Raw genomic sequence first — 140,364 nt, 5'->3', positions numbered from 1 at the left:
AGAACCAGCATATCATAATTAATTTCTGACCAATCACCCATCTTTAATTAATTGGATTATCATGTACTGATCGACTTCCTTATATAGTAGGGAAGATATTAACAATTTATGGGAGGAATTGGATTTCTTTTTGTTAAATTGAAACGCTTAGCCTATGAGAATCAACATATCATAATTAATTTCTGACCAATTTATGATTTTAAGATATTTTAAGTTGTTAGTTATTTTTGTTTGCGCAAATTTAAGGGAAAATTGTACATAATGACAAACTATTAATTCAAATTAAATGGTATAATCACACTTTGATTTAATTGTGCCCTGTAGCAAACTGTGTGCCAGTCGCCTCTCTCCCTCAAACTCTTGCTCGCCACTCTCCCTCTCTCGCTCTCTATCTGTCGCTCACCTCTCTCGCTTTATACAAACATAAATGTATAAATTGTGTTTCTGTTTGTATAAAACGAGAGAAAATTGTATATACACATGCAAATACATATATCTTCATCCTATACACTTATAATTATACAATACAAATATTCCCCTGTCCAGTTCTCTTTTGCCTTTCTCTCTTTCTTGCTTTATACAAACACAGATTATACAAAATACAATGTATATACAAACGTTTTATTTCGATTCAATTGTATACAAATTCAAATTTTATACAGATATACAAACACATAAAATTAAATTGAGAGACTCTCAACGATTTATACAAACGAGAGGCTGACAACAATTTATACAAATAGTCTGCCAGCGAAATTATACAAATCTGAAGAGGAGCCAGCGAATTATACAATTGCTTCTTTTGTATAAATGTATAGCGAAATAGCCTAGTCATAACATGTTTGCTATGGAGCGCAATTATGTAAACTTTGTTATAGTATACAAATATGAATTTTGTGTTTGCTATATGTGAAAATTGCTCCAAATTTAATGTGAAGAGGCCAATTAAGATGTACATAAATAAAGTATTTTCCATCATTGATTGTTGATTTTTTACTCAAAGTAGTTATAAAATATAAACAAATATTATCGACATTCAAAATAATAAAGTTATAACTAAAGAATATGAATTTAAAACTAAAAGTCATAGCTAAAACGGATCCCATAATTTCGAAATTATTATACACTAATTAAATTAAAGTAGAACAAAAAAATTTATTTTTTTTCTGAAACACGCTGAAGCAGGTATGTCGACGGAGACGTGCTTGCTTCAACGTGAATTTAAAACTAAAAGTCATAGCTAAAATAGATCCCATAATTTAGAAAATATTATACATTAATTAAATTAAAGTAAAATAATTTGAAACATGCTGAAGCAGGCACGTCGACAGAGACATGTCTGTCTTAGCATGAAGTCTCTCTTATATAATAAGAAAATACTTTAAATATTTTAAACCCTCGTTTGACTATGATTTTAAGAGTTATTTAAAAATATATATATATATATATATATATATATTGTTCATGAAATTTGATTGATTTTTTAAAATATGTTTTCACAAAATTTTCAATTCCTAAAATTTATTCTCTTTTTCAAGTAAAAACATGTTCAAACTCGGTTTTAAATATAAAAAAATATTAAGAAAGTTCATATATTTATTTTTAAAATTTCAATTAAATTTATGATTTAACATTAACTTAAATGTTAGAAGTATATGAGTTGGACTCAATTTTGACATAAGTGCTAATTAGTTATTTTAAACCGTTAATATTTAATCATCAAAGCTTAGAAATTTTGCTAGATCGTTAATATTTAATCATCAAAGCTTAGAAGTTTTGCTAGTAGCCTAATTTAAATACATGCGTATGGATAAACCATAAAATTATAAGTATGTGATATATATAAAAGGTGAATTCATGATTTGAAGACGAAGATTGCGCCACCAACGGCCAATGCATATTAGTTAAATATGTTACTCTGCTAAATAAAGTTTACTTTGTGGATTGGTGGTTTTAAATTTTACTTTACACCATGAGGTTCACAAGTTCAAGACTAGCCATCCCCTTATTTCATTCAATATTTTTAAGCTTCACAAATAAAAATGAAAAAAAAAATGAAAAGTTGTAAATGGAAATTCGAACCTAGTTCTCTCGCATCAAAATATGCACGCTCTAAGCCAACTCAGCCAAATGGTTTAGATCTTTGGATGCTTCATAAAATATATATATATATATATATATTAAATGATTAATCACTTATTTATGTAAATAATTTAAAATATATATATATATATTGAAAGCACTGATGAGAATATTTTATTATGTTCAAATGTTTTATTAGAACAAAAATCAAAATTCATGATCTAAATAAAATATATTTGTCAAGTCTAAAAGGATATATTCGGTTTATTTTTTAAAAAAGGGGAAAATGGTCAAATATGTCCCTAAACTTTTCGAAAAGGTCTAGATATACCCCCAATTTAAAGTTTGGCTCACTCATGCACTCGCCGTCCAACTTTTCGTCTAGATATCCCCTTATGGGAGTTAAATCCCAAATGGAATTGTCACGCCATTTTTACATTATCACGTGTCATTTATATTAAAGGGAAAAGGGTCACATATACCCCTAAACTATTCGAAAAGGTCTAGATATACCCCCTTTTAAATAAATTACCCGACCAGTTTTCAACAAATTTTTTCGGTAATTTTCGAAAATGAGTAATTGACTAATAAAAAATAGGAAAAATATGAAAAAAAAAATATAAAATTAACGCAAAAAATTCTCAAATAAATATAGTAACCTTAAATTCAACAATTTCAACAATTTTTATTTTTTTCGATAAATCACGAAAATGAGTAATTGATTAATAAAAAATATGAAAATGACTTTATGCTGAATTTTTAGGTTATATTTTTCATATTTTTTATTAATCAATTACTCATTCTAGGGATTTATCGAAAAAAATAAAAATTTAAAAAAATTGTTAAAATTGTTGAATTTAAGGTTACTATATTTATTTGTGAATTTTTGGCGTTAATTTTATATTTTTTTTCATATTTTTTATTAGTCAATTACTCATTTTCGAGATTCACCGAAAAAATTGTTGAAAACGGGTTGGGTAATTTATTTAAAAGGGGGTATATTTAGACCTTTTCGAATAGTTTAGGGGTATATTTGACCCTTTTCCCTTTAATATAAATGTCACGTGGTAATGTAAAAATGACGTGACAATTTTATTTGGCATTTAACGCCCATAAGGGGATATCTAGACGAAAAGTTGGACAGCGAGGACACGAGTGAGCCAAACTTTAAATGGGAGGTATATCTAGACCTTTTCGAACAGTTTAGCGCCAAATTGTTGGAAGTTTTCCAAAGAGTACAAAGGAACGCAAAGAAGTATTAGAAAAAAGAATAAAAGTACAGTATCATTTACTTCCGGTTTACTGGTTAGTACCCGACCCGCTACATCACACGAAGAACGTGCTTTTTAGTGTGTTTCAGTTTTTTACCCATAAACACGCCTACACACTTTGCTGCTGCAGACAGAGAGAAAGAGAGGAAAAACATGGCGTCCTTTGTTGACGACGAGTTTCAATCGGCTAACATATTCATACCGGAAGAGTGGTCCGATGCTGCCGACTCTATAGCTTATGATTCTAACACTTCGCCGCCGCCGGTTGCGTTTGTCTGCGGTCCCAAAAATAGCGGCAAAACCACTTTCTCTCGCCTCCTTGTCAATGTTCTTCTTCAGAGGTATCTCTTATGCATTTTATCAAACATATGGCAGTCAGTCAACTAGTAAACTTAACATTTTAGCTAACAACCTGAATTTTCTTAGGAGTATGAGAATAGTGTGAAATTATTATATCTGTATGTTTACTGAATTGATGGATTCGTGCTATGTATTGTATCTTGACTTAATGTATCACTGCTTATGTTTTTTGTTTGCAAGTTTGAAATTTGAGAATGAAGTTACCTGTTAAAATTGTTCCTTCTTTTGAGCAACAGTCACAATTTTCTGCTTTCTTGTTTCCTTAGTTTTTTTTAATAAAAAGTAAGTATATAGACATTCTGCTTTCTTATTTCATTGTTACCTTAAAATGTTGTTGATAGTTTAAAATGCAAGTTTAGACCAATTTGAAAACGGAAGATAGCTCTAAGAAAAACAAAATTTGAACAATGTCTTTTCCTGTTATTTCCATTTTGGCTCGTTTTCCTTCATAAGGCATTTTCATTGGTACTTATGTTGACCACAATTTTTTTCTTATATTTAGTCATCCAAAATATCTATGAAAAATCATTAAAAGCTTCGACTTGTCAATAGCTAATGAAAGAACAAAAATTGGGTATATACCAATACCTATTACTTGTAAAAAGATGTGATCGGAAGAAATAACTCTTGGGTCTAGAATAAAGAAGAGAATTCTTCTGGGCATTAAATTCAAGGATTGCATGTTATGTTCTAGATTAAACATGTCTAATTAGGAATAATCGATAGGCTACTATTAAAAGACAACTAAGGGTTCATTGGAAATTTTAAATCTGATTGGAAGATGCTTATTTCGGATGGGTCACACCAACAGGATGAAGCAAATGACGTGGCATCATGAATTTTTTACCTCACATTAATTGTCCTTGAGAGGCTCTGTGCCCTTTTTGTCTGAATTGAATAATGAGCAACAGCCACTCTTCTCTGTATATTGATACCTGTGGATGATCATATTTTTCTGTTATTACTGTTGGCTGTTATTGAGAGGTGGTGTACTTTTTGTCTGAATTGGATAAGTATAACCTGATCATAGTAGGTTTTGATAACTTTGATTACAGAAGTACAGGTTCAGATAATTAACTGTCTTTGGCTTTCAGATACAAGAAAGTCGCTTATTTGGATACAGATGTCGGGCAGACAGAGTTTACTCCACCTGGTTTATTATCGCTTACCACAATTGACAAAATAACTTCAGGTACACATCATTCCTGAACTATTAGATGTTTGTATTTGAGCTTCCCTAGTGCTGCTTTTATTCACTGTCATCTTTTTTTCTTGTCTTTCTGCGTCAGATCTGTCAATTCCATGCCTAAAAACTCCTGAGAGGTATAATTTCTGAGCCCATGTTTTGGAAAAGCAAAGTTTTGGTCATTTATTTACTTCTGTTGTTACTTGTTTAGCTAGCAAAAGGACTCTTTTCAGTCTCAGTTCTTGGAAGAGTTTAGAACCCTTCTTTCCCTTTCCACTCTCACCATCTTTGTCCTTCTAAAGGAAAAAATACGAAGAGTGATATGATATTTTTTTTAACCATGCTCAATATGATAGGTAATTGTCTTTCCCTGTAAAGAGGGTAAATTTAAATGGAGAATGGTCGTCTGGACTCCAGTAGCAAACATACTTAGCATTTGAGATTGTGTGCCATAGGTTTAGGGTTATTTAAGTAATCTAGTTGTAGATTTCTTGTTTAGCAGAGAACATTGACATTTGAGAAATTAAGAGGTGTCCATCAAACACATTGGATATTGTCTAGGTCTTGCTTGAAGGGAGATGTTTTATTAGTTTGTTGCATGAAACTGGAAAAGCTACTTTCTTTTTCCTTGGGAAGTTCTGTAAGCTACGTTGTGCATAAACTGTATAGTAGTTAAAATATACGACACTTGAATGAAAGAAATTTCATCCTGTTAGCAAGGCCGAAATTTACTTGATGTTGATTTTGACTCCAATTTTTTCTTTCAGATGCTTCTTTTTTGGTGACATATCCTCTAAAAGGGATCCCAAAACATATTTGGCTTATATTTTTGCCTTGTATGATCACTACCGGAGAACGTACCTGTTGAGCAATGGTGGAAGTCCTGGAAATGCTGGGGTGCCCCTTGTCATTAACACAACGGGCTGGGTCAAAGGCAAGCTCCTATATTTATTTACTTGCTCTCGATCTAATTTTGGCTAGTGTGGTACGCTTTTTCATTGATCTGGTCACAGTTTTCATGATCAAGTCTGATTCTGCTTTCCTGGTCTTATAGGTATTGGCTATGACATTCTTGTGGATATTATCAAATACATCTCTCCTACCCATGTTGTTAAGATTTCCATATCGTCTGTGAGCAAGAACCTTCCAGCTGGTGCATTTTGGTTGGATGATGATAATAGTGATGTTGCAACTGTAGTTGAGGTCAACTCTGCTCGTCGGGACTCTTTTAACAGATCGTATGAGTTTATCTTTTCTTTCGTTTTAGTTTTTTTTATCAGACAATTTAACTTTTCTTTCTTGTAAGTTGAAATAAATTCTCTTGAGAAAGATGCTTTTCAATGTATATTAATATCTCTATATCTTATCCCTTAAAATGACAGAGAGAGATAAATAAGAGGGAGAGAAAAGAAAAACACTTACAGGCTACACACACCACATCTCAGTTCATATTCCTTAAACAAATTTCAGAATTTATTCTTAATTGACGGAGTTTTCTGTGCTCCTTCAACAATTTATATCTCCCTTGTTTCTTAGTCCTCTGATATGTTTTCCCAGGGTTCTTGTACAGAAGGATGCACGTCTTTTGCGTGATCTACGTGTCATGGCCTATTTCAGACAATGCTTTCCAAGTGATATGAAAATCACAACAATCAAGGAACTCTCTCGAGCATTAGCTGCTCACCCTCCATATGAGATTCCTATATCAAGTATCAAAATTAAACACCTTCATTGTGAGGTAGGCTTACCAATGGTGAATGACCTGCTCTAGATGCAATGCTTTGTTACTTTGATGGTGGACAAGGGCATTGCCTTCCATATATGCTGGATCTTCTGGCCTGTGGCATTTTCTATTATTGCTTCCTCCCTTTCTCATATATTCATTATTCATTTAGTTAACTATCGTTCCAGTCTCATTCAAACAAGTACATCTAGATATTCCTCTCATGTTCTGATTAGTTCTACATCTGTATGCCAGGTTCCTAAGAGTGAGGTTTTGTACAGCTTGAATGCAACTATTGTTGGCTTGGCAGTTGATTCTGAAAATTTTCCGGACTGCATGGGCTTGGGTAAGTTATTGCAACAAGATTCCCACACGTGTGCTGTGATATTGCCAGTTTTGTTGACCTCTCTAAAAGAAACTGTCAGTTTTGCTTCTTTTGAATGGACAATTAGTTGCTTTCTTTGTCTAGGAGGTCTTCAGTATTTCTCGAATGGTCACAGTGTTTATACATGTGGAATTGTAAATGTTTATCTTCAGATAGGGTCATTGAAGAATCACGAGAGCGAGAAGCATGAACATGGTGTGGATGTCCTAGTTTTAAAATGAATACAGTTAGTAAAATGTACTGTGCCCTATTGCATCACTTAACAATGATCTTGCCTGATGGATCGATTTGTGCAACATCAAATAGTCACTTGTATGTGATGATGCAGAAGGTTGTGTTATCATTACTGATTGTCCGCATCGAACATTATTCATACTACTAGCTCTGCTGCCTTTATTAGCTAGAGGAATTTTGCAATGCCCACTAAAGACCTAGATCTAGACATGTCTGTTTACTGTGAATGTCAATGCCTTATGTTTCTAATATGCTTAAACTTGATGTTGTTATTGAATGCCAATTTCCTCTCATTGTTTCCTTTCTCTACCTGCTTTAAACTGATCCAGGAATCGTGCGTGCCATTGACACTCTCAAGCATGTACTCTATGTACTTACCCCTGTTCCAAAAAGCAGTCTGCAGAAGGTGGATCTTCTATTGCAGGGCTTTGTCGAAATTCCAACTTGTTTGTTGCAGGTAATTGCCAATCTATTCCTCCATGTGCCTTGTTTTACTATTTTTCTTTGCTTTGCCTACATTACCTGTTTATTTGTATGACTTATGTTGAGTAAGAAATTAGAAAACAAGAAATACAAGGTATAAAAGACACATTTTAAAACAAAAAGGTCTAAAGGAAATAATAGAAAACATGGAAATGTGACACTGCATGCTGTTTTGTTCTCTGGCATGATTTACTGGAAAATTATGAAGTTTTACATCCTGCATCCTTTCGTCTAGGATATATTATAAGTAGTCCCTGTATTTAGAAGGTTGAAAGATAGCCTGTTTATATACATTGCAGAAAAAACTAGTGTTCTCTTGGTACGATGCTATCCCTATCTTTTTCTCATTAAGAAATGACGATCATGGCCTATTTTTTCCCTCTAAACATTTTATAATAGGGAGAGGGGGAATTCCATCATGGGATTCAATCTTTATCACAGGTGAAGGATGAAGGGATCGCACCATGTGAGATACCTGAAAATCCCTATGATGGCCTAGCTTGAAACTTTGTTTTCAGGAACTTACCAGAAAACAAAAGAAGAAAAGGAGAAAAGGGAAAATAACAAAAGAACGAACTTCATTTTCAGGAAGTACTAGAATGAGTGTATAGTTTGCATGGCAAGTGCATCTGCTGATGAACCTGTAGTACACATACCTGATCCGTTCTTTTCACTTGGGGCTAATGATGTCGACGAAAGCATTTAAAATGAAGAGGGTAACTTCTGGGGAATTACTGAGAATAACTTCTTTTTCATTTTTACTTCTCAAATTTTGTTGACTTGCTTTTCAATTGTAACTCTTTCAACTTGTGCATGACACACTATAGAAAGAATGAGAATTACAATTGTCTGATAGATTTTCTGAATACTTTGTCTAATGCTTAGGTACAAGGCTGCATCTCACCTTACATGTCTGCCGATGTATTGCCTTCAGCTTAGGCAATAACTGGGGCTCGTCTCTCTGGATAACTTCACTCTATCTTGTACAGCTTAATAGAAGTCATTCGAGAAGGTTGGTTATGCTAAGTTATATATACTTCTTGAACAATCGCCTTATTTATGAGGTAGGTTTAAGAAACTTGTGAACTATCGGCCTCATAGGTTGCTACTTGGTTTGTAAAACTTAATTAAGTTTAGGATTTAGGGTGACAATTGTGTCTTTGTTGGGCAGAAAACTTTCTTCCGTGTATGTACAATTTAATCTGTTGGAGTCATCTTGTTATTTTGGAATTTCTGGTCATCCTAGCATCGGTTGCTCTACCATTTATGATGGCTTGACGCACAGTCAGTGTACTTGATTTGTATCCTCGTCTGCTGTGGCTTTCTCTGATGAAAGCCTTGAGGAGTTGGAGAAGCTTGTCTAAAGTATGATTTTGGTCCAGAAGCCTAAATTGGTACTATAGCCAGCTCTTATCAAGGCGTTAGCATTATGTTTTGACGGAGTATTTCATCCCCTCATATAAAAGAGGAAATGAAAATGGAAAAAAGAAAAGATTCTAGTAAATTGAGGCTTTGAGAACCAAATAAATGTCTCTGAGTGGGAAAGAAAGATAAGTAATGCATGAGAGGATTAGGACCATTATATGCTCACTCACACCTTCCACTGTGCTCGTTTAATGAATGACTAAGTTACATTATCTGCTAAACAAGCATGTGTGTACAAGTACAACTGCTGTCAATGAAATTCATGTCGTAGCATCTGATGAAACAACAAGTCTAAAATAGATGGTCAAGGGAGGTGGATATCTTACAAATATATAACCATCTATATGCATTTACATTAGACAAAACTAGTTGTTCGTTTCTCATTTAGAGTCTTCCTGTGAATCCATAATGCCTTTTGCTGGATTATTTCAAAGTTGTCTGGTTCCAAGCCAATTTCACCTGCAAAAAGCAGTATTAATCACTACCTGTAAATCAAGTGTTTGCATATTAAGCCATATACCTTTTCAACAAAAGCTTAGAAGTAGTATACTTTTGGGAGAAAAATACTTTAAAATAGGAGGATCAAATGTAGAACATACAGTTAATTCTTATCAAGAAAGTAGATGTTTAAAGCAATCATTTTCTTTGGATCCTTTACTTGGTCCATTGCAGAATGATATTAACACATCCCAATATGTATTCACTTTCCTTCCAAAATTTGGAAAGAAACTGGCTTATGCCTAGTGGATATACTAGCATGCAATAGAATATTACCTGAAGAACCTCAAGCCTCTAGGTAATGAGAAGTAAAGCTCTGAGGAAATGCCAAAGCTGAAGCCCTCAGGGCTCCTTCTTAGACTGTACATCCTAAATGTGGAAGAAGAACAGGAGAGAGGAAAAGAAAAAAGAGAACTGCAAAAAACACTTGTTACATTACTGACTCCTGCTGCAATTAGCAGTTAAATTGCAACACTAAATGGAAATGATGAATGGATACACTTGTGTTCTCAAATTCAATTACCTATGAAATATTCAAGTTGGTTGTAGCAGCATCTTGGTAAACCAGGCGCTTAAGAGCGCGACCACAAAAAATTGTCAGCAATGTTCTGCAGACTTCTAGGAGCATTAAGCTTCCAGTGATGAGGGAACTGACAATTGACATGAAACATAAATGCAAAAATTGATTTCTGAAAACACGACCAACAAGTTTATGGTTGGAGTTAAATTTTAGCTAAAGGGAGAATATGGATGATTCTGTAGCTCTTGAACACTCATCTTTGGAAAATTTACACCACACATAACGACATAACTTTCTAAATCTTATCATTTCGCCGCTTTAAAGAAATTCTAGTACATTAGAGTATCACTTAAGAAGAGAACTCACTAGGGAAGAATCACCTTTTTGGACAGAAGTCATGCATCTGCAACTTCTGTTGCTGTATTGGTGTATCTAAGTTCCCGCAGATGTTGAGCTATCTCATTCAAGAGTTTGGTTCCTTCCCTGCCCCTCTGTAATGTCATGGCGGCGTGTTTCAAGAAGCCACTTTCTGCTTCAACAGCTCTCAATCTCTCTCTAAGTAGAGAAACTTCTCTTGTAAGTATAACCTTATTGTCATTTCCTAAAAACAAAACTTGACATTTAGTATCTGTAGTCTTTACTTTCACCAAGAATGAAAAGAAAAAGAAGGCTGGTAAATAGGGAAAGCAAAGACTCATATGTACCTTTGTCTTGAATAACATTTGATTCTAGCACATGAGATTCAACATCGGGAGGTATTTTGATCTTCTTTTCAAGGTTTGCTAACAAACCCTGTAGATAAGATCTCTCGTTCTCAAAATCAAGGTTTGATTCATCAACATTTTCATCTCTGTATTCCCCAGGACGTTCAATATGGAACTCGTTTACTCCATTATGATCTACTTCACGAGGGCTGCTACAGTCGGATCTTTCATCGAAGGATGATGCAGACTGAGACCTCAACTCTTGATAATCATCATCTGCATCAACTTCACAGACCTCACTACCGACTTTCTTGATAACTCCATATCTCTCCCTGTAGGTATCCATTTCAGCCTCCAAGACCTTTATCTCTTCCTCTCTCTTTAAAACCAAGTCTTTCATGACTTGCAAGGCCTCTTGGTCATATTCTGCCTGCTCTTCCATCATTCTCTGATACTGTAAGGCTTCCATTTGTACTGCTGCCTTCTCTGCTTGCAAACGCGTGATCATGGCCATGGCATTGTTTGCTGCCACAGCAGAGGCACTTCTTTCTTCATCCAATTCCATGTATAATTCCATAAGAGACTTTCTGTCCAGACGAACCTGCCTCTTCAAGCTATGCAGGATGTCATCATCTGCTTCATTTACTGCACTCGTGTCATTAGCATCTGAGATGAATTCACTCTTATCACCACCCAATTTTCTGGGCTTATTAGGCCACTTTGGACTAGCTTGAGCGGAGTCTGTCAATGGGATCCCAAAGAACTTGTTTCTTGCAGAAACTGGGGTTTTGCAAGATTCATCATGTATGTCCTCGGGATCTGGTAGCAGCGGGGCAGTAGCAGCTTTAGTATCCTCTTTACCTGCTACACATTGAAAATATTAGTTTACTCTCAACACCTCCCCCCCAAATATTATAACTATCCCTTCAACAATGACAGTCTTGTACGTGCGCTATCAGAGAATGAGATTGTTAGTCATCTTGATAATTGTGAGATTTAAGTTGTATAACACTGACAGTTGATAGATGTTAAGCTCTAATTGTAAAAGTTGCAGAGTTAAGATGAAAGAACTTCCCCCTTTCTTTCTTTCTTCTTTTTTCTTTTCACCTCACCACAGATAATGCATAAAATTTTAAGCCAAAAGTAGTCGAGACAAATAGATACCTGCATTCTGGTGTCCCTCATCATCTGGTAGAATCGATTCATTATCTGAGGAAAACTTGAGCTTTGTGTACTGGATATGAGGCAATTCCATATTTCCCGATTCCTCATTTTTCCACGTTAATGGAGATCGAGGAGATGAGGCAGGAGCTTGAGAATAATGATTTCCATTTATGGATGAGTTCCTGACATATTTAGTCCTCAATTTCAGAGGTTCCCCACAACAAGAACAGTTCCGAATGACAACACTTCCAGTTTTGGTAGCCTCTTCTTCATTCTTAACTGATTTTATCGACATTCTCTTATCATCATCCACAAAGCAATCAATGTCCTTGTGCAAAATCCCAACTAATGACTTGTACTTATCACAATCTGCTTCTTTCTCTGTTGCAAAAGAGAGAAGACACCCTTCACACATGTTTCTTATATCAGAAAGCTTCTTGTGGACATGACAATACGCGAGGGAAGAGATGTCCTTCTTGTGACCCTCACAAATGGACTCATTGTAATAGAAACTAGAGTTCCTCTTTATGAAAATGTGATCGATCCTTGTGCAGAGCAAGCAGGGGACTTTCAATTCAAAAAACTTTGCGAATTCATTGGTGAAAAGTGCAAGAAAACCATCAATGAAAAGAAGAAGGATCATCACCCATTCAAGAACAGCATATACACAGAAAACCCCAACTCTCCCAAGCTTTTGTTCAACCAAACATTTGAAAGATCGCGAAGCCATTTCTTTTTTTACCTTATAAAAACACCCCTAAAAAAATTCAAGACAAAGATTGATGATCAAAAGGCAAAGAATGAAATGAGATGGATCATGATCTTGGTGGCTAAAATAAACCCCAGAATCATGATCATCCTCTTCTTTCTTTTTTTCCTCTAGTATCTGTGAAGAAGGAAGAAAGAAGTTAGTTTTCCCTAATGCAAAAGTTTCAAAATTTTCTTTCTTGTTTAACTAATTAATAGGAAAGTGCTTGACGGATGAATTAACTAAATTAACGGTGCTCGCATACACGATAGAGAAAAATTAATATGATTTGATGTAAATAACAACTATGAATATTTTTATTTTATTTTGTACAACTAAATATTGCATTTTACTTTTATCCTACTTTAACAACTAACAAGAACCCATATTTATAATGTAAATAGAGTTAATAAAGGTGCACGTTAGTTTGCTTCGACATCGTAGTTATAAAAGAGAAAATGTATGGTATAACATGTGGCCAATTAATCCTACGCTATTTCACGAACGATCCATATAAAAATCATCTCATTAGTTCCTACCTTCCGAAATTGGTCAATCAACACAACCAAATATTATCAAAATACATTTTCGGTTCATATTAAATGAGTAGTCGATATCGGTTTAACTTTGAGTCTATGAGTTCATGACTTTGTTTTTCAATAATTCACTCTATAAGGATTCTAAATTTGAGATTTTATGCACAAAAAATATTCGGTTAAATAAAGGTATTTATGCGTTGAATAACGATTCAAGATTAGCCTCATAAAAATATATTCGTAAGGAGGTTCTGTCACGTAGAAAATGTTCTTTAGTCTAAGCTAGTTGTAACCAAGAAATCACTGATTTCTTTTGATAGATCAGAAAGAGAAATATATTTAATAATGTGAATTATAATTATAAATATATTTGTTCTATACTAGCCAATAAGCCACAATCTATTACCATTACTATCACCATTCACTTTTACATGTCAATCGTTTTTGCTTCTCGCTTTTAGTATATCAAAGAAAAACATATTTTTTTCATCCACCCTCAACACTTATGACCCATTTTTCAAATCATCTTTTAAAATTTAAAAGATTATACATCAATATTATAATAAAAAACTTCTGGTAATTTTAAAATATTAAATTACTCCAATGGTTAACCGCGTGTGTGTAACGGACAAGAGGCGATTAGATGACCATTCCTTGGGCAGTGTCACTGTCCACCAGCCGCTTCTTCCCCACCAGCTCCGCTATACTCCGCCGTCAAACCTCACCGTGTTCCGCCACTGCCACCATGAGCACCGCCGGAGAACAGAACTTCACTTCTGACCCTGCCCATTTGGACACAATTTTCAAGCAGAAAAAGGCCCTCCGTTTGGTTGTTAAAAGAGATCTCAAATCCATGGATCCGACCCTTAGATCCGAAGAAGGTACTTCTTTTCAATAAACGTAGTAGTTGTAGACATTGATTTAATTTTCCTTTTGAACGTGTAGTGATGCTTTGATTTCTATGCGACTGGTTAGATGAAGCTATACAAAGGATTGTAATGGAGGCCCCGTGGTTTAAGGCTTGCAAGGGATTGTGCGCTTACATAAGCTGTAGTGCCTTGCGAGAAGTAGATACAAGCCGAATACTATCTCATATTCTCAGTAGCCATTCAGAGGTGTGTTTCAGAATTGCATTTGAAAATTAGGGGATTTTTGGGGTGTTAAAGGGCAGGAGTATTCTGTTTAAATCTTTTGTTTGTAACAATTCTGAGGCTCATAGGCCATCACTAGGAATTCTATTTAACATCAGTTAGTTTGAGATTGAGTCGTGGTTGATTGATTAATCGATAGAAGGAGTATGCTATATTGGATATCTGATATGGTAAATACTTCTATACTAATATATTCTAAATTACTAATGAGGAACTAATTACCTAAAGACTAGGCGGTGTTCATACCTGACTATTGGAAAGGCTATTTTTCTTTATGAAGCACTAGGTGGAAACATTATTACAAGTCTCAGTTTTTTTTTTCTTCATTGTTAAGTGTTTAGCTTGTTATAGACCTTAGTTCTTGTTCTCTTTTTACCATTTTCAAATAAGATTAGGTTTTGCAGATGCGAAAGAAGCTATTTGTTCCAAGAGTGGAGGATAGGAACAGAAACATGCGAATGCTTAACATTTCAAGCACTGAGGATTTGATTGCAAATTCAATGAACATTCTGGAACCAGCTTCATTAGATGCTGATGGAAATGAACGCGAAGATGGTACATTTACTTTTCTTTTGTAACAAATAGTACTTTTTCTTCTCACTGCTGTAACTGTTCTGACTGCAGTAATAATAGGTAGATGCACATAATCAACTCGTTTTATTTTAACTTTCAATAAGTTCAAAATGTGGAACAATTTCATTCTCTGTCTCAACGTCGTATTTTAGTGTGGAAATTTGTGTCATTTCAGAAAATCCTCTAATGGTAGTTACTATGTTAGGATATCCTTGCTTTATGTTTTAATAACTTCCTTGAAGTGCATTTCTTGAATAAACTATCTGGAACACCTCATGTTAGATGTAGTTGTCTGTTTCTTGTTTAAAATGAATCTTTTTTTTTGTTTGTTCTCATATATGTTGTTACAATTACATAATAGTTGCTAGAGCTCCCTTTGGAAACTATGCCCCTTCCTTTTAAATATTAAATGCCAGCCAAACTAGTTAGTTTCTATAGCTAACAGGATATGCTCTGTGAACGCAATTTCCACTCCCCAAACTCATGGTTATCTGGTGAACTTTTTGACCGAAAACATATTCAATGTATAGTCTAGATATAGTATACACTTTGGGTGTGCCTCAGCACGACTGGAGCAATTGTCTATCACTGGCAACACATGAACAGAATAATAAAGGTGAAAGCGTTAAAGAATTTTGGCTGCTTTGATTGAGGAGTTTCAAAGATTATAATATGCCTGACACAAATGGAAAGGGGCATAGCAGGTTTTCAGGTTCATTTGTATAAGATGAAAAAGAGCGTAATATATGTTTAGGTTCATGTTTACAAGAAGATCTTTTGGCATCTCTGGAACTGATACCTTTTCCTCGTGTGCCATTGTATTGTACTGTTGTTGAAACTTGAAAGAAGTGTCACATTTTACACTTATCCGAACAAGGAGGCGGAAAATGGAGAAACAAGAGCATCTGCTGTTCTTTGAGTCCTACTTCATTAAAATACTAACCAAGTAATGGATGCATTTTCTGGGGGTTATGTTTGGATTTACACCTAATATCTTGGATATGTTTGTTGGTACATACATTTATTTTTTTCTTTGAAAGGTGAAAACGCGGGATTATGGACTTAATGCTAGTAACTGAAAGACTTTTTGTTGTTGCAGTCTTGTTCGCCAATGAGCCTGTTGATTTGTTAATTTTACCTGGTAAGTATGTTAATGTCTGTCATTAATTTGTGAAACGCTATATGATTCAAAGCTTGGAATAATTGGTAAATATATTGCTTTTGGAAATTATAAATTTACTTTCTCTCATGAAGGACTTGCATTTGACAAAGCTGGAAGACGGTTGGGCCGCGGTGGAGGGTAGGTTTTATCCCTTTTTCTGTTTATTCTTGTTCTGCAAAAGTAACAGTTTTGATTAAGATAAGATAGAGAAGAAGTACAAGAAAGGAAGAGAAGAGTGACCTATTAATGAAAAAAGGAAAAACAAAATAACAAGAAGAGTAATTACATGGTTTTCCCTGCTGAGTCGTTAATAAAATTTACATTTCTGTACTCTTGTTGATGATCCTTTGTTTTTCATGGTTTGACAAAAACAGATACTATGACACCTTTTTATCAAGATATCAAGAGCTTGCCGAGAAGCGAAATTGGAAGCAACCTCTCAAAAGTATGTCTCTTTGTCTGCTTCTTTCCAGGATTACATGCAACAAATTTTGCTTTCTATAGTAACTTTTCACTTTGGTCCGCAGTTGCACTTTCTTACTCAGTTCAAATAGTGGATGAGGGTACTATACCACTAACTCCAAATGACGTTCTCGTGGACGCACTTGTATCACCTTCTGGTGTGATAGCTATTAGTCCAGCTGCTCTAGAGATTTGCCAGTGAGCAAAATGCTCTTAAATAACTACACAAGCCGCCGGACCGTTCTCATCACAGCAGCATCAGAGAGAGATTGGGATGGAATCAGCCCTTAGTAATTTGTGATCAATACTATTGCTTCTAGAGTCATGTCATGAGAAAGATTAAAGGCTCGTTCTGTTTTCTTCAGAAATAGCATCTCCAGGAAGAGCTTACTTTGGTGCAAGAATGTCTTTGAAAGTTTGGTAGCATGTGTGTCAATTGAGTTGAACCATTCATTTGTGGGCAAATTTGAATTGAACATATCAGTTTCTTTCTAGAATCTTTGAAATACATGTATTATTAATATTCTTACTCAGATCATATAGTTCATACTATGCAATACCAAGGAAAATATACTATTGTTAATATCGTTATCGTTAACACAACGTAAAAAATCCTCAATTGACTTGAATGCTATATAACACTGGAGTTGAAAAAAGTTGAGTTTATCTAGTTCCAAAATAGTACTGTATTTTTAGTATCTTTACATCTTTTATCTGAATATTACCAACCAAACACTTGACTAAATTCATGTATGGTTTCGTAAATTCAATAGATTTTCGAAGGTACTATTGACGGTCATTTATATGCAGCATGAAGTATTCTAATTACGTTATGAAAAAGTAATATCCAACGAACATGGACGTATCATCCCAATAAAAAATGATTAGGATCATATCAATGTCAAGCTAATAAACGACTTTTTCCAGATTGAGAATTTTAGTTGACCATGTCAAAGCCTATTTAACAAAAATATTGCGCACCGGTAGGTTCAACTACTCCAGTTTCCTCCAATTTGATTTTTTTTTTTTTTTTTTGTTCTACTAATAGTCAAGCTAAAAGAAAAGGCCAAAGAGGTTAGTTTAGCTGGGTTGATCTTTTCTTAATTTGATCTTGAGTATTTACATGTGTTTCTCTGTACATTATGGAACAAGTCCTTGTATGATAAAACTTTATTTAGATGTATGTATAACTAAAATGACCTAATCAATGATGTTCATTTGAGCATGAAGGTCCAAGAAGTCAACTTTCCTATCTATTCCAGCAGTTAGATGGTCAAAACCTGCTGATAAAGTATTCAAGTAATGACATAATTATATCTGGAAACTAAATTAACAAGGCTAGCTCAATTGAAAAAATAAACTTTTGACAATTCACATATGAAGAAAGTGACTGATGGCATGACATGATGGACTTGTCAATCTCACTGTAGAAAATGTGGTTGTGATTCCAATAGGATTTGGACACTTTCAGCTAAATGTTTGAGATGGAAGGTAATTGATCAATATTTTCCCTTTTTTCTTCGTGACCTATCACAACTTAAGCACATTACACGTATTGTCCGCTTTGACCCAACAGACTATACAGATTTATCTTTTGGGCTATGCCCTTGTAAAACCCTTCACTTTTCTCACATTTGGATGTGGTATTCGCCTAAGGTGTTATGTGTACGGTGTACTCCATATTCAGAAGCATGTCAGCCTAGAAGTCTGTCAGTCCTTCTCTTGACCTGTAGGTGTCACTTGACCCTCTTTCAATACGAGCCCCCCTGACCATAGCAGGGTCTTGACAGAAGTCTCTATTGAGTTGTTGTACCATAGGAAGGGCTAGGATGAAGAACTACCTGATAAGAAATGAGTTGAACGGTTCGTAGCTTTGACGAATGGTAAAATAATCCATAGAGGTCGTAATCCCCGAGTTAAATTTACTATAAGTTGATTGACTATTTCCTGATGAAGTTGAGACATTGCATTTTTCTATTGTCAAAAAGGCTAACTAACCTCAGCTAAATTTCCTTTCTTTATGATTTGATTTTAGCATGTTGCTTTCTTGAAGATGAAATGTCACCAAGGCTAGCTTGACAAATAAATAGCCCTTGAACTACTATGTCATTAGTACATTGTCACACACTATTCTTTAAATTTCAAGTTTGATCATTCAATGGCTATTCGTGTGACGTTCTTGTTGCTTATTCTGGTAGTCTTACCTTTTCCTTCTCATTGTGCTGATCCTGATCCCCTACAGGATTTCTGTGTTGGAATTCTGAACGATACATCAACATCTATTAACGGTTTTCCTTGCAAGCCTGCTTCCCAAGTTACTTCAGATGACTTCTTCTTTGATGGCCTAACCAAAGAGGGAAACACTGACAATGTATTTGGATTCACTGCAACTGTGGGAAACGTTCTTGCTTTCCCAGGGTTGAACACGCTAGGTCTCTCAATGAATAGAGTTGATTTCGCCCCAGGAGGGCTAAATCCACCACATTCACATCCTCGTGCAACTGAGACCGGGGTAGTTATTAAAGGGAAACTCTACGTTGGATTCCTGACAACAAACAACGTGTTATATTCCAAAGTATTGACTGTAGGGGAGATGTTCGTGGTGCCACGAGGGCTTGTGCATTTCCAAATGAATGTTGGGAAGGAGAAGGCAATGACAATCACAGCTTTTAACAGTCATTTGCCAGGGGCAGTAGTCCTTCCAACTACACTATTTGCTTCTGTGCCACCAATTCCTAATGATGTGTTGACTAAGGCCTTTCAGGTTGAAGCTAGTGTCATTGATGACATCAAATCCAAATTTGGTTCTTAAAAGTATAACAGCTGAAAGACAGAATGGAAAATAAAAGCCTAGAACATAATTTTGTGTTGTCAGGTTTATTAGTGTATTTGTCCAAACTTTAATCTGGTACATAGATATCCAGGTATGTATTGTGTAATAATCAATAATGCAGAAGGGCAACAAGAATTCTTAATTTATTCATTCGTAAGTGTCAATTTGGGTAATCAGATCATTCTCTTCATTTACGATTACTCATATCAGAAACTCATGATTCATGTTTACACCGGGTGTGAGTAATGTTTCGTTCACATTAGTGGATAAAGTTGCAAGTATACATATCAGTTTCTTCATAAATTTTTGAAATACATGACATACTAGATACAATTGATAGTTGGATATGGTTAATATTTTTGAACAAGAATGCATCTTTTCGAATCAAATAAGCTTAAGCGCATTAATGGGATTCTCTCAAGCCTTTGTGCAGTCTCTTAGCATTTTGTTGGCTCTATATAGTCCTATCACCTCTAGTATTGGATGCTATTCAACAGTAGAGGTGAATTTTTTTTATATGCAGCATGGAGTATTCTAATTAAGTTATGGAAAAGTAATATCCAACGTAATCATCCCAATAAAATTGATTAAGATCATATTCAATATCAAGCTAGTAAACGACTTTTTCCAGTCTTTGAATTTTAGATGATAATGTCATGACTATTTAACAAAAATATCCCGCAGAGAAAAGAAAAGGGGTTAGTTTAGTTGAAATGATCTTTTCTTCATTTGATCTTTGAGTATTTATATGTGTTTCTCTGTACATTATGGAACAAGTCCTTGAATAATAAAGCTTTATTTAGATGTATAATTAAAATAACCTAATCAATCATCAATGATGTTCATTTGGGCATCAAAGTGTGTTGTTACAGATCCAAGAAGTCAGCTTTCCTATCTATTTCAGCAATTACAAGGTCAAAAGTTGCTGATAAAGTGTTCAAGTGAACAAGAAATGACATAATTATTAGTATATCTGGAAATTAACATCACTATTAGTAACTCAACTGAAAGAATAAACTTCTAACAACTCCACATATGAAGATAGTGACTGATGGCTCAGTGCAGAAAATGTGGTTGTGTTTCCATGTTTGAGATGGAAGGTAATTGATGGAGTATTCTTCAATATTTTCCCTTTTTTTTCCATGACCTATTACAATCCAAACACATGACACGTATTGTCAGCTTTGTCCTAACAAACTTAATGAATTTGTCTTTTGGGCTACGCCCTTGTAAAACTCTTCATCATTCTCTCACAGTTCGATGTGGTATTCACTTAAGGTGTTATATGTGCGGTGTACTCCATATTCAAAAGCATGTCAGCCTAGAAGTCTGTCAGTCCTTCTCTTGCCTTGTAGGTTTCACTTGACCCTCTTACGATACGAGTCCCCCTGACCATAACAGAGTCTTGACTGAAGTCTCTACGGGCATGTTGTACCATAGGAAGGGCTAGGATGAATAACTACCTGATTAGAATGAGTTGAACGAATCATAGCTTTCACAAATGGTAGTACAATAATTCACAGAGGTCGTAATCTCCAAGTTAAATTAACTAACAAGTTGATTGACTATTTCCTGAAGTTGAGACATTGCACTTTTCTATTGTCAAAAAGCCATCTAAATTTCTTTTCTTTATGTATATATGACATGATTTTAGCATGTTGCTTTCTTGCTGATGAAATGTCACCAAGGCTGGCTTGAGTAATAAATTAAATAGCCCTTTAACTACTGTGCCATTAGTACATTGTCGTACACTATTCTTTAAATTTCAAGTTTGATAATTCCATGGCTATTCGCGTGATGTTCTTGTTGGTTATTCTGATAGTCTTACCATTTCCTTCTCATTGTGCTGATCCTGATCCCCTGCAGGATTTCTGCGTGGGAATTCTGAACGATACATCAACAACATCTCTTAACGGCTTTCCTTGCAAGCCTGCTTCCCAAGTTACTTCAGATGACTTCTTCTTTGATGGCCTAACCAATGAGGGAAACACTGAAAATGCATTTGGATTCAGTGCAACCGTGGGAAACGTTCTTGCTTTCCCAGGGTTAAACACACTAGGTCTCTCGATGAATCGAGTTGACTTTGCCCCAGGAGGGCTAAATCCACCTCATTCACACCCTCGTGCAACTGAGTCCGGAGTAGTCATTAAAGGGAAACTCTACGTTGGATTCCTAACAACAAAGAACGTGTTATATTCCAAAGTATTGACTGCAGGGGAAATGTTCGTGATACCCCGAGGACTAGTGCATTTCCAAATGAATGTTGGAAAGGAGAAGGCAATGACAATCACAGCTTTTAACAGTCATTTGCCAGGAGCAGTGGTTCTACCAACTACACTATTTACTTCAAAGCCACCAATTCCTGATGAGGTGTTGACTAAGGCCTTCAAAATTGATGCAAGTGTTATTGATGGTATCAAAGCAAAACTTGGTGCCATAAACTATTAACAATTGAATAAAACAGAATGGAAAATAAAAGCCTAAAACATAAATTTGTCTTCTCAGGTATACTTGTGTATTTGTCTAAATTTTCATCTGGTACATAGATTATCCAGGTGTGTATTGTGTAATAACCAATAATACAACAACAATTCTTGATTTTTCATATGGACGTGTTGATTTGGTTACTCAGATCATTCTGTTCTTTGCAGTTACTCATCAAATAAGAGTCATATTGGTGAAGATATATATTATGGGTTGTTCATTGTTTAATTTAGTTTAATAGAGAATATTTAAACATGTGACAGTTTGGCCGAGTGGTCTAAGGCGCCAGATTTAGGCTCTGGTCCGAAAGGGCGTGGGTTCAAATCCCACAGCTGTCAGTTTTTCCAAATTTTTTTTATTTTTATTTTTAAATAAATACTTAGCCATTTGTGTTTGACCAATAAAATTAAAACATATATTTTAGCTTCTAAAATTGTGTTCAAGAAAAGCTTCTGAAAAACAACTTTTATTACTCCATAACAACACTTATTTTGTCCAAAAAGTTTGTCTGAACAACTTTTTTTTTTAAAAAGTACTTTTTGAAGAAAAAAAAATCAGTTAGGTTTTAGTCTCTCTCATAACAATTGTTATAGTGCTACTTAACATGCAATTGAGTCTTTATGCTACAAGGACTACAATATTGTAACATAGATGTGTAGTCTTTTTTACTTTCAATTTCAGGTAGAAATGGTTTGTTTGTGCAATTGTGTTCCATTAAGTTTGATCAACTTTTAGAGTTCTCCATAATCCATTCGTAACAAAGCAACAACAACTACCAAACAAGTTGGAGACGAGTATATGAATCATCAACTTATCTCGGAGACAATGCAAATGCCTTAACACTTGCACATTACGTAGAGCCTAGAGCAAATAATTTTTTTAAAAAAAAGGACGATAGAAAATCAGAATAGACTAATACCTGAATCCCATTATTAATTGCTAAACTGACTGAAACATTTCCTAGTGAAGCTAAAAGTGTTGTAGACCCATTGAGTTTTAGATCTCTCTAACTGGGTAGTAGTTTGGCTACTACAGGCCCACTGCTATAAATAAAGTTGAAGAATCGTGTTCTGCTACCTGCCAAACCTCTGCAATTTTTACAAATACAACTACTTAACGGCTTCAAAGTTCAAGACTAATATGGAAATTAGAAATTTCTGTTATTTGAGCAAAGATTATATTCTGAGAAAGTTTGCTTAGTCTATTTCTTATATCAATACAAACATATTACAAGTACACTTGAGTTAGACGACATTGATCATACAACGATAATACAGACAATTCTACTGGAAATGATTATGATTACACATTTAAGAATGCTTCTGAATACCAAGGTTCTCTAAAAGACATCATGATGAATTGTGGGAGGCTAATGTTTCTGAATAATCTATGTTCCAATTCATTAGGGTATCTGTCATGTTGCTCTGTCAAAGCTGTTGCCAACCTGCATATGGAGCCACTCGGATTGTGTCCCTTGAGCATATTCTCTCGGTGCTTGAGTGCCGAAAATCATTCCAGTGGTATCAAAAGCTGATGGTGCTAGCTGAAAGAGAAGTAGAGGACCCACGAAATCAATAAAGTGGTGAGAAGCTTTCCACCCAAATTATACTTACCAAAACATGAAAAGAATCAAGCACTGCAAGGAATATGAGTATTTTAGAGATTTACTTCATAATGAAAATACAGTCAAGATAAATAGAGTCTAGTGTTGATGCATGAATGAAAACATTAAGTACAAGTTCAGTTGGTTTTGTTATGTAGTTCAAGATGGTGCGCGCATAAGGTCACACAAGTACAGCAGATCGTGGTTGAGGAGTAAATCATGTAGTCAATCTCAAAATAATAAAATCATACATAACAAAACAAAAGATTGAGAGGAATAGAGTAGTTGGGAATTGGAAAGTGGGGCAAAAGAAGTAGAGTAGTAAGTACGTCATAGACTTTATTGTGGAGCCAGATGGCATGGAAGCCTATTGGAAAATGTCTACATCTGTCCTAAATATTACTACATCATTTAATTTCACATGGTAAAGTGCAGATCTAGCAATGCTGCAAAAAGCTAATACTTCACTTTCAATACTTATCCGTAAACATCATCACTCTGAATGCAGGATTGGGTAATAAAAGAATTGTAAATGGTGATGAACTTCAAGACCGATTCCCCCCGCCCCAAAAAGAACACATGGACAAGAAAAAGTGGTCGAGGCACATTTATCAGAAACTCAACTATGCGAACAGATACCATATGCAATCCACAGAAAAATCTCAGCTGTTATCCAATCAACAAAGAAGTGGAACTTTGTATCGGATGAACCTTAATCTAAAGTACAAGCTTCCTTAGAAATGTAATTGGACGTAGAATGCTCCAGACACTAATGCATGAATCTTCCTGTTGACACAACCCCAAGATAGCTGAATAGGACCAGTTTAATAGCAAATTGGTACATGAAAAAGGTCCATATCAAAAGAGAGCACAATCTTTCCTTGTTTCCACACATGGACCAGAGAGAGCGCATCATATTTCTTTCGAGAAATATGGTTGCATAGAGGTCAAGCACTCTTCAGATGCTTAAGGAAGATAACAATATCAACTAATTCAATAACTTTTTATTTGACTTTCACATAATTTCTCTTTTTTTAATTATTTCTTTTTGAGAAACACTATCACATAATTTCTCATAATCATGGTGCTTGAAACTTCTTAAACTTCTAGGTCCAGTCTTTGGGTGATAGAGATTTTCAACTGCAGCAAGGAACAAATATGATATACAAAAGAGCACAGCGAAACACATCTACCACTGTCAAAAGTTTTGGTTCTGGTATTTATCATCTCAATCTCCCCTAACAACTCTACAATATCTAAATTAAGCAAAAAATCAGATAAAAGAACCTCCAGCAAATTTTTATCTTTCAATCAATAATCAACTCCGAAATTTGAAGGCTGGAACATACTGTGTTTTAGATCAACATAAATCAGATTCCATCTACCAGGTTTCTTAGATAAGGAAAAATTATCATAAAAAACACCAAATAACTTACATCTTTTGAAGGATAGGTTTCTATAGGGTGGTTCATCCTTGAATTGACTGCTTCAAGCTTCATGGACAAGAACTGGAAAGTTCAAGCAAAGCAGAGTGGATGAGGTTATGACTTGAGTTGATAAAAAGGACAACTTTAATACAGAGAAGATGAGGAACTACCTCAACTTGACGCTGTAGTGACTGGATATAATTTATTATTTCGTCAAGAACAAGTGCTTTTCCGATAACCTGTAAGAAAGTTGCAAACTAAATCTAGCAGAAAATGCAAATTGTACATGAAACATGCATTCAATCTTAACACAGAACACAAAATATTGATGGGGTTCCCCTCTGTAGATATATTAAAAATGTCACCCTTCTATAATATCCACCACTAGCCATAAGCTCAAGGCAGACACTAGTATAACTTCAAAAAGATTACTGACCTTATTACATCCAGGAACCAAATCTTGCAGAATTTTCATCCTCTCGCTGATCTTTTCTCTCCTGGCCTGATAAATTAAGATTCTGCTCAGCCACTGTCAAGAAATATTTGCACCATTAAAAGTTAGGGAAGTTCGGAGAAGATGTTACCCTCTCTGCTAGACTGTGGCTATCAGTAGCTTGACCCCTTCTTGCCCTTACGTGGATGTAATCCTTAGGTGGCTCAGGTTTACTACTTTGTTCAGTCCCCTTGTTAGCCGTATGGGAACTTGATTCTGCTTCTACCTTTGAAGCACCATTTTCTTCTTTAGATTGGGATGCTTTCAAACGTTTAGCAACTGAACCATCCTGATCATAATTCAAATTAATATGAATATCAATAAGTTGCTTCATTAAATCTGAAAACTGTATCAAGATAAGAATTCGTCAACTGAAGACTCAGAAGCAGAGTTATGAAATCTAAAGTTGATCCGAATAAAAATTGTTCACAAATTAGCACATACATCATGAACTTACACCTCCAGGATTTAGTTAGTACATGTTTGATTTGACATCGACACCAATTAGGATGAATGAATCGGGTTTATACACAACAAGTAAGAGAACAAATTACATAATTAACATGTAAAAGTAGCTCAATTCAACGAAAAATTTTAAATGATTAGGTAGCAACGTGATACTAATTCAACAACTTCCAACGTCAAATCAACAGTAATCTATCCACTTAAGGAATAAAAAAAAAGTAAGTAGTATAATTACCAAATCATTAGCATCACTAGTAGAGACAAACTTAGAAAAATCATCCTCCGAATTCATATCCCTCTTCCTTACACCAACATTACCTCCACCACTACCACCAGCAGCTCCTCCGCCTCCGCCGCTTCTTCCACTCTGCTCCGTCAGAGTAGATTCATTAATGGAGTTCGCAGCCGCTTCTAATAAACCCGTAAAGCTACTCATTCTGAGTCCCAGTCCTCCTCCACCAAGTTCACCGTTTCCTCCACCATTTGCTGCTGCGGCAAACGGCCAAATCTCAGCCAAGGTGTAAGAAGAAGGATTCGCCGCCGAGAATGAACCTTCGTTAATAATAGGTGGATCCATTTTTGAACAATTCACAATTATATACAAACCATAAATAAGAAGGATTAGTGTGAATTTTATTTAACACTAAATGAGTGAAATGGAAAAAAAAAAAAAAAACCTAAGTGATTATGGAGGGAATAGAGAAGTGTAAAGTGAGTATGGTTTGAAAATGTTTGGGTTTATTTATTATTATAGAGTGAAAGTGAAAGTGAAAGTGAAAGCCATAGAGAGAGAGAGAGACAGAGACTACTGTGATGTGAGGTAGAGAGGGAAGAAGATGAAGATTAGGATGCGCACTGTAACCCCAGGCGCACTTTAGTACTCCCTCTCGCAATTAATATCACTCAATCTTTTTAATATTTAGCAAAAAAATTAACTTCACTTTCACACAAGCATTTATGATTCGTGTTGAAATCAAATTAAATTAAATTAAGACGAAACATTTATGATTATTTCTCTTATGTTCGTGTTTGAAATCAAATAATTTAGAAGAAATTTTAAATTAAGTTATAAATAAAAAAACAAAAAAAAAACAGAGAGTGGGGAGGTATTGTGGGAGGATCTAAAAGGTTTTGTCGAGATGAGAAATGAAAACAAATCGCTGGTTTATGCTGTGTTGTGTACTCGCATTTATAGGGAGACACGTGATTTTCGCGGAGTATTTTTTAAGTTTAGGATTAAGGAGATTAGAGTGATTAATAATGGGCGCGTGGGGATCAACGTATTATTAATCTGGATTATTTTTGGGATCACACGCCTTACAAATCGCAGATTAAGCAGTCATATAATAATGGCGTCGTGATTTACAGATGTGCATGCTCCGTATATTACTATATTAAATTCAACTTTAATTTGATCCCTAAGAGTATTTCACTGAGATAATTATATTAACGATTGAGTAATAAATATTTTTTTTAATTTTTAATAATTGTTTCATATGAATTGTAAATTTCATAAAATGAAGCTTATTACATTTAAACTACACTAATAAAATGGATATATGACTTTGATAACATGTTAAATTAATCAATGATTCAAAACATGAAAATTATTCAAATCATATAAAGAATTCAAGAAATTCGTACTTCTCCAAATCATTAGTTTAACTTGTGTATTTTTTTAATGTCTTTCTTATGTAATTTAATTAATAGGATCAAGGCTAGAGACACACCAATAATTTGTTAGTAGAAAGGATAAAGTACACACAATTATTAAAACTTAGGCCAGGATGGCATCCCATAGAATTTGCTGGTTTGGTTTGAATTTTGAAACTCCAAAATAGGAAAGAAAAAGTAAGTACAACACAAAGCCTAACAAATTCTAATTTATTCAAGTTTAATTTAAACCATAAATTTTGTTTTTCGTATATCTAAAAAATTTCCACACAAGTTGATTCAAGTTTAGTACTATATCATGAAAAATTCTAGTTGAAAAGATAACGATGATGAATAGAAAGGTCATTCAAGTTATAAAAACCGGTTATATTTGATTTGAAAACATTAAAAGTAAATTAAATAAAAGTCTAACCAAATCAATAAATTAACGATTTATGTAAATATTTATTATATCAATACAAATAGTAAATTTGTCCTCCTTTTTCCTTACCCTCACTCATCCTAATAGAAGTGTTTACAATTATACTGTAGTTTTTTATCTCTAATTAGAGACGATCAAAATTTTAGAATTTATAAATTTGTTATAATTATATTTGACGAGCGACCACATGCCTACCTTTTCCTCAAATAAAAGAATATAGCGTCACTAAAGTGCATGTGTTAGTTAACAAAAACAAACACCAAGTAGTCTTAATAGGTTTGGATAATTAATGATAAATATGCGTGAAAAATCAATCATATAGTTTGGTATTAAATAGATGGATTAGTTTGGGGCCACATATGTATGATTAATACAAAACCCTAATTTGTCTTAGCAATTAGAGTTGCAAGAAGCTTTCATGATTCATCAAATTGGCCTAACCTCCCTCTTTTAAGTATGTAAGTAGAATTCTGTTTCTCTCTTTTGCCTAATTTTTCTTGCTTACCCACACACTTCAAAGTCAAGCAAAAAACAACTCACTCGAAAGTTCACTTTGAACTTTACTTAACATAGTATTACTTACATGTGCCTTTGATACTTCCTTCTCTACATTTTTTTTTTATATATATATATATATATATGACTATTCCCAATTTTCAAGTAGGTTTTTTCCTTTTCGATATAATTATCTGGTGCTTGGTATTCATAGTTGGTCCAACTCAGAGGATCGATTATGAATTTATGTAAATTCAATAGTTTTGCTTGGACGTTGCAAGTAAATATTTGATCATGGGTACAATTATTATTATAGTATATATTAACTTGAAGTCCTTGCAAATATCATAAACTTCAAAATTCTGAATCTACGTCTAGTCCAATATATCCATATTATAATATAGGATCTATAAAGGGCATCGAAGTGTTTCTTATCTTTGAATAAGAATGGAGGAATATCATCCATTCCGAACGCGGTATGTTTGGGTCGTCATGCATGAAAGTGACTTACTCCTTCCCAAATTCCTTTGTACTACTTTTCTCTTGGGGTATTTAAAATGTGCTCTAAACCAAAGGATTTGGTATAGTGATTTTTTACGGCTTATTTGTAACTATTTATATCATCATGTCATCAGCTTATCGTCCTTCACCCAATTCGAAAGTGACACATATGCTAAAATTCATCTTATTATTAGAGTATATTTTTAATGTGTTTATAATATAATGTTCGTTTCGTACGTTCATTTTTTTTAACCACTGTTACATCAAGATTGGAATATGGAACATTATAAAATCGTGGAACAAAACTTTGATCGATGGGAATTGATTTGTTCATCTTTCCAATATGCTTTTTATAATGTCGAAGTTTCATTGGCTGTATATATTATATTTATGGATGGGCTAATTCGTATGTTCATCATATGACTCTTTTTAATTTCCATATATGGTACGTTAATAATTTGGTGGCACTGGCATCAACTTAATGACAGTCAAATGTAGTCACGGGTAAATTATTACTTACTCGTCCACAGAGGTGGAGGTAGGTGGTAGTTCGTAGATTCGGACGTACCCAGTAACTTTTCCGTAGACTCTATATTTGTACTAGAAAATTAATTAAATATATATGTATATTAATTTGTAAAATCCTAACAAAATAGATTTATCGTTCTGAAGGAAATTTAAAACCCTCAAACTCTTAATCATGGCTCCACCTCTGCTCGTCCACTTTTACTTCTCCACTTAACTAAAAATAAAGAGTTAAGTCAAGTTTCTAAATTACTCTTATTAGTTAACTATAGATATGATAAAATTATTATTATATTTATTGATCCTCAAATGTGTCAATTGTAAAATCAATATTGGACAAGTTAAAATTGACGAAAAGAATATTATTTCTTATTTTTACTCAATATGCTTTAATTTATTTTAAAATTTTCAAAATCGAACTTCTCTTGCTGAAAATGAGGTACAATTATTAGTGCATGATAAAGTAACATTTTTTTAAATCACAATTCTAAAGGTTTTCAAGCCGAATTGGACACGCATTTTAATTACGTACTAGTTTCTAAATTAAGCAAGACATAAGTCACAAAGTGACTTGCTGACCTTCAAAAAAAGTTTAAAACCTCAAAAAATTTTTAATCTTGATGCTGACCTTCCCTCGTTGCAAAGCGAGGTCCGATGTGAACGTGGATTAACGATGAAGAAGCGATCAAATCAACATTTAAATTATATTTTTGTTAAGATTATGTCTTATCGAGAAAATTAGCAAAAATAGAAATTTAGTTGCTTGGGATTGACATTCTCAATTTTATGCTCCTTTCGGTGCTCGTTTATTTTAAATATATATATCCACTACATAATACATATATAAGATCTTATTTATTCCACCACAACACCTTGTGCTTCATTCAAGTATTCATTCTTAGAATTAATTAATAATAATTTATAAGGTCTAATTTCTAAGCAAAAAAAATCAAATTTTCATGTCTAGCTATGAGATCCCTTTTTTTACTTCCTCTATTTATTTTCTTTGGAACCCTCAAGAAATTTACAATCTTTGTTCTTGAGGTGAGCATTGATCTACTCACTGTGCAATAGCTCACAAATCACACAGAAAATGTAAATCGTATTAGATAAGTCTCATGCGACAAGCTCATGATTGAGTAGCAAACGCCAGACAGAAGTTGAATTCAGGTCTCCCACAAACTCACCTCTCAACCACTCAACCATGTCTTTGCGGGCCTTTATTTATTTCTATATTACCTAATTATTATTATTTCTAAGTCAATTTTTTTCCTACGCTCATCATTTGCCAAAATAACTTTTTAAATAGGTAAAAAAAAATATTACTCTCTGCTCATTTTTACTTGTCACTATTTGACTTGATACACCCATTAAAAACAATTATTGATATAGGTATTTACCACACTATCCTGATTAATTGATGTTTAATATTAACTCTTGGAAAATGATTTGGAGAATAGCAGTATTTAATGCTAAGAGTAAAATATGGAAAAATAATAATTGTCTTTTCTTGATGTATGTAAAAAATAACAAGTAAAAATGAAAATTAATTTTAGGAATAAGTGACAAGTAAAAGTGAACGGAAGGAGTACCTATTATGTTTTTCGTAACCCGGGTCAATGTGGTTGGTTTAAAGCCAACACTATCAAATTATTTTTTACATATAGTGTTAAATTCTCTCCACTTTTCCTGCAATTACTTTTCTATATTTTGAATCACTTAGAAAAATTATGGCTCCGCCAGTAAAAATGCATGTTTTAAATTACCATTAACCCAAAGAATTATAAACATCTTTCAATGACATTGAATTTGCTGTTCTACAAAACGTTAAAGCTGAAAATCATATCCCTTTCTCATTTCAAATTTAGCCCATTTTTATTCTTATTGTGGGATTGGTCGTCTACTGGAAATTATTAAGTTATTTTGTGATGTTTGATTAGAGAAAAAAGTTTTTTTTTTAAAATTAAATGGTTATTTATAATTGTATTATACATAGCAATCCAGGGTATACATATTGTACACATACAATTGTTCCAACCAACATTCAGCTATAAAATCATTAGTCTTAATTTTCATACTAACTTTTTATCAAATCATTATCAAGTTTCTTAACATTATTATCAATTTTCCATAAATTGTTTTCAGAAACCTAATATTAATTGAAAAATGAGTGAGAAAATTACTTGTTTATTTGAGAAAAAAGACAACGATTTAGCTATTGCTTGGTGTGTAGAAAGGCTATTTCTTGATAGGCCATCAAAAAATAATTAAAAAAATAATTAAAAAAAATATTCGTCGCCTGAGAGATTCGAACTCTCGCGGGGAAACCCCATGTACTTAGCAGGCACACGCCTTAACCACTCGGCCAAAGCGACGCTTTGTTCATACATCTATTTTAGACATATTTAATTTTGTCAGAAGTGATTATGACAAAGGTTGTTCCAATCTTTCTTTTTTCTTACTCTCTCTGTCCCTAATTACTTGTCCACTTTTGAATTAACACACCTATTAAGAAAGTAATTATTGACATAGTGAGTTTACCATTTTACCCCTATTAATTATGAAGTGAATGAATTAAAAATTTAAGATTTTCAAAAAGTTCTACCTTTTCAAAGTAATTAATTGAGGGTATAATATATATATATAAAAAATTGTTCTTTCTTGATTTGTCAAAATGAACAAGTAATTAAGAGACAACTATAAAATGTGAAAATGAACAAGTAATTAGGGACAACTATAAAAGGAAAAGTGGATAAGAAATTAAGGACAGAGGGAGTATTTTGGTGCATTGGAAAAGACTAAATAAAAGTGCTAACATCTTTCATAAGCTACATTGCTTAGATAATCCAAGAGCAAAAACTCTTTCTTTAATCGGCGTCATTGCTTACAAACATATTTATGATTTTTATTTGCCAAAAAGTTCGTACATTTGTTTGCCTCTCTCCAGCTGTATGTGATATCCGTCTTGATGGCTTTCAACAAGTATTTGCAATCTTCAACTATTGCCCTAAGAGGCTGATTCAATATGTCCTCGTGTGTGTAAACTTTGATTGCTAATAGATAGTCTATTTGCCCATTGCCTTTGGTAGTTTGAGTTCTTGCTTAATGTTATGGTAAGCTTTGAGACAAGTTTTATTTACTTGAATATTCTAATATCCATTTTCTTTGGTCATTTACCAAAAAATTTCTTTCAAAAAACATTTCCAACTTGTATCTTGACACTATCATTAGTATTCAATTCAACATTTCCTACATAAGGATAAGACCAAGCTATCAAGATCACTTTAACACTTACAATACTCTGTTGGAAAAATTGGTACTAGTGAAACCTTTAGTTAACTAGATAAGTTGGAGTTGCTGATGTTTTTTCAAAAGTACAAGAACTTATTTGATAGGGGAACAAGTTATCCCGAGATTGGTGAGATAACAATCCTATTGCTTGACCGAAAAAACAACTAGCCCATTTTGGAAACGACTTACTTACTAACTATGATAGGTATACACTGACAGTCCAACATAAAATTTTTTATACAGCTGATGCAAGAAGAAGATCAGCCAGTATGCACAACTTGGATGAGCTAAAGGAAATTTGAATTTCACATGTCTAATTCCAATTTCTATCTTACAAGTAACAGGGAACACAGTAGTAACAGTAGTAAATGGAACTGATCAACCCCTCCCCTGTAAAAAATCATTTCTTTCCCTTTGGCTTTGGATTCCTGTACATCAAGAATCAATTGGGGCTTTGAACACGCAAAGGGTACCAACACATTCATTGGTAAGTGGAAACTTTTCAGTAACTTTTTCAGAACTAACAAGATACTCATGAAAATTAAAGTTAGTAAAGTCAGTTCATCTACTCAGACACCCAAATCTTTCTGCAGTATGGTAAAACTAGAGAGTTATCCCTCTTAACTTCCATTGATGGTCCATTTACTAGTACTGTCAATCATTCCATCATGGACACCACCATTAAATAATTTTATCTACTTTCTGAGCCAGAGGACGAAATGTTACAGTATACAATTTGTTACTCAAATATGCCAATGATCAATACACTACACTCCCTCTTTAGAGAGGGCACAGTTAAAGGGACTATAGAACTACCATTGCTCTTCTTTTTTTTAATCAAAGCTGATGTACAAAACTACAAAGGCAGTAGAGATAGCAAACTTTTTTTCCCAAAAATTTCCCTATGCTACAAGGAATTACATTTCACCTCAAGATTTCAACTTGATTCTGCTTTTTGTACAGTAGTCTTGAAAAGGAGTACATATAGCTTGTGATCCATGGAGAAATATATGAAACCACCGACTGAATGTGTGACAAAAGAGCCAAAACTGGTCCCTACTATACAGTGCCATGCTGGTCCATAGACCCCATCAAACTCCTAAAAATCAAGAAAAACACATTTTAAACAAAGTAATGAAAAGCTCAAATCTCATAATCACCAAAGATTGCACAATCATTAAAGTGTTTACCTTTTTTAGGGAAAATCCAAGTGATTTAGAGGAGAACTTTTCCAAGCTATCATGAGCTTTTCTAGCAAAATCCACAGCATGAATCTGCATAAAGGGTGGCATATCAACAGACACAACTTTCACACCACTACAAGAAAAGAAATCAGCTAACTCAGTCTGTGAGCAACAGAATGATTTCCCCCTGCCTCCACCATTCAAAGACAAGGAAAAAGATGGCCTTTGTTGAAACCCCTTCAACTGCTCACTATCTTGGTCCTTGGATAACAGAGCTAATGCCCTTTTCACATCCACCTCTTTCTTCAACTCCTTCTCCTTATTGGGTATTTTCTTGATTTCACCTTTTTCTTGCAAGACAATAGCTTTATCAACATCCTTCTGCACATATCTCCTCCCATGTTGGCTTTTTGACTTGGTCAAAGCAGAGCATGAAGAATCAAAAGCAGAGGAAGCAGCAGCCAGAGTTTTAGCCTGTAAATGAGTGTCAACAGGAGGAGGATGTCTATGGCCAGATTTGAGGATTTTGTGATTTGCATAAAGCTTGGAGAAGTGAGAAGAGATGTTTTGGATAGTGGGGGTGGGATCTGGTGGGGGGTGGGGTATGGAGTTTGTGGTGGCGGAGAAAGGAGTAGGTTTAGGTTGCTTTTTGAGAGTGGGATCCATTGCAGGAGCTGCAGCTAAGGTCTAATTTTGGGGATAACTAGAAATGGAAGAGGAAAGAGTGAAAATGGGAGAGAAATAGTGTAATTTATTGTATTGGAGAATGTGCTAAATATGAAGGGGTGGGGGGCAAGTGTTCACTGGATTGGGACCTGTGATAGTTGAGCTATAGATCTGTTTCCCCCCCTTTAAGTTAAGTGCGCCGCTTGCGGAGAAAAATAAGGCACATTGTTGACTTCCCTAGTTGGACTATTATTTATTATGCGGTGTCTATTGACATTTCTAACAAAATTTTCTTCATTACTAGAGCTAACATCTCTGGTTAAGGATGTTATACCAGCACCACAACCTATGTTGATCGCTATTTCTTTTGGCAGAACTAAATTATTATTTTTGCAAATAAAAAATGATGAAACATAAGTTGATTGGTCACTATATTAATAGTTATTTTTTTAACAAAAAAAATAATATTTTTCGTTTTAATTTATTTGACCTATTTTTACAGAATTTTATAATTTTAAATTTAAAATATGTGAAATGAATTATAAAATTTCTAAAATGAACCTACTCTGATTGCTCGGAGCAACCGTCATTTAGATGGCATTTACAGTCAAACCTTAATGTTGGGTGTGTCATATATAATGATCCATCAAAATCATGTATTCGTTGCATCAATCCTAGAAAGCAACAAAACGTGAGTGGTCTGTTCTGGTCAACACAGCCTAACTACCTAACACTAGTTGGCAAATTTTGAATATAGGTGAGTAGCTTTTCTTTTGCTTTGTTACCGTCATACTCTCTCTGTTTCTAATTATTTGTCTATTTTTGAATTAACGTATCTATTAAAAAAGTAATTATTAACATAGTGAGTTTATCATTTTATCCCTATTAATTATGAAGTTGATGAATTAAAAATTTAAGATTTTCAAGAAATTATACATTTTTCAAAGTAATTAACTGAGGGTATAATAGGTAAAATTATTTTGTCCTTTCTTGATTTGTCAAAATAGACAATTAATTAGAAATAACTATAAAAGGAAAAGTGGACAAGTAATTATGGACAAGGGAAAGGGAGTATATTGAATGTCACCTACATACCATCAATGGACCAATTTTTTCAATCAATTTTGAATCACTTCTGGTTTCTGTGTCAGTTTTCGTATCCCTAAACTAATTTTACAGTATATCTGTACCTCTGACCTCCCAGCATCACCACCAATAATTAGTATTAGCTAACCTTTATCCACCAAAGACTAAAACAAAATGGAATGTATCACCTAGTGTTTTTGTTTTTATAGGGATTTGAACACGAGATGACCTCATAGCAGAATGTGCAAACGACTTCATGTAACATCTTTTATTACTCCTCCAGTCTTATGTTCTCAACCAGAATGTGCAAACAAAAATACCACGTTAGCTGAGGATGGAATGAAAGGGATGGGAGGTGCAGCAACAACTCTTGTAAGAATAAGAGCAGCATGGGTTGCCCATACATTGCACAAGAGCATACTCACATACTGTTGTTGACAAATTTCAAAATTTTACTTTTTGTGTCCCACAAGTAGAGTAAGATTAAAATCCATAAACCCAACATCCGTTTGAATTGGAGAATTGTTTCTCAGCACATCTTGAACAAATAACAAATTTCGAGATGTTATAAACACATTTCTAGATTCAAAAATTAAGCCATGGTGCGGGTGTACTCTGTAGTATTCAATAGGGCACCAGATAACTCTGTCTACCAAAACTTACGTAGATGTGACCTCTTGTTTGTCTAGCAATCAATGTGACAGGAGAGTTTAAAAACAGAATGCAGCGGAAACAAATGCTGTTTCTTTTTATGATGGTGTTAGAGAAGCGAAAAGTAACAAGTTAAACTAAAAGGAGGTTGTATCTACTAAAAACTCATTAGATGACACAAAAACTTAGATGCTTTTCTTGTTCACTAGTTAGGCAAGCACAATTCAACAATGTATCACTGCAACAGTTTGGACCAGTCCCAACTCCCAAATTGGAATATATCAAATAGAGAAATTGCATTAACTTAGCTATTGGAGACATAAAACAAAGCTAAGTCTAATTCTTGGCCATCAATTAGTGGCATTGCCACTAGTAAAAGGGATCCTCAGAGAGGCAAGGGAAGTTCATGAACATTTCATTTTCACATTCTAGCATGGCTTCGACAAATGATGACGATGATGTGCCCCTTGTAGATAACGAGGTTTCAAAATCCTTCGTTGATGGCACGTTGTTTGATCCATCCTGAGCTCCACCACACACTAACTTTTCTTCTACGGTTAATTCGTCCTCTTGATCTTTGAAATTTGATGGAAGAAATGCATCGTCGAGAAGGTAGTCACACCAGTTTACTTGATTTTCAGCTAATGAATGAGATGCAGATGATGAAGACGAAGATGACAAAGGCGAAGACGTAGAGCAATCAGTTATAGGAATTGGATGATGGGAGAAAACTGCCTTTGGGGAATTGTAATTTGAGGCCTCTGTTACAAATTTTATGGCTTGTAACTCCGAAAGCAGATCAACAGGAGGCTGATTAATATTGCTGGAATCTTGATTGTTGCTAAAGAAACATTCTTCTGAAGCTTCTGTTTTTGGCAGCTTCACACAAAGGCTGTTAAAATTTTGGAAATTTTGTAAAGAATGTTGAAGTTGTTCTGGTCTAGACATAAATGCACCTTTTAGCTCTCTGTTAAGAGACACGAAACGTGTTCTGGCTTTTGGGAAGCCACCAATGTTACCATAGTCAGTGAGAATTTGTGAGAAAGGCTTGTGAGTAACAGGATCAATCCCCATTGCAGATAGCTTTTTTTTCAGCTTAGTGTTCCACAAGTTCTTCACATCATTATCTGTTCTCCCAGCTAGTTGTTGTGCTATTATAGACCACCTACAATATTTTAAAGTGTCAAACTGTAAGCTAAACGCAATATTTGTCAATACACCTTCAAAAAAAAATTGTTTCATTACTTCAATGCGATGCTTATCAACTAGTTTTAATTAGCTAAGATGAATAGGCTCGAAGTATTCAGAGCGTACACACCTGCTTCCTATAGTGGCATGAAGCTTAATGATCAGTTCCTCTTCTTGAGGCGTAAAGCTGCCCTGTTTAAGATCAGGCTTAAGACGATTGGTCCATCTCTGCTTCTGACTCCTCCCACATCTCCCATATCCTGTTAAAAATTGCATTCATTTACAAAAATCTTGAAATTTAGTACTCGGCAAATTGTTAATGAAATGAATCTTAAACCTAACTAACTCAAAGTTAACTCATGAGGCGATCAAAATCGCCCATAATCAAATGAAAAAAAACAACACCATATACCCTCAACCAATGTAGCATGTTTCACATGTCTAGATCAGGACAACTGAAGTGTGGATAACATAACATCATAGCCAACATTGGGAAACACAAAAGCATTGATGGGTCCTACTTTAATAATATGTTAAAAATGGATTGCGAGCATAAGTACTCAATCCCCAATGTTAGATCATAATGTAAAGATTATACAAGACCATATAAGGAGACAACAACTCATGGTCGCCCACCTACAGATCGAGTTTCATCGACTTTGTACCTGATTTCTTAGACATGGTTGCCCAATTACCAATTCCATGTTTGATTGAGACAAATGTAGATGTGTTAGCATCATCTTCTGTCCAATTACATTTTCTATTATGTACCTTATCATTACAACAAGGAGGTCTCCCCATCTATAAATAAACTTTATATTTATAGTAGTGAAAACAATATATAGATGAAGGGAAAATGAAAGAATAGAATGTTGAAGAAGAGATAAGAATTAATAACAAGTTTTGAACCTTCTTATGGATGCCCTAAAAGAAGGCAAGAAAAGCATGAGATCACTTTCCATTTAACTATTTTGCTTGATGGAATGTATTTTCCGTCGAACAGTTTTTAGATGAGTTATTAAACAAAGCTCAAAAAATAAACAAGTTTCAAAGAGCGTTTGAAATAGGTTCGAATTGGGTGAATTAATTTGGTTAAACATTGAATTATTATTTTGCAAATAAACTATATAATAGTAAATACATCTCTCTTTTAGTTTCATAGATCACAAGTTTTTGAGAATTATTATTATAAACAAATGTAAATTAATACTGTATTATTCAACTAAGTAAAGAAAATATGAAAATGACCATTTGATCTCTGCTTAAAAACCCACATCTTTGGCATGATAAAGAGCTAGCTATTACTAATATACTTCATGCTGGAAATTAGTTTGATATCTACTATTACCTACACTTAGGAGCAACATTACAAAGGAGACTCGCGTTTGAGGCCAGAATTGTTATTAATCTGTGTATAAAAAATCAAAATTACTGATTTTAATAAACTTTGCAGAAACACGAAGTAACCAAAGTTTAATAAACCAGTAAGAATAGATGAACAGAAATTAATTGACAAAACTAAAATCTGTAATAAACGTACCACAATCTGGAAAAAAACAGAATCAGAAAAAGATCAAACCCACTGAATGCACAGTGTCCCCTTAAGGAAATTATTCCCCTCTAGTATCCGAGGTTTGATTTGGAATAGTCCTCCCAGGATAGAATGATCTCAATCACCAGTGTATTGATACCCAAAACGCTGGTGTCAGCGAACCACTCAACAGCAGTAAAGTACATGAAGAAATTTTGTGCAAAAGAAGAAGAAGAAATCAGAAAAAATCGTTAGGAATAAATCTGAAGAATCAATGTATTTATAGGCAAGAGGAACTGATTCCGAAAGGTTGCAATCCTTTCAGAATCCATACGACCATTCATGAAAGTTGCAACCTTTCAAACGGTTATGGCTGTTTCTGAAAGTTGCAACCTTTCAGAACAGTCACTGCGGGAAATTTAAATAAAACGGGAAAGATTTAAATTAAACGGGTTGCGCATGGATCCGAGTCGGGTCGGGTCAATTAACTAATTAATTGAATCGGTTAATTAACTAATTAAAACGTTGGCCATTTAATTTAATTTAATTAATTAAATAATTAATTAACTAAAATAATTAAAACAAACTTTGTCCAAAAAATAATCTCTCGATCAATCATTTTTCCAAATCCAAATCCAAATCCAAAGCCAAAGCCAAAGCCGAAGCCGAAGCCGAGCCGAGCGAGCGACGACGACGGCGGCGCGAGGGGGGTCCCTCATTCCAACCCTTTTAACAATTAATAGGAGTGTTTCTATATTTAAACTCTCCTATTTTTCTTTCCACCACCGATGAGGGACAAATGTCTTTTCAATAAAGTATAAGAGGACTTTTCAAGTTCTCAACTTTTCAAGTTCCCAACTTTTTCCAAGTTCCTCTTTCATCTTCCCTCAATTTCCCATTAACTCTTGCTACATACCCAACAATCCCCCACATTAATGGGGAATGGTTATAACATAAGGAATGCACGGACGAGTGTGTACTTTACAAGCAAGAATCAATTGCATCTGGATAAGTAGGTTTCCCCTTGGACTTTCCGTAGTGAACATATGTCGGATATACTCGGTCAATCGGTAGATGCGATATCTTTGAACCGTCGAGTTTTGGTGTATACCTAGACAACCATATGTCACACAATTAACCCTTTACTGTTTATGGTTCTTACGGTTATGTTCGTTTCAGCCATGAACACCTCCTGGTTTCATGAGTGTATAAAGAATAGGCTTTTGACATAAAATTCTTTTTGAAGCGGCTTACACTTCACACTCACATAGGTGATTTCTAACCGTGTCATCTCGTAGATACACTATTTGGTCAAATCTGCCAAACTTAGCAAATCATTAAAAACTTTAAGTTTTATTAACTCATTAACAAGCCTTAAAGTCTTAACCTTGTTCCTGAATATTGTCTTCATCATGAGAATGGATTGAGTTGATTGACAATGTCGAACCCTCAGTCAAAACTTTGTTTTTCTCCTTGAATCTAGCTATTGGGATCTCCAGTCTACTAGATAGAGTTACCGCCCTGCTGACTTGTCCTAAGCCGTAAACCCATTACCTTAGATAATCTTTCAAGTGCCTCTCTCACTAGGCCTTTCATTAGTGGATCTGACACATTATCGCTTGACTTCACATAGTCAATTGTGATAATTCCACTAGAGAGGAGTTGTCTTACGGTATTATGTCTCCGTCGTATATCACGGGACTTCCCGTTGTACATAACGCTCCCTACCCTACCTATTGCTGCTTGACTATCACAATGTATGCAAATAGGTCCCATAGGTTTGGGCCAGAATGGAATATCCTCTAAGAAATTCCGGAGCCATTCAGCTTCTTCACCGGCCTTATCTAAGGCAATGAATTCAAATTCCATTGTGGAGCGAGCGATACATGTCTGTTTGGATGATTTCTAAGAGACTGCTCCTCCACTAAGTGTAAACACATAACCACTTGTGGATTTTACTTCATTTGACCCGGTGATCCAATTTGCATCACTATATCCTTCAATCACGGCAGGATATTTATTATAATGCAAAACATAGTGTTGTGTATGCTTCAAATAACCCAACACACGTTTCATAGCCATCCAGTGAGTTTGATTCGGATTACTAGTGAACCGACTCAGTTTGCTAATAGCACATGCTATATCTGGTCGCGTACAATTCATAATATACATCAAACTTCCCAACACTCTGGCATATTCCAATTGAGAGTCACTTTCACCTACATTCTTTTGAAATGTAAAGCTTAAGTCAATTGGAGTTTTGACAACATTGAAATTCAAGTACTTGAACTTATCCAATACTTTTTCAATATAATGAGATTGAGATAATGCTAGTCCCTGAGGAGTTTTGAGAATCCTGATCCCTAAGATCAAATCAGCAACTCCTAAGTCCTTCATATCAAACTTGCTGGACAACATGCGCTTAGTAGCATTTATATTGTCAATATCTTTACTCATTATTAACATGTTATCAACATACAAACAAACAATGACTTCATGATTCGGAACATTTTTAATGTAAACACACTTATCACATTCGTTAATCTTGAATCCTTTTGTCAACATTGTTTGATCAAATTTAGCATGCCATTGTTTGGGTGCTTGCTTGAGTCCATAAAGCGACTTCACAAGTCTGCACACTTTCTCTTCTTTACCAGGAACCACAAACTCTTCAGGTTGTTCCATGTAAATTTCTTCCTCCAACTCTTCATTTAAGAAGGCTGTCTTTACATCCATTTGATAGATTTTAAGATCATGCACTGCCGCTAGTGCTATTAACATTCTAATTGATGTTATCCTTATTACTGGAGAGTATGTATCAAAGTAGTCCAGACCTTCCTTTTGTCTATATCCTTTGACTACAAGTCTAGCCTTATATTTGTCAATAGTCCCATCGGCTTTCATTTTCCTTTTAAAGATCCACTTTGATCCTAAAGGTTTATTTCCTGGAGGAAGATCAGCCAATTCCCAAGTATGATTACTTAAAATTGATTCGATCTCACTATTGACAGCTTCTTTCCAATAGATTGACTCAGATGACGACATAGCTGCTTTAAATGTTGGAGGCTCATTTTCAAGCAAAAATGCCACAAAATCTAGTCCGAAAGAAGTGGATTTCCGTTGGCGAGTACTACGCCTAGGATCTTCATTAGGTTGTGCATTTTCCTTTGATTCTTCCCATGGTCGTTTAGATCTTTCACTTGTCGACTCACATTCAGTTTTATACGGATAAATGTGTTCAAAGAACTCAGCGTTATCTGACTCAATTACCGTATTCACATGAATTTCAAGATTATCAGATTTGTGAACCAAAAAACGGCAGGCCTTACTGTTCACAGCATATCCAATAAATACACAATCCACTGTTTTGGGTCCAATTTTCAACCTCTTAGGTAAAGGAACTTCTACCTTGGCAAGACACCCCCACACTTTGAAATATTTCAAGTTGGTTTCCTTCCTTTCCATAACTCATATGGAATTAATTGCGTTTTGCTACGAGGTACCCTATTGAGTATCTTGTTAGCCGTAAGGATGGCTTCTCCCCATAGATTTCTTGGTGAACCAGAACTGATTATTAAGGCATTCATCATTTCCTTTAATGTTCTGTTCTTCCGTTCAGCCAAACCATTTGACTGTGGTGTATAGGGTGCAGTAGTTTGATGGATAATACCATATTCCAAACATATCTCAGCAAAATGAGATTCGTATTCTCCACCCCTATCACTTCGAATCATTATTATCTTTAGATTCGATTGATTTTCCACTTCATTTTTGTATTGCTTAAATGCATCAATTGCTTCATCCTTACTATTAAGCAAATATACATAACAAAATCGAGTGCAATCGTCAATAAAAGTTATAAAATACTTTTTCCCACCACGAGATGGTGTCGACTTCATATCGCATATATCTGTGTGAATTAAGTCTAAAGGTTTTGAATTTCTTTCAACAGACTTATAAGGATGTTTAACAAACTTACTTTCCACACAAATTTCGCATTTTGATTTATCGCATCTAAAGTAACCAATTTCCGCAAGGCTTTGTAATTTACATGTCCCAAACGGGCATGCCATAAATCATTTGACTCCAATAAGTAAACAGAAGCAGAATTCTTATTAATACTGTCAACAACCATTACATTCAGTTTGAAGAGGCCCTCAGTGAGGTAGCCTTTTCCTAAGAACATCTCATTCTTACTTATTACAGCTTTGTCACTAACTAGGACACACTTGAACCCGTTTTTAACGAGCAGTGCAGCAGAAACTAAATTCTTCCTAATAGTAGGAACGTGCAGAACATTATTCAGAGTCAACACCTTGCAGGATGTCATCTTCAACATTACTTTCCCAGTTCCTGCAATTCTTGTTGTTGTTGTGTTTCCCATGAACAAATCTTCATCAGCCTCAGCAGGAGTGTATGTTGCAAAGGCTCAGAGCAAATATGTTGAGTGGCACCTGAGTCGAGAAACCACTCTTTGGGATTTCCAACTAAGTTGCACTCTGAGATCATTGCACACAGGTCATCTGCATCTTCCATCTTTTCCACGATGTTTGCTTGACTTTTTCCTTTGCCTTTGTCTTTGTCTTTGTCCTTTCTTGGAGCACGACAGTCAGAAGACTTGTGACCAGCCTTACCACAATTGTAACAGTTGCCCTTGAACTTCTTCTTGGCCTGTTCTGACTTTTGTCCGTTGGACTTCTTTCTCTTCTTGTCTTTGGTAGAAGGTTCTTCAACAATATTAACTCCAATTACTGTTGAACTCTTACGAGACTTCTTTTTGGCGGTTTTGTTATCTTCCTCAATCTTGAGCCGAATCACAAGATCTTCAAGCTTCATTTCTTTACGTTTGTGCTTTAAATAATTCTTGAAGTCATTCCACGAAGGAGGTAACTTCTCAATCATTGCAGCCACTTGAAACGCTTCATTTACTACTATATCTTCAGCAATCAGATTATGGAAAATAAGTTGAAGTTCCTGCACTTGTGATCCAACAGTTTTACTATCTGACATTTTATAGTCTAAAAACTTTGCGACTACAAACTTTTTCAAGCATGCATCTTCTGTCTTATATTTCTTCTCAAGTGTATCCCACAATTCTTTCGAAGTTGTCATTGCACTATAGACATTATATAAGTCATCTTCTAACGCACTCAAAATGTAGCCCTTACATAGGAAGTCTGCCTGTTTTCATGCTTCAATAATCATGAATTTTTCTCTGTCTGGCATTTCAGCAAAAGGCACTGGAGTTACTTCATTGGTAAATTTCTGCAGACCAAGAGTGGTAAGCCAGAAAAATACCCGTTGCTGCCATCCTTTGAAATTCACACCAGAGAATTTTCCTGGTTTCTCTGCTGGTGGTACAGCAGTTCGGGTTGGTGCAGCAACAGCCACCGTAACATTGTCATTAGCCATTTCAGAATCTGTAACAAACAGAAATTGATACAAATGACTGAGTAAGCAATAACTTAAGTTGCAAACTTAACAGGAGTATAAAACCACGAAGGTTTTTCTCTCCACCAGAAACACAGATTAAAAAGTATAAATAATTTCCTTAAGATTGTTATTAATCTGTGTATAAAAAATCAAAATTACTGATTTTAATAAACTTTGCAGAAACACGAAGTAACCAAAGTTTAATAAACCAGTAAGAATAGATGAACAGAAATTAATTGACAAAACTAAAATCTGTAATAAACGTACCACAATCTGGAAAAAAACAGAATCAGAAAAAGGTCAAGCCCACTGAATGTACAGTGTCCCCTTAAGGAAATTATTCCCCTCTAGTATCCGAGGTTTGATTTGGAATATGTCCTCCCAGGATAGAATGATCTCAATCACCAGTGTATTGATACCCAAAACGCTGGTGTCAGCGAACCACTCAACAGCAGTAAAGTACACGAAGAAATTTTGTGCAGAAGAAGAAAAAGAAATCAGAAAAATTCGTTAGGAATAAATCTGAAGAATCAATGTATTTATAGGCAAGAGGAACTGGTTCCGAAAGGTTGCAATCCTTTCAGAATCCACACGACCATTCATGAAAGTTGCAACCTTTCAAACGGTCATGGCTGTTTTTGAAAGTTGCAACCTTTCAGAACAGTCACTCCGGGAAATTTAAATAAAACGGGAAAGATTTAAATTAAACGGGTCGCGCATGGATCTGAGTCGGGTCGGGTCAATTAACTAATTAATTTAATTTAATTAATTAAATAATTAATTAACTAAAATAATTAAAACAAACTTTGTCCAAAAAATAATCTCTCGATCGATCATTTTTCCAAATCCAAAGCCGAGCGAGCGACGACGACGACGGCGCGAGAGGGGTCCCTCTTTCCAACCTTTTTAACAATTAATAGGAGTGTTCCTATATTTAAACTCTCCTATTTTTCTTTCCACCACCGATGAGGGACAAATGTCTTTTCAATGTCTTTTCAATAAAGTATAAGAGGACTTTTCAAGTTCTCAACTTTTCAAGTTCCCAACTTTTTCCAAGTTCCTCTTTCATCTTCCTTCAATTTCTCATTAACTCTTGCTACATACCCAACAATTTTCACTTAGAAATTAAAATATAAGGAAGTAAATATAAAGATGTGCAACTCCTGTTTGAAGGAGAGTATGCGGAACACACCTTCGTCAAAAAGTTATATTCTTTAGTTATATAAAAATATTCAATAGGGTAACTCTGTCTACCAAAGCTTATTAGGCAGACATGACATTATATATATATATATATATATATATATATATATATATATATATATTATTTTATTTTTACATATTGATACTCTTTAACTTTTATGTGATTTAATTTTTTAATATTTTGACACCCCTTAATTAAAATTCTAGCTCCGCCACTAACTCCAATATAAGTGGAGACCAAAGGTATCTCACGTTAGAACAATACTAAAGTGACTTTTCCAGTTTTAGAAAAAAGTTATACTATTTTTAGTAATTGAATGACCTTTTTGTTACAAAATAAACAAAAATAATTTTATTATATTATTTTCACAAATTGAATGATTATAGAAGCAATCAACTCTACAAAATTATTAACCTATGTTATGAATTTTGAATTACATAATTTGATTAAGCATAAAATTCAATGTTTAATTATCTTAGTGTAAGTAATTTGATTAAATAGGATTAGAAATACAAAATGGCATGGAAATAACTTGTTCACGAAGGATCAATTCCTATTTCAGGAAGAGTATGTGGACTCCAATATGAGTGGAGACCAAAGGTTTCTCACGTTAGAAGAATACTAAAGTGACTTCTCTATTATTATTATTTATTAAAATTAAAAAAATGATTTTGTTAAAAAAAAAAAATGGCACTTTACTATAATTAAAATTCACTTTTTACTCTTAATGAAATGATTTTCAAATACACAAATATGTAATGATTGTTTTGGACCACAATTTTGAATTAAAAAAATCGTTTTATTCTTAAACATCATGTCAAAACAAAGAGTGTTACATGTAATGGGACGAAAAAAGTACCATTTTTTTATTAATTAAATGACTTTTTTTATTTCTACTTATTATTTCCACAAATGGAGTGATTATATAAGCAATCACTCTACAATACAATTATCTTATAGGTAATAAAGTTTTGGGTTTATCGTATAGTTAGAAATTAGAAGGAAACAACATACATAAGTATTACTCTATTATATTTGTGTTGAAAGATTCTCATGGCTGTCAAATAATAATAGAAAAATAGTAGAAAGAAATAGTCCAACTCTTTCACCACTGGAAAATAAAACCGAGTTGTCGACAACGGCGGCCAGAAGAGACTAATCAAATACACATTTGAATTTTTCAAAAACAATGTTACAATCATACAATTATTAGACCCTCATAAGACAGGCAAAAATTAAGACAAACCTTATGCCAAATGCCAACTCTCAACAACAAATGAAAATGTTGATGTAATCATTATAATTATAATTATAATAGAAACTTTACTATATATGTCTCGTAATATTCTTTATGAAGAGGGAATAATAGAACATGTGGCGCACAGCTTATACTAAAATCTTTCCAGATAACACTTTCTCAAGAGACATGTATTCCACCATAAAATATTACTACTATAAATCGTTGTCATTCATTTTTGCTGTTAATTTCCAATACATTAATAAATATTTATTTCATAAGTAATTCTTATAGTTTATCTTCTCTTTGTTGTAAGTAGAAGAAAGTTTAAAATATTGGTTCGTGTTTGGTGTGAAAAAGAATTGTATTAAAGAATATTAACTAATTATTATATCATTATTTAGTGAATTTTTGTAATATTATGTATATTTAAAAGTTTATAATCGTAAATATTTATTCATAAAATGTACATGGAGATATGCAATTTATTATGGGCGCCTTAAGATATTCTAATATCTTGTTAATGAACCATGACTTGCTCATTTGGTAAGATTGTATGAAAACTGGGTAATTATTTTTTTATAATTTTCACAACAACTAGTATGGTTTCATGTTTATGGAAAAAATACAACCCTAAAACATCTAAATTGTATGTCCAAATAAAAGTTCAACTTCAGACCGATTTAATTTTAAATCATGTGTGAACGAGACGGAAGACTCTACACAAATTAATATGGTGTTTTTATTTTATAAAATATGTATTTTTTGTTTGTTATTTTTGAATGGACATGCAAAGTCTATTATAAATAAGTAAAATAAATGAAGGAAATGTTTAAGTAAGAATATTGAAATTTCAACGAATCGAGATTAAATAAAACAGTATTTTCTAAAAGATTAGTACTAAAAATACATATTATTGTTAATTCAATGTTACATGTGTTTAAGTCCCAAATATGAGGATCAAATTCAAACTTATCAATAATTTAGGACTTTAAAATGCTATTATCGATTAGTGAAAAGAAGACAAATACAAAAACAAAGACCCTAATTTGTTTGACATTCATAAGCTCTGTGTGAAAACTCTTTTTGCCAACACTACAAACCAAACAAATGCCATCTAAGTGACATCCTCCAATTAAACTCCGGACTTTACTAAATACATCCCTTTGTTTTATTCGTTTCTAACAAAAAATGAACTTTCATTTTCTTGTCCATTTTTGCTACATTAATTCTATAGTGCAATTAAAAGTGAACGGAGGGAGGGAGTAATAATTGTATTATATTGCAGTAAAAAATAAAATAATAATAAGTTGTTAATTAAGTGATAAAGTAAATTACACATGCATAACACATTGTTAATTAAGCGAGAAATAGTTACAAATAGAACGTGAAGACGGAAGTTATTATATATCATGTGAGGTTATTCTCAAAGAAAGATAGCTTGATTTTTTGAGATACTTGAAAGCTCTAGCTAGTGTGTTAAAGTATACAAAAAATTGAACACATTTAGTTTAAAGTTCTACGATTAACAATAAATAGCACGATCTGAAAAAATCCTATAAAAACTAAATTGTATATACAAAATATATAGTGTAGTTAATGTGAATGCCTACTTTTATGAAAATTCTATGCACTTAGAAAATACTTTCATTAAAACGAGTTAGCTTTTAAGCTTTCATTATTTATAAATATCTAATTAGTTTGTTTTTTCAAATTAGATTTGCGTTGACTACAACTAAAAAGGCCCTTAATGTTTAGTTCTAGTTTAATTATAAGGAAACTAGTTTGAACTAGTTTATAATTGTTATTAATTTGTTATTACCAAACTAATCTATATAATTTCAAAAACTTAGTAATTAAAAAAAGAAAAAAAAAGAACTTATTCGCAAATTGATTTTGGCTACAAAATTTGTTAAAATACTTACTACTTAATAATTCGTTGTTACCAAATTTCTACGGATATCATTTCAACAGCTTATTCATTATAATAATAAAAATAATATGTCTAACAAATAAAATTTTATTCACAAATTGACTTTGACTACTAAATTGTCGAAATAATTTACATACCAAATACGTTTTGGAAATGTAATCCAAGGCTAGTGTTATAGATCTTGACTCATTTAGCTAATCTAATTATATTAAACTTTTGAATATGAACTTTTAAAATCTAAAAACAATTAAAATATCGTAAAACCCCCCAAAATTATACTAATTCTAAAAATACAAGAAAATTGTTTGCGCATTAAGAAAAGTATAGGACCCAATAATAAATATGCAAGGATTTTAGGGGCTTTATATGAAAATAAGTAGCAAACAATTAATTCTCCTTTTTCCTTTCCGGAGAATTAACTAAACGTATTTACTAGTATCTGATAAAAATAGACAAAATATTCTTTTGGGTCCCTTTCAAAACTTAAGTTTTTTTTTTTTTTTTCTATTTTGAATTGAAAAAAGTTTGTTTTTATTATTACTCTATAGTATATATTAGGAGTAAAATTTTGTTTCAAAGAAAGTATACAGAATCCAATTGCCTCTGTTCTTCTTTCATTTCTCTCTATTTATATCAACTTTACTTGTTTAAACGCGTTTGTGATCATGTTTTTCTTGAATTATTAATTCTTCTTCTTCTTCTCAACTGGTTTCCCTCTTTCTTGGCCAAGCTGTATTTTTTTCTGAAACTTTCGGAGAAACCCATTTCAGTTTTCTATTTATTTATGACTATTGGCCATTGAAAGAGGGATTTTTGCAGTTTTTTTTTTTTATTGTGGGGGTTGAATCTTGAAAATGAAGAAAGCAAAATTTGATATGTTTATGTCTTGGAGTCGGCAAAGATCGGTCCAAGTTTTGATTTTTATAGCATTTGTTTATGTGGTGTTGGTGGGTTTAGAAGTTCCTTTTGTTTTCAAAACTGGGTTTAGTTTAGTTTCTCAGGAGGGTTTTGCTAAAAACCGTCATTTGAATTCTAAAACTTTTGTGCTTGAGAGTGAAGAGTATGTGGAAGAAAGGAAGGCCCCAAATCGTCCTGTTGATGCGCCAGTTAGGGTTCTGGATCAATCCAGGCCGGAGAGAAGAAGAATCAGAGAATTGCACACTTTGTTGTCGAATTTAGCTTTTAATGGAAGCTCCGTGAATATGAATAGCACTGATGGGTTTTCGGGGATTTTGAAGTCTGCAAAAGAGGCATTTGATGTAGGTAAAAAGTTCTGGGAAGAGCTTGAATTGCACCGACAAGAAGCGATTCCTGTAGATTATAATAACAAGACAGAGGAATGCCCACATTCGATTTCGATTTCCGGGTTGGAGTTTCAGGACAAAGGGAGAATGATGGTGTTGCCATGCGGGCTTACTCTAGGGTCCCATATTACAGTTGTTGGGAAACCAAAGAAGGCCCATCCGGAGCAGGACCCGAAGATATCTTTGCTGAAAACTGGTCAATTCTTGATGGTTTCACAGTTTATGATGGAGTTACAGGGACTGAAGACGGTTGATGGAGAGGACCCACCAAGGATTCTCCATCTCAATCCGAGATTGAGGGGTGATTGGAGTGGAAAGCCTGTGATTGAACAAAACACTTGTTATAGGATGCAGTGGGGGACGGCTCAAAGATGTGACGGCTTGAGGTCCAAGGATACGGAGGAAACTGGTGAGACAATGAATTCGGTTTATTGCTTTAACTCTTAACTGCTCCCTATGTTTTATTGAGTAATTGAACTTTAAATTTTGTTCATTGATGTAGTAATTTAAGCTAAAAATCTGTACTTTGGGTGAAGTATGGGGTGGTGGATAGGAGGTTATGGTTATGCATCTATCTGTTGACAGTTTGACTATTGATTTTAAAGTATTGAAGGAAAAAAATTAACTGAGAATGCATTGTGAGTTGCACTGTCTGTTGTATTGGTGAAGTAGCTCAATGTATAGGTAACATAGGTTATCTTTTGCAGTTGATAGACAGGTTAAGTGTGAGAACTGGATTCGAGATAACAACGACACTCATTCTGAGCAATCAAAGTCATCGTGGTGGTTAAACCGGCTTATTGCTGGGCGAACAAAGAAGATGTCTATTGATTGGCCATTCCCATTTTCAGAGGAGAAGTTATTTGTGCTAACGCTTAGTGCTGGCTTTGAGGGTTATCATATAAATGTTGATGGGAGGCATGTGACCTCATTTCCATATCGAACTGTGAGTAACATACTACTTAGTTCAAGTTCATATTGGAGTATTTAATTGTGGACTATTTTTAAGGTTCTTTCTTTGTGCTGTCAGGGATTTGCCCTTGAGGATGCTACTGGTTTGTCATTGAACGGTGACATTGATGTTGATTCGGTGTTTGCTGCCTCCTTGCCAGCAACACATCCCAATTTTGCACCTCAAAGACATCTTGATATGTCAAACAGATGGAAGGCACCGCCTCTCCTTGATCAGCCCGTAGATATGTTCATTGGTATTCTTTCTGCTGGCAATCATTTTGCTGAGCGGATGGCTATAAGGAAGTCTTGGATGCAGCATCAGCTAATCAGATCTTCAAATGTTGTGGCTCGATTCTTTGTTGCATTGGTAAGTTGACATAATGGTAGCATATGGAACCTATTGGAAATATTTATTTCTATTAATATTGGTGTTGGTGCTGTTAAAATAATTACTTAATCTTGAGATGGATTTTTGACAGCATGCAAGAAAGGAAGTTAATGTGGAGCTAAAGAAAGAAGCTGATTTTTTTGGTGACATCGTCATTGTTCCTTATATGGATCACTATGACCTCGTGGTTCTGAAAACAGTTGCCATCTGTGAATATGGGGTACGTTTCTGGATTGCCCCTGAACGTTGACATTAATTTTGTCCCCAGAAAGTTCACCTCATTTATACGTTTGGTTTTTTGCAGGTCCGTGTAGCATTTGCCAAAAATATCATGAAGTGCGACGATGATACCTTTGTGAGAGTAGATGCAGTTATCAAGGAAGTAAAGAAAGTGCCAGAAAATAGGAGCTTATATATTGGAAATATCAATTACCACCATAAACCCCTGCGTAGTGGTAAATGGGCAGTAACATATGAGGTAAGAGCTTGGATCTTCTTGTGCGTCTCTTCCTCAAAATCTTTGCCTCATATTTAAAAGATCCTACTCTGTTGTATAGATTTAGTCTTGACTCCTAATTCTGTTATATAGAAGTGCATAGTTTCGTATGCCTCATTGTTTAATGATTTTAATTTATAAAATTACCACATGATAGTGAGTAATCAAAATGCTTTAGATAGGTGAGTGTTCTCAAGAGATTAAATGGAGGGTATATAGATAAAGGATGCACCAGTTTCACGACAAATGCACTAGCCAAAATAGTTGTCTGGTTGCTTCCTTCCCCATTAATTTGTCTCAATAACGCTCTTAGGTTTAATTTCTGTGGCCTTGTTGAATCCTACGAAATCTGAGTATCTCATTTCGTCTCCCATTCTCTCTTTTTTTCTCAGGAATGGCCCGAAGAAGATTATCCAGCTTATGCAAATGGACCTGGCTACATAGTTTCATCAGACATCGCTAACTTCATTGTCTCAGAGTATGATAGCTATAACTTAAAGGTAGGCACAAATCCCGCTCCCCTTCCATCTGTGTCACAGTTCAATGAAATATCTAACAAAGCTCTCCTGACTCGCAGTTGTTCAAGATGGAGGATGTAAGCATGGGAATGTGGGTTGAGAAATTCAACAGCTCAAGACCTGTGCAATATGTACACAGCTTGAAGTTCTCCCAATCTGGTTGTGTAGAAGATTATTATTCAGCTCATTATCAGTCACCTAGGCAGATGATTTGCATGTGGAACAAACTACAACAGCAAGGGCGACCCCTTTGCTGCAACATGAGATGAACACAATTAGAGATTCAGAGAAAAGTAACTGAGAGTTGAGCAGAGAAAGATGTAGACAAGTCTTGCAGCTATAGTACCACCATCTGTAAACTTTCTGGAATCCTCAGTTTTAGATATGATACGGGGCTACTTAGGGGCCCTTACAAAATTCTTTCATTGTTATCTCTACCGTCTCTCGTTTTTCTTTCAATTTTTTGAATACATTTTCAAGCTCATCTCTGGATGTATAGAAGTAGGGAAATACATGTGCAGAGAGAACAAAATCCATACTTTTATATCTATCCTACATAGCATAGAATCAGAGCTTGAGATTCATGCAAGTTTTGCTATCTCCTCTTAGCTAGAAAATTCATTTTCCATAACTTTTGGTTTGTCTTTGAGGTATGTAGTTGACCTATTCAATGTACCAAAAACACAGGCGGTTGTTGTGGGAATGTGGGGTAGGTTCTGCATGCTATGTGGTGACCATGGTTCATTTTGAAACATGAAAAGGATTAATTGAAGTGACAAAACATAGACGTTTTGAGGTCAATGGCTATTGACTATTCATTCCATTTCAAAGGAGAATAAAAGTTTTCACCAATTAAAACTTGTAGCAGTGTATATTATTGATGGACTGCGATTGAATTGGAATATGGGGACTACCATACTCTTTGTGGGGGCTGAACGTGTTTTGTCTTTCTTCTACTTTGGCATCAAATGTTACTTTTCCCTGTCTTCCATCTTATAATTAGAGGTGTCAATATGGGCTAGCCCACTCCATTCGGTCTAACCCATACAGACTTTGAAATTTGATGGGTCAGATCGGGCTAGTCCATTTTTGGTGTGAGCAAAAAATGGTTGGCCCAGCCCATACATATATGGGCTATAGGCTTGCCGGGCCAACCCTCTTTTCTTAAAAATATATTTTTAGACAAATTATAGAAACACACATATTTTGTTTCACTTATTTCCATTATCCCCTATTACTTTTAAAAATCTTCAAAATCCCTTATTTCTTTAATGTACCAGTATTTAATGTATCTGAGCCAGTATTTAATGTATTCGAGATAGTTTTTTAATGTATCCGAGCTTCAATTATTGTATCCAATTTTTTTAATTTTTAAGGGATTAAAGTAATTAGAAATTTATTAGGGATAGATTGTAATTTCATATTAAAACTATGAGATTTATGTAATTTACCCTATATTTTTTATAATTTTTTAAATTAAATTATAATTTAAAAATATTATCATAAATATTGACAAGATAATATTACATGGTATTAGTGTTACTACTTGTTAATCAAATCCACAAATAAAATTATCTTTATAATATTTATTAAGTTTGATTTCAAGTAAAAACATAAATATCTAAATAAAAATATTTATCTAATTGTTTTCCAATGATCATAATAAAACACAAAAATTATGACAATATTTCATAGGCCATCTATGTAGTAATTCCTAGAATTTTAGGAAATTTTTATTTTATGTAGCACATATTTTATAAACATAATTTATATTTAAATTGTAATATTTCAAACTTTAAACAGCTTTTGAGTTTAGACTCTTGGAATTTTTAATACTCTATTTTATTTTTATTTTTAATTAATTTTTATTTGGTCTTATCTATATTTCTCAAACCCCACAAATCGGCACGCTTATTCAAGTCGGGCTAAAAAACCTTTTTCTTAAATGGTCTCCAAAAATCATAGCCCAGCCCTATCAAATCACGGATTAGATTAGGCCGGCCCAACGAACCTAGCCCATATTGACGGCTCTCCTTATAATAGGCTTTCTTTCTCCAATTTGAAAATGAACTTACAAGCATGTCATGAATTTTGAATACGTACTAAACTACTATCTTTCTATTCACTAAAATTTAGTCAAAATCAGAAAAAGTCAGCTACATGGTTGTAAAATCAATCCGTTTAAGTTTGGACAAGTTAATAACATGTCCAGGTAATGTGTTCCGAAATGCCTTTAGCTGCAGTTAGGTTGTTAAAGACAACGTTGAAACATGGAGAGTAGTATGCGCTAAACGATCAACACGTCTCATTAGCATCAACATACGTGCCTTTACTTAACCGTTTCCACCTTCAGTAATTAAAGTTATCAATTTTATCTTAAAAAAATCTCACTTCTCACTCACTAGTTGCAGCTTCCCAAGACCAAATTTCTGCCATGGGACAAGGCGAAGATTCGAAGACTAAAAATGAATCCAACGTTCAAGTTCAGGTACTTGTCACCCTTTTTTTACTTTTGTTCTTATGTAGTTTATTAATTTTTCTGTAATTAATGCCTGTAGGAAAGAGGGGAAATATTCTTCTTTTATCGACCAAAAGTCGGCAAACAAGCAGCACATGGCTTCGACGATGTCCAACGTTTATACATAGTTCTCCGTCCAGAGTCCGGGGAGCATTCTGTTGAAGTTAAACAAGACCCTCATTCCGGCAAGGAAGGTGAAGAACTTGGTTCTCACATGGAACCCAACCGTGATATTTCTTCCGATAAGGAACATTCTGGCGGTGAGGGAGGATATGGGACAGAAGAAGTTAATATTGAGAAGGAGCCTTTGCTCCGGTTTATTGTAATGGGTCGGAAAAGTCTCCCGGATCCTAGCAAGAAAACAGGGCATCGTCCATATTGGGGTTTTGTGGAAATGGTGACTACGAAAATCGACGATGTAAAAGCAGCTCTCAAAGGGCAAGAATACGACACGGCAACTAGAGGGCACCGTGTAGTTGCTCCAGCTAGAGCTGTAGGAGAAGGAATTTATCGAATTTTGAGGCATAATCCGAAGAAGAAAATGCATACCCATTTGGTTTACAAGCTTGAATTTCCAGCAGAGGATGAGAAAAATGAACCTCAGGAGGAATTGAACATAAAAAGAGAAGGGTCATTTCTGATTCAGATTAAGAACCCGGAGCAACGTGGAAGTGGATCGCAGTTTAGGGGGCTTCAGAAAAAGAGGAAGGCTACATTTCCAGCTCACTTGCAAGGTGAATTTGGGCAGCTGAGGTACCATCCGGCAGACCCACCGGATTTTTTGAACTATGAAGGGTGTGAATTTCTGCTGATATCTGCTTCTGATGATATAGAAGAGGAATTGGGGTTGGAATTGAAGACGGAAACTGAAGCAGAACATGATCCGTCTTGTTCGGATTTAGTGAGGACTTTTGGTGAAACTGCTCCAATTCGCGCTCTTCTTAGAGGCACTTGGGTTTGAACTTGGTTTGTAGGATTAGTATTAATTATGTAGATGTAGAAGTGCACTCTGTAAATGGTAAGACTTGTGTAATTAGCAACACTTCTCTTGATCTTTAATTTTGTTTTGCTGTAAATTAGGATGTTTAACAAGTTAATTCCACGCAAATACTAGTCTGTCTGGCTTGATTTGCAATGCTATGTTCTCCAGTAGTTATGTTACACTACTCGCATACGTAATTGTGTGACTATAAATTATTTCATTCAGAGGTCATAAGGAATTAGATGACACGGTTAAAAAAGTTGGGCAAAGCCTGAAACTGAAACTAAGAGGAAACTGCAAACACATTGCAGAGAAAGGGAAGACGGTTTTAGTCACAGCTGTATTTGACATAACTTGTGAGATGTGTAAAAGGTTATCAAACTACCTTTGTAGCATAAACCGACAAACCTTTTTTAGTACATTACCGTGCAAACTTCGTACCACAATCACCAAAACAGGCACAACATATGGAGTGTAGAGGAAAATGACACCAAGCATCTAACTAAATTAATGGTTCTAAGCATCTAAAAGTGATATTTCTGTTACAATATTAGTTATAATGTTATTGTACAGCGAACAAGAAAGAAAACTCTCATCGAATTTCCCCCACCATTTCTCATAGGTGAATGTAGAAATGCCAAAAAAAATGACTACTCAATCTACATAATTTTCTCACTTCTGATTAGCCCCACTTTGGATAAACAAACTGCATCACAGTTGCCAAAATTTTCCACGGGAAACACAACTCCTTTGCTTCCATCATGGAGTGGATTCAGAGTTAACTATCAGCTTGCAACACCAAACTCCAAGCAACAGATCTTAGGGTAAGACATCAGAAGTCATCTGCACCTTCATCTTTCATCACTGAATTAGGACCATCATCGAATCCAGGACCCGGGGCAAGCTCATTGAGATCAAGAAAGCGCCTTTTCCCTCCACTTTCAACATCATCTTGCTCTTGATCTGGACTGCTTGTTCTCTTTGGTACATCATTTTGATCAACTGTTGCCATCTCAGAAGGCACATCATCAACCGGTTGCTCAACTTTCATCTCCTCATTGTCATTGTTTTCCTCTGTGTCATCACTTCCCATTGAGAACTCTGCATTATCACTTGCATCATAATGCTCTTCGGATCCATTTGACTTCTCAGGTTTCATTGACTCGGTCTCTGATTCTGACATCTCTAAATTGCTATAGTTGATGCGGTTTCTGGTTGCCCTGTTACTGCGTCTTAAACCTGACTGAAGGTTGCCCACTGACCTCAACTTGGTTTCTCTTCTTGTGCGGCCCGGCAGTTTCTTAAATCTCCGACTCCGAGGCTCATCGCTCTCCTCACTAGCGCTTGGGGAATCTTCATCTTCATATTCCTCTTCTTCATCTTCAGGATTTTCTTCATCCCAATGGTACTCATCATCTCCTTCCGAGCTACTTGACATCTTCCGCTGTTTCCGTTTCCTTAAATATTCTTCATCATAAACCGCTTCACCCATTATATCATCATCACTATCAAAATCTGCCTCATTTTCAGATAATTCTTCAATAAACTCTGATGCAGAATAGCGTTGGGGTCTCTGCCTCCTACGGTTGCTACATGTAAGAAGAGTACCAGTTAGTCATTGAAGGAAAGACCCAAAGAGATCTCAAAACACATGGAGCAAATACCTTCGATCTAATTGTTCATCGTGATGGTCTTCATCATATTCATCATATTCAGGGGATTTAGGAGAACGCACTCTGAAAGACACATGTTGTGACAAGTGTGGAGGACTACCCAATCTACCATTTGTAGAAGTTTCATGCCTTGTAGCAGGATCTCTCCTCAAAGTAGGTTCTGCAGATGGTTGACCATTCCTGAAGTGAGACAGGAAAGAACATGTCAGCATATTACAAAAGACACAGACAGGGAGAGACTAGCCAATAGAAAATCATTCTTACTTGGTTATCTTGATAGCCTCATTAATTGACCGATCATAATCATCTGCATAGTAACCAATGTCCAATTAGACACCAAATACTTAACCACCACAAAAGCAGGACCAAGTAAAATGCACTTACCAAATGTGTAGGTCACAGGCTTCCTATCCCGCAAGGAACGTCCACCAGAAAGACCATCCATATTTAGCATGTTATCAAGCATCAATGCCTGTCTATGTTGTTTCTTCAGCAATTTCTCTTTTCTCTGCACAAAACACAATCTTAGAACAGTCCCATAATATGAAGTCAAAAAACAGAACTCAGAGCTCGGGACAATGAATCGTAGATTACCTTGTGGACCCTCTCAACCTCAGCAAGCATGTCATTTTTCAACTTCTTTCCAACAGAAGCCTCTGTTCTATTTTTACTCGAGAACAGCTTCTCCTATAGTCATAGAGGACGTACTTCATAATGAGGTAATAGTGTTGGTAGGAAACAAAAAGAGAAAGGAAATAGGGTTACAGAAGCCAAATAGTTGGGTCATCAAATAGTGTTAAGGGGAAAGTGATGATATTAAGCTGGGACTGCTGTCCTCAAATTAAAGGTGATGGTTACTTCCCAAATTGCTTCGTTTTAGTAGGGAGTGGAAAGCTTTACATATGGAAATGCAAGGTCATCTGGAAATCTTACTGATTCAAATCAAACCAATTCAGCAATGAAAACACAGAAACGTCATGCCAACTATAAAACTACTTCCGATTTCACTTATCAGCATCTTACCAGATTTAACACAATGGTGTGTTGTGTGTGTGTGTTGCACAATAAACACGTATACACATACCCACACTTGGCTAATTTACTTCAAATTTAAGTTGCTATCACCAAATACTTTTCCGTTCTGCTGAGGTCCAAAGTGTTGTCAATTAATGACAACAAAAATTGATCCCCACAAGATCAGGAAGGCGAACGATGAAATTAAGAAAATGAAAGAGAGACTATTGGTTAAAAGCTCATTAGTGAACTTGGATTTATATTCTAATTTCTTTAAAAGAGAGCACTAAATTTCACTCTGACTTACAGGCAAAACCCTCAAAAGCTTTGTCATGGAAACAGAACCCATCTTGGAACCAATAAGGATTGGTATACCAATTTTTGCGAACACAAATAAAAAACAGTATAACTAGTGCATTGCAGAGAAATCCCTCAAATACATTGCCAAGAAAATAGAGCCCATGTCAGCATACAATCCATGGTCTCCCTCATCCCCATATTTCCTTAGCAAGCCATAAAACAACAATCAAACAGTGTTACTGCCACTATCTATTTCACTCACTCTTTGTTGTACTGCTTAAACACAATTTACAATTTGATTACACAGAAGATTCAGGTTAAAATCTTAAAGTAGCATTCAAGTATCATAGTCAGCGCCTCACCAACCTTTCAGCAATAATCCAATATCACCACCAGTGGACATCAGATAGCATGCGGCAAGATAACATTAATGGATGCATATGGTTTTCATCAAGTCCAATTGTTACTTAAGAGCAAGAAATGTTTACAAGTATGATGACAACTCACAATAGAACAGAAGTTAAAGCAAGAGAAAAAATTTATGGTTCTAACTGTAAGAATTAAGGTTGCATGTCATCTGCACCGTCAAGATAAAAATAGTAAAGACACACAACTTCATTTCTCATCTTTTGGGTAGGAGAGTATAACCAATGATTTCCCCAGCAAGAAACATGCAACCTTGAGGACTCAAAAGCACAATGTTAATGACAAGGATATAAAAGAGCAAACCCTCAATCCCTCATATAGAACTATAGAAGAGCGTGGCCTATTTTCTACTTTTCATGGTTCAAAAGGTTCAACCGTTTGTAGGCTTATCCAGAATTCATTGTTCAAGATACCTGCACAATAGGTTTGAACTTCAGATTCCCCTTCTGTGTAGGTTGTAAACCAGTTGATGGATATCCTTCAGGGGAAATATCCCTTTTAATTCTGAACCACCAGTTGATGTCTCCTTTCTAATTCCGAATTAAATTTTGCAGCAGATACAGAGCTCAATGCAGAATAGAGAATGAGCAAGCAAGCAGTCTGTGTTCTTATGACATTTCCTCAATGCAAGTAACTAATGAAGAACCTCCATTCTTCTAAAAAAAAGGGTGGGCAACCTATTTTAGAAGAAAGAGTTTTGACTGGAAAGAAAGAGAGAGAGAAAGTGGGGCACCTCAATCTTTTCTTTGCTTGCTGACACTCTGTTGCGGACTGCACAAAGCAGTCAAGGTACTGTTAAGTCATTCTATCAGATCTTATCAATTGCTACACAAATTTCACAATGGGCTTGGAAATGATTTTGGAGACTACAGACCATAAAAGGTGGCCTTTTCTTCTTGGGTTATGGGTGCATGAAGTCTGCATGACTCAAACATAATTGGTAGAAAAGAGACAGATGTACAGCAAATCTGTGCAGAAGGAATTAAAGACAATAATCATCTCTATTTGCACTGTTCATTTGGTACCTAATTGTGGAAACTGTTCATAAACTTCTTCTGATGTTAAATAGGTTATGGCTTTGATAATAGCTCGCTATAGGGAGGAAGTTTGTACATGATACCCGCTTCGTAATGTGCAGTACTATCTCAATGCTTGCACTTGCACCTCCACCCCCACCCCCAGATAAGTCCATTCAAGACAAAAGGTCTTGCAACTAGAATCTACATTTTTTCCTCTCTTCTCATTAATCTACATAATAAATGCTAATAGCTTATCCACCACTTACTAATGTTGTCTCAAATAATACCACAATCATTTCTTTTCCAGTGGGTTGGAGAAAGTTCAACAGGTATGCACTGTTATGCAGCTCTCCAGGTAAAAACACACTTACTGGACACACAAGGAAAAAAAAACTTTCTGAACTTGATAAAAGATTAAAACTCAAAAGTTACTTCTTCAAACAGACTTCTTTGTCATCACAAACCTCTATGTCCTACGCATGCAACGGCACAGCACAACAAATACTCAAAAACATTGGCAGATAAATAAAAGCTAGAGTTTTTCATTGTTCTACTTGATTGTGTCTAAACTAGCACAAAGATAATCAGGCAATTAGTTACTTTAAGACAATCAAGTGAGAGATCAACCAGAGTCTGTAACTCTGTATATCATCTTATTTACAAATTTCTACCTGCCTCAATTAGCATTTCCTTCCAAGTATCAGCTAAAACTGCCCACGATGTGAAGTTAGACACTTAATTATTCAGACTGCAATTATCATAGAAGAAATGCCTTTTGACCGAGATTTAAGTAGACTAGATATCAACCCAGTTAATAAAAGAAAATAAGTTAATAACCAACCAACCACATTTCCATATAAAGATATTTTTTTAAAAATAGGAAAGAAATATACTTGCTTAGAGTAGATTACGAGACCACAAAAGATGACTTCCCATGAATGTGACTGCTTTTTCTTTGAAATGCATTTTGCACTAGACACTAAACGGAGAAAAATCAGCCGTACCGAACCTAGTTGGGTTTGGATAAGATTACACTTTCTCAAAACCAAAGATTGAAAAAATCATGTTATTTCTAAAACCAAACCGGTAACTGAATACACACCCCTACTAATACCTACTGTGTGTAGTATCTAATTATTGGTTGAATTTTCCCCTTTTCCTATTGTATCCTTGGGGGTCATTTGGTTTGAAACCAGGTTATCCTGGGATTATAACCAAGATTATATATCTCACCCTCTAGATGGCATAGATATCATATAAGTGGTTTTACCTAATACCCTCAACCAAACATAGGGTTGATTTAATCCAAAATTTCATACCAGGAAAACTGACTTAATTCCTCCAACCAAACGGCCCTACATTCTCATCTTTTGAATAGAAATCCTTATTTCTTATTAACCAGCACTTCACCTGACTTCTATTTTTGAAAAAATATCTAGTTGTGGACTGGTAATCTAGGTTACTGACAATACACAAGGCAAAAGGCAAGCCTTAACAAATAGAGAGGAAAAAATGAAATTAGAAGTTGTATACAGTAAAATTATTGAAAAACCAATTACTAACGATGCAAGGATTTTCCAATGATCTTTCCACAATTCCATTCTGCAAACTAAAACATAATGGATAGAATATAAGTGATTGACCATATTAAGAACTTACAGAAACATCCTGGAATTCGTCCAAGTTAGTTGCAACAGTTTCCCACTGATAACATGAGTTAGGTATTTGCGGTACAGTCTTTCCCTTTCCTTTCTTGATTTCGATCTTTCTAATCTCTCGGTAGAGTCGATGCCCAATTATGGGATCATTCTCATACCTGCAAATGAAGTAAAAAAACAAACAGACTTTAGCAATGAACATTGACCGTGAGAAAATACTATTCTGCATCAAGTGCTGAGAGAACTTGTAAAAATCACTATTCAAAGTAATCAAAACCGAAAAGCAGCAAAAGCGCCATCACAAAGCACCCATTGAGATTGAAGTGTGGGCTTCAGCAAATAAAAGTGCCAATGAAGAAAAAATAGAAGATAAGAAATGTTATGCAAGAAAATGTAAATATAAACACAAAAATGTATTATTTGGACAGAAGACTGGAAACACTATAATTAAGCTATAGTGTGCCCTTAATGACAACTCATAGGTGAAGGTGTGCAACTGTGCATGCCTTGGCACCTTGATGCCTACACTAAAGTGCAAATTAAGGGAGGTGAAGCGCACAACTGAACTTCACTGAGCTTCAGGGCTTAAGCGCACCAACAGCACTGTCGCTATTATGCACAATATCTAAGAGAAATGAAATTATTGGAAGCGAAGTTACTCTTACCAGTAAGAAATTCCATGAGAATCACCACCAATACGTTCTTTTCGGAATAGTGATAGGTGAACACCTTGTTTCAAGTTTTCGTCAATGTAGTTACGAATATCTTCTTGCTGCACAATAAACAACCATATTGGGACCTCAAGTGACACATTTTAAAATTAAAAAGTTTCAGCAAGTACACATAAAATCAAGAGTAGGCTATGTATATTTGTATATCATCAGAGTACGAGGCGATCAAGAAAAGTTTGAAGGACTACTCTGCCTATCTTTATTTATTTTTTTGAGTAAGGCCTCACCACATCTGTATTTATAATAATATATTAGAAAGAACCATCTCATAAAATTCCAGCAAATCCTTGATTTTTGAGAAAAAATATTTTTGTACTTCTCTTCTTACCCTTATGGATGGAAGAAAATTACATGTGGTAGACCTATCTCTATCATTTAGGTTCGATGATGTGGTGCATTTAGAAGATCCCAAAACCAGACATTTGAATCTCCTAAAAGAGTACTTGGACCAAAGTATGAAAAATAAATTATAGATTATACTAACAATCACCCAGTTTATCCCTTTTGACAATTTGAATTGCCTTCTTCTCTTCCTTCTCTTAATTTGAATATAATGCTCTACAAATCCACTTAGCTAATAGTACAGACGTTTGTATGATACTATGATGCAGGAAAGTGCGGTACTGCGGTTAAGTTTTTTCCCCCTTTTTTATATGTGTCCTTTTGTTGAGAAGCAAGCAAGGCCCCGTACAGGGGAACTAAACCTAATTCTAGAAAAGACGTAACATAATTCAGACACATCTAGTAAATGGAGAACTTCACCACAAGAAACAGGTTAATGATAGATTTCCAAAACTACTATACCTTTCATTTTATGAGATGTTCCAAATGTGTGAGACAACTACATCCTCGATCAACAATGGCAGTCCAATTTCACTTATCAAGAGCCAAACAGAATTAATCTCTGCCTGTGGTAAACTTGTTTTTTTGGAAAATTGCAATGAAAAAGATTGCACATTCATTTAGTTTCTAAGTGTCTGAATCAATAACGAAGTAAGTCTGATTTACCTCTGATAACTCAGATAGATATTTTCCTTTTTAAAATATCTTTTCTGGATAAGTTCCTAGAGAACTAAGTCTAAGGACAACCCTAGTACAACTCTAGCATCTTTTCTGAGTATAATACTTTTGACTACCTCAACTCTAACCAAGTCAAACTGAACCAATGAGAATGTGACAAAGATGGTTAAAGAAATCATTAGCCTTCAAGAATCATTGATAACCCAAGTGAGCTAGGAACTAACGTAAGTACAAAACAGATACCAGGAATAATGGTAAAAAAGATTAAGATTTGAAATACCTCAACACGAATATCACACAATGCTTTCAAAATCACCACGCGGACTGCAGGATCTAGTGCACTATATGCTTCAATTTCAGCCCTGTAAATTCGAAGGGACTTTGTTAACATACACAAACTTTTTTTTTGACAAGTACATACGCAAACTATAAGCACTTCAAGAACAAAATCTATGTTACTCACCCTTGTGCTGCAACTATAGGTAGTTCCCCCTCTGCAACCTGCAGCAAGTTATCAGTTAGCTATTAAAGCATATGCACAACAAAAGCTCACTCAATTTGATTAAATGGTAAGTTACCCAATGCCACCAATCTCTTAATTTCCTGCACAAAACAGTAATCCATGTATTGTGTCCAAGTGCCATTCGAGTAACCGGTGGGATTGCCTACAGAGATAGGGGAAAACAGAAATAAGAAAACAAAAAAACTTACAAAAGGTAGAATTCAATGTAAGTGTATTTAAGCAAAAAGTTACGACAATGTACTAGGAATGAAAATGTATATATACAGGTATGTTGTATCATTGGTGGTTAAAATCATTGAAACATCTTTCCTTTTATGGAGTTTTTTTCACTGAAATATTGGAAGCACAACTTTAAATATAAAGCTCAAGGAGAAACAAATTATGTCCCAGAGTAGCCTCCCCATAGAACATAAAAGCTAGCTAAAGGAATGGCCAAGAAAACAGTCCTCTTAACCAGTAAAATAATCTTAAGGTGAGGCTCAAGGACAACGAGAATGGGGAGAAATTATGGAGGCAAAGATTGAGTGCCTAGTAAAAATGGCAGATTAGAATCCAGAGTTCTCTAATCTGTAACGCATGGGATGAATTTGCAGTTAACTTTAAATTAAAACTTCTCTAATCTGTCAAGCATGGGATGATTTTTCTGATCTGTCGAGCATGTTCACCCCAAACGCAAGCCCATCTTTCTTTTGGTTTGTTCCTCCAATGAGTGTCATATTTACTTGGGATAAAAATAGGAATACCTCCTTCGAGCACTTCCTCTGTCACACATGAAAATCTACACCAAAACCCCTGAAACACCACACCACCTTCCTCAAAAGAGTTAAGTTTAACCTGACTAAACATGGAACAGGGACAATGACCAACTATATGCACACAAGACATCATTTCTCCATTACTATTTACTAGTAGCACCAAACATGACTGTTCCTCTTTGGTAATGTCAAAATCAGCAGGATGTATGCCATCTCAAAAAATGCCACCCTATTTGGTTTCTGACAGCAATATCATACAAAGGTTACAAACCATAAGGCCACTAACGACTCGCATAGTCTACTGAGAAGTAAGGAAGAGATCCAGAGGAGCAAAATACTGCTAATATGACCCTTCGGGGTGGCCCAGTGGTTTGAGCTTGGGACTTCCATGTTGGAGGTCTCAAGTTCGAAACCCCTTGCCAGCGAAAGCAAGGGGTTTGCCTTCTGGGTCGAGCTCGTCGCACCAGGCTTGCCTAGCGCGGGTTACCTCTCCTATGTGGTTTGCGAGCTATTGCATAGGAGCGGGGGTTTTACCCTGTGCGCACCCAAAGGGTAGCGGCTGCGGGTTTCCCTTGACATCAAAAAAAAAAAACACTGCTAATATGTTCCAATCAGACTTGCAGTGTTTAAATGAATAAAACATTAATCACTAGTAATCCGGTATGGACAATCGAACTGATCAAACTGGATGGCACTAATGCTCAAACAAATCATAGTATTGATTACAGATCATCATTGTCTACCTCTACTTAAGATATAACGTCCTCAAACTTCTTTTAATGCCATTTAGGCACCAAGTTCTATCCCTATCATGAAAATTTATAAGTATATTAACTTTCTCCATCTATTTTCTCTCAACCGCATTTGCAACATCTTTGACCATTATAGGCTGAGATTTCTGTATAAAAATTTCAGGAAGGATGACCTGGTAAAAGAGATATCTCTTCACGGTAATCATTTCATGCCTGTCACACTTCTTCCACTAACTTTAAATAAATACAAAACCTTTATCATATAAGGTTAATATTTAATCTGCTCAACACTTATGGTCAATGTCAGTAACATGTCTTAAGAAATACTACTTATTCCGACCCCCTCCCAAATGAATGCATGTTTGTTGGAGCAAAAACATATATCTAAGGATTAGCTCCACAAAGGACACAACTCCTTCACCAGCAAGATATTGAAAACAATGTTTCTCTACCTGATGCTAGTGATTGAACAAAATTCAAACCAAACTGCATATTTTTCAGGGTATAGATGCATTGTTATGCATGCAAATGTCACTTAAAAAGTTAATTCTACATGTTTCTTAGAAAACTTTTTATACAGATTCGAGGACTTAGCACAACGCATAATTGATATCAGAATTTCTCTACTCAAATTGTCCTCAACTCCAAGTGGTTCCACAGCCCTTTTAACAGCATCAAAGGTTAAAAAGGTGGAAACTTGGCAGGCATCCTCACCCCCAATGAAGAAAAAAACATAGGAGAACAGAGAATACTAGTTTTAAAGATGGGGCATAAACTCTTTTCAACTTTCAAGCAGCAGATAATGCAAGTTAAATTCAAAGGTCCATAAATACGAATATAATTACAGTTTGTGAAAGGAATCACCACAGCAAGAAGAACTACAGTCAATTGTGAAGGTACTACACCCAATTTACAGAAAAGCTCAACTTCCACCAAAATCAAATGAAGTTGGACAAATTCACCAACCTTTAGCAATGGCATATGTATATCACCAAGTGTATCATTCGGAGTAATCAATGCTGTTTCAAATTCCTCAGCTGAAAACTCCACTCTAATATTCAACAAAGGCCTAAAAACCTACAACCTCACAAAAATAAGTAAGCATTTATCCCCAAAAATTGCACATGTAACATAAAGTTCCAAACTTGATCAGCTTCAAACATACATTCAAGAAATTCAATATGGAAGCTAACTGCCACATGGACCGTATATTCCACCGAGGCAACTGCGATGGTTCGGGCTCTCCCACAAGCTGTGTGACAATCTTGCCACATTGTTGCCGCGAAGAAGGCGACCCGTTTTCACCTTCCTCTACCTCCTCCTCCTCATCACCTTCTTGGGACTTCTCTTCATCCTCCTCCTCCCTCAACAACCTAGCCGCTAGCCTTTCTTTCCTACCTGCAGTCTTTTTCTTCCTGACCTTAGAAACAGCCTCCGCCTCTGCTGCTGCTGCTGCCTGTAACCTCGCCGCAGCCCTTTTGGTACACTCCCTCGCCGGCCTCTCTCTCCTAACTATATTACTACTACTATTATTAGCATTACTATTACTGTTAAAGTTATTCTGTGAACTTTTCTTCTCCGGTGAATGGGAAGCTTTGTTTTGAGAGTTTTCGTTGTGGGTGTGGTTAGTTTCGTGTTGGATCGGAGAAGAAGAAGAAGAGGGTTGTGGGTCGGACATGATAATGAGGGGATCGGAGAAGGGATTGTCTATGAAGGGTTTACAGGTAGAGATCGTGGGGTTGCATTGAAGAAAAAGAACCCTTTACAGAACAAGTTTGAAGAAGAAAGCTGGGGTTTTTGCTTTGAAATATTATCAAGAACTGCAAAGCTCTTGCCACTGCAACTGTAAAAAGAAAGCATCATCCAAAAAAATGGAACATGGGTAATAATCTTGCAATAATGATGGTGATAATTAGCAAAAAAAGATTCGAGCTTTTTGGTGTGTTTAGTGTTGGTTTTCGAAAGAGAAATTTAGGGAAGACGGAGAAGGGAGAAGAGAATTTAGGGATATCTGAGAAAACTATTTTAAGGGGGTAAAAGGGAAAGAGTGATGAGGGATTGGTGACTGGAATGGTAAATTTAGGTTAAATTGGGACTAGAATTGGTAAATTTGACAACTTTTGGAATTTATTTATATTGTGATTTGTGAATGAAAAACTATGAATCAGGGCATAGAGACAACCTTGGTTAAGACTTAAGGGCAAGGGTTTTCAAGAAGGAAGTATAAAACGACGCCGTCTAAGTACTGTTGATGTATTTATTTTTTTGACAGATAAAAATGTGCCAGGTGCTCAGGTCAACTAGTGAAGAATGGCAAAAAAAAAAATGTAGGATTGTTTCCCTATAATGTTACAAAAGAGGTGGGGGGATAAAAATTCTTGACCACATGAAGATTCCATTGATTATTGTAGAAGCTAGATTATTAGTAATTTAGGCTTGTTCAAAATTAAGATACAACATAAAGTACTTGTTAGCCATACCAAGATTCAACATTTACATGACTAAGGAAAAATAGTTAAACCTTTTTATAACGATGTTATTTATTTGAATATTATATGATATGATATGAAAGTTGATTTTAATGAAGATTAGATAATTATAGTGAACTATTGTTATAAAAAAATGGTTGTTAATAGTTAAAACTGATTGTATAATGATTTTTTAAAATATTCATCGTGACTAATGTTAAGTGATCTATACGCGCTAGTAAATTATGATGATAGATATATTAATAATATTGTATATTTAGAATGTAAAATAAAATTTACAATTAAAAAATGGATAAAATATATCACTTCAAAAATTTGTATTAAAAACACAATACTTGTTGCACCTCATCATATATGTAGTAAAGAACAATAGACAAGATGAGTCTCACATATGTTGGGTGCTTGGATCATTTATCTCTCTCTATGTAGTTTAGGGCAGTTATCACTCTATGAATTAGATTTTTGTAAGAAAATTTGAAGAGTATCTCAAAAGGAAAGCGTCTTGTATAATTATTACAATAAAAGAGATATTTAGTAATAATAAATTATTTTTTTAGAGATAATATTTAAAGTCATTAGTGGCATTTTATCTAGAGTGATGATTATAAATATTCATATTTATCATTGTCGATAATATAATACAACAAAAATTATATTATTATCACAAAATTCTTTATTTATATGTAATGTATAAATTATGAAGAGTACTCTTTAGGGGCTGGCGTACGTGGTATTTTTTCCTGAAGGCAATTGATGAATTTGTCCCTCTATTACACTGAGATATATGTGAGACCTAATTCAAATTTGATTTAACAAAAATCATTGCTATATTTTGAGTCTACAAGACATTATCTAATTAATTTCATTATCCAAAATTAAGTGAGTCATTGGTTCAAAATCATAATCATTGTCTCCTAATGACTAGTGAACGATTATTTGGTTTTTTCTATAATGGTCAGATTTTTTTTCTGTTTATCTATATTCTTTCTTTATGAGCAAATGAACCAATTAAGATTTTGTAAAACTATTTGATAAAAGTTCTACTTTTTATATGAGAAATCTTTATTAATTCTGCTTCTAATTTATAATAGAAAATTTGTTAAATTCTAGTGGAGTCACCTATATCGGATAAAATATTTTTAATGACGATAATACAAATATATTTTAAGTAATCAATAATTATTAATGAAGTTACTCTTCGTTCCTCATTTAAAATGGATAGAGTAACCAAAAGAAAAACAAAACCTTAAAGAAAATGATGCACTATATTGCTTGTACATTTGATGATCTTTTAAGGATAAGTTATTTTATATGCTTGCTACATAGTAGAACGTTAGGATTTTGTAATATGAGATTAAACAAATTTTATTATGAATTGTGGAAAGATTATTCTCTTTAATAAAATTAATTAAAAACTGGACATATCTCGCTAATGTTACACTACCTAATTGAGGAATTTTTTATTTTTTTATTAAAAAAATGGTGACGAAATATGTACTTATCATTTTGAAAATGGTTCTAAATTAATTTCCGATGTTATTTCTTCTCTTGATGCATTAGAGTGTGTTTAATTTACTCAATCTTCAAGAAATTGTTTCTCAAAATAGATATGTTCAAATAATTAATAATCTGGTAATTTTAATATATAGCCTGTTTTGTAAATATTCGAGTAGATATACTCATAATCTTTACCATGATTATTAAAATTCATTGACAAGATTTTTGAAATATTTGAGGTGAGACTATGATATTAGATATAGGAAAAATTAGTGGCGGAGCCAAGATTTTTAATAAGGGAGTTTAAAATCTGTAGAAATAGACAGACGAAGTAACCGAATGGGGTTCGACATCTACTATATATACATAAAAAAATATTTTAACTAGGTATAAATATGATAATTTTCCGTCAGATATAAGGTGGCTCCGCCCTTGGGGAAAATTATGCAGAATAACAACCATTTAACATATATTAGGTGTTATAGCTACAGTTTAAGAAAATTGTAATTTACGGCTAAAGTTTCCTCAATTCTTGCTATTCGTCTGATTTGTATAAATCCAGAATTTGTATAATTCGGTTCTTGATTGTATAAATCCAGAATTTGTATAATTCGGTCCTTAATTGTATAAATCCAGAATTTGTATAATTTGGTTCTTGATTGTATAAATCTAGAATTTTGTATATGCTTACCCTAACTATTTTGTGTATTTTTACAAGCGAAATATATAAACAGAGCTTTGAAAAAATCCTAAATATATAAATATAGAATTTATATATACTTACCATATTTGTATATTTGCAAACAAAAATACAAACGGCTGAAATATACAAACCACAACCTTCATAGCATACAAAACTATAACTATGGAGCGCAATTATCAAAACTATAGGCTTAAAGCCTTATTATGTTTGCTATTTCCAAAATTTTCAAAGAGTTAGATGTTGAATTTGTCAAATCTTTCTACATTGTCAACCATTGGGCCGTGGGTCCATTATATTTCTGGGCAGACTTTAGGCTTCAGCTTTCATGGGCCCAATTTCTACTCATCTTTTCGAAAGGACCGGCATAATTGATCAGCCCATCTTTCAATTGGGCCAATCAGGCTCAAGTCTCAACGATCCGAAGAATTAAAAGGAAATCAAAATTTGGTCGAAAAATAGACTATGCTGTAAGAGGTAGATAACCACACAACTTATGTCGAATCAAGCAAAAGTCCTCTTAACTTATATCAAGCGAAACTAGATACAAGTTTTCATTAAATGAACAATAAAGATAAATATTAAAGACCACATCAAAATAGGGCAATCTTTGCTAACACTTGTTTTTATTTTGTCCCTAAAATGTGTATATTTTTCTAAGAATTAAGTCATTTTTACATTTATCAACACCTTGGACAGTTGGACCTATACTCTACCAAAATACTAGTACTAGTAAGTATGGATTTATTTTATTGTCAGTAGTAATAAATTAAGTGACAATCCTCATAAATTATTGACCACCATTTGCATATATTACATCCAATTGCCAAAAAAAATCCAGAAACAATACTCATGCAATGAACCAAAAGAAAGCAAAAAGAGCAATTGTATATAATACTTAAACTAATTAAGCGGCCTATTTTGTGTTCCTCTATACACATAAAATAGCTTAAGCAGCATCCATTATATTATCAACTGATGACCATCAACCAAAAGGACAATAGTAGTAGTACTAAATTCTTGTATGAACCTGTAAACATGACTGCTGCTGAAGGAGGGGAAGTACCAGGAGCTGCTGGAGTAGCAATATCAGTAGCATTTTCCTTAGAACAAGTGTATTTGCATCGACTGGGACGAACAACCCTGTATACACCACTGCTTGCTAGGAGAAATACATCCTTATTATTATCCTCACCATATGAGAAAATGTATCCCAAAGCTGGAACTGTGCTTCCTGGAACTAATTCACAGTTTATAGGGGAATTTCCAGCACAAGTGAATGGAATTTCGGTCGTGTTAAATGTTCCACTGTCCTCAGGGGTTTCAGTGCCTGCCCACATAGCACCTGCATATAAATCTGCATACAGATACCTGTAATAGTTCTATGTTAGTTACCATAAAGTTATATAATCCAACACTTGGAGAAGAATTGAATTAGTAGACATACTTTCCAGACATGCAGGGATCGGTCGTGGACCTATAGAAGTATCCACCAGTGATTGAGGCTGAACCTTCAGCCTTATTTATATCAGAGTGATTATAACCCATGACTGGGAAAATTGGGTTTATAGATGTATTTTTTGAAGGAGTGAATAGTCTGTCACCCTCGTACATACGCCAACCGTAGTTTCCTCCCTTGGTGATCAAATCCACCTCTTCATAATGATCCTATGGGATAATAAATGCATTGTGTCAAAGCCAGAACAATTAAATGACCTTATGGAGTGATGAAATGTATGGATTCTTGGTGTAAATTTTGTATGGAGCTTGAAAGTGGACAGATAAGATTCCAGAAGCATATTTGTTACCTGTTAAACAAAAATGTTTTATGAGAACTGCTTGGAGAGTAAATTTCTTGAACATTACCTGGCCTACATCTGCACACATGAAGTAAGATGGCCTTGCAGAATCGAAGCTACAGCGCCAAGGATTTCGCATTCCTAGTGCCCATATTTCTGGCTGCAACTCTTTATCTTCAATATAAGGATTATCCTTTGGAATGGTGTAGTTTCCCCATAAAGCAAGCTTGGTAATCTCTGCAGCACCTAAAACAACCACAGATAAAATAAGGGGCAGCTCAGTTGAACAAAGAATGCTTCATTTCCATCCTAGAACACGTTACTCTCAAATAATTTGACACTACATGAGGATCAACAGATGAAGGTTTTGGCAAGAAATGCATGGTAGCTGCAAAAATAGGCAGAACAAAAAGGCTGACAGACACGGAACAAGAAGAAAACTTTTTACAACACGAATTATGGTAGTTTAGAGTAGTGGCAAGACCATCAAAGTAAGCATAGACAAATGGATATAAGAACTACTGTAAATTGATATAAGAGTACTTTTTCAAGAAACTTGAAGACAACTTACTTGGTGTGCTATCGACATCAAGTCTCATAATCTTTCCAAGCAATGACTTCTTGTTTTGGGAAAAATTGTAAGGATCTCCAATACCCCCACCATCTCCCATCATGAAATACAAATATCCATCGCTAGGTCCAAAAAGAATCTGGCCTCCATGATGAGAGGTAAAAGGAAGGCCCATGGTGAATATTCTTCTGACTTCTATGGGGCTGGCAGAGTTTGCCTGGAAATGATCAAATAAATCACTATTATTCAGAGTCAAATAACAATGGGAAAAGTAAACTCCTTTTAGACTGAAAATTACCTCTGATGGTTGGTTTGCTGTTCCATTGACAGTAAATTCTGCTATAACTGTTTGATATTGGCATGGCCGGGTACCACTATCACTAGGTAGTTTTGATGGATCACAATCCACATCCGAGTTACAAGAGCATCTTCCTGAACATCCAGCCCATGATTGCTTATCGCAATTGAACGAAGCAAAGAAACGACCATTTTGTGAGAACTTTGGATGAAATGCAATCCCCATCATACCAAATTGAGTGTCAAAATGAACTTCATCAGTCAGATCCAGAAAAGGATTGGACTCATCAAGCTCTAATACCTTTCCAGAGTCAACTTCTGGAATGGTAGCCAACCATATTTTCCCTTGCTGACTCGAGAAAAAGGCACGATTAGAACCATCAGGATGAGCAGCCATATTGAGATAACTACCATTTCCTATCTTCTCAAGGCACAAACCGCCTGGAGGACTTAAAGGTTCAGTGGTATTTAAGGCAACAGGTTCTCCAGCAAAGCATACTGATTCATCACCCGAAGCTCCTCCAAATGCATTACAGAAATCGTCTTGTGATTGCCAGAGATCCGTCAACTTGGTGGAATTGGACTTTACAGGTGTTGGAGCTCGACCTTTCAAGGAAGCAGCAAAGGGAGAATTCACGATGGACACATTTTGACATGTAGTCCAAACTTTAGAGCAAAAGTTATTCGTAGCTTGGCTAGATTGCGTAAAATTTGCTGAAGTTGTGGAGTTGCACAGTATTGGAATCTGTCTAGGAGCAGAACTAGTACTAAAGAGATCTGCTGAAAACTGATCACATTTCTGCAGAAGGTGAAAATACAGAAATTCATGCCTCAAGATCCAATAGAGAAGGTAGATGCAAATTTGTAAACTGATAATTTGGACTGCGAATCCTTCAGTAATATTTCTAATCCTACCGTCTTCCTTAACCAGTTACATGAAGTACGAGTCTTAAAAAACGGAAGTTCATAGCTTCCAAATAAATCAGTACAAAGTATCTCAGAGAGCCATCTTGATACAGATTTGTCTCTTGACCACAGAAAACCAGGAGTTTTTAAATAGGATGAATTTCTGGTTTTATATAAAACAGGCAATAAAAAAATTGGTAGTCTAACTGATAAGATAAAGAATAGATCCTTAATACAAAATGGCTATCTTAAAACACATATATTCATGCTGCAAGACTAGGAAAATAGGACATGAATATGTTCCTTACTATATATTGCAACTAAGGTATTAGTAATTAGGACCTTAGAAGCTTGTAAAAGCAGCATGAGTCTTATATTTATATTAATGCAATTCCAGTTTATTAAATTTTGCTGTATCTACAAATACATTGTTCCACACTTATGAAGGGATTTAATCGACTGAAGGCAGTTATATGTTGATGATTACTCAAAACAAGTGGTTCCATTTAGCAAGAATATAAAAATTTACACATCAAGGATCGTCTTACCGCACATACGATAGACTTTACAAGAGAAGCACAACCAGAATCAGAAATGTTCATAGCATCATATTGGTTCTTCAATTGCTTATCATCACCAGAGTTGCAGCATGATGTTCCATTGTAAGGACAGAATGTAAGTGGAGTCTTTTGAGGCAGAGGAGCCCCTGTAAAGCATCAAGAAAATTGAAATTAGAACAAGAACATATAACTACAAAATGAGAAAATCTTGAACAACACCAAAAAAAACTTACTTGAATCAGTACACAAAGGAAGTGAAACAGAAGGACAAAGAATCAACAGAAAGTTCAACAGAAAGATGATGAAGAAATAACTGCTTCCCATGACTACAAACTGAGAAAACAAAGTCAACAGCAACAAAAAAAAAGAGCTTTTTGCTACATATCAGGTTCTTTTCAAAATTTCTTAACAGCAAACAGATTGATTAAATAGAGACAAATATTACACATATAATACTATTATCTAATAGACTATATTCTTTTTCTTGCTTTAAATTTCAAAGACATGGTTCCTGCTGCCAACTCCCTCAATTATTGGTCAAACCTTCTAATTAAAAACATCTCTACAACATATTTTCTCTCAATTTTGTGTGAGTCTGTCTTTTTCTCTTTTGCTAGGGGATTTTGACATTTTCTTTTTTCTACTGAATATTAAGGCCCCAACTGATCTGTCTAAACAGTTGACTTTTTAAGATAGTGAAGCCTTGGCATAAATACATCTAGTAGTAGATCATACTGGGTGGTTGAGCAGAAAAAAGAAGCACCTTTAATTGGAGAAAACCAGGCTGGATGGATCTTGGTTGGTTTGGCTTCATGTCTTCTGTGCCCACATTAAATGAAACCATTTGCACTTTTGTCTCAGTTTCACGGTCGTTTATATTTTCGTATCATAATATTCCACAGGTTATGTTTAGACATGACTTCAACTTCTAAAGATCTTCTAATTGTTAACTAAAACTAAAGATAAACCCAAGAAAGGCAAAACTTGCAATTAATGACCCATAAGCTCAAAATATGCTTTAAAAGCGATATTTATATCAAATCAATGAATCAGTTATGATTTTTCCATGCAAATTTATCACTAAATCATGATTAAGTAGTATATATTCTGACTTTTTACTTTATATTTGAGTCACCTAAATTAAGTTTAAGCATCAGGTAAATATTTTTCACGGAATATAATCAAATCTTGTAACCAAAAATACAGATCCCTAGAACAACGGTCTTATATGAGTAGGTCCATTTGGGAAATATATTATAGGAAACCCCATAAAAGACACCAGCAAAGATGGTCATTTATTTATTAATATACTAAATAAAGAAATAGAGTGAAAAAGAAACGTACAGTGCTGTACTTCTAGATAAAGGTACTCCTAGATAAGTATATTGACATAGTATAAGCTTTTTTTTTTTTTTTTTTTTTAAATCCAGCATAACCCGTCGTGCCTATAACCTCTGTTTACAGCTGATGTCCTTTAAGTGAACACTTTATGCGCACGGGTAAACCTCCCATATGTGACACTCACTCGATAGACTTCATTCAGAAGACATTGATGGGAGATCCAGAGTCATCCGTATGGATAACCATCGTCTAAACCTAAAAAAGAAGTTTTTTTGCTAAAAAACAATGTCCAAATGTGTACTTTTGACTACAAAATTCTGCGAAGTGGTGAGAACTGAAACTGGAAAAGAAGCACAAATATATTCCTGCTATTATTTTTTTAAACATGACAATTAAATAAAAAGAAAAGAGTATAAATTGTACTCAATCTAGGAAATATGAGTACAATACACTCGAATATAAATATAATTAAATGATATCTTTGTATAATATCCTAGATTCACATCAAAATGAAAAGTCAAACTAATTTCATCCGAACTAAATCAACATATATCTGCGGTTGAATATAAGATTCTTTTTTTACTTTGAAATCGTGCAGAAATACCTAATTGCTTATCTTTCTTAGTTGTAGTTACACATAATACAATTTAAATTAGTGAAATATCACTGTATTTGACTCTTGAAAAATGAAAAAGTCAGATAATTTAGATGGTAGAATACTTGAATAGTAATGTCTTTAGAATGTGATAAACATATGAATCTTTGAGTCCAACTTAACTTCAAAAGTTAACTTATAAATGAAGGATTGCCCAAGACCAAAATCTTATCCCTAACCGGTATTGGAACTCAACATAGTGTCGTCATTTTAAATGATGTACAATTTTAAGAGAAAACGTCAAGAAATAATTGAACAACTTGAAATTAGAAATTTACATAGGGTGTGTTCGGTTATAGCAAGTACGCAAAAAATATTATATAATTTAGATATATAGTATGGAGATGGGGTGGGGAGGTAAGGGTGTCGGATGGTGGGGATCACGGGGTGAAGGTGAAGATGAAGTGTCTTAGAGCCTAGAGTGGTGAAAGGATACAATCAATGTGGAATATCACTTGTTGAAATTATTTTCGCTATTTTTATTTAAAAGCTTATTTTCTTTGATTTTAAGAAGTTCGCTTTCTCAAAAAAATATTTTTCAAAATATGTGACCATCTAAACCTGAAAATTTTGAAATTCATATCGACCACACCCCTAGCTACTTCTATTATTTTATTTCATGGCATTGACGGTTGGTTGAAGAATAATCAATAATACACACCGCAGGATATGAAGAGTTGTTTTTATTAATAGAGACATTGTACCAGCCTACGTACAGAGCCTACATAAATATATATATGTAAATGGACTTTGAAAAATATTTGATATCATTAATTCGTCGGCATTACAAAATTCAATTTTTAATGACGTGCATCGTGCGATGTTTTTCATTTATTAAACTAAACATTAAATTATTAATTAACAATTTTATTTTCACTAAAATATTATAAGTTATGAATAATCAAACCAATATAACTTAAATTTTCCTTGTCCCTTTATATAGGGTCATAGAAAAGAAATTGAGGAAGTACTTTCCATTAAAGAGTGGCTAATAAAGTTTGTCATCCGTTACAATAGACTTTTTCACCTATTTTTTTCAAAAATCTTATCCAACAGACATTTTTTTATTATATATATGAGATTAAGTCACAATTTTAGCTAATGTATAATCTTCTCAAGTTTGGCCAACTTTGAACATGATCAACTTTCCATGTCCCATTATAAAGAAAACCAATACTCCGTTATTTTCTACATTTTCTTGTTCAAAACTAGCAAAAGTCAAGACATAAATGAGAGGTGATTTGTCCTTCTTGAATTATACAGTAATAATGTTTTTTCCACGGATACTCATAAAAAATATTTACACAATCTTATTAAATAATTATATTTAATTTATAATTTTATATACTCCCTTCGTTTGTCCTAATAATTATTGATTATAATTTTTTCAATACTTTTTAAATATTTTGAATAGTTAATGCAATAACTGATTCAATAAAATATTCGAATCGATAAATATAACTTTGTCTATCTATTAATTGTTAGTGTCCATTTTATGTGTGTGAGAATTATTTGAAATCTCAAAACAAGGGTCCACCAAACTCCACTCCTTGCGCCATTGATCATGCATCAAATCAATCTTCTTCTTCATCTTCACTATATATGTAGAGAGCAAATTTGTATTAGGAGGAAAAATACAAGTGTAAGTTTCAGTCATTTTCTCTAAAAGAATGGAAATTGAAGCGGATGAATCATTTAAGCAGGCCGGAGTTATTCCGTTCAAATGGGAAATCCGACCCGGAGTACCCAAGCTTCAACATTCACAACCACCATTAATCAAACAGGAAGTAGTCGAGAGCCGTCCAATTCCAGAAACCCCACGTAGGCTGAAACCTCCACCGGCGGCTGATTTCAATTTCCAACAACCAATTGAGGAGCCCCGAAACCGATCCTTCCGGTCAGCTCCACGGGCACGATCAGATAGGCATGTTTTGAATCTATTGACCCGACCCGCTATGGGAGTTGCCTCAGATTGGTGCTTCCCGTCTCCATTGCTGAAGCGAACAACAGAGAAGAATACGAAGAAGAAGAAGAGTCATAAGACTGGACCCGAACCCGAACCCAATTACTTGTTGGATCTAGAGACAGTTTCTCGATGGTCTGTATCTAGCCGGAAGTCAATTTCTCCTTTTCATGATTCACTTTCCTCTTCGTTTTCGTCACGTGAGTCGTCGCCTCGACGACCAGTGAGCGATGCTGATTGGGTTGGCTTTGCTCTGTTTTAGAACCAACACATTATCTCTACATTTCCTTCCTTAAGTATTATGTATCAATTTACGCGATATAGTTTGAATTCGAGAGTTAAACAATTTACATTTGATGGAATAATTGACCATTCTAGTAATACTTATAACGAACGCTACATCATTAATGACTTGTACTGAAAAAAAAAATGGTTCAGCGTCCATGGTTTTTTGAAATAGTTTAATCTTTAATTTCCATATGGTCAATAATTTTGGCTCCTGTTGGAAGACTCCAATAATTATATATATTCAATTCTTCTGATCTTCTTCATATGATTTCAATCCTATGTCATTCATGACCTAATCCAAGTTACAACAGACTCTGCATATTTTTTTATTTTATGGAGTTATTAAGTTTCTTACTTTCTTTTAATATAGCTGAATTACAACATAATCTAAACCTAAATGGTATGTAGTTACAACGACAGGAGGACATAAATGGTCCATAAACTATTGGAGTAGGTCTAAAATAATTTTTAACTTTACATTTATCGTATTTAATCTTTTAACTATCCAAAATGTAATTAAGTTTGATCCCTTATTTATATACTTATCGTTTTTAGTCCCTTAACTATGCACCTATCGATTTTAGTCCTTTAAGTATTTAAAAATTTATCAGGTTTGGTCTATATATATATATATATATAAATAGCTTAGGCATATATATAAGCATATATTAACGAAATTCATGCATCTGTAAAATTAAATCTTTAACCCATTTTTTCAGTTATTTCATTGTTGCTAATGACTTGAATATGTTGTGTTCTCTTCTTTAGAGGTTAACGGTTCATAATCAACGTGAATTTTAATTTTATTTAAAAAAAAAGAAGAAGATTTGATCTTGATAAATCTTTTCCATCATAAATCAATGCCAAATTTATGGAGATGAAATACTACATTTACTACTAATTGAGTAAATTCTTAATGATAGCAAGATTGCATATCCCATTATACAAGATTCTACAAAAGCAGCAACATAGAAGAAATTAGAAGAGCATAGTGTTCTTCCCTCTCCCATAATTTCCTAGACATGGAAACAGGAAGAGCTGGTTTACTTGCTACACTTCTTTCTTTAGGACAATGGTAGTTACACCTACTCGGACGTGTAACTCTGTAGACGCCAGTGGTTGTTAGCATATGAATGTCTTTTCTATTGTCTTCCCCAAAAGACGAAACGTATCCTATAGCAGGCATAACATCCTCTGCAATTGATTCACAGTGGATTGGAGAATCACGCGCACACCTGTATGGGTTTTTTGAACTTGTAAAGTTTCTACTATGTTCAGGATTTTCAGTACTTGACCATATTCCATCTGGATATAAGTCTATGTATAAGTACCTAAAAAGTTTTGATTCAAAATCAGGTTGAGCTAATGAAACAGTACACACAACTATAGAGTTTCAAGTTTTTTTAGCAAAGAAAAAAGAGATGCAAACCTTCCATACAGACAGGGATCAGTTTGAGACCTATAGAAGTATCCACCAATTATGAACGCGGAACCAATTGTCTTGTAAGTTTCAGAGTGGTTGTATCCCATGACCGGGAATATGAGACTGTTGGAGCTAGAATTAGAAGTGCTTCCTTCTCGGGCATTTGCTGGTTTGAAGAGATAAGGGCCTTCGTAGACGGGCCATCCATAGTTTCCACCTTTTGTTATCATATCTATCTCTTCATATATGTCCTATAAGTTTCATGAAAGGATAAGTATCTTTAATAATTTGTCTGTGTATTCCAAGAGACTTAACATATGTCCTATTTTTTCTTTTGAACTTATCAAGATTTCCCTTAAGCTAATAACAACACAATGACTATGCTTACTGTTTTGCCTAAAATATAGCTAAGTTGCAAACCTGTCCAGAATCTCCACACATGAAGTAGGAAGGCCTTTCTGAATCGAAACTACAACGCCATGGATTTCTAAGACCTAATGCCCAAACTTCAGGCGCTAATTGCTTGTCATTGTTGCACGGATTATCTCTTGGTATGGAGTAATTTCCCCAAAGCCCTCGATCATGCACTTCGTTTCCTGTCAGTAATTAAATGAGAAAATTGCAGAGTTCAGCTGTTATAGTCCGAAAAACATGCAGTCTCATCAATCAGTTTGTTTCCATGTATGTAGTGATTGCAAATGTTTAATTTCCTTGTTATGACTCAAGACACAAAGGTTTATTCGAACAGGATAAGTTTGCCTAAAGCTTTTTCTGGAAATTAAAATGTAAATCACAAAACAAGTCTACACAATATATCAACATTTGATCAGCATACTTTGATCCACATCAATCCTCAAGATCTTTCCGAGCAACGATCTTTTGTTTTGTGCAAAATTGTAAGGGTCCCCTCGATGCGTACCACTACCAGTCATAACATACAGAAATCCATCTGCAGGGCCGAAAAGAATCTGTCCTCCATAAACTCCCCTATGTGGGAGTCCCATTGTAAATATCCTCCTCACTTCCAATGTCTTCGCACTTTCTACCTGTCATGACGATGATCAAAGTATGTAATCAAGAGAATTTCAATGAAGAAAAATTTCAAATTCTTATCGTATAAAGCAATAACAGATGTATACCAAGAAAGGTGTTGTTGCAGTACCATTTGCTGTGTACTCTGCTACTACAATTTGATACTGGCATGGTGCAATGCCACTGTCTATTGGAAGTGTTGCTGGATCACAATTAATTTCCGAGTTACACGAGCATCTACCTAAACATCCTGAGTGTCGTAACTTATCACAATGGTACGAAATGAAGAAACGACCATTACTTACAAAATTAGGATGGAACTCCATTCCCATTACCCCAAATTGCAAACCAAAAAGCACATGATCAGTTATATCTAGATATGGCTTTGATTCATCAATTTCCAACACTCCATTAGATCCATCCTCAGGAACATTGGCAATCCATACCTTACCTTGTTGATTCCACAAAAATACGCGGTCAGAGCCATCAGGGTGTGGAGCCATGCCAATATAAGATCCATTTCCAATTTTTTCAATACAAATACCATTTGGGGCTTGACGAGTTTCACGAATACCATATGATTGAGCACCATTTTTTAAGTCCTCTACAGAGTCACATCAAACATTTCAACATCAATAGAACAAAAACAGTCCAGTTTCCATGTGCAATAAACAGATAAAAAATGGAAATATAAAAGACAGACAAATGCAAATGATGCTACACATGAAAGAGTGATCATAGCGCCTTACTTAACTGCATGCTCAAAGTGCAGGATGCCAGAAAACCATAAAGCAGCAACAGATTCAGAAGAAAAACATTGCAGACAGCAACCATAGCCGAAATTGACAGAGGAATTAAGGAACTCCAATTTATAAACTATGGCTTATTATACGAATGACAGATCGAAACGCCACATTAACACGACTCTTCGATGATATTATGCACAATATTCCTATAAAGGCCTTCTTGATCTGAACATTGTATGTTAGATTACATATATAATGGCTCTAGAAAATTACTGTAGAAGTTTAGGATGTGAGTAATTCCGTACATTGGGATAATCTCAGTGCATATGTCAATCTCAATGCTATTTTAATAGTAACTTGATTTTTGTGTGCATGGAAGCCAGAACCTTTACATCCGAAGTCTAATTCAGTGGTCGAGCCAAAAATTTTTGTAAGTAAACACACGAAAAATCAAAAAAGATATACACTACACCAGTGGCGGATCTAGGATTTTTAATAAGGGGTTCAATATGTGAAGATCTAAACACACAAACTAACCGAAGGGAGTTCGACATCTATTATATATACATAAAAATAATTTTAACCATGTATAAATAGTAAAATAATTCACCGAATGGAGTTCGGATGAACCCCTAACAGAAGGCTGGCTCCGCCCCTGGCAACATTCATATCTAAAAAGTAATTTTAAACTAACTAGTAATATATATAGTGTAATTTTTTCGCTGAACCTTCCATTCACTTGGCTCTTCTTTTGGGCTGACTATCTTTTCTTTTGTTAGTACGACTTATTACTAGAAAATTGCAAATTGAAATACTCAAAACACAAAAATTAGTATGGACTCTTGTCTGGTAGGAACAGACAAAGGTACTGGCTAGGAAGTATAACTACAAACAAAGTAGTTAGGTCCATATTATACATTAATTAATATTAATTTTTTAAATATTTGTCGGCTATTATTTAGCGAGGAACTATTTATTTTAAATTCTCTATTTAGTACAGTAATACATATAGTAGGAGATTTTATAACTAGAGTAAAATGAATGTAAACGTTTGTATTAGGATTTTGGAGCGGGCATTATTCGGATTAAATTGAAAAATTAAATTCAAATCGAATTAAATTTTAATTTAGATTGGTTTTTGTTTTTCTTTTGTTGATTTCGGATAAAAAAATTATTTATTTTTATTTGATTTCGGATTTAGAAATATAAAATCCGACAAACTGGAAAAAATATATATTAATAATTACATATATAATATTTAGGTTTAGAATTAAAGTTGGATCGGAGTTAACCACTTTCTCCCTTTTTAGTTATTACCTTTCATTATGATTTAGTTTATATTTTATATTTTATATTTGGACATCTAGATATATGTCACGCCCCGAGCCTACACCCTAGGCGGGACTGGCACTCGAAGACTATTGCTGGCCCCAAGCGAACCCTTGGCCTGACTTACTTAACTCAGCGGAAGACAATATTCATATCTATAATGATCAATGAACTTAACTGAACTGAATAATAAAATAACTGAGAATGTTTTAAAGATTAAACATTCAACTTGGCCAAAAGTGGCAACCCAAGTCTTTAACATAGAAATATTAATGCAAAGACTACTGAACTACTAACTGTCTATGAAGCCTCTAAAACAAAGAGGGATGTCGGGACATGACCCCCGATCATCCTAACATTTGAAAGACTAGAAAGCAAATAGAGGAGTCCTCCGGAATGTAAGGAGGCTCACCAACAGACTCTAAATGCTCAAAGCTGGATCAACGAGGCGCTGAATGCTGATCCTGGTTACCTGCGTCTGCATCATAATAAGATGCAGACCAACTGGCATCAGTACATCGAATGTACAAGTATGCAAGTTGGAATGCTAACAAACATAGGCTCGAAAGAGATAATGGAAGAGACACCTACCTGGTTTTTCTCAACTCATGGATACTCAACTCAATATAAAGCAATAAAACACATGTGATATAAATATAAAGCTTATAAAACAACTGAATACAATTTTAGTTCGTTAAAGATAAAACAATAACAAACTTAACTTTACTCATTTAGAAAGTAATATAACTTATGTGGGAGATTCTCTAAACCGACAACCATCACTATGAGCCTAAGTGATGGTACAATGTATTACCTCACGTTGCAAAGGACCGTCCTATATCTTGCCATCGATATAGAACCTGAACTATTAAGTGAATCCACTAGTCTATGCTAAAAAAAACACTAAGGAATCATCTAAAAAGTATGATCCTTTTTCTGCCCATGATGGCTACATGGTTTATGGGGGCTTGAGTTAATATGAACTCGCGTCCCCATATCGGTGCTCAATACTACTCCAAAATATACTCAGCTCATATGTTTTTAAAAACAACTTCTTCTTTGGTTTGAGATAATTGCTCAAACTTAGTTTAAAAAGCTCTCTTGGAATCAATGTTCCCTTTTGCTGTTCAAAACTCTTTTGGAAATCTCAGTTTCCTCTCATCTTAAATGTGAAAACATTTACTCTTGGAAATACTAAGTTCACATATTTCATTTTAAAGAAAATGAACTTTGCTCTTACTCTTTACTCAACTTCAAAACTTAAGTCTTAAAACAAAGTTAAAACGTTTGTAAAAGACTTATGAAAACTTGAAATGAACTTCTCTTACTTGACTCTTAACTGTTCTTAACTTGACTCTTAACTGATCCTTAAATTGAATTATGGATTCAAGAATTATGATTGGTGTTTGGAAAGATCTCATGTCGTTTAGAAATGATTTTAGATAGTTAAATATGAGAAAAAACCGAATATCAAGATTTGAAGGTGAGTCCGCAATGCGGAGGCATAATTAAATTTTAGTTTCGAAAACGTCTTTTGAGGCAGAAGACTCCGCGACGTGGAGAAGCTTTAAAATTTTAGTTTCGAAAATGATGTTTTAGGCAGAACGCTCCGTGACAGCTCCGTGACGCGAAACAGAAATTCCCAAATTTGGGAACCAGCTCCACGACGCGGAGGCAGTGCCGGATTTCGTCCGACGAAATTTTCTTCTTCTTTTTCCAATCCCAATTCACCCAAAATCGTTTTTTTTTCTCAAATTACTTTTAGATACAGATACCTAGAAAATGTACCTAAGATTCTAACTCAAAGCGACTCTATGATGCGACGTAACGAACTCAGAAACTTCTCAATCCATCCCAATTCAAGAACAACATTCAAATTCAAGAATCCATGTCAAGAACATCAACTTTCAAACTTTTTTAGGACGAATTTCGCTGAACTAAACATGTTTGGCGCGTGGGTGAATGAACCTAACGCTATAAAAGACTCACATACCTTGTAGGGTCAATTCCTTGGCGAATCCGCAACCAAAATCGATCGTTCTTAGCGAATCTTGCTTTTCCTCTTCTCCTTTCTCTTGCATTCTTTCTCCAAAAGCCCTAACTCTATTTCTCAAAAGTGCAAACTGAACTAACTCAGTTTTGACCCCAACTATTTTATTAAAAACGGATTTAATTAATTGGGTAAGGAAAAGACCAAACTACCCTTCAAAATCCAGATTGGGCATTTCTTTATTCGAACAACCCAACTTCCAAAGGGCATAACTTACTCATATGAACTCGGAATCGCGTAAACTTAGCGGTGTTGGAAAGGTCATTCCAAGAGATTTCCAACCATATCTGGAAATACACCTAAATCATCCTGAATTAGGAGTTATGGTCATTTGAAGTTGACCAAAAACTCACTTTAACTTAAAATTTTCTAGATTTCCTTATAGTTTCCAAAAATAACTATTTCCAGATTTTAAACTTCCTTCTAGTTCTTTGTAGTCACAAGATGTTACAATATACTTTTAAGTATTGTGTTGTTAATTTTACTCATGATTCATGTTACAAAGTATATTTAACAAATTCAATATTATGCATCATTTGTGCTTCTAAACGGTAACAAATCCTTCTCATTTTTTTTATGTGAATTGAATACGCAACTCTAAGACGAGGAAATCGCTTAAAAGCTCTGCCAAACAAAGTTCTAGACTACAAGTGAAGAAATTGGGTTCAACTAATCCCTTAATCCAAGATGAGGTAGAGCCTTAACCCGACACAAGAGGGGCTTGTAGAATAGTGGGCTTAGTCATCCCGGAAAAGGTGATCCAACAATGGATTTGACCTAAAGTTTCAAGATATGTCCGATCAAAGATTTTACCTTTCCAATAGTGAAATCCTGCAAATAAAGCAAAAACCTCCTTGTACATGATTTTTTTTGCCACTTTCAAATATAACTATGATTATGTTATTAATTATTGACGTGATCGAATAGTTGAATTGAAAAAGCCGAGAAAAACTAAACCTAATCAAATTTATTTTGATTTAACTTGAGTTATATTTTTTAAAAGTGAAAAGTGAAATCAACAATAATATAAAACCAAACCAAAAAAACTAAATACACACCCCAGTCATGTCATTTTGTATCTCACTACATGGACTTGAAAATTTATTTGTGCTTAATCACACTCCTTTTCGAATAATATGTTTTGTTGTTATAGTTACTTTTAACTACTTATAATATTTCTATCATTTACTATCGAAAGGAAAGAGTAGTAAATACTAGTCCTGTCCTGTAAATTTTATTTGAAATACATTAGTAAGAAAGATTTCTTAAAATTAGTGGCCTAAAAATCAAATTACAATAAGATAACTTGAATATATAAAAATATTTTTAGGGTTGCTTTTTTTGTTGTTAAATACTAATTGTTTTTAGTATATATTCTTAAAAGACATCAAACGTTTAACTTCACATAGTAATATTACTCCATTATTTATAAAAGTACATGTTAATTCTAGTTAACAAGAAGATAGTCATTTGTTTTCAATACATAATCTTGAATGTTATTGTAAAAACTTTATTTATTAATATGAAATATTTGAGTTGTTTAATTGAAAGTTCTAAAATATTTCGGTTAAAAAGTAGATAATTCTTTTTTTTAAAAGTAAATAATTTTTGTATCTTTTATTTATAATGTTTAATATTATTTCTGATAAAAATTAGGTATAATTTCTAACTTATGGACTTTTAGCTTTTAAGTCAAAAGCCAAAAGTCAATTCAAACAAATTCTAACTAGCCTTACCCGATCTCTAACAAGAACAAAATGACTAGAGAGAATCTTAACAAATTGAAAACCTTATGTTTAGCGTAATAACACTAACAAAAACATAAAAACAATTGTCTTGCTTCTTTTTCAAGTTACATGTTTTACCTTTTATCATACAAATTTTCTTATTAGAAATTTGATGCTCCTAATTCTGCACAAACCAGACTAAACAAATTAGTATTTCCCCCCCTTATTTTGAATATTTTCGAATTTCGAATAACTTGAGAAAGTTGAGATTTTTTTACAAAGATAAAAGTCAAAAAAACTCAGGCGATTTTTCAAACAAGAAGACAATGAATCTAAAAGAAATAAGTTACAAGTGTTCGCAATGTCAATCAAGGTTTGTTCTACACAATTTCATATATCATTGTTTCACTTGGTACCGTTCCCTTTTTCATGATCCAATTTTCAGTTCAACAATTTTTTCAATATCAATTAATAATTTCATGATTCAACTTTTGGTTCAATAATCTTTCCAATATCTATTAAAGAGCGGGTATTCGATTGTGGAGGAACTACAAAATATATTTATCGTGAATTTTTTTTTTTCAAGTAATGTTATTTCTTTTTTTCAAGTAATAATGTGATTCATGACGATAGTGTGGATAATAGTATTTGTCAAATACTGAACGTTATAGGCATGCCTCCGCACAAAATATTTCCTGTATTCATCTAATACGTTCTTTGTTTTGCTCAGACAATGATGCCTCAATCTGACAATTGGTGGGACAGTGGAGATTGAGAAGGAGGACAACACCACATTTAATTTCACATAGTAATACTATTATTTATAAACGTACGGATTAATTTTAGTTAACAAGAGGTTAGTCATTTGTTTGCAATACATTATCTTGAATGCAGTTGTAAAAACTTTATCTATTAATATGAAGATTTGAGTTGTTTAATTGAAAGTTTTAAAATATTTATGATAAAAAAAATAGATAGTTTTTTTTTTAAAAAATAATAATTAATTTTTGTATCTTTTGTTTATAATTTCAATATTATTTATGACAAAAAGTAGATAGAATTTCTAACTCATGAATTTTTAGCTTTTAAGTCAGAAGCCAAAACTCAATTCAAACAAATTCTAACTGTTAGTGAAAAATTACAAGATAATAAAATTGCAAGATTACAATTGAAAATAAAATGAAGAAACAGAAATTTCTTCTGGCTGAGGCACGAATATCTCGCTCTCTTTAAGGAGATTCAACCCCACTGCAGCAAATATTTTTCACCGGTCCAGCAGTAGTCCTCTTGACTTGTCCCCTCCAGGATTCAACTGCCTTCGCAAAGTATAACTCAACAACTCTGGACAAGAGTTGAGTTCAAAGCTCCACAAAAAAGAACACCTCCCTTCAACTAATATAAGAACTCTCTTCTTTGACAAACTTTATGCACTCTATATTTTCTTGTGTGTCTCAATCAAATGAAGACCACCACTTTTTGTACTAGAAGAAGTCTTCCTAGCAATGAATAGGAAAATAATGGGGTAGTAAATAGTGAAGATAATGGTCTTAGGAGTTACATATGTTACAAGGTATAATGGAGAAATAAAGAATGAAAATAAAGGGACACTTAAGCCACCAACGGCTTGGGAGTTGCTGCATGCACCAAGAAAATTGTAACATACACACTAACTCCATTTGGAGTAATGCTGAATAGTAATGCAGCAATAATTATTTTCAACGGCAACAATCAACGGCCAATTCATCCATCATTATGTAACATATATGAGAAGTGCACCAACGGCCATAAACCAACATCTATGTGGCCATGCAAAAAATGTGAATTCTTAAATTATTAAAATACTCCACTCATTTTAATATTAGATAAGAGAGTCTATCAGCTGAAGGAAGATTACTATGCATAATGAAGGTGTGCTCTGCATTGAACCTCCACTTAGTGAAACAGTAACTTTTACTCCAGAGTCGTAGTGGTCTCAGACTTGAACTATGACTGCTTAAGGGAATAAAATATCACTGCTCACACATAATAATCAAGCTGTTGACATGAGCTTTAAAGCCAGCACGTTATGGCCATGTGCTATCCCGGATTCATAAGTGCTTTTGAGAATAAGCCCAATTCTCATAGGAAGCGACCTACTTCCACACTCACATAAGTGAAATCTGCCGAGAGTGCTCTGTAAGCGTTAACTCCACCCATACAGGCTACAGATATTCATTAAGAGTTTTATCAACTCAACCTTCACAAACTACAGGAAACAATGCACTCACATCATGTGAGTGTCTATCGTAATTCTTGGTGGGACTAGAATACCATGCTATCTCTTCCTTCTAGGCCAAAATGGTGAATTTTGAAGTTTTTTTTCACAGTAAATTATATTTAGTGATCCAAAACTCTGTAATGTTAGTCGTCTTTTGCCCTCTTTTTAATTCATCATTTTTTTTAGTTTTTGTGTATGATTAATAGAGTAATCGAACCGAAAAATGTATATTGTATGTTTAATTTGACTTGATTTTGATAATTTAAAAATTAAATAAATTGATTTGGTTTTGATTTAGAATAATAACCGATTCATATCGATCCATGAACACCCATATCAATAGAGTAATGTGATAAAATATTTATATAAAAAATTGTATCTCAGTGAGTATACCAACTCAAATAGTGATAAATAAAAATAAACCGATAAACTATAAAGTATAATTTAGGAGAACATTACCGAGTGGGCGGTGGAGTCCTTGGGATGGAAAGTATCCAATTAATCAGTATGAAAACATATATGAAACTATTTTTAAAGAACTTAGTTTATTTTTCCCGACAAACACACCCAAAGAGATCATAGCATATGACTTAGAAAATTATTGTTTTGAATGACAATGCATGTTTTTGATGATGAAGTGTTCTCATTTATTAGTGTTGTTGGGCCAAATGGCAGTTGCAGAATTAATCAAGATTTTTTTTGTCGGTCCTTACTCCCCTGGTTCCTAATTATTTATCTATTTTTAAATTGACACACCTATTAAAAAAATAATTATTGATATAGTAAATTTATTATTTTATCCCTATTAACTATGAAGTAGATGAATTAAAAACTTAAGGTTTTCAAAAAGTTCTACCTTTTTCAAAATAATTAATTGAGGGTATAATATGTTAAAAAAATTGACATTTCTTGATTTGTCAAAATGGACAAGTAATTAGGGATAACTAAAAAAGGAAAAGTGAACAAGTAATTAGGGACAAAGGAAGTACTATTATTTAATTATTATAATTTATCATAAAATTTAAAATAGTTTTAATTATTAGCTACGTTTTGATAGTTTTTAAATATATAAATTTAATTTAAATATTTGTAGAATTTTTCTGAATTGTTTATCAAAATTAAGTATTTTGACCTTCATATTCTAAATTATTTCGCATAAATTGTGTAATTAAATACTACTTGTAGTAAATATGCTACCTCATGCAAAATTTAAAATAGTGTTGAATGGACAGAAATGACAACTTGCATCGTTTAATATATTTTTTTTGGCTTACATGGTTTTTGAATTCTTTTATCTACTTATAATAATATCCTGAGCAAATTGTACAGATAATTAAAGCTGAAAAATATTTTCAATGACTAAATTGGCCCCATAGCAGATAATCCCTCTTAGTTTATATAGTATATATATATATATATATATATATATATATTATTTTTTATTTTTTATTTTTTTTATTTTTCTAAAATTAATGTATGTTCCTACAATCCATACTACAACAAAATTCTTTAGCAATTGAAAAAGAAGTGTCTACAGAGTTCATTTACCAAGAAGGCTCAAACATCACGAATTTACAGAAAATATGATAAAAATTAAAGTAATAAAAAGATAAAGTTAGGGCAAATAGATTAATTCAAAAGTCATACTATAGCTAACGCCAAAAAAACTATTAAATGATGCAAGCTATTATTTTAGTCCATTCAAGTAAAGTGCATCTAGATTATACAATATTTAGAGCAAACTGTACAAATAATTAAAGTTGGAAATACAATGTTAAATGACTTACAAGTTGGCCTCATGTGTCCTCTGTATAAATAATACACGTGTATTAGATAGGTTCACAATAAAATAAATATAACTATATAAATACACGTGTATTAGATAGGTTCACAATAAAATAAATATAACTATGAAATGAATGAATATAACTTAGTTCCTAATTTATTCTTATCATTAATTATAGTCATTTTTTTTTATTATATTATATTTATTATATTAAAAAATAATATAATAATATTATTTTCTATTTATAATTTTTTTTTTAGAAGTGCGTAGACCCAACAGTGCACAAGTATTATTTAACATATGAAATGTATTTTATAATCACTGAAGCCATCACCATACAGATAATCCATTAACAAATCGTGATAAGAAGTTCAAATTAAACCATCCCCATAAACATAATAAAGTAATTAGCTTAAACGATCTCAATTTTACTAACAGCTCCCATGAATTTAGTATCCTGTCCCATGGCATGCAAAGTTTCAGGGGTCAAACAAGCTTCAATGTCGATACTTCCTTGTTCTGCACCACAAAAGATTGTCATTTTCCCATCATGTTTGTTGCCAGCGCCACTTCTCACCGCAACGGGTCTCCCCGATCCAAAGTCATTAACGTACACATGGAAGCGCGGCGAGCTGCTAGCAATCAAGCTATTAGCAACCACTTCACTCTTTTTCACTATCTTTGGATTCTTCACCCAACTTTGATAAAAATTCATAACCTCTTCATGGGTTTGGGTGGATACCACCTTATTCATTTGCAAAGCAGCCCAACCTGAATTCAAATTTAGTTTTTAAAAATATATCTAAAAACACAATATTTAATCCATTTCTTACTGAATTTTAGTTGTTTCCTAAATATTTTTCGTATTTGGAACATTATAAAATAATTCTATAAAAAAAAAAGCCCTTTTAATTTCTCACTGACCTGAATCATGCTCCAACATCTCCCTAGCGGTGGTTGTCACGTTCACAAAATGCACAGCATTTCCGAAATAGCTTTCAGGTAAATGCGGCTGAAGCCTTGGCCTTGCACCTATAAGTAATTTGAAACTAAATTTTTCGTCAGCGTTCGTACCACAACGGCAACGGATAACAGATTGCCACAGATGAGCCAAAACGGCTTGTAATGAAGAGATACAAATCTTTTGGTGGTTTCCATATTCAGAATTGTCTTTGGCTTTGAGTTGAGCTATGTTCTCCTTGCTAAAATGGAAAACTCTTTCTTCTAACAAAGGTAGATCAAATTCATCATGGACATGTTCCTTAGATAAAGGTACATGAATTGGACTAGCAACAAATTCAGGAAACCAACGGTCCAGAACCGGCGGTTTATTAACAATAAGATTGGAATCGCCATTGCGCGCTATTTCAGACCAACAATTGAAGAAATGCCAAAATGAAGTCCCATCCGCTACACAATGATTGATAGTGCAACCAATGAAGAATCCGTCCACTAGCTCAGTGACTTGCACGGCCAACAATGGTTTCGAAACACCTGGTAGACAATTAAATTTTAAAATGATTCACACGATTTAAACATATTACATTAGCATACATAGATAAATCATTCAATGTGTATAACTCATAAAAAAGAGTCATGGATGCTTAAAGGGGTAATGAGTACTTAAAAGTGTACTCACTATATACTTAACAACGAAAACTTTTAATTTAGGGTTGTTTACATAATTATTATTTAATAATACCTTCATAGTTGCGTACTCCATTGAGTGGAAAGAAAGACTTGACAATCTTTGGCATGTAAGTTTGTTCCAAGATATCAGCCACAGTCAAATCAGGTGCAGTGACATAAGTGAATTCAGCTCCTTCATTGTTGCAATCAACAAAGAAAGATAAGGTGTCATCACTGTTTTTACTAGCAACAAGTCGACCTGCGAGGAGAGGAAAATGATTTAGAGTATCAGAGAGTGAAATTTTTAGGCGATTGATAATTTCTGATGATGATTTTGCCAACTCTCTATGTTGCTGAAGATTTGGTTTATGAAAAAATAATCCTTTTTGGATAGAATCCCCTGTGAGGAGTTGAAGGTCCCATGGAGTTAACTGGATTTTTTTTTCTATGGATTTTTGGGACCTAATTACACATGTTGATACTACTTGAAGTTTTGTCATCTCTGAATATTTGTTGCAGCAGAAGCTAAACTGAGGAGAATTCACTTATACTTAATGGGTCATGGCTCACATGTTCATATATATAAAAAAATATACCTCCTAGGAAACTAGTAGAAAGAGACAAAGACCTAACAAAATTAATAGTGAGGGGTACTTAATAAATTAATGATACTATTTAATCATTTTTTTCATTTTTTATACCGTTAAAAAAAGCACGTACTATAATACTAGTTTTATATTGCTTAGTTTGATTATCCATCAAGTTTTCGAAAGTAAGTGAGATTTTTAGAATTTTGTAGTTTTAAATTAAATATGCATTTTATATGAATATTAATTTTTTTTTGAAAATTTCAAAAGTTTGGAGCTGAATTAAAACATAATTTTTTTTAAACAAAATAAATGAAAATGATTAACAAATCAAAATATTTAAAAAACAAACAGTTTTGATTAAAAAAATAATTTGATTGACTCTTAAATTTTAGCTATATCACATAAATTGGGATGGATGTTAGGAACTAGTTGACTAATATAGTTTAATTACATGCTGTTAGTGAAAAACTTACAAGATAACAAAAAATACAAAATTACAATTGAAAATAAAAATGAAGAAATAAATCTCTTCAGGCTGAGGCGCAGATATCTCGCTCTCTTTAAGGAGATTCAAGTCCACTGCATCAAATGTTTTTCACCGGTCCAATAGTAGTCCTTTTTGACTTGTCCCATCCAAGATACAACAGCCTTCACAAAGTATAACTCAACAACTCTGGACAAGAGTTGAATCCAAAGCTCCACAAAAAAGAACACCTTCCTTCAACTAATAAGAATTCTATTTTTGACTAACTCTTTCACTCTATATTTTTTTCTTGTGTGTTGTGTGTCCCAAACCAAATGAAGAACACCACTATTTATACAAGAAGAAGTCTTCGTAGAAATAAATAGGAAGATAATGGAGTGATAAATAGTGAAGATAAATGGCCTTAACACATATGTTACAAAGAATAATGGAGGAATAAAGAATGAGATAATGAGAGGGGTAACAAATGTCATCAATGGCTAATGAACATGCTGCCATGCTGCCAAGGTTCCAACGTTCACTGGAACGTTTCTACCAACATTATATTGCCACAAAGTCAATGGCCAAATGCAGGAGTAATTAGGCAACATTAAGACACCAAAATAATGAGCAAATTTAATATAAAAAATAATATTAAAATGCTCAATAATCAACCATCCCTTACTCATTTTAATATTAACCAAGAGAGTTTATCATAATGAAGGTGTGCTTTGCATTTAACCTCCACTTAGTGAAACAATAATTTTTACTCCAGAGTCGTAGTGGTCTCATACTTGAACTATGACTACTTAAGGAAAATAAAATATCACTGCTCACACATAATAATCAAGGTGTTGACATGAGCTTTAAAGCCAACACGTTATGACCATGTGCTATCCCGATTTCATGAGTGCTTTTGAGAATAAACCAAATTCTCATAGAAAGTGACCTACTTCCACACACACATTGGTGAAATCTGTTGAGAGTGCTCCTATAAGCTTAACACTCCACCCATACGGGCTACATATATTCATTAAGAGTTTTATCAACTCAACCTTCACAAACTACAGGAAACAATGCACTCACATCATAGGGAGGGAAATAAAAATATAGTGCATTTTTCACAACAAGTCATCATATGATTAGTTTTTCCCTTTGAACCTGGTTATAAGATATCTAGTCCCCAAGTTGGGTTTCCTCATAGATGACTCAAAGATTTGTAGGCTTCAATCCCATCCCCCTCGATGTGCTCCAGACCTTTTCTCTTGTTAACGCCTTAGTAAGAGGATCTGCAATATTATCTCAAGATTTGACATAATCAACATTGATGATACTATTTGTCAAATACGATCTTACATTTTGTGTTTCCTCCTTATAGGTCTGAATTTACCGTTGTAATAACAGTTTTGAACTCTACCAATTGTAGTGGTGCTATCACAATGAATTAAAATAGGAGAAATTGGTTTTTCAAAATAAGGTATTTGAAATAACAAATATCTTAACCAATTCGCTTCCTCACTAGCTGAAGCTAAAGCAATTAGTTCAGCCTCCATGGTAGAGATAACAATAATAGTTTTTTTTTATTTCCAACAAATAGCACCACCATCCAAAGTAAAGTTATAACCAGTGGTAGAACATGAATCACCTGATATGGTGTTCCAATTTGCATCACAAAAGCCTTCAAGTACAACAAGATATTTTTTATAGAACAAACCACAATTTTTTGTTCCAATTAAATATCTCATAACTCTTGTTATAGCAAGTCAATGTTCATTACCTAGCTTGCTTGTAAACCTGTCAAGTACTCCTACTGCGTATGGAATATCAGGCCTAGTGCAATCAGTCACATATCTCAAACTTCCAATTATGCTAGCATATTCCCTTTGATTTATTACATCATTTTCACTTTCAACATGAAATAAGTGAACACTTGAATCAAAAGGAGTAGCAACATGCTTGCAATCAAGAAAGTTATATTTTTCCAAAAAAATTTCAACATAATGTGACTAGTCAAGAAAAATTTCATCACATGTTCTTGTTATTTTTATTCTAAGAATAAAATTTGCCTCACCAAGATCTTTCATATCAAAATGGCTTCTAAGAATATTTTTATTTCATCAATAACATTCATGTTAGAGCCAAAGATCAATAAATCATCAACATATAGGCAAATAATTACGTGTGAATTATTCCAAGACTTATGATAAAGGCACTTATCATACTCATTTATTTTAAACCCATTATTAATCATGCAGGAATCAAATTTTTCATGCCATTGCTTTGGTGCTTGTTTCAAGCCATATAGGGATTTAGTAAGTTTATATACTTTGCTTTCTTGGCCTGCTTCAACAAAAGACTTGGGTTGGTCCATATAAATTTCCTCATTCAGGTCCCCATTTAAAAAAGCAGTTTTTACATCCATTTGATGAATTTGTGAATCAAAGATTGCAGCCATAGCAATTAAAAGTCTTATGGATGTACTTCTTGTTACCGGAGAAAAAGTATCAAAAAATTCTAGGCCTTCTAGTTGTTTAAAATCTTTTGCAACTAGTCTAGCTTTGTATTTATCAATAGATCCATCCGGTTTCAATTTTTTTCTTAAGACCCATTTGCAACCAATAGTTTTACAACCCGGTGGTAAATCAACTAACTTCCAAGTTTTATTCGAAATCAGTGATTTCATTTAATCATTTAGAGCCTCTTTCCAAAAAATGGAGTCATGTGAAGATAAAACTTCTTTTAAAGTGAGAGGGTCATCTCCAACATTAAACACATAAAAATCAGGACCAAAATCTTTTTCTACTCCTGCCCTTTTACTTCTTCTTAACTCAAAATCATTGACTTCTTTATTTTTCAAGTAGAAGTAGAAGAACTAGGTAGTGACAAAATATTTTGTTCAATCCTTTGACCCCCACTATTTTTTTAGAATCAAAAGGAAACTTATTTTCATGAAAAATAGCATCACCTGATTCTATCACAATATTATCGTCAAGATTAAAAAATTTATAGGCTGTATTATTTGAAGCATAACCAAGAAAAGCACAAGTAGTAACTTTCTTACCAATTTGTAATCTTGGGATCCATTAGCCTCATAAAGGCTATACAACCCCACACTCTTAAATATCCCAAACTTGGCTTGTAACCTTTCCACAATTCAAAAGGTGTCAATTTAGACTTTTTATGAGGCACACGATTCAACACATAACAAGCAGTTAAAATAGCTTCACCCCAAAAATTTAAAAGTGCACGTGACTCAATAAGCATGACATTAGTCAATTCAACCAAAGTTCTATTTTTCCTTTCCGCTACTCCATTAAATGAAGGAGAGTAAGGAGGAGTAGTTTCATGAAATGTTCTCAATGATCTAAACTCATTTGACTCATATTCGCGGCCTCAATCACTTCTAATTCTTTTTATTTTTCAACCTCATGGAGATAAGTTTTAAAATTTTCAAAAGCATCACTTTTATTTTTCATCAAGTAAACATATGTAAACTTAGAGAAATTATCAATGAAAGTGATAAAATATCTATTACCTCCACGAGTTAAAATTCCACCAAGTTCACACATATCAGTATGAACAAATTCTAACAAATCAATTTTTCTTTCAACTTGAAAATCAGGCATTTTAGTGATTTTGGCTTTACTATAGGCCTCACTCATTTCAAAATTCTTTTTAATCATTGAGATTAATCAGAAACTACTCGTGATTTCAACATAATTATTATTAATATGACACAAACGAGCATGCAAAAAATTAGTAGAAGAAAGCATATAAACAGAAGTAGAAGCTTTATTCACTTCTACATTCAATTTGAACATCCCATCACAAGTATACCCATTTCCCACAAAAATATCATTCTTCACAATTACATATTGATCATGTAACACCCCGTATTCGAAACAGACCAAAAATATAGATTTTGGAAGTTGCAGGTGCAACCCACAGTTTCCATCCATAGACCGTAAGTCAAACCACGGCCTGTGCTGGTGGTCCGTGTTTACATCCCTAATCTATTCGAATAGGGCGAAACGTCGCGGTGACTCAAAAAATAATCAATTGATTCAATTTTAAAAGAACTTTAAGAAAATAAGAATTTTAAAGGAGTCGCCACCTAATTTTAGGAAAACTAGGAAACCATTAAGTGATCTACGAAACCATTAGATTCTAAGTAAGGGGTTCAAGTTATTTCGAAGGGAAGGGGTTAGGCATCCTTCGAAATCCACAAATGTGGATCCCGATTGAATTCATTTTTTTCAAATTGAGGAGTAGGATAAAATATTATACAAGTATAATAAACATGCAATATACACAAGTAATATGATAAAACAATAATATAAGAATCGGCCTAAATTTGCCTATCGTCAATAATATACAATAATGAATAAGAGTATAATTTGAACCTAATTCGAATAGCTTCAATGGGAAGCATCTCTGGGGTACCTGTAAACACACTTAGTAAAAGTGTTAATAGTAAATAAATAAAAATAAAAATAAAAATAAATAAAATAAATAACAACTTAAAATAAAAAATCCGTCTTACTAACATGGAAGGCCTTGGAAATTGACGGTAATTTCTTTATCGGCCATTTTAACTTACAAAAAATATAAACTTAAACTAAATTTCCGTCTTTATAATGTGGAGGCCTCCAAAACCGACGGAGAGATTTTTTTCATTGGCCATTTTAACTTACAAAAAATATAAACTTAAACTAAATTTTCGTCTTTTATAATGTGGAGGCCTCCAAAACCGACGGAGAGGTTTTTTTCATTGGCCAATTTTAACAGACATAATATATAAACCTAAATTAAATTTCCGTCTTTTAAAATGGGAAGGCCTCCAAAACCGACGGAGAGATTTCTTCATTGGCCAATTTTAACAAATAGAATATATAAACCTAAACTAAATTTCCGTCTTTTAAAATGGGAAGACCTCCAAAACCGACGGAGAGATTTCTTCATTGGCCAATTTTAACAAATAGAATATATAAACCTAAACTAAATTTCCGTCTTTTAAAATGGAAAGGCCTCCAAAATCGACGGAGAGATTTCTTCATTGGCCAATTTTAATTATTGAGTAAATTAACCAACTAATTAAGATTAAAAAAAATCGACCAATCATCCATAGATAACAATCATATGAAACTAATAGAAACCGTATAAGATATTATACAATATTTAACTAATAATTAACATAACAAAACGAACGGTGAAATAAAATAAACTAACCAAACAATAATGACTAACAACATAATTGTTAACAACAAAACAGTAAATAATGACAAACAAATAATAAAGAAATTAAAAATACAAACTATGCCTAACTTTATGGTCAAAACGTCCAAAATAAATAAATCTAATAAAAGTCAAAACAATTCACAAGAAATTAACGAAAGCAGTGAACAATAATGACTAGACCTATAAACAAAATTGCCAAAAATAAAAGTGAAACACAGTTATTGAAAAACTACAAAAAAGTCATTAAAACTTAACCCAAAATAAAATAATAATAAACAATAGCAGCAAACCCAACAATCAGTAAACACAATAATGCAAAATAATGGAGATTTAAGGACGGAACTCGCAGAAGCTCTCTTTTTCAGTGAAATCTAGAAGAGTAACAACATCAAAACAACAAAAAATTTTAAGAAGGAAAAAATTAGGGTTTCTATCTATTTGAAAATTGTTTCTCTCAATGCCAAAAATATTATTCACCACCTTGCTTTTGACCTAAAATTTACTTAAATAGGGAGTTGCAATACAATGGGCTCAAATCATGGGTTTGAGATTTTGGCCCAAATCCATCGATCAATCTGTATATATAAATTTTATCTGTATTTTGAATGAATTTTTATACTGTGCAAAAATATCAAAATTAATATTAGCAAATGTAACAAATAAAATTAATATTAAAATATATATATATATATATATATATATATATAATGAACGCAACTAATGACATGTAAAAATGCAATTTTAAAATTAACTGATAAAAAAATCATAAATTTTAATAAATAAGAATAGTTATCAATAAACTTATTTGATACTATAAAAAATTTATTTTGTACTATTAAATAAATAAAACTTAAAAGTTACGAATTTTGAAAATGTTAGGCCAAAATTGGGTGTCAACAGTCCGTGGTTCACCACTGCAACCCCTCCCCAACCCATCTCAGAAAATCGAATAAGTCTCGACCCACGGACAGACCCACGGTCTGTAGGTCAGATCACGGTCCGTGGATCAAGACTCATTTACCCAACCTCTGACACGAACTACGGTAAATCAACACGGACAGTCGTTCGATCCACGGTCCGTAGGTCTGGCCGTAAGTGAGAGTCAGCAGCCAGTTAGATGAAAATTGTTGATTGGGTCAACTTCAGATGGTCATAACTCTTAGCAAAAAAGTAATTATGTATCCCAGGACCTATGATATGATAGATAATGGAATCATCTTTCCAACGCCACCGAGTTTGCTAAGACCGACCTCCGAGTAAAAAGTTATGCTTGTTTTAGTGAAGCCCTGTCAGGTAGAGTTGATCGACGACCCCAATCTACGGATCGTAGATTGAACTACGTCCTGTAGGTCCAATCCGTCGATCACTCCGACAGTATTTAAGTCAGGGTCTTTTGGTCTTTTCCTATTTCGTTGGACCCCTAAGATACGTTGTTTAGATCCTAAATCATGAGGTTTTAGTCAGTTTAAGCCTAGAAGCATAACTAGAACTTACCTAAGTTAAATCATTAATCAAAACTTATAAAAAAATTAGAGCGTAAGAGGAGAAAAAAGGTCAAGAACCCTAGTTCAAGAATGCAACAAATTTTCTTCAGTTCCAGCTTAGAAATCAAAGGATTTCTCCATGAAATTCATCACCAGGTATGTGGGAATTCACTAGTGTATTCCTTTCGCCCATTAGGTCCCTAGAATTCAGTCAAATTCTTGATTCCCTTATAATTATTTAGACCTAGGGTTTCTAGAACTTCAACAGATTATCATGAAATAGTTATTTAAATGTTTCAAATCAAATTATCATGTTATTACTCAGTTTATTGCATGAATTTCAGAATCCTAGCTATGTATTTCTTTAGTTCTTGAATTACACATGCTAGGTCAGATATCTTAGTTATTCAGTTATACATGCCTCAGTTATTAATGCATAATTATCAGATTAATTATTGCATTCTCAGTTTGCATGTTCAATTCGAGCTATCCAGTAACTTACAGAAATTCAGTGATAATGTGTTAATTACTTAATTCATTGGGAGTAGCATAATACCGAGTTGGACTAGGGTTTAGTGTACCCATATAGTTCTAGAACTACGAGCCACGTAGGTGTAAGTCCCCTTTGTGGGCAATATCAGTTTAGTGATCACGCTAGCCATGCCTCTATACCTTTGGCCGGGTAAATTGGATCCTCTCGATGTGGCTTATACATCGGACTCCACATTTAGCTCATGTGGTTTTATTATCGGTCATTAGTAGCTCCTACAATTCACTCAGATTTTATTGTATTAACCTCATTTACAGTACAATCAGTATTCAGTTTCGGCATGTTATAAATTTGGCATTGCATTCAGTTAACTCAGTAGTCAACATCTATATCATGTTCAGATTATTTCATTGCCTTATTGCTTTGTTCAGTTATATGTTATTTCAACTTTACTATATCCTACATGCTCAGTACCTTTCAAGTACTGACGCATACGTACGCTACATCTTCTTGTGATGTTGGTTCAGGTTCTCAGCATTTAGATCACGCTTAGGTCGGTTCCCGATCATCAGTTCAGCAGCATCGGTGGTGAGTCTTCATTCTTCGAGAACTAGTGACATGTTTATCTTTATCGTTTTTAGTCTTTAGTTTCAGTTTTGCTAGACCTAGTTAGGGCATGCCCCAACATTTCTAGTTAGTTTAGAGGCTTATTATAGACATAGTTAGATTCAGCTTAATATTGAGTTAATATCTTCTTTGTATTAAACTCATCTGTTATCATTTATATCAGTTATAGTATATGGGTATTTCCCATCTTTTCATTGTTATTTGTGATTTAGCTTTCGCATTAGTTTATTATCTTTAGTATGCTCATAATCATGCTAGCAGAGTTAGCTTGGGATCACTTGTGGTCCTAGGTCCCGTGCCCGCGTCTCAGAGATAGTCTTGGAGCATGACAGATCAAATTCAATAATCTATTTAAAGCCTGCTTTATTAAGAAGAAAACTAGACATCAATATTTTTTTTCTCATGGAAGGAGTATAGAGTACATCTTTCAAAGTTAATACCCTCCAAAAGTAAAACACAATTTGACATCTCTCGTTCTAAGCACTTGAGTTGTTTGTGAATCACCAAGCATAATGGTTTTGGGCTCTTCAAAATGAGTATATTTTTTAAACCAGTCTTTGTTAGGGCAGGGCGTTCGGTCGGTTTGGTTCGATTTGTAAATTTCGGTTCGATTTTTTTGGTTTTCGATTTGGCAATATATAAAACCAAACCAAACTGAAATAAATTCGATTTGGTTCGATTATTACAATTTCGGTTCGGTTTATTTCGGTTTGACCAAATTTAATTAATGCGGTCTATGGGTTGTGGCATCTGGATTATTTTCTACTGGCCTGATTATAAACTGAACAAAATTTGACTTTCTTGGCCTTAATTTGTTTCACCAAGTCTCAACTTTCAACCATTCAAGTTGTTTCTTTGCAGTTAAACAAATGCAATGAGCTCCCAGAGGAATGAGGATACCATATTCAAGAGTCAAGACCCATAAATCAACAAGTGCTGGACAGTGGACACCCTTCTTTATAAGCACGTCACAACTCACAAGCCTTTTACTTGAAACTTACCATATCATTGACTAAAATATCTAAATAAAATAGATAATTCTTGTCCAGTAGACAACAACATTAACAAACTAGTCGAGAATAAGAATAAAAAGACTATCAAGACTCAAGAGTCAAGCCAACAACAGTACAACACTAGAAAATTCAAAAACTTGTGCCCAGCACGGCAGCACCACTAAACTGAAACGTCCAGCTGCCAGTAGACTGAAAAGTCCAGCAAGCCAGCAACCAAAACATTAAAAAACCAATAAAACATTGTTGCAACTTGCAACCTCTAAACTCCAGTGCAATAGCTCCTAAGTTCCAACAGATAGCAATCAAGAAAATAACAAACCATTGATGTGTCTGCGAGAAAATAGAACTCTTTAGACAAATGATCTACATTTCATAATAAAATATATAAAACTATCAAGCAAGTTATGTAAATAAGTTCTTTACTTACCCATACCATGCATCACTAGTTGATAGTTGAACTTACAAGTTGCAACTATATATTAATAATACTAGATTCATTCCCACTACAAGCAAAATCTAAAAAAATATGAAAGAATTTGTTAGTTGTTAAGAAACATAAGTAATAAAATTATTTTCAATATAATTAATACAAATACCAAAATCTTACGAAGTTCAAGTTGCTCAAGATACTCTAAGTTTTCCTCAATATTGATTGGAAAAGGCTCACTTCTAAGCCAATCTTGAACACAAATAAGAGATTGCACAAGTTTAGGAGTTAATGAACTCCTAAAGGGATCAAGAACACGACCTCCTGTGTTGAATGCACATTCTGATGCGACACTTGAAATGGGAATGGCTAACACATCACGAACCATCTCCGCGAGAATAGGAAATCTCGGCTCATTTACTTTCCACCACATTAATATATCAAAGCCATCACTATTTGGCTCAATATCTTCAGCAAGATATCTTTCCAATTCTGATTTACTACTTGAACTTCCACTAACTTCTTTATGCTTCTCAAATTGTTGTTTCGTTCTCATTCTTCCTCTATTTACAAAGTTGCCAGAACCACTCACACTAGATATAATTGATGAGTTGTCAGATGGAGTGGGTGAAGATGGTACATGTAAAGAGCTTTTTGAGGATTTCTCAACATAATAATCAAATAATTTGTTCATGTATTTTTTCATTTCTGAACATAGCTCATCCCCAACTTTTTTTCCAAACATATCCCCAATTGCAAATGGAACATAATCAAGCTTGTTACGAGGATCCAACACGGATGAAATAAAAATCATCTTGATCATTTTATGTGGTTCACCCCAATACTTTTTGAACTTTTCCTTCATACTTTTTGTCATTTCTTTCAAATTACCATCTTCATTTTCCATCATCTCTTTCAAAATAAGATTAAGTTCAACAATTTCAACAAAGTGTGTATTGCTAGTGACATAATTAGAACCAGAAACCTTCAAAGTAAGTACATAAAAAGTTTCAAGAAATTTCACCATTGACCTCACATTTTTCCAGTCAACACTTGTAAGAATATCTACACTAGTTCCATCTTTTGCACTAGTTCCATCTTCACCTTCAGAAGAATTAGAACCAAAGGTACGAAAATGGTTCAAGTATCCAATATCATAAAAACTATATCTTTCAAATGCAAGCTCAAAATGTTGTGCTACATCAAGCATCAAATATGTAGAGTTCCACCTAATAGGAACATCTAAACATAATGATTTCTTACAAGTTATCAATTGAGATTCACAACATTCTTTGAACTTTCGAATTCTTGCGGGAGATTGTTTAATGTATTTCACGGCTTGTCTCACTAGCTTGATAGACTTACCAATTTCCTTCAACCCATCTTGCACAATAAGATTAAGGATATGTGCCATACACCTCACATGAAGATGGTCACCATCCATAATGTTAGTTCCCCAATTACTCAATTGTTTAGACATTTCTTTCATAGTAACATCATTAGAACTAGCATTATCAACTGTAATAGTGAACACATTATCCAAACCCCATTCAAGCAAACAATTAGTAATGCAAGCCGCCATATCCCCGCCCTTATGACTAGAACTAGGACAAAAATTTATAATTCTTTTATGCAAAGTCCAATTTCTATCTATAAAGTGGGCTGTCAGACACATGTAGTTGATTTTTTGTATAGAGGTCCAACTATCTGTCGTAAGACAAACTCTTGGACGTGCTTCTTTTAAAACCTTCTTCAAAAGTTGTCTTTTTTCAAGGTATAATTCATAACAATCTCTTGTCACGGTTCTACTAGAAGGAATATGAAATTGTGGCACTGTAACTCTCATGAAGTTTTTAAAGCCCTCTTTCTCAACAAAACTAAACGGTAGCTTGTCAACAATTTTCATTTTGGCTAAAGCTCTCCTACTTTGTGCTTGGTCAAATTTCCAAGTGCTAATCACTCCTTCCTTTGCTCCCATTGAAGATGGTAGAAAATTAATTAGATTTTGACCTTTATCTACGGTGTCGCGAGGAAATTTAGGACATGTTCTCATATGAGTATTCATTGACGACGTACCGTTACTTGATGTAGAAGCTGCATAAGGTTTCGCACAATACTTGCATTTGGTTTTCTTAGCTTCACTTTCATCGGTGAACTTGTCAAAATGCTTCCAACAAGTAGCTCTAGGTTCCATGAGTTTCCTTTTCTTTGAAGTATCGACATCAACTTCAACCTCATTGGGAGATGAGGTGTTAGGTGTGCTCTCATTTGAAGCCCCACTTTCACTTACCCTACTTCCAATTTGTGTCATCTATAAAAAAAGTGAAACAAACAAGAAGAACAACAATCAAAATTCAGAAAGACACAGACACACAATACATTACAGTTCACAAATCACACAAATTATCACATAGTTGCATTACTGCATAGTTGCATTAAATGATTAAAAAAATAATAGAGGATTCACAATTTATAGTAATAAAACTCACAAATCATACATGTATGATGTACCAACACATCCTAATTCATATGTCTAAAAACATAAGAAAGCATTCACACCCTCAGCAAAAGTTTCCAACATAAACAGTAACTAACAGAATTAACTAACTGATATTAGTCATATTACATTTCATATTCATGAAATGAGGAAATAAAGAAGAAGAAGAAGAAGAAGAAGAAAAAAAAAAAAAGAGCACAGACATGCTCACTCCTCAATCTGGTAGTGAAGAATGAACAAGTTCATCATCACTAGGACTTAAAATTTATGACAGAATCAGTAAGAATCACCTCATAGGTCCAACACCCCAAAGCATAACAAAGAATGCAAACTTTTCAAGAACACTAAGGTACTACAAGGATCACAGTGTTTTACTACTCTTGCTGTTTCACTTTTAGGGTTCCAAAAGGAAACTTCTATTAGAAATTCTCCAAACATTAGGCCACATTTGAAAATGGAATATGGCTCTTTCTAGAATTAAATCTTCCTATAAACAATGGAATATAATGACAGAACTCTAGAATAAAAAAGAAAAAGAAGAGAAATAAACATAAGCAATTTGTAATTTACTCTTAAACATGAATGCTAATTGGAAAATTGCATCTTGAGCGTTAGAGAAAGTAATGGAAAATTTGCTTGGAAAGTGCAAATGCTCTTATGAAATATGAAACCAAACCAAACTGAAATAATATATAGAGATTGCCAAACAATCTGGTTGAGCACAAGAGTCATGGACAGTACACAAATTTAGTTAAGAGTTTCTAAAGTAATATATAGAGATCATCTTATGATTCTTAATCAGTGAGCACTTACCTTCGATTTTCAAGTCGCGAGCGTCGAGCAGTGCACTGAGCAGTAGGCAGTAGCGGACTGCACCTGCGACTTGCGAGCAGCTGAGCACTCAGCGAGGAGCCAGGAGCAACGAACGACAAGCTGAGACTGAGAGATGAGGGATGAGAGTTGAGAGACGACCTGCGAACCTGCGAACCTGCGACGTAAGTCGTAACTGAGACGAGAGTTGAGAGATGAGAGTTAACTATGAGAGACGAAAGTTGAGAGATGAGAGACGACTTACAACGAGTGACGAGAGTTGAGAGATGACTGATGAGAGATGAGAGTTGGCAATTGCAGCGTATTTTGAGAGATGAGAGACGATGAAGATGTTAGGGATTTTTGAATATTGATTGAAATTTGGGCTTGGCAGTGGGCATGGGCTGAATGTTGATTTGTAATTTGATGTTAAGGTTATGGACTATCAGCTCTGATTGGATTTGGGCCGACTGGGTTGGGCATGGGCTGGCTGAAAGTTAATTAAGATTTAAGGGAGTAAAGAATATATACAAATAATTTTGGTTTTTTGGTTAACCGAATTTTTTAAGCTAAAAACCGAAAACCGAACAGAAAAACTAAAATATTGAAAATCGAAATCGAAACCGACCGAAATAACCGAAAAACCGAAACCGAAATTTAAAGAAAATTGGTTCGGTCGGTTTTTTCGGTTTTAATCATATTATGCCCAACCCTAGTCTTTGTTATAACAGACATGACGGTTCGCACCAGAATCAGCCCACCATCCATCAACTCTCTCAACCATGTTTATGTCAGTAATCACCGCCACAATAGGTTCTTCAGTAACATTTGCCTGATGGTTAGGACCACGTTTCCAGAATCTGCAAAATCGAGCAATATGCCCACTCTTGCCACAAACAAAGCACGGTCCCTTATCTTGAACTTGTTGATTTTGTGCTTGGTTATTTTCACCATTATTTTTCTTGGGAGATCTACTATTATTTTTCTTAAACTTTTTATTCTTAGGCTTCAAAGAAGTATTTTTGTGAGTTTCAAGAGTAGCATTATTTGAAGTAATTAAATTTACCTTCGTTGTGATGTTGCTCTCTTCTTTTTGTAAAAGTGCATCTTGGCCCCTTGCCTCTTCACTATCGTACTTTTCCACTTTCTCATAATGAGAAATAAGTTCATCGTCATCCATGGAGGTGTCATCAACTTTATTAGGATTCTTCTCAGTTAACACATAAGAAACATTGAGAAGGCTTAAGTAGAAAAGTACTTTACCCTTCCATCTTTTGAAATTGTTACCAATGAACCAAAATGGCTTGTCAAGGTCTCTCATCTTGACATCCGCGATTTTTTCAATCGTAGTCATTTTGAGTCTCCTTAAAATTGTTAGTGAAAAATTACAAGATAATAAAATTGCAAGATTACAATTGAAAATAAAATGAAGAAACAGAAATTTCTTCAGGCTGAGGCGCGGATATCTCGCTCTCTTTAAGGAGATTTAAGCGCACTGCAGCAAATGTTTTTCACCGGTCCAGCAGTAGTCCTCTTGACTTGTCCCCTCCAGGATACAACTGCCTTCACAAAGTATAACTCAACAACTCTGGACAAGAGTTGAGTTCAAAGCTCCACAAATTACAGTGGATCATATTTGGACTTATATAAAAAGACAAGATAAATGGTGTATTATACTGTACGTTCAATTTTGTTTTATGGATGCTGGAATTGAATTTTCCTTTTCTTCAATTTTTATGGACAAATAAATTTCACTTGCTTGTTAAAATTAATCCAGCCAAAGAAAAATCAGGCTAACATGTAAGTAGGGTATTTAAATTTAAACTGAAATTGATAATTCGAATTAAAAAAATATTATTTGTTTAATTGTATATAGATTATTGTTTAACAGTTCAGCAACAATTTAAACTTTCTTTTCATCGGTTCGGTTCTTCATTGTTAAATTTTTTTAAAGGGTAAATTGACAATTCAATAGTAATTTAATAAGTTATAATTATTGTATATTATATTCTTTTAAAAATGATGTATCGCTGTATTTCTTATTGACTTTAACCTTGATGAAGAAAAAGGGACTTCACTGACCTAGGAAAAATATCGACTTCCTAAAGATACTGCCAATATTTGTTTGTTGCTTTCTTTAATTTCTATAGTTTAATAAATTGAGCATATTTAAGGTGAATAAAGAAGGAATATTTAGCGATGTACATATTGGTTAGTCACATTGTCTATAATCGATATCTCATGGATTTAGTATATTATGGTGAATAAAGAAGGAACATTTAATGATTAAATCGATATCTTATGGATTTAACATATTTATAAATCAATAATCCAATAATTTTTGAAATTGAATCAAACTAACCGATACACAATCTACATGTAAGCAATGTGTTAGTTTTAAGTTTTATTCACGACTCCTCATAAGAGTTATTATTTACCCAATCAAGTTAGTTTTTACTAGGTGATTCTAAGATTATTTTTTATTTTTTATTTATAAATGTCACTTACTTGAGAAGAATTGACAAAAGGGGGCTCTCTTTGAGTTTTCAATTGGCAAAATATAATGTCTTTCCATATTCTTTAATTATTTAGGGTTTATAAATGGAAAGTTTATTTGAAATTAATCCATTAGTTTCCATTCAATTTTTGACTAGCATTCGTACTTGATAAGGCCACAGAATTGCCTAATTATTACTTGCTTGCTTCTCAAGTTACTATTTTGTTTCCGAATCAACAATTTTGGAAACCTTAGATTCCTATTTCAACACAAATTAGTCTTTCCTTAAAGTCTATATAAAGCTTCCTGTTGCTCCAACAATTCATCACCAATAATTTTCTTCTATTCACTTAGCTCAATTTGCAATCTCAACAAAAAATTGAAGATGGAGATTCCACAAACCTTCAATGAGTTCAAAGTTTGGACAGATGATTTTATCATTCCAAAGGACATCAACTTGAAGACCATCATCAACAATAACAATCCTTCTACTAGTCCTTTCTTCTTGATTGAAATTCGTGTTCAAGAATTTGTTCAATATCTTTCAGAGAAAGGGGATTCAATCGAGGAGGAACCTCGAGGTCCATTTATGGTGCAATCTTTCTATTTGTCGAGTAATGCTTTGATCGATGATAGTCTTTGTGAAATACTAAGCTCTATAGGTGTGCCTTTGCATAGAATGTCACCCATCATCACTGAAATCTCCTCCTTTGGTCGGAGCATGATGTCTCTACCAGCCAATTCAGGGCGCCCTCTGCTTCCTATTGTTCTCCTCATTGCAGTTAACAGTTGGGATCCCACTTCCAGAGGCGCAGCAGAGAAACGTGTTTGTCTTACGCCATTTTTAGGTATAAGGTATAAGGTTGATGTATAGGATTTTATTTACTAAGAAAGCTATACATGTAATCTTCATTAGTTTTCAGTTTCAACTAATATTGGTTTGTAAACTGCAAGCCAAGTAATATTAGATTTTTCATAGTTACCTATGTTGCCGTATGTAATTAATGGAGTAGTTGTTATAATAGATATTTCAATTTTACTTGCAATTTTTATACTACTTCGTTTCTATCATGAGTTTGTGTGTCAAAAGATTCACAAGTTCCACATAATTTCATGCAATTTCTTATAATCTGCACAATCACTTTGGTTATCTTTTAAAAAGAAAATAAACTAAAGTTCTTCATGCCCTTGAAGCTTTTTAATTTGATGATTGTTTACAATCTATAACAACTCCATTAAAATTGCATCAGGCCCAAACATGCCCACTACTTCTCGAATTGTAACTTTGAATCTGCCAAATAATACTATAATCAAAACATTGTAATTTGAATAATTTTACATAGCTAACACAATGCATCTCAATTACAAAGTCAAGACACTTTCAACCTTCAAATAGAGAATACACGGTAGGAAGGTTCGAAATCCATGCTCTATTACAAGGGCTTAACCATATGTTTCGGGCTACATGCATAGTCGCCCTAGTTAGGGAGTGTTTTACCATATTTGGAACTTTTGAGCATGAATTCAAATTTAGTCGGGCTCCAATATTGTCAAATTGGGCACCGAAGGCAGGATGAGAAACCAAAAGTAAAAAATAAAAAATCAAACCGGTTGTTCTCTCTGTTTCACAATGAACTCATTGGATCTGGAAGACTGATCAAGCCACCATCCACCCCCAAATCGTGCCCACTAACAAAAGCAGAATCATCGGAAGCTAGAAACAGAGCAGCTTCCGCCAAGTGTTTCACCGTCAGTGTAATACCCTTCAAACTAGTCTGCGGACCATACCTTTTCAGAGCCTTCATTGATACCTCTGGTTCTGCGCTGATCATCAATGGAGTCATCACTGCAGAAGGTGAAATACTATTCACTCTTATTACGTACTCACCCAATTGCCGACAAGCTGATCTCACTAACCCTAACACAGCGTGTTTCGACATTATGTAATCAGTCCGCCAGGCTCCTCCCCTGCTTGCTGCAATACTGCCTGTACAAATTATGCTACCTCTAACACGCTTATCCACCATGGCTCGTGCTGCGTGCTTCACACACGCCGCCATTCCACGAGCGTTGACGTTCATCACCCGATCGAATTCGGAAAGATCCAGATCGAGCACCTTTTGACCCGAATTACCAACGACTCCTGCGTTACTGAACATTATGTCGAGTTGACCATATTTCTGGACCGTCCAATCCACCATGGCTTTCACTTGATTTTCATCACTCACGTCGCATTGCACGTAGCTGCAAATCTGTGAAGGGATGGATGCCGCCACGGCTCTGCCCTTTTCATCTTGGATGTCGGCGATGACAACGGCTCGTGCGCCGTGTTGGGCAAAAAGGCGTGCTGTTGCTTCCCCAATTCCGCTTGCACCACCAGTCACTATGGCCACTTTTCCTTTCAGCTTCTGCGTGACCTCTGCCATTTTTGGTTCGCTTTGTGCTTTATCTTGTATGCTGTTCCTTGAGAATGGAAATATCTTCCTAAACACTTGGCTCATATATTTGGAGTGGTGGCCTAATTAAGTAGCACCATAAGTTTGATGCCTCAGCGTCAAGCTGGCCAATAATTGCAGGTAAGATAAGTGGGCTGCAGTCACAATCATACTACAATTTTTTTTTTGAATAATCGAGTAAAACAAAAACATATTCGATGTAATTCCACCAACAGGTTACAATTTTTTTATGATAATTGAGTGGCATACAAATATGCTTTGCAGATATGACATCCACCAGTAGTTGAGTGTCCTCACATATTTCATCAAATTTTCTTAAAGAACTTTCTTAGGAGGAACCTAAACTCTATTATAGGTGAAGGAAAATTCAATAGTGATGAATAGATTATAAATACTACATAATGCCATGGCTAGTTAGGACTCATAATTGTAGCTTTAAAACTAACTGCAGATATCTACATAAAAAGGCACAAGTGATGCACAAAGACATTAGGAAGAAAAGCAGCAGGGCTCCAAAAGCAAGGAGCATACAGAGTATCTGCAATAGCAGATTACACATGTCAGCATCAGGCCGCATATTGTTTCTAAATATTTGGTCCCAGGAAATTATTCCATACATCAAGAATAATCTGAATGAGACTCGTCATAGAAATCACTCGGGCATGGTGACATGACCTCTTGCTCCAAATATTGCAGCACCTGTTGCATTGTAGGTCTATCATTATGATTTGCATCAGTGCATCTTGCAGCTATTTCTATAATTGCTTCTACCGTCTCTGCATCGGCATCTCTGCAACTCGCATCTAGGATGTCTTCCAGTCTATTCTCCTTCAGCAAGGTATTCATCTGTTCATTTTTCAAATTGTGACACTATCATATGTGGAAATTGTACAGCTAAATACTGAAAAGGGAAGTTCCATATCACGATCGCCCATAATTTCCGAACTAGTGTCTCCAATGAAGTTTAAAAAATTAACGAGTCTTCATGAAGTTCTAAAATTTGGTGAGTTTCAAGGGAAGCATGCATACCCAGCCAACCACATTTAAGCCTCGGTTTACGAAGGATGGATCTGTTGGCCTTTTTCCAGTCACAAGCTCTAAAAGGAGAACCCCAAAGCTGTACACATCAGATTTCTCTGTGGCTCTTCCACTTTGCAAGTACTCTGGTTATATTACAATTTACAAACAAGAAATCGTTGGTCAGACATTTCATTAGAAGATGAGGTGAGTTTGGAATTTCAATTTATAGAGGTTAAGCAAATCAAACCTACATATAGATGATTATAAAAAGAAGAATAGGTTAAGGTTTATCCAAGCAAAAAAATAAGAAAATAAACCATTCTTGCAATTAAAAGGCAACATATATGTGAATCTATCTTTATGCCTTGCTGATTTAAGTGAATATGCATACCTGGTGCTAAATAACCAAAAGTACCCGCAACCACAGTCGTGACATGAGCTTCCTCATCCACCAAAAGCTTGGCAAGGCCAAAGTCTGAAACACGAGGCTCTAGATTCTCATCAAGGAGTATGTTGCTTGATTTGATATCTCGATGAACTATTTTAGGACAACAGTCATGATGTAGGTAGGCCAATCCTCTTGCAGAACCAAGAGCTACTTTCAGACGTGCATTCCAGTTTAACAACCGATCATCCACACGTTCTGCAAAAATACAATAAAGATGCATGCAATGAATAGCCAAGAAAAACAGATTGTTTAAATGAAAGCAATAGTGCTTTTCCCCCTCTCCAGTTTAAAAACAGATGACTGAAAATAATGGTTGTATTCGGGATAAACCAAATAAAAAATGTAATGGCAAAAATATACACACTTTCCATATTTGATGTCTTGTATAAGCTTAAGAGGAGATGTGGAGAGGAGGAAGGATCTGGGGACAAATTTTGAAAAGCTGGAAACATACCATGTAGGAAATTGTCCAAGCTTCCCATGACCAAATAATCATAGATGAGAAGCCTTGCAGTAGGAAGCCTGCAGTAACCTCGTAGATTGACCAGATTAATGTGTTTGATGCTACCCAAGATTTCTAACTCTCTCTCAAAGACTTGATCAGAGCCTTCACGACTCCGGTCTATTCTTTTAACAGCAAATGTTCCACAATCATTCATAACCATCCGATATACAGTACCAAACCCTCCTGCCCCAACAACATCTTCCTCATCAAGGGATTCAATCTTCTCTATTAGCTCGCATGAAGGATAAGGAAGATCTCCATGGAAAGTAATAAGCTTGGCACCTGAAGCCTTGACAAATTAAGACAAAAATTGGGAGAAGGAAAAGAAACGGTATTGTACTATTCACCCACTTACTTGGCTCTTTGTGGACTTGTTTCTTGACTTCTGTGTATTTTTTTGCTGTCCTTTCCTTCTTAGATAACAACCAAACCCAGAGGAAAATAAAGAACACAATGAGTACAAAACCCAATGTTGATATTGCACCAATAACTGCTGCTCTAATATAGTGAGAGGATCGCTTCGTAGGGACTGCAGAAATCACATTAATTTAGCAACAAATCAAGCTTTCTACATAGAAGTAAAGGAGAAAAAAAATAGATTCAGTTGGTGGAGGAAAGGGAAGTTCCAAAAGCCAGTAAGTTGGTGGAGGAAAGGGAAGTTCCAAAAGCCAGTAAACTTCTAAAAGGAAATAGATATGAAGCAGTAGCAAATAACAACCTGCAGCTTCATCGCTTTCAGCATGAGGCAATACTACAGGGAATCCCATAGATGTTCTGCAAGGCTTGCGGACTTGTTGACCACAGAGATCTAAATTGCCAATAAACCTAAGCATAAGCATTATCCTCGTCAGAATAGTCTGCTATAAGATAGCCATTAATAGAAAAATTTAACACTGAAAATATTATCTCCCAAGACTATGAAGAAGAAAGGTAAACGGCAGGTCAGTTCACGAGACTCCAGTTAAACAAGTTGTTTCTAGCTAGTGTTGGTGATGCAACACCCTTACCAATGGATGACTAAGAATTTACTCCAGAAAGAAACCTACGTGAATTGACCCGTCACATACATTCTTACCCTTGTGACATTTGAAAATACTTTATAAGCTTTACTATTTGAGACTTTGAGAGCATCAAGCTTCAAATTCCCTTTAGAGATGATGGGGAAGAATAATTTTTGCAAGGTACACAAGTAAAACTGTTCATGATACAGGACTAGATTCCTAGTTTCAACTATGTAGCAGCCAATCACCCACTAGGCAATTTAACACCAAAAAGTCTATCTCAACATATGCAACACATACTGCATGATTGGAGTACCATAAATTTAAGTCAGGTATACTTACAAATTAATCACCATCTTTAAAATTGAAGCACCATCAATTTGCTAGTGTAGTTCCCATCTCAATTATCACATGGTATTTAACTTCTAGGATCATGATTAAAGGACTATCAATTGATAGATTCGGTTTGTTCAGTTGTAAAAAATCTCAACTGCACTTGTGATGTTAATACATCGATCTTTTGATGGGTATTCTGCTTAGTTTGTATTTGCTGGGTGTCATTGTAACACTGCCACAAATCTAGCCTATGCAGCAAACAGCAGTTAATCACCAGAAAACTGGTGTGCAAAGACCTGATTTATCTTGTATTGTATTTCCTATAAGTGTGATTGTAGTGCTAAATGGAATGTGAATATTTTGCTGCACTTCTGTCAATATAATGTGAAGCATTATTCACAATAAATTGTATTTTCTGAGTTTTGAACCATCTAAATTTATTTACAGTATATAGAAAATGATGAACACAGAGGGCAAAATCAAATGTGGGATTATATTCCAATGGAAGGAGAACTTACGAATCGTTACCAAAAGTGCTCAGTATTCCAACATCTGGGATCTCACCCGAGAAGAAATTGGCTGACAAGTTCCTGAATTGATTTTCATGTTTAACACATCAGTGTGTAATGCATTAAGTTATCAAATTAAAAATTTACAATGAACAGAAATTGGACTTACAGAAGACGAAGATGTCTGAGACGACCAAGAGAAGAAGGTATAGCACCCCTAAGTGAATTGCTTGATAAATCTCTAAAAAGGATTAAAAGGTACCAATCATTAAAACAACAACCTCATTAACCATATAATAAGATGGTGAATTAAAAAATATATATATCTCACAATATGGTCAGTATTGAAAGATTTCCAATATCTGATGGTATGCCTCCTTGAAGAAAATTCGCCCTGAGGTATCTGTACGCATAAATAATGCCTAGCTTGTGACAAATTCATCAAGAAACATGTGGAATCTCCAAGAAAACATGTTATCACTCAGTTATATATGAAACTCCTACTTACATAGCTCTGAGTTCAGGGCAATTGCCAATCTCATTAGGAATCACACCGTGCAGACTGTTTTGGTGAAGTGCCCTGGTTTTAGGAAAGAACACATAGTTTATCAAGCCAAGTAGCAAGACAGAAACTTTAGCCCTAATACAATTTTGTTGCATTGCCTCAATGACTATGGGACTTACAATCTCTGCAATCTGGTGAGTTTACCAACGCTAGGAGATATAATTCCTCCAAGTTCCATATAAGGTAAGTTGCTGAAAATTCAAAAACAAAATGCAGAAAATGAATCCAAGCAAACAGAACTAAACAAAGTGAATAAAGCACTGATAGTGAAAACAAAAAAAGTGAATTGAACATACATAGATTGAACTCTTTGGTCATTAGGATAGCAAGAAATGCCAGTCCACCTACAAGGCGACTCATCCGAATCATTCCAGTTGCTCAAAACATTTTTAGTGTCATTCAAAAGGGTTCTCATTTCCAACAAAGCAGAACCTAAAAAAGTAGAATCTTTTTAGCTCAAGAATAACATACAATGCTGAAAACCTTAGACAAAGAAGTAAACTTTACCATCTGGGGTTAGTGAAAAACAGCTTCTACTGAAAATGGTCATTGTAAATAGTCCCAAAACCATCGACTCCCAGACACCCATTTCGATTTCTCGATGAAAAATGCAGATTTGAGCTTACTTTTTCTGTTTGGACTAGAAGTATCAAGTGCAATGTGGAGTAGTAGCAAGTTCAATAATCAATACAGATCTTGAAAAAAAAAAGAGTAAAGCTAAAATGGTGGGGTTTTGATAGAAACAATTGGTATGATTACAGTTCTTACAGATGGAAAATCCATAATAATGAAATTTCAAGCACGAAGTGAGAAAAAGAGGAAGAGGGGGGCGGGTGTGTATTTTGAAAAAGAGAAGACTTTACTTTGAAAGTAGTCTAGAAAGTTGTGTATAATAGAAAGAAAGAAAAAAAGAAAAAGAGAGAAGAACCGTTGTCCAGACACCAGTGGAGAATTCAAAAAAGAAAAAAAAAAGAGTACTTGTAATAGTTGGACTTACGCTCTTATTTGTTGAAATTTAAGGTACTCGCTAGCTATTTGAAGAAAAAAATGTGGTCGTGTATGGGACGATAAAGAATATGCGATGGGGAGATGTTGTTGTTGGGAAAAGGACATATATTTGCACTGCCCAAAGTCTGAGCAAAATTTGAACATCTGATGACCTATTGTAGTCACCTTTGTGAGCTAAATGTACACCAACCCATTTAAAGTGGGACATAGGACACTCATGTTTAGAATATCATACAAAAAAAAAAAAGTTGGAAATATGAAGATTTGAAAAGAGAATATACTGTGTAAATAAATGAATGTAACAAATAAACATTTAAATTATTATAAAGTTAAACAAGTAAATTTGATATAAATTTTACATGATTACACACTCTTATGAGTATCCATATAATTAAATTTGGATATATTCCAAAGTTCAAAAAAATATCAAATCCAAATTAAGGTCCAGCTTCATTTGGGTTAGCCAATGCTAGTGAACTTAAGACGATGAGCCCATTTCACTAGCCTAAAGATCAAAATGGCTAATGCCACGTATCAAGAAATGTAGCATGTCTAAACAAATTAAAAATTAATCTCAACGTTACAAGTGTGCAAATGACATGATTCTGCTGACCAATCAAATGAAAGTTTTCATTTATACGCCCATTAAAAAAAAAAATTAATTAGGAGATGTGTTAGACTATTTTATTTATATTACTAATATATTTACATGTAATCTTTTTTCATTGTATATTTATTTTATTAGTATATTATAATTCATATATTTATAATCTTTAAGAATATTTTTTACCTGCATGAAATCGGTATATAAATGCCGTAAAAGATACGCTCAATTTAACTAAAACAACATATATAGTCCGTGATTAAAATATGTGTCCACAAACCATTTTCCCCCATTGGATAAACCTACGGTAAGCCTTTTCTTTTAGTTAGAATAAAAATAAAAATTAGAAAAGGCTATATAATATGACCCACTAAAAAAAAAAAAATTAGTTAAAACAAAAATTTGACAAATTGTTTCTTAAGAGATAGGATATAATATGACCCACTAAAATAACGATGGCAAGTGAAAGAAAACCTGTCAGCATGCATGAGAACTTTTTGACAACTAAGCTGGCCACTTGTCAAAACATATGAATCTTTTATTTTCTTCTCAAGCAAAATAGTTGCAATCACTAAAAATAATCACAAGCAACTTCGAATTATTAAAAAAATATATCTATAAGGAAGACAAGTTCAAATAGAAAGAAACTCTTAGATCAAGTAGTAAGATCACTAAGAAAAAAAAAAGGTGGCTTCACTAATCAGTCTTCAGACATTTAAACCGTATGAACTCCAATCTTGTCTATGTCAACTTTTTATAATTATCCTTTTTGTTGTCTTTAATTTTAAAACTTGCTGGTATTATCTATTTTTACAAATTTATGTATTTTTTAATTAATTAGAGATAGGTTTATTTAATTTTGGAAAAACATTTCAGGTTATGGTGCAGTGTTGAGATAACTCAACTCTACTATTAATAAGAGATTTTGGTTTCAAGCTCTAGCTCTGAAAAAACCCGAATAGAATTCCATTCGAACCCTATAATGCGATTTAAATTTAGTCAGAGCTCCAACTAAGTTATTTTACTTTAATATCATGATAGTAATATTTAATTTTTCCAGTACTAGTATTTTGTTAATAAATAATTATATTAATATTATTGTGTTTATTTTATCTTTCTTTCTGAAGAGAAAAAAAAGAATAACCAGGCATATCCCACAAATTTGGGAATGCAATATATGTATGCCATTAAATCCAATTCAATCCTCCCCTTTTCTCTCTCTCTTCTCATTGAATGCATGCTGAAAAGATCGTCGGTTACCTTTTCTCCTAATTTATTTCTACAAAACACATTTTGATCACCACATGAAGTTGAAAGAAGCAACATCTTGATTGTTTGCAATTTGATAATAACATATAGAGAGGAGGAGAAATGGCTGATGAGATTATCAATGCAAGTCATTCATCCTCCTCCGAAGAAGAAGAGCAAAATATTGCTCCAAAATGTTCCGCAAGAAAAAAAGGAGGATGGACAGCCATTGCCTTCATTCTTGGTAACCACGAAAAACAACACATACTATTTTTAACCAAAATAAATGTATGTGTAATGATGAATGTGTTGTTGATATGTTAATTGTTGTTTGTGAAGGGAATGAATCGTTTGAGAAATTGGCGTCAGTTAGTTTGATATCGAACATGACTACATATTTGCGAACCAAATATAATATGGGGGGTGTATTTTTGGTGAATGTGGTGAGTATATGGTCTGGCTGCTCCAATATTACCCCTATAGCTGGTGCCTTCTTGGCTGATGCTCACCTTGGCAGGTTCCTCACTCTACTTTTTGGTTCCCTTGCTTCTTTCCTGGTACTTTTATTCTTCCTCATCTCTAATTTCCCTTTTTTTATTCGTGCAATTTACCGATTATTCGAGTGCAATATGGCTCAAGTCTCTATTTAAATGAGAGTCTATATAGTAGCAAGTATGTTGTCCTAAACAGGGGTCAAAAGAATACATGTTTTTCTATAGATGAAAGGGATTACAATCATTACGAATGAAAATCTAGTAACCAAAAGATTTAATCGGAAATATCAACAAATTCTTGAGGAGTCCAATTTCATCTTTATCGAATATAGTCATGATTCAATAAGTCAGGTCCACACACTTTTTCTCTTGTTGATTTCAAATCCTTTCGAATGGATTTGATTGGTATAAATTATAATAGAAAATAGGAATATTTGGTGATTTTTGAGAGGGTTTTCTTGGTTGATTACAGGATAAAAAAGATTTATAGTAAATAGCATGCTTGAAAGCCCCGAATTCTGTCTTTTTTGGCAGGGGATGGGGATGGTGACATTAACAGCTGGAATCGACGAACTCAGGCCACCTCATTGTCAGGGAAATGCGCGTTGTGAAGATCCACAAAAATGGCAGCTTGCTTACCTTTTTGCAGGTCTTGGATTTATGGCTATAGGTTCAGGAGGTATTCGAGCCTGCAACATCGCATTTGGGGCTGATCAATTCGATACTAATACAGAAAAAGGAAGGTCTCAGCTCAAAAGTTTCTTCAATTGGTGGTACTTCTCATTCACTATAGCCCTTATAATTGCCCTCACAGTTGTTATCTATATCCAGACCAATATCAGCTGGTTTATTGGCTTCCTGATTCCAACTTGCTGTTTAGCCTTTTCCATTGTGATTTTCTTGATTGGTCGCAACTCTTATATCCGCTTGAAGCCTCAAGGATGTGTATTTATCGATATGGCAAAGGTTATAAATGCAGCTTGCAGAAAAAGACACATTCATGATCTACCAACAGCAAGTTCCCTTTATGATCCTTCCACCAGAGAATCAGAAAACGAGCTATCGGTGCTTAAGCACACGGACAGATTCAAGTTCCTTGATAAGGCCGCGGTGATTGTTGATCCTAACAATGAATTGAATACTGAAGGAGTTGCTAAAGATAGCTGGAGACTCTGTAATGTTGAACAGGTGGAAAGGCTGAAATGTGTCGTTGGAATTTTACCCGTTTGGGTAGCTGGAATTACTTGTTTCATCACCATGGAACAGATGAATACGTTCGGGGTACTTCAAGTAATTCAATCCAACACTAAAGTTGGGAATTTCATGATTCCTCCTGGGTGGATGGGACTAGCATCCATGATTGCCCTGGCTATATGGATCTTCATCTACGAATGTGTATACGTTCCCAATGCATCGAAAATCTCTAAGAAAGAAGCTAGATTGTCCCTCCAAATAAGAATCAAAATAGGTATCATCATGGCTATTCTTTGCTTATCAGTAGCTGCATTAGTTGAAACAAGACGCCGCGACTTAGCCCTGAAACAAGGCACATTCCTATCTCCACTTGGCATTGCATACTTTTTGCCTCAATTCATCTTATCAGGTTTGACAGAAGCATTTGCTGCAGTCTCCGTCATGGAATTCTTGAATAACCAAGTACCAGAGACAATGAGAAGTGTAGCTGGAGCAATTTTCTTCTTGAGCCTAAGCATTGCTAGTTACCTCAACACACTCATTGTCAATTTGGTTGAGATTTTAAGCAGGCTAAACAGCGGAAAGCGGTGGTTGGGAGGTCATGACCTTAATGAAAACAAGCTAGAACGTTTTTACCTTCTTATTGCTGGATTGGGAGTACTAAACTTCATATACTTCCATTTCTTCGCGAGCCGTTACATTCAAAGTTATGAAGAATCAAAGAGGAGAAAGACTGTGTTGGAGGATCGCGTTGATGCTGGATATGTCGATTTGCCAGAAAAGAAACCATAGAGCTTAATGATCCAAATGGTGTAATTTAATATCAGACATGAGTATTTTTTATGTCATAAACTATAAGTTTGATATGAATGTAACATTAATGTCCATCATTTATAATATGGAGGGCAGATAATATATATAAGGAATTAATTTTATTTGGTATAAAGCATCCAATTTTTTGGGGTCTCATCTTGTTTCAGTGCAAAGGGAAGACAATTTTTAAATTTTGATTTGATAAAAGATGTTTCGTTTAACATATTTTCTTCTTGTAAATATTATGCAAACTAACAAAAGCAAGTTGGAGAAAAATTATTGATCTATTCTTTTTGGGGATAGCAAGCATTGAATTAGGTTCTATTATTTTATTTTTTTACTGTAAAGTTTATTTTTCTTGATACTTTATTTAGATAGCATACTTTATTCACTTTATTGTTTATTGGAATTTAAATATGTCCATTGGAAAATATATATTCGATTATTTCATCCAGTTAAGCAGAATAAAAAATCTATCTCATCCCGGTGGTTCTTGGGGCTGAAAAAGTAGCGTGCATGTGGAGTGACAGAGCGCAAGTTCGATCCTCACCAACAACATTTGTCCTCTCAGTTTCAAAAAAAATCAATAATGGCTTCAAAAATAGTGACACCACATTTTAGACTTTTCATTGCTATGCATACGAGGCACGCTATGGAACCACGACAAGCATTTATCATAATGATTATCACTCTCTTTATTTTATTTTTAATTTATTTAACTTTTTAAAATCTGTTTAATTAAGAATGTCTTTTTTTTCATCAATTTTTAACTTTTAACTTTTCATATATCAAAAAGAATATTTTGATACATTCAACATGTTTTAGTTTAAGACAACAAAATATAAGAGTTTCTTTATTTTTTTAAACTCTATGTCAAGTCAAACAATCAATTTGGAAGGGAGGGAGTAAAATATTGGTTATGAAGATAAAAATAACTTATAAATTAAATATTTAGAGGCTATAAACATAAAAGATGTGAGTTATAAAAATTAAGAAGTGTGCATTACGCAACTATAATTTTAAACGTAAGATAAATAAAACAGATGAGAGAAAAACTAAAAAAAAAACAAAAAAAATAGATAAATCTTCCTAATCTTTTTTATTTTACCAAAAGAAAGTGTCCCGTCACTTCTCTTATGTCCATAATTATTATTGATTCAGAAAATATATTTCATTCCACATTAAAATTTGGAAAATGTCCTTTTTAGAAAAAGGAAAAAGAAAAGAAATTGCAAGTAAACGAATGAGAAATAGGGCCCGTTTGGCCATAGATTTCCCAAATAATATTTGGGAGGAAATTTGGCAAATAGTGTTTGCCCATACAATTTGCTATTATTTGGCAAATATTTTTGGCAAATATCCCAAATTTCCAAATACTAGTTTTTTCTAGTATTTGGGCCAAATCTCATTATTTGGGATCTTTTGAAAATTGAAATTTTACACCAAACTTTTATCTTTTACAAAAACACCCTCCATAATAATGTTTACGTTGTATTACATAATTTTTTACGTGAACACCAAAGTAGTGATGAAATATTCAGTGAATATGACAAGTGATTATATGGTTATTGATGAAAATGATGAACAATCGGGTCATGGTAGCAAAGTCATGTGTTTTGTCGCTACTTCACGATGTACGGAATGATGCTTGTTGCACTCACTCCAAACTACCACATTGCTGTAGTGTTATGGACACTACTTGTTATTTGTTGCAACGAAAATTCAATTGACTTGTAATACAAATTTATGGTTAGTTTTGATAGTTTTTAAACTTATGGGTATAAATCATTTTTTTTTTTTAAAGTGAAATATATTTCCCAAATACTATGACCAAACACATGGTGAAATTTCACCCAAATTTTTACCCAAATAATATTTGCCAAGAATATTTGAAAATCTATGGCCAAACGCTAACTAACAGGGAATTACAGAATAGAGAATCAAAATCTTACCTACCAACAATCTAAAATTATGTAATTCACCAACTAAATTACTAACCTTTCTCATATTTTCAATATTTTCAAATGCTGCCTTAGTTTCTATTTATTTATCTCGTTCTTACTAAAAATAGTTGGTCTTCAATACTTTCTTTGATTATTTTTATTTGTCATTTAGTTCTAAAATAAATTTGTATTTTTATTGATACTTTTTACATATCAAGAAAAGATAATTAATTTTTTCAAGGTTTATCCTCAACATTAAATATTTATTCTCCAAATCATTTTTCAAGACATAACACTAAAAGTTATTTAATAGGGATAATTTGGTAAACTATCAATATCAATAATTATTTTCTTAATGAGCGTGTCAAGTCAAATAGTGACAAGTAAAAAAGAACAGAGAAAATATTTGTCATTTTACAAAATCAATGCATAAATGACACTATCTTCCTATTTTACCCTTGAGAGTATTAATCTTGAAAATATGATTTGACTAACATAGGTAAATCAAAATGATTAACTCATGTTCATTGGTTAATTTAATTAATCAGAATAAATTAATTTATATTTATTTATTGAAAGTTTGATTTTAAAAGAATGTTAAATAAAGATACAATAGTAAACTCAAGTAATTTCTTAACGAACATGAAATGATTTGAAGAGAAAATTTTGATTAGGATCTGTTTGGAAAGCCACCTGGTAATTGGAATTGGTGTAATTACTATTACCAGTCTAGTAATTACACTAACCTGTTTGTTTGCCTCAGTGTAATTACACATATCCTGTTTGGATGCCACAATGTAATTACACATGTTCTGTTTGGACTTTTGATACACAATTGCAATCATAAAATTATATTAATTTTTAAAAATAAAAATTAATTATTTAAAATTTATACTAGACAAATAAGAAACTTTAAAAACGATATTAAATTAAATATTTAAGATATATATTAATTAATAAACATATGTTCTTAACTAAGATTATGAAAAAATAATTGATTTATATTTATTCAAATTAATATATTTCAATTGAATTGATCATAAAAACTAAAAGTATGAAGTTTCTACGAACATCGTGAAATGCATGTTTGATAAAAAGATTAATATATAAATAAAATGTCATAAATTATTAAAATGTTTGACAAAAAGATAATTTAATTAAAAATGACTTGCAATGTACATTCAATATTAAGAAAACAAATGAAACTGAAAATATGACATAAGTTATAAATTCAAAACAAAAAATTTAACATAATACTCTTACCGCAAATTTCAACATAACATACATAAATATGAATTTTTTTTTTTAAAAAAAAGGTAAGTCTATAACCTTACTTAAAAATAAATTTTATTTTAATTTAAAAATCAGAACACTAATAAAATTATGCTAATGAGAAAATAAGCATGACATAAAGAAATAGATAATACGAAAAAATTGCATAGAATCACATGAAGTAAGATTGAGAATGAGAAGAAAATGAAATGATAAATAATAAAAAATAAACTTTTAGAAATTTTTAGAATAATAATAAAAAAAAGAACTTAAAAAAAAAAAAAAATTAAAACAAAAAAAAAAAAATAGAAATAAAAAGAAGAAATTAAAATGTAATTACCAGCAATTCACAACCTCTCCCTGTGAATTGGAGAGTGTAATTATCCCTATCAATTACACCAATTACCTGTCAATCAAGTAATTACATGTCCAACCAAATAGGACAAACAATGTAATTACATCAATTACACCAAATTCAATTACTAGGATGACTTTCCAAACATGCCCTATACTTTCTTGGTCTTTTGGGAAATTGGGCCTTGATTTGATATTTTTTCATTGAGAATTTCCAAACTATTTTACGGCGTGCCTTTGACTTAACTTTCAAAGAGTGTGATTATAATTGGGAAAATTGTATAAAATAACAAATTAGTAATTCAAATTAAATGTTATAATCATAATTTGATTTAATTGTAATTCATAGTAAATAATTGATATTTGCCTCTGTCCCTAGGTTTCTCGCTCGCCATTCTCTCCCTCGCCTCTCTCGCTTTTATACAAACACAAATGTATAAAATATGTTTGTGTTTGTATAAAGCGAGAGAAAATTGTATATACAAATACAAATACATATATTTTCATCTTATACACTTATAATTATACAAATACATATCTTCTCCTGCCCAGTTCTCTTTTACCTTTCTCTCTTTCTCGCTTTATACAAACACAGATTATACAAATTACAATGTATAATTTGTGTTGTATAAAGCAAGAGAGAGAGATTTGATATACAAATGTTTTATTTCAATTCAATTGTATACAAATTCAAATTTTATGCAGATATACAAACATACATAAAATTGAATTGAGAGACTGCCAGTGATTTATACAAACGAGAGGCTTCCAACGATTTATATAAATGGTCTGCCAGTGAAATTATACAAATCTAAAACTTTTGCCAACGAGTTATACAATCTGATGATCCATAGCAAACATAAAATTTGCTATGAAGCTCAATTATACAAACTATAGCTATAACATATAAATATGATTTTTATGTTTGCTATATGTGAAAGTTGCTCTTTATAATTTCATATAATTGACTCAACAAATTGGCTAATCACCCAAATGAAAAACTTCAATCACATGGTGTTACATCTCAATAAAATCTTGAAAGGCAGAACTGATCGGGATTTTCGAAATTTGTCAAGTTTTATTTAATATAATACATTTTAAATTCTATGTTGATTTAATTAATTTTTTTAAACTTGGTAATTTGATAATCTCGACATTTTTAGACGCCAATAATATGAATTTGCTCTCATTTAGGCACGACAGAGAAAAGAAAAATAAAAAAAACTACTAACTCTCAAGTGGGTATTTTCAACTAGTATTTGCGACATAAATCAATATAATGAACTGTTTGTTTTAAATTTTTCTATATTTTTTCTTAATATACATTATATATTTTTTTATCCTGGATATGTTTTTTTTATTCTTTTAGATGCAACAATTATTTGTTTCCATTATATATTTCTTTCTTTTTTTCTGAAAATTTTATAACACCTAATTGAAACTTTATTTATTTTAGCCAAAAGAAGAGAAAATTTAGCCAAAAATAATGAAGTTCAAATTAAGCAAATGTGTATTTTTTCCATAAAAGGATAAAAAAATGTGTATCATTTCATGCAAAGACTATTTATGTCAATAATTCATTGTTCTTTTTTAGGTCAAGTACGTCAAATAATTTATTGAAATTTTATTTATTTCTTGAGTAGATACGCAATGACATTAGTTCTAATAGTGTATTTTTTCTTTTTTCAAACCTTGATTAGAATATCACCGTATATACTAGTATACATGCCCGCGCGTTGCGCGGATAATTTAAAATGTAATAATTTTATAATTAAAAATAACTAATAAAATGTATTATACACTTAGTAATAGAATTTAATTTAATAATACAATAATATTAATCATTAACTTATTTATTTGAGCATATTAAATTAATATTATTAGTTCACACCTTATTTTATTGTGTTAAAATATTATATCTTTTAGTTTTATAATTTATTATGGTGATTTTTTTCTAAGGATACTATTAATTTTATGATATTTTATCTTGATCAAATATGAGATGCTTCAAATATTTTTACGTGTTTGTACTTTGTTCTTTTTATGTTGTTTGAATAAAAAAAATGATGTTGATAATTTATTAATTCTAACATTTCATATAAAATATTTGATATCATGAAATTAAATGGCATGTTAATACATTTTCTATATATGTTTTAGTTAAAATCAAAATATTTTCAAAATATTTTTTAGTATTAAATTTGTGTAAAAATATAATAATATAAAATTGATTTAAAGGTAAAAATAATCTTAATTAATACAACCGCCATATTAGATTTACTCAAAGTTTGTATTGGATATTTTAAAATTTTTAATTTGAATTGTATTAGAAAACATATGAATATGAATGAGAGGTTGTTGATTTGAATTTATCCGCTTGAGTATATTATGAGTAATAATAGTTATCTTGTATTCAAATTTTTTTTTAAAATAAATTGAAAATTATAAATTGTGCCATATATTTTAGAATCACAATTTTCAACTTAATTTAATGTTGTTATTATATAATATTGTGAATTCTTAAATTTGCTAAATGACTTATATTTGTTATATTGTTCAAGATAGAATTTAACGCTTGCTAGATATAGATAAATATTATTTATCTTAAATCCAAAAGTTTAAAGTTAATGAAATTTTAAAGTGACCACTTATATTTAATTAGGACTTATCGGTAACTTATTTATATAATTGGCTACTTAAAATTTAGAATTCAAAATGAATTGGTTAATTGTTATTGAATCCTAATTTTTAGCAACATGGAAAAGAAGTTTTAAAACTCCCTATTTAATTGGATAATTTTTTTTTTCTAAATAAAGATTAATTCGGTATTGAAATTGTAATTTTTGTAAGCGTAAGATTTTGCAATGTTTTTATAGTGTTTGCAATTTTTATTTTTAGTGTTTGCATTTTTACGTAACTTTTTTTTTTGTGTTTGCAATTTTTAACTTTTTATTTTTTGACAATTTTAAAAGTTAATAATGAGATATAGATATATAGACTACCGCTTTACATATATTTTTATTAGTTTTTCTAATGGCAAGGATTTTATATATAAATGAATTATTCTTCTTATCATGTTTAAAATATATTAAACATTTTATATATAAATGCAGCAATCTATTTATTTAAAATAATAGTGAATTCTTCTTATTATTTTTAAAATATTAAATTTAGAAATTGCGGAAAGATAGTTAAAAATATTTCACATTAAAAATATATGATAACTTCCCATAAAAAAGGAATCACATACAGTTATTCCCTATTTTCTGGAATCGATTTAAAATCATTTTAAAAATAATTTTATTTATTTTTTAAAATCAGTTTTTTTAGCATTATCTTATATATTTATCATGATAATAAATTTTCAACCTTTTACAAAATAATATTTTTTTAGCTAATTTATAAAATGGATTAAAAAAAAAAGTATTTATATCTATTTTTAAAAGTGTTGACAGTTGTCATTGTTTGTGTAAGTTGATGACATGTTTCAATTTTTATTTCAAATTTTAATTTATAATATTTAATTAGTTATATAATATTTATTTATTTATATAATATTTAATTATTATTTAAAATTCTAAAAAATTTGGCGCTGACATGTGACATTTTTTCTTCTCATATTATATAAACATAGATATATAGATAGATTATTATTATTATTATTATATGATTTTTTGTAGTAAATAAATATGTTGTATTTTGAAATTTTAAACTAATAACTACCCACTAAAATCAATCCTTAAAATTCTTTTAATTAACGTGCTGCATGTTTTTTTTTTTAATTTTGAAATCAATAACTATCCTCACTTCACAATTAAAAATTTGAAATTAAAATTCTCATATTTAATATTTATTTTTAAATTTAAAATTATTATGGGACACTAAAACCACCCCTTAAAATTCTCCACTAACTAATCTATCAGCATTTATCTTTATTAAATTATCAATTATTTTTAATTTTTAATTTACTATTACTCTCTTCTTCATTTTATGAAAATTTTTATTTGTTTAGTCTTTTTTTCTAATAGGTATATATTTTATTCTTCAGTATAGTTTAACACTTATAGATACTATTAAGATTTAAATTTAAAATGGTAAACTAATTTTATATAAATAATTAATGTATTATTTTTAATTTTTAATATTAATAAATTAAACTTGAGAAGTTATAAGCACTACCAACATTATATTATGAGAGAAGCGTGAAAATATACATGTCAGTTCATTTCAAGTCAATTCTAATTCAAAAATGATAAAAGCAATAATGTCAATTATTATATTAGATTTAAAAATATTTCGAGAAAATTTTATGTGGTAGAATGAAAAAAATGATAAGGATAACATTTATAAAAATGAAAATTTGAAAATAGCACTTTGTAAAGCATCATTCATTTTATATTCTTATTATATACTACAACAACAAAGAAAATAATTTTTTTTATCCTTTATTAAAAATATTTACATGAAAATAGAATACTATCATAAGAAAGTGAGAAAAGTAGGATTAGCGGTGATTTTTAAATCTTCGTCTATGATTTAAACACTACAAACCAAACTTAAAATTACTCTTTAAAAAATTAATGTCCTATTTTTCAATTAAAGAAGTTTTTAAAAAAAATTAAAAAAATTATTTAAGTTTTTGTTATTTGGATAAAATCAATTGTGTTGTAAATTATTAGAATTTTATCCACGATACTATTTTTTGTATAGATATATTTTTTGCTAATTTCAAAATTATTTGTTTATAGAATTTTTATAAAGAATTTGATTTTGAGATTAATAAGATATTTACAAATTCCTTTATTTCTAAAATAAAATAAAAATTGAGATTAAAAAGGATAATTGCGTAAGTGTTGATTCTCTTTTATAAATAAAATATGTAAAGGGAGGAATACAATTATTAGCCTCATAAAGCAAATCAAATTTCAACCTACGGATGTGTCATCATGATTACTCATTATTAATAACATTAGCATTTCCATCGATTATAACTCACCAATGTATATTTGCAGACCGTGATATATTTAACATACTTATTCATCATCCTTCGTGTGTGTGAAAGTGAACATTTTACTTTTAACGACATTTACGCATACATCACAACTAACTTACACATTTATTTCGGTCTTTTAAAAATATATATGGAACAAAAATTCTTAATTAGTGTTTATTTGAAGTTTTTTACATGCTACAAATATATTCATAGGAAGCATAGGTAATGAAGATTTAATGTCAAAGAAATATCGAGTCACATATGCTAGGTAAATTACACCATTTTCTGAAGTCATCAGCCTAGTTCTTCGTGTAAGGAAAATTCAAACATTTCATGGGAATCCAAATTATGAGCATCATTTTGGAGTCATAATTTTGCTCTAATATTGCTCTTTGCTATCATAATTTCAAACACAAATTGAAGTAGAATCACAGACAAATGAAGGTTAATTATAATTCAATTTTGATGAACAAAGAAAAGTATAAAAATATTTGGCAACTTACTTGCACAAAATGAAGTTTAGGAGTTCTTTGCCTAATGAAAATTAAATTCCTTTCAACAATTGCAAGCAAAAGATTTTAAAGCTGTTTGAAATTTTGAAGTGGTAATTTTTATTTAAGTTAGGGCTTTATATAATATTTGGATAACTGATACATCTGACAGTTATTTATTTAATTGGGCTGCATAAAATTCAAAATTCAAAATAAATTGGTTAGTAGTTAATTGGATCCTATTTTTTAGCAATGTGTAAAAGTGGGATAAAATTTATATTTCTTTTTTAATTGTTTTGGCAATCAGTTTTAAAATTTTAATTAATGACTAAGCTATTTGTATTTTTTTAACTACGAATTTCATATTGGATTTATTTGGCATTCAGTTTGAATTTTTTAAAATAATAGCTAAATTATCTAATTAATTGTCATAATAAAATGAAGATTAATTCATTTTTGAAACAACAAATTTTGTAACAGTAGATTTTTGTATTATTTATTATTTATTATTATTATTATTATTAATTATATTATTAGTATTATTATAGAAAACAGTTATTTCTAATTTTAAAAAAAGAATACGTTTGAAAAGTGTATAGATTGTTTAAACAATTTTAAATTTTAAATTTAAATTGAAAATAAATAACTAATACAAAATTAAATTATTTATAAAAACTCAAATTCACAAATTCTATGATGATGACATGTGTTACTTTTTTAGCAATGTGGAAAAGTGGGATAAAATTTATATTTCTTTCTTTTTTAATTGTTTTGGCAATCAGTTTGAAAGTTTAATTAATGACTAAGCTATTTGTATTTTTTTAACTACGGATTTCATATTGGATTTATTTGGCATTCAGTTTGAGTTTTTTTTTAAATAATAGCTAAATTATCTAATTAATTGTCATAATAAAATGAAGATTAATTCATTTTTGAAACAACAAATTTTGTAAAAGTAGATTTTTGTATTATTATTATTATTATATTATTATTATTATTATTATGATTATTATTATTATTATAGAAAACAATTATTTCTAATTTTTAAAAAAAGAATACGTTTGAAAAGTTTATAGATTGTTTAAACATTTTTAAATTGAAAATAACTAACTAATACAAAATTAAATTATTTAAAAAACTCAAATTCACAAATTCTATGGTGATGACATGTGTCACTTTTTTCCTATCCTATCATATATTTAAAATCATGTAAAATACTGATAATTTGTGGTGATGACATGTATCATTTTTTCTTCTCCTTTTATATATATATATATATATATATATATATATATATATATATATATATATATAATAAAGCCACATAGACAAAAAAAAATTGTATGTCACACATTCATAGATTGTCAACATTCAAAAGATTATGACTATTAAATAACCAAATGAATGGAAAAATTGAACCAATACAAAATTTAGATGAACAGTGCATAAAACTCGATTAGTTTATGGGTCACTATCTTTCTTCCATCTTGGTACAATCCTTGCCCAAGATTTATGAGATATTTTTGGAAGACCAAAGTAAATTCATAGACAACCTTTAAAGTTGATGTTGATTTTCATTTTGATAGCTTAACCAATGTTTATACCTACTACACATGCATTAATTAAAAAAAAATAACTCTTACTCTTTTTAACTATTTTTAAATTTTAATATTTCACATGCTACATATGTTTAAACAACAATATTAGAAATATTTTGGTTCATTTTATATAGCTTTAGTTTAAGATCACAAATTTCATAAAAGACAAATACTTCCTATATTTATTTATTTATTTTTTCCGTAAAACCAATAGATTCATAAGTCTTTTTGTTTTCTTTTTCAAATTTCGTAATAAGTCAAAACTAAACAAATAAATTAAAACAAAGGAAGTAAATTAGGACCGAAAATCAAGTATAGCAAATTAAAATTTCATTTGTCTATTTAACGGTAACTCATGAGTCACATTACACACGGAGTTTCTATTCCACTCATTATCAACTTTAGTATAAAGAAATTACGTAAGTGTGAATTTCAGGAAAAACGTACAGAACTTGTTAAAGTTGCTAGTGATCAATTCAATTCTAACTTCCTAATTGCCACATTTAAGTTAATCTCCAAACAGCAATAATGTCACCAAATACTTTTTTTGTTGGTTGGTTAAATAGGTCAATGTCACCAAATAGTACATGATCAAATCAATGATATTGATTTTAACTTATTTGACACTACGTAATTCTAGGTCGATCAAAGATTTGGACGGATAACTATTAATTATAAGTAATTTATTTATTGTCTATTGCTATCAAGTTGAGAAATCGATGTTCAGCCTCCATTAGCGACTAATTAATGGAGGATCTTACATTTGATTACTTCATCTTTGATAGAGATTTCCAATATACAATTATATTTGTGCTTCCGTTTACAAATACTTATTTACGTTTTTTTTTAAATTTAATTTTAAAAATACTTAATTATTTTCTATTTTAACAATTCTCTAATTTCAACACTTTTCACGTAACATGTTTAACACCACAAGACTAAATGATAATTTAGTATGTTAAACGTATTTTTAGTGTAATGCCACAACTAGATTCAAATATTTTCTTTTACTTTTTAATTTTTTTATTTGGACGGTATAATATTTAGAAGTTACGATAAATTTACTAGCTTGTGATGGTAGTGGACTCACGTAAAATAAATTTTTATCTCGACAAAATATAGATGTGTCGTCTTAAACTTTTGACTGCGCTTGTTTTATGAACAAAGCTCCATCTTTAATAAGTTTTTTACCTTTTTGCCTCGGAAAGTTGCTGAAGAGAGCAAGAAAAATAAAAAAAATCAATATCACTCATTTTCAATTTAAAAAATCATTAAAGCGAAGCTAATAATGCGCACGCGTGCGCACATATATATATATATATATATATATATTAAATTTAGAAATATTAATACTTATCACATAAAATCATCATTCTAAAATTCAAATACTTATAAAATTGAAATTCTAGTCGTCCATACTATCCTATCTTGATATGTATACATGGACAAATATTTCCTGAAAATTGGCAAGACAAGATTAATTAAACAAGGGGCACACTTTTCTATATGTTATTACATTTGCAATTACTGATTATAAGACCCTTTATTGAGGTGATGTATGACAAAAAATATATTAAACCGACTTCCATACTCAACGCCAAATATATATGTGCAAATTACATTTTACAATCTTATTATTATTTATTTTATTTATAATAGAAGATCCGTGAACAACACAGCAATATATCTCCATCTTAAGCTTCTATAGTCTATACACGTTTTTCAAGTCAATTTTCATTTACGTTATAGAAAAAACTATCATGTACATATTTTAATTAAATCAAAGCTGTCTAAACCAATTATTGATCCAAGTTAAGAACTAACCAATCTGTACCATATAATTTGAATTGAATTGTCGGACTGGTGAAGATGATGGATCAAAATATATTTTCCTTCAATTTTTTGTCCATAAATTAATGTAACGAATGCATCAAATAAATCTAAATTATAAGAGTCTCCATGATATGATGAGACGGATATATATTCAAACTTGGTAGGCTTATCGTTTAGTAGAAAATATCACATCGTCACGTTTCCATTTGGGTGCAGGACGGCCAATTTTCTTAGAGTCTGAAGTCAAAAGGGCAAAAAAAATTGTCAAAATTTTTAAAAATACACATTAAATTTTTTTAAAATCAAAAGGGCAAAATCGCTCCTAACGAAGCGATTTCCCTCTGGCACAATGACGAAAAATCACTGCCCCTAGTAGTGATTTTGTCTAAAAACTTTTTTTCTTTTTTTTTATTAAAAATCGCTGAGTCAGATTTTTTTTTTCCTTGCACATCGCTGCAGGGGTAGCATTTTTCATGCCTAGTGCTATTATTTTCATGCCTATTGTTAATTATTAATAATATAAAAATGATAAACAAGACGGACAATATACTCAATAAAATTGTTGAAGCATGAGAAAAATTGAATTATATATCATAAATAATAATAAAAGAATATTAAATTTTACAAAAAACTTTTTTTTTTTAAATTCTTAACCAAAATTGCTGCTATAATGAAAAAAAGATTATTTTTATTTTGACAAAATCACTGCTATAAAGAAAAAAAGTTTTTTTTTTTTTTGAGAAAATCTCTGCTTTCGCTGCTAAGGCAGCGATTTTTATTTTTTTTAACGTATGACAACTTTTGTCAGAAGAAAATCGCTAATTTTTTTTTTGATGTGTCGTTTTAGTTTTTTGAAAGAAAAAAGTTACCCTTTTGACTCCGGACTCAATTTTCTTATAACTATATAGTAGTAATATCTTTCTGGAAGAATATCTGAAGTAGATGGCGTAAGTTTATTGTTACTGTTAAGAATATATTAATCAACTAAGATAACTGTGTTCTCTCTAATAATACCGAGGGGATTCAAACACTTGTGGAGGAGGGCAGCGCAAAGCTTAATTGAGTTCCACCTTTGCCATTGAACCTACATCCCACGTTGGAAAAATACACTAACGGGTCGTTTGGTTTGAATACAAATTATGATGGGATAAGTTATGCTGGGATAAGTTATGTTGGGATTAGTTATACTGGGATTAATTATCCTGGTATTATTTCTTATTGATTGTTTGGTTTGTTGTACTAAAAATAATACTTTCTAAAAGTAAGTGGTTTGATTACAAAAATACCCTCTTATTTAACTTTTTGTATATTTCTTTGGTAGAGTTTTAGTTAAAACCAAATTTAACTACTCAATCCATCCAACATAGAAAATCTTATCAGCTTTTCCCAGCGGATCTGTTTCAGCAAACACTGTTTGAATTCCCACTTCACTTGCTATTGCTCTTGCTGCCGCCCAGTTATCACCAGTCACCATGACACTTGTGATGTCCATTGAGTGGAGAAAAGAAACAACGCGTGCAGCGTCTGGCTTTACAGGATCAGTCACAGCAAAAGCCCCAGCTATTTTCTCATCCACAGCAACCAAAACACAAGTCCGAGAAAAATGTTCATGCTCTGAAATGTAGTTATCAACTTCACTGCTTACTGGGACGTTGAAAGCATGCATAAGCCTCCTATTTTCGACTAGGATTTTCCGTTCTCCAACTTTTCTGCTTACGCCAGCTCCAGTGTGCACTTCAAAGTTCTTTATCTCAGAGTGAAATTCATTTTCAGCACCGTGCTTCAGGCGTAACTTTTTGGCATGGTCCACAACTGCTTTTGCAATAGGATGCTCACTATTTGCCTGAAAATCAAATTCTGGACAAATAAATCCAACACAGATATTCCCAAGATAATTGATACTTCACTAACTTTTTTTTAAAATAACTTCTTCACTGATGATTACACAATGAAAATACCTCGTTTTATTTGAGTTCATTGAATAGCCTAATTTTATAATGGAAAATCAAAAATATATAGAAGGAGTAAAAACTCGTCTTTATTGAAAAATCGAAGAAAAACCCTTTCGTTAAAAGTAAGAAAGAACCTTTCTAGAAAAAAAGAACGAGCACTAGAATCTATACATTGATTCACAATTTTTTTGAACCATATGCATCAAAAGGCGCATGTATGGGTTTAGTGATTCCTAACTGAACACGATTGTAGGTATTCCACTTTTATTATGAGAAGTCCAAAAATCTTTCACTTCAATGGAATTAATGTTAGCTGTGGTAACTGATGTAACTATATAGCTGCAATAACTGATGTAACTACATTCACAACAATTAACACTCTCTTGTAGAACAATATAATATGTTCCCAAGTCAAATTTGCCTGCAATATCAAGGTTACACTTCAAAAGAAAAAACGGAACTAAAAGTGGAAAGCGATGCATTATCATTTTACAAATACAAGTTGAGAAGAAATCATGTATGCACCAAAGTTATTATCTCATGTACCAGAGGGCCATAATATTCAGTTCAAATAATTTACTATTACGATAGTACTGAAGCTTCAATTCATGGAGAGGGCCATAGGATAGGAGGTAGACTAATTCAGAAACTTTATGGTGATAATTGAAGGTCAGTCATGTTGAGCTATGAGCTATGAGTCCTTAGCTATGCCACATATGGAGTTTTGATGATTAACAAATATAACAAACATGATGCAAGAACTGGATGTTAAACATGTCTCAATAATGGCAGATATTGTTTATGACAAAGAACTACTGAAGAACCAATTCCTTAACATGTCTATTGTGTTTATGGCAAAGAACTACTGAAGAACCAATTCCTTACTGTCTATTGCAAGATCTGACTACAGAAGTACACTGCAAGAAGCAAAGGAATTAGGTCCTTCACAGGATACTACTGAAACTGTTGATCAGGAACAAAGCAAATTCCAAGTGCATGAAGGATTCCTTGAGGAAATGGAATTACAGCTAATCACATAGATCAAGGAACAAGAAATCAAAATGAAAATATTACAACAATTGCACACTTGGAAAGAACTTTGGAAATAGGAGAAACACAAAGGAGGCTGACGCGCAAATGAAAACCAAGTTAAACTTGGATTAGGTTCTTGGATTCTTCCACTTATTGATAGCATCCAAAACACCGGGTCGTTTGGTTTGAATACAAGTTATAATGGGATAAGTTATGATGCGTGTATGCTGCTGTATGTTGTTAAACAGAGGCACCAGCAGTAAACAGAGGCACCAGCAGTAAACATTTTCCAGTATTAAACAGAGGCACCAGCAGGATACAACAAACCAACCAACACTACAACTAAAACAACAGCTAAAACAAGAGTAAAATTTCAGTAAATATTCACCAAAACACCTGTCAAAACTGAAACAAAAGCTCTGCATCAAAGCAACAGAAAAAACAAGACCAAAAATTGGTCTACCATAGTAGAAAAAATGAGACAAAAACTATAGGGAAGCAACATAAGCAACTGCACAAAAATTGATAACTAGTAACAAACTTACAACAAACTTAACTTTTACATGAGAATTAATCTATTTAATAGATTTTACATATACAAAAGATTCTAGCATCCTCATGACCTACATTAGTCATACACAAAAGAGTGTGAACATAACTAGAGGATCAAAAAATGGCACTCCAATCAAAGTTTTGATTTGAAACTTTTAGTTGAGCAAAAACTATCACACTAGTGCCACCATTTATATACACAAGCTTATCATACTTCAAAGTTTATCATTGACGACCATGAACATCATTGTTTGGCGCTCAAGCTCACCCATACGTAAAAAGATTTCCATATTTTTGACATCTTCACAGATAACCTTTTTAGCTTTGATACGTTGCTCTATGGTGTACAAATCAAATGTAGGAGATTCAATGATGGAATAAATTTGACCACGCATATCAGAGTGGTCACGATTTCCAATCTTGTCTATCAACGAACCAATTCTTTTATCTTGGCTTTCAGTAAAGCTTTTCATAACTTCCGTCATACTCTTGAGAAATGTTTCATTAACATCTTCCACAACCCTCTTTCTTTTCTTGCCTTTTTCTTTTTCATTGACACTAGAAGAAGATGTTTTAGCATATTTACCTTGCTTTTCAGATGGTCCAGTATGTTCACGAGGAGATCCTCCAGCATATTCATTTTCAGTTGTTTGAGTAAAATTATGTCCTGTATCAGTATTTTCAGCTTCTTCAGTAGGTGCATTAGGTCCATGACTAGATTCATCTTCATATTCATCGTCATCAACATTGATAAGAAATCCTAAACTCATATCAGTAGAAAGTCCTGATGTTCGACTCTTTAAGATATCCTCAACAGCATCCAGTGGCCCTTCTGCATGTTCCCCAGTTGCCCTATCTTTTCCAAAAATTTCCTCCCAATCCGCAAACAGTGGCCATTTTTTAGAATTCATGTTGCTTGCACCAGGTTCATCCTAGACAAACAATAAAATAAAGATGACAATTTTATATGTATTAATTATAAATTATGAAGACTGAAGAAATATCTATATGAAGTAATAATATTCTAATAGCAAAATATTAATTACCTTTAAAAATTTATCCCATTCTTTTGGATCATCAATAATTATAGTTCCATCACTATATTGAAATCCCAAACCACTCCTACCTTTTAGTAAACTTAAGCTTGCATAACTTCTCTTCCAAAATTTTAATTTAGAATTGACATGTGGTTCGCCTTTCAAGCCACTTTCAGGATGATGTTCACGCAAATAGTGTTCCAACTCCATCAGATATCCTGGCCTAAAAGTTCCATTATCAGCTCTCCAACCATTAACACATAACTCTTTCAAACCATTTATAAGAGTACTTTCTTCCGTAGGAGTCCATGTCCTTCGAGTTGACGGTGTTGATCGTCTTCGTCTTGATCTTTTTGGTGGTTGCATTGAAGATTTCTGAATTTCCATTTGTCTGAATAATTTTGTGAAACAATCATTGTTAGTATTAGTTACCATCATAAAAAGCGAAAGTATCTCCAAATCATTAGTTAGCATCATAAAAAAAATTCATACACTTCAATGTACAAAAACAATAAATTAAAAACATACAAATACAACAAAAAAAAGAAATAAATTAAACACATTATAAATTAATGTAAGTAATTGTTTCTTATATCATAAAAAGCTAAAAGTCGATGCATCTTACAAGAATATCAAAAACTAAAGGGAAGAATAATTCAAATGTAGCATAAAACATATAACAAGCACAACATAATGGAAAGATCAATTGTTTAAGTGAGCATTCCACATTGATTGAGCCAACTCATCCCTCCATGTGGTCCACTCTTGAGATGATTCAACAACATCAATGTTATCTTGTTGATATTCTACTTGTTCTTCCACATCGATCTCTAAGGGATCCACTTCCATCTCTCTACGAATAAAGTTGTGTATCAAACAACAAGCGCTAATAATCCTGTTATGTATCTTAACCGAGTACCAAGAAGGGCTTCTAAGAATTCCCCAACGTCCTTTCAAGAGACCAAATGTCCTTTCAATAGCATTACGAGCTCTAGCATGCTTCATATTGAAAAGCTCTTCTCGACATTGAGGTGGTGGATTTTCACCTTGCCAATCCCTTAACCAATATCTATAACCTCGGTAAGGTGAAAGAAAACCATTTCCATTTGTATATCCTCCGTCGCACAAATAATAATTACCTATAATATAAATAAGAAATTAGTTGCTTTTATACAACATTATTTTTGTGATATAATTTTAATGTGAGCATATGTATAGAATTACCCTCGGGAATTTTCAAACCATTCGTTCGAGTTATAGCATTTCGTAATACACGACTATCAGCCGCTGATCCTTCCCAACCAGGTAATACATAAGTAAAATTAAGATTTTTATCACAAACTCCTAGTACATTAGTTGCTATTTCTCCTTTTCTTGTCCTGTATCTTGGTTTGTCCTTAGATGGAACTCTAATCTGAATGTAAGTACCATCCAATGCACCTAGACATCCCTATAAAAAAATTATAACACTATCTCAAACAACAAAAATTTCTTCGTAAAATTATATTTATTTTACTTTTACATAAATTAATAGATACCTAATTGAAAGTGCATATACCTTAAACCATCTCCATCGATCGTCAAGCTCATCTTCAAGCACCGGTTTGGGGTTAACAAGTAACAGTGGAGCTAGTTTTAGAATAACTTTCAAGCATTCATTGAAAGCTTGACTTACGCTCCAGCCCGATCTAATATAATCAACCTTAATGGATCTATTCTTCTCATGATGAGCCAAAATATTTAAAAACATTGCTAACTTTTCACTACTTGACATATATTTGCTATCAGTCAAACCTCCAACTTCCTTAGTTAAGAGAACTAAAGTGTGAAAAGAATTTCGATCCATCCTTAACTTATCAATACATGATGTGTCACTGTCTTGTATAATACAATTTAAATGAG

General features: G+C 33.3%; 20 protein-coding genes, 2 non-coding genes and 1 pseudogene across 24 annotated transcripts; 9 read left to right on the top strand and 14 right to left on the bottom strand.

Moving 5' to 3' along the window:
• The window catches only part of LOC125831100 (F-box protein SKIP23-like), a 1,152-nt pseudogene extending 1,111 nt beyond the window's left edge, over window positions 1–41 (bottom strand).
• A 3,262-nt stretch (window positions 42–3,303) lies between these two features.
• On the top strand, window positions 3,304–8,954 carry LOC125831123 (polynucleotide 5'-hydroxyl-kinase NOL9). Its single transcript, XM_049510308.1, has 9 exons — window positions 3,304–3,694; window positions 4,808–4,905; window positions 5,003–5,036; window positions 5,667–5,833; window positions 5,954–6,137; window positions 6,457–6,637; window positions 6,878–6,968; window positions 7,571–7,698; window positions 8,610–8,954. The coding sequence occupies exons 1-9, from the start codon at window positions 3,507–3,509 to the stop codon at window positions 8,661–8,663; spliced, it is 1,125 nt and encodes a 374-aa protein (XP_049366265.1). The 5' UTR covers window positions 3,304–3,506; the 3' UTR covers window positions 8,664–8,954.
• Window positions 8,955–9,330: 376 nt separating this feature from the next.
• On the bottom strand, window positions 9,331–12,960 carry LOC125831122 (probable myosin-binding protein 5). Of its 3 annotated transcripts, none has more exons than XM_049510307.1 (6): window positions 12,036–12,960; window positions 10,872–11,732; window positions 10,548–10,768; window positions 10,171–10,297; window positions 9,924–10,061; window positions 9,331–9,608 (listed from the first exon to the last, which is right to left on the bottom strand). In XM_049510307.1, the coding sequence occupies exons 1-3, from the start codon at window positions 12,763–12,765 to the stop codon at window positions 10,563–10,565; spliced, it is 1,797 nt and encodes a 598-aa protein (XP_049366264.1). In that variant the 5' UTR covers window positions 12,766–12,960; the 3' UTR covers window positions 9,331–9,608; window positions 9,924–10,061; window positions 10,171–10,297; window positions 10,548–10,562. The 3 variants fall into 3 exon arrangements, with proteins under 3 accessions (XP_049366264.1, XP_049366263.1, XP_049366262.1); XM_049510306.1 differs by having other exon boundaries at window positions 10,534–10,768; window positions 10,872–11,735; window positions 12,036–12,959; XM_049510305.1 differs by having other exon boundaries at window positions 10,872–11,735; window positions 12,036–12,959.
• Window positions 12,961–13,918: 958 nt separating this feature from the next.
• On the top strand, window positions 13,919–17,161 carry LOC125831574 (5-formyltetrahydrofolate cyclo-ligase, mitochondrial). Its single transcript, XM_049510735.1, has 7 exons — window positions 13,919–14,200; window positions 14,295–14,434; window positions 14,875–15,025; window positions 16,143–16,184; window positions 16,298–16,343; window positions 16,580–16,650; window positions 16,733–17,161. Exons 1-7 carry the CDS (start codon window positions 13,963–13,965, stop codon window positions 16,867–16,869), a joined length of 825 nt encoding a protein of 274 aa, XP_049366692.1. The 5' UTR covers window positions 13,919–13,962; the 3' UTR covers window positions 16,870–17,161.
• Window positions 17,162–18,791: 1,630 nt separating this feature from the next.
• Window positions 18,792–19,643, top strand: LOC125831212 (germin-like protein subfamily T member 2). The gene has a single exon (XM_049510399.1). It carries the CDS (start codon window positions 18,826–18,828, stop codon window positions 19,477–19,479), a length of 654 nt encoding a protein of 217 aa, XP_049366356.1. The 5' UTR covers window positions 18,792–18,825; the 3' UTR covers window positions 19,480–19,643.
• Window positions 19,644–21,282: 1,639 nt separating this feature from the next.
• Window positions 21,283–22,171, top strand: LOC125831211 (germin-like protein subfamily T member 2). Its single transcript, XM_049510398.1, has one exon. The coding sequence runs from the start codon at window positions 21,283–21,285 to the stop codon at window positions 21,946–21,948; it is 666 nt and encodes a 221-aa protein (XP_049366355.1). The 3' UTR covers window positions 21,949–22,171.
• A 71-nt stretch (window positions 22,172–22,242) lies between these two features.
• Window positions 22,243–22,322, top strand: TRNAL-UAG (transfer RNA leucine (anticodon UAG)). The gene has a single exon. It is a non-coding gene; the product is annotated as a tRNA-Leu (tRNA).
• An 842-nt stretch (window positions 22,323–23,164) lies between these two features.
• LOC125831668 (transcription factor BHLH089-like) lies at window positions 23,165–26,820 on the bottom strand. Its single transcript, XM_049510846.1, has 6 exons — window positions 26,208–26,820; window positions 25,599–25,796; window positions 25,451–25,516; window positions 25,185–25,253; window positions 25,024–25,095; window positions 23,165–23,527 (listed from the first exon to the last, which is right to left on the bottom strand). Exons 1-6 carry the CDS (start codon window positions 26,547–26,549, stop codon window positions 23,399–23,401), a joined length of 876 nt encoding a protein of 291 aa, XP_049366803.1. The 5' UTR covers window positions 26,550–26,820; the 3' UTR covers window positions 23,165–23,398.
• Window positions 26,821–31,881: 5,061 nt separating this feature from the next.
• On the bottom strand, window positions 31,882–31,963 carry TRNAS-GCU (transfer RNA serine (anticodon GCU)). Its single transcript has one exon. It is a non-coding gene; the product is annotated as a tRNA-Ser (tRNA).
• A 1,745-nt stretch (window positions 31,964–33,708) lies between these two features.
• Window positions 33,709–34,805, bottom strand: LOC125831214 (uncharacterized). Its single transcript, XM_049510402.1, has 2 exons — window positions 34,070–34,805; window positions 33,709–33,978 (listed from the first exon to the last, which is right to left on the bottom strand). Exons 1-2 carry the CDS (start codon window positions 34,727–34,729, stop codon window positions 33,817–33,819), a joined length of 822 nt encoding a protein of 273 aa, XP_049366359.1. The 5' UTR covers window positions 34,730–34,805; the 3' UTR covers window positions 33,709–33,816.
• Window positions 34,806–36,750: 1,945 nt separating this feature from the next.
• LOC125831321 (transcription factor MYB35-like) lies at window positions 36,751–38,455 on the bottom strand. The gene is made up of 3 exons (XM_049510522.1): window positions 38,320–38,455; window positions 37,785–37,914; window positions 36,751–37,631 (listed from the first exon to the last, which is right to left on the bottom strand). Exons 1-3 carry the CDS (start codon window positions 38,453–38,455, stop codon window positions 36,836–36,838), a joined length of 1,062 nt encoding a protein of 353 aa, XP_049366479.1. The 3' UTR covers window positions 36,751–36,835.
• An 11,115-nt stretch (window positions 38,456–49,570) lies between these two features.
• On the top strand, window positions 49,571–53,050 carry LOC125831319 (hydroxyproline O-galactosyltransferase GALT6-like). Its single transcript, XM_049510517.1, has 7 exons — window positions 49,571–50,705; window positions 51,004–51,242; window positions 51,327–51,617; window positions 51,730–51,858; window positions 51,943–52,116; window positions 52,527–52,634; window positions 52,712–53,050. The coding sequence occupies exons 1-7, from the start codon at window positions 49,847–49,849 to the stop codon at window positions 52,919–52,921; spliced, it is 2,010 nt and encodes a 669-aa protein (XP_049366474.1). The 5' UTR covers window positions 49,571–49,846; the 3' UTR covers window positions 52,922–53,050.
• A 1,988-nt stretch (window positions 53,051–55,038) lies between these two features.
• LOC125831255 (uncharacterized) lies at window positions 55,039–56,143 on the top strand. The gene is made up of 2 exons (XM_049510451.1): window positions 55,039–55,140; window positions 55,211–56,143. Exons 1-2 carry the CDS (start codon window positions 55,087–55,089, stop codon window positions 56,129–56,131), a joined length of 975 nt encoding a protein of 324 aa, XP_049366408.1. The 5' UTR covers window positions 55,039–55,086; the 3' UTR covers window positions 56,132–56,143.
• A 483-nt stretch (window positions 56,144–56,626) lies between these two features.
• Window positions 56,627–68,143, bottom strand: LOC125830899 (DDT domain-containing protein DDR4). The gene is made up of 12 exons (XM_049510078.1): window positions 67,189–68,143; window positions 66,990–67,100; window positions 64,572–64,658; window positions 64,457–64,494; window positions 64,274–64,355; window positions 62,908–63,014; window positions 62,244–62,400; window positions 58,420–58,512; window positions 58,210–58,333; window positions 58,090–58,132; window positions 57,817–58,005; window positions 56,627–57,741 (listed from the first exon to the last, which is right to left on the bottom strand). Exons 1-12 carry the CDS (start codon window positions 67,699–67,701, stop codon window positions 56,985–56,987), a joined length of 2,301 nt encoding a protein of 766 aa, XP_049366035.1. The 5' UTR covers window positions 67,702–68,143; the 3' UTR covers window positions 56,627–56,984.
• A 3,431-nt stretch (window positions 68,144–71,574) lies between these two features.
• Window positions 71,575–75,537, bottom strand: LOC125831404 (HIPL1 protein-like). Its single transcript, XM_049510609.1, has 7 exons — window positions 75,076–75,537; window positions 74,831–74,988; window positions 73,378–74,175; window positions 73,080–73,296; window positions 72,576–72,754; window positions 72,157–72,377; window positions 71,575–72,080 (listed from the first exon to the last, which is right to left on the bottom strand). Exons 1-7 carry the CDS (start codon window positions 75,164–75,166, stop codon window positions 71,681–71,683), a joined length of 2,064 nt encoding a protein of 687 aa, XP_049366566.1. The 5' UTR covers window positions 75,167–75,537; the 3' UTR covers window positions 71,575–71,680.
• A 2,936-nt stretch (window positions 75,538–78,473) lies between these two features.
• LOC125831318 (uncharacterized) lies at window positions 78,474–79,085 on the top strand. Its single transcript, XM_049510516.1, has one exon. It carries the CDS (start codon window positions 78,509–78,511, stop codon window positions 79,061–79,063), a length of 555 nt encoding a protein of 184 aa, XP_049366473.1. The 5' UTR covers window positions 78,474–78,508; the 3' UTR covers window positions 79,064–79,085.
• Window positions 79,086–80,041: 956 nt separating this feature from the next.
• On the bottom strand, window positions 80,042–82,378 carry LOC125831098 (HIPL2 protein-like). Its single transcript, XM_049510286.1, has 6 exons — window positions 82,294–82,378; window positions 81,652–82,148; window positions 81,348–81,558; window positions 80,933–81,108; window positions 80,519–80,763; window positions 80,042–80,420 (listed from the first exon to the last, which is right to left on the bottom strand). Exons 1-6 carry the CDS (start codon window positions 82,376–82,378, stop codon window positions 80,042–80,044), a joined length of 1,593 nt encoding a protein of 530 aa, XP_049366243.1.
• A 9,389-nt stretch (window positions 82,379–91,767) lies between these two features.
• On the bottom strand, window positions 91,768–93,640 carry LOC125831210 (uncharacterized acetyltransferase At3g50280-like). The gene is made up of 3 exons (XM_049510397.1): window positions 93,142–93,640; window positions 92,364–92,933; window positions 91,768–92,210 (listed from the first exon to the last, which is right to left on the bottom strand). Exons 1-3 carry the CDS (start codon window positions 93,566–93,568, stop codon window positions 91,852–91,854), a joined length of 1,356 nt encoding a protein of 451 aa, XP_049366354.1. The 5' UTR covers window positions 93,569–93,640; the 3' UTR covers window positions 91,768–91,851.
• Window positions 93,641–103,102: 9,462 nt separating this feature from the next.
• LOC125831097 (zinc finger BED domain-containing protein RICESLEEPER 2-like) lies at window positions 103,103–108,061 on the bottom strand. The gene is made up of 5 exons (XM_049510285.1): window positions 107,774–108,061; window positions 107,441–107,539; window positions 106,774–106,836; window positions 103,570–105,711; window positions 103,103–103,162 (listed from the first exon to the last, which is right to left on the bottom strand). The coding sequence occupies exons 1-5, from the start codon at window positions 108,059–108,061 to the stop codon at window positions 103,103–103,105; spliced, it is 2,652 nt and encodes an 883-aa protein (XP_049366242.1).
• Window positions 108,062–110,528: 2,467 nt separating this feature from the next.
• On the bottom strand, window positions 110,529–111,695 carry LOC125831671 ((+)-cis,trans-nepetalactol synthase NEPS1-like). The gene has a single exon (XM_049510849.1). The coding sequence runs from the start codon at window positions 111,628–111,630 to the stop codon at window positions 110,830–110,832; it is 801 nt and encodes a 266-aa protein (XP_049366806.1). The 5' UTR covers window positions 111,631–111,695; the 3' UTR covers window positions 110,529–110,829.
• A 323-nt stretch (window positions 111,696–112,018) lies between these two features.
• LOC125831578 (LRR receptor-like serine/threonine-protein kinase FEI 2) lies at window positions 112,019–116,935 on the bottom strand. The gene is made up of 13 exons (XM_049510741.1): window positions 116,552–116,935; window positions 116,341–116,476; window positions 116,164–116,235; window positions 115,988–116,059; window positions 115,811–115,882; window positions 115,649–115,720; window positions 115,489–115,560; window positions 114,352–114,458; window positions 113,989–114,162; window positions 113,583–113,915; window positions 113,072–113,323; window positions 112,690–112,823; window positions 112,019–112,506 (listed from the first exon to the last, which is right to left on the bottom strand). The coding sequence occupies exons 1-13, from the start codon at window positions 116,631–116,633 to the stop codon at window positions 112,279–112,281; spliced, it is 1,806 nt and encodes a 601-aa protein (XP_049366698.1). The 5' UTR covers window positions 116,634–116,935; the 3' UTR covers window positions 112,019–112,278.
• A 1,968-nt stretch (window positions 116,936–118,903) lies between these two features.
• On the top strand, window positions 118,904–121,384 carry LOC125831674 (protein NRT1/ PTR FAMILY 2.8). Its single transcript, XM_049510853.1, has 3 exons — window positions 118,904–119,148; window positions 119,244–119,461; window positions 119,933–121,384. The coding sequence occupies exons 1-3, from the start codon at window positions 119,028–119,030 to the stop codon at window positions 121,382–121,384; spliced, it is 1,791 nt and encodes a 596-aa protein (XP_049366810.1). The 5' UTR covers window positions 118,904–119,027.
• A 13,850-nt stretch (window positions 121,385–135,234) lies between these two features.
• Window positions 135,235–139,311, bottom strand: LOC125831096 (uncharacterized). Its single transcript, XM_049510284.1, has 5 exons — window positions 139,190–139,311; window positions 138,472–138,706; window positions 137,662–138,357; window positions 137,205–137,292; window positions 135,235–135,746 (listed from the first exon to the last, which is right to left on the bottom strand). The coding sequence occupies exons 1-5, from the start codon at window positions 139,309–139,311 to the stop codon at window positions 135,235–135,237; spliced, it is 1,653 nt and encodes a 550-aa protein (XP_049366241.1).
• Window positions 139,312–140,364: the final 1,053 nt, after the last annotated feature.

This window comes from Solanum verrucosum, unplaced genomic scaffold (genome assembly GCF_900185275.1).
Source record: "Solanum verrucosum unplaced genomic scaffold, falcon-dt-bn FXZP01000049.1, whole genome shotgun sequence".
Classification (NCBI taxonomy): domain Eukaryota; kingdom Viridiplantae; phylum Streptophyta; class Magnoliopsida; order Solanales; family Solanaceae; genus Solanum; species Solanum verrucosum.
This window is presented reverse-complemented; position numbering and strand designations above follow the sequence as displayed.

Excerpts from the sequence above, each read along its gene's own strand:
- LOC125831123 (XM_049510308.1), top strand. The coding sequence starts at position 3,507 with ATGGCGTCCTTTGTTGACGACGAGTTTCAATCGGCTAACATATTCATA. Across the intron at positions 4,906-5,002 it reads AATTGACAAAATAACTTCAG|ATCTGTCAATTCCATGCCTA; the intron begins GTACACATCATT and ends TTTCTGCGTCAG. Across the intron at positions 7,699-8,609 it reads TTCCAACTTGTTTGTTGCAG|GTACAAGGCTGCATCTCACC; the intron begins GTAATTGCCAAT and ends TCTAATGCTTAG.
- LOC125831122 (XM_049510306.1), bottom strand. The coding sequence starts at position 12,765 with ATGGCTTCGCGATCTTTCAAATGTTTGGTTGAACAAAAGCTTGGGAGA. Across the intron at positions 11,736-12,035 it reads TGAGGGACACCAGAATGCAG|CAGGTAAAGAGGATACTAAA; the intron begins GTATCTATTTGT and ends TTCAATGTGTAG. Across the intron at positions 10,769-10,871 it reads AAATGTTATTCAAGACAAAG|GAAATGACAATAAGGTTATA; the intron begins GTACATATGAGT and ends TTTTGTTTTTAG.
- LOC125831574 (XM_049510735.1), top strand. The coding sequence starts at position 13,963 with ATGACCATTCCTTGGGCAGTGTCACTGTCCACCAGCCGCTTCTTCCCC. Across the intron at positions 16,344-16,579 it reads CGGTTGGGCCGCGGTGGAGG|ATACTATGACACCTTTTTAT; the intron begins GTAGGTTTTATC and ends TGACAAAAACAG. Across the intron at positions 16,651-16,732 it reads TTGGAAGCAACCTCTCAAAA|TTGCACTTTCTTACTCAGTT; the intron begins GTATGTCTCTTT and ends TTTGGTCCGCAG.
- LOC125831212 (XM_049510399.1), top strand. The coding sequence starts at position 18,826 with ATGGCTATTCGTGTGACGTTCTTGTTGCTTATTCTGGTAGTCTTACCT.
- LOC125831211 (XM_049510398.1), top strand. The coding sequence starts at position 21,283 with ATGGCTATTCGCGTGATGTTCTTGTTGGTTATTCTGATAGTCTTACCA.
- LOC125831668 (XM_049510846.1), bottom strand. The coding sequence starts at position 26,549 with ATGGATCCACCTATTATTAACGAAGGTTCATTCTCGGCGGCGAATCCT. Across the intron at positions 25,797-26,207 it reads CTAGTGATGCTAATGATTTG|GATGGTTCAGTTGCTAAACG; the intron begins GTAATTATACTA and ends AATTATGATCAG. Across the intron at positions 25,254-25,450 it reads TGGTTCCTGGATGTAATAAG|GTTATCGGAAAAGCACTTGT; the intron begins GTCAGTAATCTT and ends ACTTTCTTACAG.
- LOC125831214 (XM_049510402.1), bottom strand. The coding sequence starts at position 34,729 with ATGGATCCCACTCTCAAAAAGCAACCTAAACCTACTCCTTTCTCCGCC. Across the intron at positions 33,979-34,069 it reads TTGGATTTTCCCTAAAAAAG|GAGTTTGATGGGGTCTATGG; the intron begins GTAAACACTTTA and ends CTTGATTTTTAG.
- LOC125831321 (XM_049510522.1), bottom strand. The coding sequence starts at position 38,455 with ATGGGGAGACCTCCTTGTTGTAATGATAAGGTACATAATAGAAAATGT. Across the intron at positions 37,915-38,319 it reads AACCATGTCTAAGAAATCAG|GATATGGGAGATGTGGGAGG; the intron begins GTACAAAGTCGA and ends AATTTTTAACAG. Across the intron at positions 37,632-37,784 it reads CATGCCACTATAGGAAGCAG|GTGGTCTATAATAGCACAAC; the intron begins GTGTGTACGCTC and ends AAAATATTGTAG.
- LOC125831319 (XM_049510517.1), top strand. The coding sequence starts at position 49,847 with ATGAAGAAAGCAAAATTTGATATGTTTATGTCTTGGAGTCGGCAAAGA. Across the intron at positions 51,859-51,942 it reads TTGCCATCTGTGAATATGGG|GTCCGTGTAGCATTTGCCAA; the intron begins GTACGTTTCTGG and ends GGTTTTTTGCAG. Across the intron at positions 52,635-52,711 it reads ATGATAGCTATAACTTAAAG|TTGTTCAAGATGGAGGATGT; the intron begins GTAGGCACAAAT and ends CCTGACTCGCAG.
- LOC125831255 (XM_049510451.1), top strand. The coding sequence starts at position 55,087 with ATGGGACAAGGCGAAGATTCGAAGACTAAAAATGAATCCAACGTTCAA. Across the intron at positions 55,141-55,210 it reads AATCCAACGTTCAAGTTCAG|GAAAGAGGGGAAATATTCTT; the intron begins GTACTTGTCACC and ends TAATGCCTGTAG.
- LOC125830899 (XM_049510078.1), bottom strand. The coding sequence starts at position 67,701 with ATGTCCGACCCACAACCCTCTTCTTCTTCTTCTCCGATCCAACACGAA. Across the intron at positions 58,334-58,419 it reads AGGTTGAGAGGGTCCACAAG|AGAAAAGAGAAATTGCTGAA; the intron begins GTAATCTACGAT and ends TGTTTTGTGCAG. Across the intron at positions 58,006-58,089 it reads GAGGCTATCAAGATAACCAA|GAATGGTCAACCATCTGCAG; the intron begins GTAAGAATGATT and ends GTCTCACTTCAG.
- LOC125831404 (XM_049510609.1), bottom strand. The coding sequence starts at position 75,166 with ATGGGAAGCAGTTATTTCTTCATCATCTTTCTGTTGAACTTTCTGTTG. Across the intron at positions 72,755-73,079 it reads TGATGTCGATAGCACACCAA|GTGCTGCAGAGATTACCAAG; the intron begins GTAAGTTGTCTT and ends TGGTTGTTTTAG. Across the intron at positions 72,081-72,156 it reads GATCCCTGCATGTCTGGAAA|GTATCTGTATGCAGATTTAT; the intron begins GTATGTCTACTA and ends GAACTATTACAG.
- LOC125831318 (XM_049510516.1), top strand. The coding sequence starts at position 78,509 with ATGGAAATTGAAGCGGATGAATCATTTAAGCAGGCCGGAGTTATTCCG.
- LOC125831098 (XM_049510286.1), bottom strand. The coding sequence starts at position 82,378 with ATGGTTGCTGTCTGCAATGTTTTTCTTCTGAATCTGTTGCTGCTTTAT. Across the intron at positions 81,559-81,651 it reads CTGCAACAACACCTTTCTTG|GTAGAAAGTGCGAAGACATT; the intron begins GTATACATCTGT and ends TCGTCATGACAG. Across the intron at positions 80,764-80,932 it reads TGTGTGGAGATTCTGGACAG|GACATATATGAAGAGATAGA; the intron begins GTTTGCAACTTA and ends TGAAACTTATAG.
- LOC125831210 (XM_049510397.1), bottom strand. The coding sequence starts at position 93,568 with ATGACAAAACTTCAAGTAGTATCAACATGTGTAATTAGGTCCCAAAAA. Across the intron at positions 92,934-93,141 it reads TGGAGTACGCAACTATGAAG|GTGTTTCGAAACCATTGTTG; the intron begins GTATTATTAAAT and ends ATTGTCTACCAG. Across the intron at positions 92,211-92,363 it reads GATGTTGGAGCATGATTCAG|GTTGGGCTGCTTTGCAAATG; the intron begins GTCAGTGAGAAA and ends ATTTGAATTCAG.
- LOC125831097 (XM_049510285.1), bottom strand. The coding sequence starts at position 108,061 with ATGACTACGATTGAAAAAATCGCGGATGTCAAGATGAGAGACCTTGAC. Across the intron at positions 107,540-107,773 it reads AGAGCAACATCACAACGAAG|GCAAATGTTACTGAAGAACC; the intron begins GTAAATTTAATT and ends CCTAACCATCAG. Across the intron at positions 103,163-103,569 it reads TTGAACTTCGTAAGATTTTG|TCTACTGGCAGCTGGACGTT; the intron begins GTATTTGTATTA and ends TGGACTTTTCAG.
- LOC125831671 (XM_049510849.1), bottom strand. The coding sequence starts at position 111,630 with ATGGCAGAGGTCACGCAGAAGCTGAAAGGAAAAGTGGCCATAGTGACT.
- LOC125831578 (XM_049510741.1), bottom strand. The coding sequence starts at position 116,633 with ATGGGTGTCTGGGAGTCGATGGTTTTGGGACTATTTACAATGACCATT. Across the intron at positions 114,163-114,351 it reads TGAAAGCGATGAAGCTGCAG|TCCCTACGAAGCGATCCTCT; the intron begins GTTGTTATTTGC and ends TGATTTCTGCAG. Across the intron at positions 112,507-112,689 it reads GCTTAAATGTGGTTGGCTGG|ATGAATACCTTGCTGAAGGA; the intron begins GTATGCATGCTT and ends AAAAATGAACAG.
- LOC125831674 (XM_049510853.1), top strand. The coding sequence starts at position 119,028 with ATGGCTGATGAGATTATCAATGCAAGTCATTCATCCTCCTCCGAAGAA. Across the intron at positions 119,149-119,243 it reads AGCCATTGCCTTCATTCTTG|GGAATGAATCGTTTGAGAAA; the intron begins GTAACCACGAAA and ends TTGTTTGTGAAG. Across the intron at positions 119,462-119,932 it reads GTTCCCTTGCTTCTTTCCTG|GGGATGGGGATGGTGACATT; the intron begins GTACTTTTATTC and ends CTTTTTTGGCAG.
- LOC125831096 (XM_049510284.1), bottom strand. The coding sequence starts at position 139,311 with ATGGAAGTGGATCCCTTAGAGATCGATGTGGAAGAACAAGTAGAATAT. Across the intron at positions 138,707-139,189 it reads GATGAGTTGGCTCAATCAAT|AGCTGATAATGGAACTTTTA; the intron begins GTGGAATGCTCA and ends TAATGGTTGGAG. Across the intron at positions 137,293-137,661 it reads GCCAAACAATGATGTTCATG|AGCTTTTGTTTCAGTTTTGA; the intron begins GTCGTCAATGAT and ends GCTTTGATGCAG.